This window comes from Mirounga leonina, unplaced genomic scaffold, assembly GCF_011800145.1.
Source record: "Mirounga leonina isolate KUSES-001 unplaced genomic scaffold, KU_Mleo_1.0 Mir_166, whole genome shotgun sequence".
Taxonomy (NCBI): Eukaryota; Metazoa; Chordata; class Mammalia; order Carnivora; family Phocidae; genus Mirounga; species Mirounga leonina.
The window spans coordinates 12,625,119-12,769,297 of NW_023270418.1; the positions used below are offsets into that span (position 1 = coordinate 12,625,119).

General features: G+C 39.8%; 1 protein-coding gene across 3 annotated transcripts; it reads left to right on the forward strand.

Annotated features, from left to right (window-relative positions):
* The first annotated feature begins 6,296 nt into the window (after window positions 1-6,296).
* On the forward strand, window positions 6,297-97,715 carry HIPK3 (homeodomain interacting protein kinase 3). 3 transcript variants are annotated; one of them, XM_035012535.1, is made up of 17 exons: window positions 6,297-6,865; window positions 35,882-36,977; window positions 73,171-73,294; window positions 80,287-80,406; window positions 81,086-81,172; window positions 81,676-81,860; window positions 82,955-83,114; window positions 83,510-83,633; window positions 88,523-88,644; window positions 88,907-89,031; window positions 89,122-89,283; window positions 89,441-89,503; window positions 89,796-90,092; window positions 90,388-90,528; window positions 92,235-92,470; window positions 92,766-92,893; window positions 93,745-97,715. In XM_035012535.1, exons 2-17 carry the CDS (start codon window positions 35,884-35,886, stop codon window positions 94,219-94,221), a joined length of 3,645 nt encoding a protein of 1,214 aa, XP_034868426.1. In that variant the 5' UTR covers window positions 6,297-6,865; window positions 35,882-35,883; the 3' UTR covers window positions 94,222-97,715. The 3 variants fall into 3 exon arrangements, with proteins under 3 accessions (XP_034868426.1, XP_034868429.1, XP_034868427.1); XM_035012536.1 differs by lacking the exon at window positions 6,297-6,865 and adding an exon at window positions 7,232-7,666; XM_035012538.1 differs by lacking the exon at window positions 89,441-89,503 and having other exon boundaries at window positions 6,298-6,865.
* Window positions 97,716-144,179: the final 46,464 nt, after the last annotated feature.

Consider the following 144,179-nt stretch of genomic DNA (forward strand, 5'->3'; position numbering starts at 1 on the left):
GACATATTATTTGTACAAGGTTATATACACAAAACAATGCACACTGTACTTTGTGAGCAATTTGGATAATTTTCAAGGATGAATGTTGCCATATGAGATTTTTGCTTTCTGCTGACTGTAATACTGAACTCAGATTCAGATAAGATTTGTGAACTTCCAGATTAAGATGAAATTATTTTTATCTGTTTGAATTTATTATTTATTTATTTATTTATTTTTAAGACTGTTTTTTTTTTTTTAAGATTTTATTTATTTAAAGACAGTGTGTTTTTAAAGATTTATTTATTTATTTGAGAGAGAGAGAGAGAAAGAGAGTGCGTGAGCAAGAGGAGGGGCGGAGGGAGAGAAAGAGAATCCTCAGACTCCTCGCTGAGCACGCAGCCCACCCCGCTGCTCAATCCCAGGACCGTGAGATCATGACCTGAGCCGAAATCAAGAGTCAGAAGCTTAACTGACTGAGCCACCCAGGTGCCCCTGTTTTTTAATTTTTAAAAAGATTTTATTTATTTATTGGAGAGAGAGAAAGAGAGAGAAAGAGCACGACGGGGGTGGGGGGAGTGGGCGGGCGGGAAGAGGGTGAAAGTACAAGCAGACTCCCGGCTCAGCAGGCAGCCCAACTCAGGACTCTATCCCAGGACTCTGGGATCAGGACCTGAGCAGAAGGCAGACGCTTAACCCACTGAGCCACCTCGATGCCCCTATCTGTTTGAATTTAGTGGGAACAGTTTCTTTCTTTTTTTTTTTTAAGATTATTATTTATTTATTTGACATAGAGAGAGAGCACAAGCAAGGGGAGTGGCAGGCAAGGGAGAGAGAGAAGCAGGCTCCCCACCAAGCAGGGAGCCCGACGCAGGCTCAATCCCAGGACCCCGGGATCATGACCTGAGCAGAAGGCAGATGCCCAACCAACTGAGCCACTGAGGCGCCCCAGTTTCTTTTTTTTCAAGGAAGAGAAACAGATCTTTGGGCTGCAAAGAGTTACTTGAGTGGGCCTCTCAGCTATGCAAATGTAGGTAGGAGACACTCCTGAACCTTTTTTCCTTTCCAGCTGCCCCTCCCTGAGGCCCAGGTATACGGAACTGAACTCTAGCTGGAGGTAAATTATTTGCATAAGGAGGCCAGGACCTTTGGGAGGGACTAAACAGCAGAAGCTCCCTGCTGGACCCCTCCTGCCTCAGACTTGTAGTTAGGGAGCTCTTTTTGGCTGGCTAGGTCCTCCTTACACCCTCCCAAACCCCCAATGGCAGGAAAGGATACCCAGGGTCTGGAGGGAAACAATGATAAACCCCTAACTTGAGGAAGGAGAGTGTGCTTTGATGCCCCAGGCTCTGTGACAAATTCCAAGGTTTTTCTTTGGAGAAGTATCAGCATCATCTGCTAAGACTGTGGAAGGGCCATTTCCCTCTCTTGACACCTAGATGTGGTACAGTGAGGAACAAGGGCAGTGATGAACACAAGGTAAGTGCAGGAGAACTGGCCTCCTTTGGAAGGAGTAATTTTTGGATTTGGGTGTTGGGGAAAGACCTAAGAGAGGTCTTAGATTTCATGTCTGGGGTGATTTCAAGCAATTGTGACTGCAGTATGAGTTTATGGAGAGTTTCATACTGCTCACACAGAAAATTCATTCTTTCATTTTACAAATACAATTTGATTCTTGAACAACATGGGTTTGAACTGCACAGGTCCACTTATATGTGGATTTTTCTCAATAAATACAGTATAGTACTGTTAATGTATTGCTCTTTTTTGTGATTTTCTTTTTTTTTCAAATTAATTATTTTTAAAGTAATAATCTCTACACCCAACGTGGGGCTCAAACTCATGACCCTGAGATCAAGGGTCATATGCTCTACCAACTGAGTCAGGTAGGCGCCCCTGTGATTTTCTTAACAGTTTTTTTTTTCTATCTTTACTTTTTTGGTAAGAATACACTACGTAATATGTGTAACATACAAAATGTGTGTTCTACCGAGTATGTTATCAGTAAGGCTTCTGGTCAACAGTAGGCTATTAGTAGTTAAGTTTTTGGGGAGTTAAAAGTTATATGCAGATTTTTGACTGCAGTGAGTGAGGGGTCCGCACTCCTAACCCTGGAGTTGTTCAAAGTATTTATTGAATTCCTTTGTATGCCAGGCATGATCTACCCTTTGGGGATAGAGCAGCCAACAAAACAGACCAAAAATTCTGCTGCCAGGGAGCTTACCTTTGTGGGGAAGAGGGGACCGAAAAAATCTATACCATAGTAGCTTTGATGGCGGTAAGTCCTAAGGATAAAAATAAAAACAGGGAGTTTGGGGCACCTGGCTGGCTCAGTCAGAAGAGCATGTGACTCTTTTTTTTTTTTTTTTGAGATTTTATTTATTTATTTGACAGAGAGAGACACAGCGAGAGAGGGAACACAAGCAGGGGGAGTGGGAGAGGGAGAAGCAGGCCTCCCGCGGAGCAGGGAGCCCGATGCGGGGCTCGATCCCAGGACCCTGAGATCATGACCTGAGCTGAAGGCAGATGCTCAACGACTGAGCCACCCAGGCACCCCGAGCATGTGACTCTTGATCTCAGGGTCATGAATTTGAGACCCACATTGGATGTAGAGATAATAAATAAATAAGTAAATAAGCAAATAAACTAAAAAAACAAAAACAAAAACCCAGGGCATTTATGTGTATGTATAGGTGGTTATCACTGAGGAGACATTTGGGTAAGGACCTGAGGAGGAAGAGTGACTAAAGTCCTTGAGTATACAGTAAGGACACAAAAAGTAGGAGGCATGTTCCTTGTGGACCAGTTCTATGCAAGATCTTACAGACCATTTTAGGTCCGTTGTCAGGTTTTTAGCTTTTATTCTGAATGAAATTGGAAGTTATTGGAAGGAACACTTAAACAATACAGAAAAGTGCAAAGAAGAAAATAGATAGCTCCCATACCCAAAGCCAGTGGCTTTTTTGATCATGTCGTGTCCCTCCTTATTCAGTAGCTTCCATTGCAGGTAGAATAAGGTCGAAAATCCTAATCTGGCCTTTGCTTCTTCCTCTACCTTCATCTGCTTGGATTTATCCTCTCACTCTAAGAACTTTCACTTTCTCAAAATTTCTACTCTCTATTGCCTTTTTCTACATGGCTTTTGCATATATCTTTTCTTTTGTCTCAAGTGTTCTCTGCTTGGGCTACTTTCCACACACCTTTATCTCAACCTTTTTTTTTTTTTTTTGAGATTTTATTTGACAGAGAGACACAGCGAGAGAGGGAACACAAGCAGGGGGAGTGGGAGAGGGAGAAGCAGGCTTCCCGCGGAGCAGGGAGTCTGATGTGGGGCTCAACCCCAGGACCCTGGGCCTGGGATCATGACCTGAGCCGAAGGCAGACGCTCAACGACTGAGCCACCCAGGTGCCCCTCAGATCTCAACTTTCATTTACTCATTCAGCCTGTGTAGTGTAGTTGCACAAGTCCCATGCTTCAAGGGCCCCCATGATGGGTTCAATCCTCTACTGTTACCATCTTGAAATCCTTCATGATTTTGAACAAGGCACCCCACCTTTTCATTTTTCAGTGGGCCTCGAATGTAGCTGGTCCTGTTGATCAGCTGCTACGTACCGCTGTCTTGGAGCTGGGGATACAATGGTGTCCAAAAAGATGTGCTTTCTACTTTTGCAGAGCTTTCAGATTGGTAGTAGAGGTAGGCATGAATCAAACAACAGAAAACAAACAACTGAGGAAACAGAAACTGAGAAAAATGCTACCCATGAAGGATATATGGGGATGTGGATTAGAGAAGTCAGGAGGTTCTTTCTGAGGAAGTAAGCCCTTCGTTAAGTCCTGGAGAGTGAGAAATGAATGAGGTTTTTTATGGCTTCCCCCCCTTCTCATTTGATTAGGGTCTACCTTCTCATTGCAGGCTGGGCTCTTTTTTTATAATGCTTATTAATATTATAATTAGTTATTTGTATAATAACCAACTTTCTAGAGAGAGTATAAACTCATAGGGTGTCTCCCTTTTCCTTGTATCCTCAGATTATAGTCCAATGTCTGGTACACAGTATTTAAGTAGTAATTCTGAATGAAAAGATTTTTTTCTAAAGATCTTATTTATTGGAGAGAGCGAGAGCACGCACGAGGGGGGATGGGCAGAGGGAGAGTGAGTGGGAGAAGCAGACTCCCCACTGAACAGGGACCCAGAGGCAGGGCTCCATCCCAAAGCCCTGGGATCATGACCTGAGCCGAAGGCAGAAGCTTAACCCACTGAGCCACCCAGGCACCCCCTGAATGAAAAGATTATTGAGTTTTTTGGTTATCATCTTTTTACACACAATTAACTTTTTCATATACAATTTAGTAGTCTGCATTTTTAAAAAGAACACTGAAATTTTTCCATTGTTTTTTCTTACAAACTTCATAAAATGGCTAAGTCAGGGGCTTTGAAAAGCTATCTGGATGTTGGCGTTCCGAATGGATTGGAGAGGTAAGAGATTGCAAGTAAAGAAATTAAGCTAAGAGACAATAGGTATAAAGTGGAGGAGGACTTGAATTTATAGTGTTTATTGACTCATTTAGCAGCATTTACTAAAGACAACTATAAATCAGGCACTGTAAGTGCTGGCAATGCAATTGTTAAAAAAAAAAAAAAGAAGAAGAAGACAGAATCCCCTCCTGGAACTTACAGTACAGTGAAGAGCAATGTCAGGGATAGAAAGGAAAAAAAATCCTCCTCCTTTTCAGCTTTTCCATAAATGTAGTAATGCCACAAAATAGGGAGAATTGAAGCCTCTTACTAAAAGTGATCCAGAGAAATATTTAGCAAAAGTTCTGGAAATTCGAAGTTCTAGTGGAATAGTTCCCTTGTTTCACTAAGATTTTTTTTTTTATTGTAACTTTCTCCTGTGAATAGTGTTTTTATCCTTTTTTGGTTCTTTTAACTATTGCTTTTTTAAAAAATCAAAAGTAACTAAATACTAAGTAAAAAGGAATGGCTAATAGGCTGCTATCTCTCTGAGAGACAGTCATTGTTTTGTTTTTCTATTTTGGAAGCCTTTTCAACTGGTTATCCTCCCTAACTTGAAGAAAACAACTGTCATTCGAAAATACTTCCAACTGCTTCAGGGCGTACTATCCTCTTCTCTTTTTAAAAGGCATTCTCAAAAATACTCCTCTCCATTTGAAAAGCAGCAGGGAATAAATGTGTAGTATTAAATATGCAGCAATTTGCCACTCCCTTTGCCCTCCCCCAGTTACTGCAATAGAAAATGTCTGGGGATAAACACATATGTGGTAGAGTCAAACCTCCTAGTGAAGATGATGAAAGGAACAAAGAAAGGACACTTCCTTAGAGAAAGGTGTTCAGTCCTCCCCTCCCCCCATTAAACATTGATTAAGAACAAAAGGAAATAAGTATTTAAAAAATCAACTCTCAATGATAGGTACTAGAAGGTCAGCGGTTTCTTAGGGAAAAGAAGGGGACAGGGCGTGCAGACCAGGGCTTTGCTGTATAATCTTGGGCAGGTCACATAAGCATCTTTGAAGCCCTGTCCTAGCTTAAGAGTTTGGACCAAGGATCTCTTAAGTTTCTTTCATCTCTAAAATTCTATAGTTCTGTGATTACGTTGAGATGGGCCATTCTGTTGATTTCCTAGTCTCCAGGAGAGAGGTAACTAGTCTCTGGGAGTGGAACTAGATGGAGAGTTATCAATGCAGAGGTGGGTATAATTCACAATTACGGGGTTTGGGACCTTAGAGATGCTCTTGGAAAATGTGCAAGAAGGCCTTTTCCCCGTTCTTTAACCCGATTTTACAATTCTCTTGACTCTTTGGGATGGGGGAGCGGGAAGGACCTATTTTAGACCTGGACTGTTCACTTGACCAAGCATTTCCCCTTTCCTTATTTTTGGACCCTTAAAAAAACAAACAAACAAAAAAACCCCAAGTCGCCAAGAAACAGATCCTAAAGGGGTGGAAGGGGAAATTGTGATTACCGCATCTCGAACGGCCTGTAAAATCCCGCTTCCTCATTTTAATCCTTTCTTTGGGGGGTTAGGATCTTTTTTTAAATGTGTATTTTTGTCGGAGGGGGCCTAGAGTGAGGTTCAGAACAGCAGAGGGGGCGCTAACGGATGCTGCTTCTGCGGGCGGGCGGGCGCTCCGGGTCGGTCCACGCCGGCCGCCAGGCGGGCTCGGAGCTACAAGGGCGCGGCTGCGGGCGGGCCCCGGGGAGGGGCTTCGCGGAGGCGCCGCGGCCCGAGGCGAGCGGGGCCGCCCGGGCTCGGCGCGCAGCGCGGCCCGGCGGGCGGTGGCGCTGCGGAGGCGGCGGCCGAGGCCGGCGGGCGCGGAGGAGGGGCCCGAGACTGGGGCGACCGGCGGCAGCTGCCTCCGTGACGACTGCCGGCAGCGCGGCGGCCTGAGGAGACCGAGCCGCGGGCCCCGGCGTCGCTGCCTCTCCTGGCTGTCTCCTTCTCCTCCTCTCGCGGCAGGGGCGGCAGGAATGGGCCCCAGCCGCCGCGGGCCCCGCACCCTGCGCCGCCCGTAGGCCCCAGCAGTCGAAGGCCGGCCGGCCGGCCTCTCGCCACCCCTCGCCCCAGCCCTGTCGTCCCCACCCCAAATCCCCGGGAAGGAAGATGAGGGAGACGGGCCCGGCGCTCAGCAGCCAGAGAAGCAGCAGCAGCAGCAGCAGCAGCGGTCGGGGGAGGGTGTTTCGCCGTTTCCTCTCAGCCGCCAGGACAAGATGGCAGCGGCCGCGGAGAGGGGCTGAGCCCGGGCTGGGTGGTGCCGCCTGCTGAAGCGCCTGGCTCCCTGTCCCCGGCACGGCCCCGCACCCCACTCCGGACATGCTCAGGGCCGCGGCCGCCCGAAGAGGGGAGAGCTCAGGCCTCTAGGAAGGTAAGGGAGGAGGGCGAGGGGCGAGGGGCGCCCCCAGCCCAGGGTGGGGGGACTAGCTGCGTTCTCGGGGCTTCCGGGCCCCTCAGCCGGACCCCGGCCGGGCCCAACCCCTCCGGAGCGGCCCGCACCCGTCGCGCGTCCTGCATCCCCGGCAGGTCCCCTGCGCTCCGGTGCTCCGCGTTTCCGCCGGGGCTCCCCGCCGGGTGGCGGGTCCGGGGGCCGCTCGGGGCCGGAGGCCGCCGGACGCGGGGGCCGCGCGTGGTTGGTGCGAGCGGTGGCGCAGCCTCCGGGAAGCCGCGCTGGGGCCGGCCTGGGCGGCCCGGCCTTCCCCTGCCAGGGTTGCGCAACGGCTCTTCCCAGCAACCGAAGTTTTGTTTAGTCCCACAGGGGGCCTCTTTCCCCACCGCAACCCTAGGCCGTAACTACGGAGACCTCTTGTCTTTCATTAAGCGGAGCAAACACAAACACGCGCGCACGCACGCAACTTGAGCGCCCCAGCCGATGGCTGCGTCCCTGGCTTTGTGGCCCAGTCACCAGCGTCGCCGAGCGGCCGCTTAGAGGGTGTCAACTCTGGAGACGTGAGTGCGTGTTGATTGTTGGGGAGGAGAAATGTGACCCGCCGCTCCGCGTCCCCTGCCGCGGCGGGAGGAAGGCGTGGCGGCCGCGCGGCGGGGCTGTTGCCGGCTTCTCTCGTTACGGTGGCGGCCGCCCGCTTCCCTTCCCTTCGTGGAGAACTCTCGGAAAGACTTCGGATGGGAATGTCTGTTTTCCTGTCGGGAGGGAGACGGCTGTTTTAAAATGGTATGTGGCTCTCAGCGAAGCCTGTTTCCCAATCTTATCTGGGCTTGAGGAATTGCGCTGAAGGGTGTGTGCTTAAATTACCTTGGACCTGTTACAGAGTAGTCATAACACGTTCAGTCCTTGAACTGTGTTTTCACAACCTCTTGCTGCCCTGTTAGAATTTATTTTTCCACCTGTCAGGTCGCTGCTTCTAATTATAAGGCTCTTCTGTTAGCAACAGTGAAGTTTTTCAGATAATCGTCAGGTTTACAGGGAAAGCTCATGGTTGATTCTGTTGTCAGCTTTGATGTCTCCCTGGTCCTGGGCCGGGAAAGTTAGCTGGTAAACCGGCCTGTGCTTGTGCTTTTGTGTACCTTGTAGTAGTTTGGAGATCGGTTGAATCTCCACCCCCTCCCCCCCCCGCCCTTTTTAGGGATTTGCTTGTTAGCTGTAGCTTCTGGCGTGGAATCACTTATATTCACACCATTTCAATTTATTTCAAAGTTAATTTCTAGGGGCGGCCGGGTGGCTCAGTCGTTAAGCGTCTGCCTTCGGCTCAGGTCATGGTCCCAGGGTCCTGGGATCGAGCCCGGGATCGGGCTCCAGCCCCGCGTCGGGCTCCCTGCTCCGCGGGAAGCCTGCTTCTCCCTCTCCCGCTCCTCCCTGCTTGTGTTCCTGCTCTCGCTCTCTCTCTCTCTGTGTCAAATAAATCAATAAAATCTTAAAAAAAAGAAGTTTTAATTTCTTGGTGCCTTAAAATTTTTAAGAGGTGCCCTTTTTGATCAGATTTTTGTTGAAAACTTTTGGAGCAGGATCGGTGGGCTTTGTTTGTTACCCAGCTAAAACATTTTAATCCTACATTCTCCTTTAATTTTTCAGAAGCTGGGCAAGCCTCACCATATGTTTGATAAGTCTAGATTCTGCTTATGTTTGCAAGTGCAGTGCTAATTTTATACAGTGAGCTATGATAAGGTTTTGATAGGTCATGATTAAACTTAGTATTAAGCTTAGTAAACTTATTCAACAAAATCAAACTGACCTTTTTCAAAAATTATTTTTTATAGTTTTATTGGCTACCTTATGCCTTCATGCCACTTAACAGTAATTGAAATGTAACCAACCCAGATAAAGTACTTTTAAATTAAGGTTTTCTTGGTATATTTATGGGTCCATTCATAAAATGTAGACAACTCTTATTTATAAAATATAATGCTCAACCTGTTTGAGGTTTATTTTTCTTTTACTTTTGAAACTTACTTGATTTTAATTTGTGTTAAGGTAGAAGTGTGTTGAAATATTTGAGATTGTGCACATTTCACTGTGGAGTTTTTTTTGTACTTACCGTAAAATTGAATAACAATTTGTTCCTGAAGTTTTTTCTACTCTAGGGAATATATTTTCTAAAAAAGATTTTTTTTTTTGTAGAGAGCCTTAGATTAAAACTATGTTTTAAAAAGGTAAGATGAGCTTGAAATCTAGAACAGAACCAGTCATTAAATATTTCAAATTTATATTTGGACATTGCTGACTACAGTAGCTAAACACATATTAGGCAAGCAGATCATAACGTGGTGAGCCAGTCTTCGTTTATTGTCATAATACCTTTTCCATTGAACTAGTCATTATCTTGCTTATGAACCAGTCATTGGCTTCTGGGCATGGAGTTTTAGAGTCACATAAAAGTAGATGGTTTTTATGAGATAATTCTTCTTGTAAACATGCTTGGAAAGAAGCTTCAGATCATACTATTTTAATTTTTTGGATGTTCTGTCATGGAGCACATAAAATAAGGTGCAAATTACAGAGGTAGGCTACTGTAGCTAGTATGGCAGAGCACTAAGTATTATTTGTTTATTGTAAGATATTGAAAGCTTTTTTTCCCCTTGCAACTTAAAATAGCAACAGCTGTCAAATGAACTTTCTGATTGAGCTTTTGTTTTAAATATTTGGTACATGAACATCGATGGCATTTATAGGTAGGAAAGAGAAAATGTGGATTTCAGAATGCTGAAATACTGTTTCCTAAACCTGTTTCACATCAGTTAAATGGAATACTTGGTTACATGTTATTTTCCATTGGAGTGTTAGAGTGACTTATTCTGGTGACTTTTGAAGTTTTCTGTGTTCTCTCTGCAGCGGTTCACCAAAGGTGGTGATATGGTAGATTAGAACTGCGTTATTGGTAGTTAATTAAAAGGCATAAGTAATGTAGTTTCCATTGCATTCCATTTATGTTTGAGTTTGGAGATAAAGATGTCATGGCAATATTTAGATTTAAGTGTGTTCTAAGGAACTTTGAAGTTCTCTGTATTGGAAATATCCCTCCAGAGTTACTCTTGCCTCTTAACTATTAGAGGACACAAAATAAGTTGCTATATGATTATATTGTTGCTGCCAAAAGAAATGTTCATGTAAAAATTTCTGGGTTTGCAGCTGTCCTAATTTTCTAATGTCTGAAGTTGAGACTTCCAGTGTGGTATGTTTATCTTAGAGGTTACTTCTGATAAACTACTAGAATTTTGTTAAAATGGAAGACTCTACCAGTCTATTTTATTACTTCTTTAAAGGTGTCCCTACTTGCCCCCCTGCCAACTTGCTGAAAGCTTTGTTATGGTAACCCTTTCTATATGATACAAATGTAAGTCTAAAGGAATTATTTAAAATGTGTTTATTGGTTCTGGATCCAGCTGCTTAAAAAATAACTTGTCTAGTATCTTTGAACACTTAAGTTGAATAGGAGTATATATTTGGAGTCGAAGTTTTTTTGTTTTTGTTTTAGATTTTATTTTATTTATTTATTTGAGAGAGAGAACGAGAACAGGGGCGAGAGGCAGAGGCAGAGGGAGAAGGAGGCTCCCCGCTGAGCAGGGAGCCCGATGCGGGACTCCGTCCCTAGACCGTGGGATCATGACCTGAGCGGAAGGCAGACACTTAACTGAGCCACCCAGGCACCCTAGGAGTCGAAGTTTGGAATCAGTGTAAGTTTTCAGGGTAGCCAATGCACTTACATGGCTGACCTAAGGAAACACAGTCCACTTCTTTTGGTTGGATTAAGAGTGATTTGGGGAAAGAAAAAAAGTGGGGAGAAACAACTTAGTATTAGTGTGTTGCTTCTGTAGTTTTGTCATAGCTGTTCTTTTGGACCTTATCTTAATCACTGTTAGGACCAAGCTAGAATCGATACTTGGAAATGTATGTTACACATTTTACCTAAATGTTTGTCAGATTAGACCTTGACCTATTTGGCAGATCAGGCTGCTCTCCTCAGTTGATACTTGGGCCATATGTCACTACACAAAGGCAACATATTGTCTGGATTCTGAGGCATGTGCTGTTATGCTGGGAACCTAGAGCCTCTGCTGTTAGCACTTGTGTGGAAATTTAACAAAACTGGTTGAGTATTGGAAATACTGTATTTTTAGGGATGGCATTTGTGGCTTGAGGACAATTAAGTCAGTAAACTGATTTATCTTTTGTATTTAGTAGTTATGGCCAAGTCAGTACTTTAGAAAGTTATCTTTTTCCAACAGGAAGTCTTTGAACGGAAACAAACCAAGGACAATATGTTTTACCTTAAATATATTTTGTTCCTTTGACCCAAACAATTTAATTTTCTAAGAGAGTAGAATTTTTCCTTTGGGGGAAGACTTGAGTGGGAGGGAAGCTAGTGGACAGGTAAGGTAGAGGAAGCTGGGCCCTGAGTTGGGGGAATAGGTTGATTTAATTGAATTTGGGAGACTTAGAAATCTGTTTTGACTTAAATGTTCAATTTGCTAGAAACCAGAGTTCACTTAGTTATAAAATCAGTGAAATATGTGGTAGCTTGGGTGAAAGATTAAGAATACACCGTAACACCTGTTAAAAGATGAGAGTTGTGAAGTAATATCTGTGTATCATCCCTGACCAGTTTTTTTATTTTTTAAGATTTTATTTATTTATTCGTAAGAGACAGAGATGGAGAGAGGCAGAGGGAGAAGCAGGCTCCCCGCCGAGCAGGGAGCCCAATGCAGGGCTCGATCCCAGGACCCTGGGATCATGACCTGAGCCGAAGGCAGACGCTTAACCATCTGAGCCACCCAGGTGCCCATCCCTGACCAGTTTTTAAAAACCACTTACCCACCCTTCCTTTTTGTGTCTTTTATTTCTTCAATCAAAACTACTTTTCCTTAATGTAGAATTTACAGAAGATAAACTTCCTGTACAATTACAAAAATCTTATGTTAAATGCCTAATTTGAAATCAGAAGTGTGAAGAGCACAGAACATATTATTGCCATTAAAATGAGCTTGATATATAGGAATAACTTTTTTTTTTTTTAGTTTTTAGAGATGCTTAAAAATAAACTAAGGTGCATAATAAATGAATGTAGGTTTTTCAAACTGAATTAAAACCCAATTTTTCTGTTATCTGTCACTCAGTCCATTTTTACTTTATGATATTAACATCTCTTCTTTTAAAAATTAGATTTCCAAATACGCTTTTCATGTTGCATTTTCTTTGCTGCTTTGCCTTTTTGTTTTTTAAATAAAAAGATTATACCTTTTGAATATAATTTGAATATAATTTGAATATAATTATACTTCTTTTGAAGTGGAGATTTAGAGAAGAATAATAAAGTACGTTGTTCCTTTGAGCTGTACTTTATCCTAGGTAAGGATCCAAATTGCGAAAGACCAATTCTTGGTCTCACTGAAAATAAAGGATTGCCAGAGGTGGTCAGATAAATTGTTTTATTTTGCATATTGTTAATACTGGAGCATCTTTTCTAATTGGAAAAAAAATTATTTAGATTTGATATTGAAATAATTAGATGAACAGAATGAGTCATTCCCTCCCCCCTTTAGAATTTTGTAGCTATTTATTATGAATTACATTTGGTTACATATGGCTTGCAAAGAACATTGCCTTTATAGAATTTGATAGAAACTATAAAACTGGCTGCATTTGACTATCCAGTTAAAGATGATCCCCTATTTACCATGGTTGACTTAGGATTTCTCGACTTTACCATGGTGTGAAAGTCATACACATTCAGTACTTGGAAGTTTGAATTTTGATCTTTTCCCAGGTTAGCAGTGTGGGGTCTGATACTCTTCCTTTTTTTTTTTTTTTTTAGATTTTATTTATTTATTTGATGGAGAGAAATCACCAGTAGGCAGGCAGGCAGAGGGAGAGGGAGAAGCAGGCTCCCTGCTGAGCACAGAGCCCAATGCGGGGCTCGATCCCAGGTTGTTGGGATCATGACCTGAGCCGAAGGCGGACGCTTAACCGACTGAGCCACCTGGGCACCCCCTGTTACTCTTCCTTTGATGCTGGGCAGAGGCAGCGAGCCACAGTTCCCCATCAGCCATGTGATCATGAGGGTCAATAATGATATACTTAAAGCCATTCTGTACCCACACAGCCATTCCTTTTTTTACTTTCAGTACAGTATTGAATACATTACATGAGATATTTCCACCTTATTATAAAAATAGGCTTTGTGTTAGATGACTTTGCCCAACTCTAGGCTAATGTGTTTTGAGCAGGTTTAAGGTGGACAAGGCTAAGCTATGATGTTCGGTAGGTTAGGTGTATTAAATGCATTTTCAGCTATGATGGGTTTATTGGGATGTAACCCCGTTTAAGTTGAGGAAGATCTGTTTTCCATTTTAGAAATTAAAAAGCGGGGCGCCTGGGTGGCTCAGTTGGTTAAGCGACTGCCTTCGGCTCAGGTCATGATCCTGGAGTCCCGGGATCGAGTCCCACATCGGACTCCCTGCTCAGCGGGGGGTCTGCTTCTCCCTCTGGCCCTCTCCCCTCTTGTGCTCTCTCTCTCATTCTCTCTCTCAAATAAATAAATTAAAATCTTTAAAAAAGAAAAAAAATTAAAAAGCATGTGACTTACTAAAAATGTTTGTTAACTTCAAATTCTTCAGCTTCCCCCTACTTTTGTTGCATATTGTTCATAAATTAAACAAAATATCTTAGTTTTTTTAAACAATGAAATAGTAAACTTTGAAACATTTGCAGAAAATAACTTGCTTAGAAAATATTTCATACCCTATAAAGCGGTGATTTAAAGGCCTAAAGATACCATTTGTGTATATTTTGACTGTGCGTTACCTGTTTAATAATACAATGAGAGTCTTGTAGGTTTGGTAAACTATATGAGTTTAGGTATATAATGTACAGTCTTAAATAGTTAATAAGTTAGATAGAGTGACAACATATTGAAAATTGAACCTGACTTCCTAGAGATATTTCTTTTAAAGTAAAATTTAAATTAATACTTCAGAGGGCTTTACATATGTAATTTATGTCAACTTATATTGAGAGTAAGTAGGGTAAAGTGACATAAAATCACAATGAAAATTGCAGGTTATGAGCTACATAGCCTGTAACTATGATGCTATGCTTCACTACATTCTCAAAACATGTTTTGGGCCAACTTGTAATCAGTTTCACTAGAGACAGTACAAGTGTCTGCAGTATATTAATTGTAGTTTTGTGTTTGTTTTTTTTTTTTTTTCTGACAGAGAGAGAGAGACAGTGAGAGGGGGAGTGGGAAAGTGAGAAGCAGGCTCCCCGCGGAGCACAGAGCCGGATGCGGGGCTCGATCCCAGGACCATGGGATCATGACCTGAGCCAAAAGCAGACACTTAACGACTGAGCCACCCAGGCACCCCATAGTTTTGTGTTTTAAGTTAGATAAGAATAGTATTGGCTTCAAAAATATTAGGTTTTTAATCTGATTACTATGCTTTAAATATTTTTTGTAGCTGGATCACAGACTCTCACCACAATTAAGTGAAATTCTATTATGTTGGGTAAAACAGTGATAAAATATGTGTGTGGGAACTATTTTACCTGGTATATATTTGGGTGTCCGCTAAGTGCAAAGTACTCTGCTATGAATGAAGAGAGTAAGACATGGTTCTTGCTTTGAGCAAATAGTAGGTGAAATTGGCCAAGTACTATAAATTTTCTTTTATACTTGCGTATGTGTACGTGAGCTGGAAAACACTGCCTGAGAAGAACAATGATTTATATATAGCATGTTCAAGTTTTTAAAAACTGTTTATAAAATAGCAGGAATGGTTCAGCTTCTGAAAGTTGTGTATTAATACTTGCTACTCCTTGTAATGTTTAAAGCCAAAAAAAGTCATTTAAAAATATGAAAAAAATTGGAGGCACTTGGGTGGCTCAGTTGGTTAAGGGGCCAACTCTTGGTTTCAGCCGAGGTCATGCTCTCAGGGTCCTGGGATCGAGCCCTGCGTTGGGCTTCGCACTCAGTGGGGAGTCTGCTTGAGGATTTCTTTCCTTCTCCCTATCCCTACCCCTGCTTATACTCGTGCTCTCTCTAAAATAAGTAAATAAATCTTTAAAAAATACGAAAACAGTTCTATGAATTTAATTTCTGTTAAAAGCTTTTCCATCAGTCTAACCAGTTTAATAGTCTAATGGTTTTATAGAGAGATGTTGTGTGTTAATTTAAATCAAGCGGAAGTTCATATTTCTTAAGTATGGTTAATCTAGTTCTTATTCTCATGGTTTTTCCTTTTGGACAGGCACAATTCTTGCATTGCTTGAGAAAATTCTAATAGGTTTGCCTTTCCTAACTATATTACCTTCTAAATTTGGAATGCAGAGCTCTCCAAACCTCATTCCTATGCCAACCAGTGGAAAGAGAATAGAAGGTGAAAAGAAGGTATAGATAGAATTCCATTTTAAGCTACTTTTAAGATTGAAATTGCTAGGTATATCTTATTTGAAAGCACTATACAAAAGGGATGTTATTTGTGTACTTAATTTATGTAAATCAGAAGTACGTTTAATTTGGGGTCCTTTAAGCCGAGTCATGCAAAGGGCAAGTATTACATTGCCTCAGTATAATTGCATATGATACATTCTTAATGAAATTTGACAATTTGGTGACATTTTGATATTTATTATACATGTGTATTTAAAATTGAATTTTGTACGGAAATGTACTTAGGATGTTAGGGATTATAATATAGTTGGTTTTGCCAGTACTTTTGAGTAGAAAACAATTGGGATGTTTGTCTTGTGAGTTGCCCTAAATCCTCAGAGTGTGGCATTTCTGAAAATATTTCTAGTGGCTACTCTGTAACTTCTAAAATCTCTCTTAAGTATCTCACATCTGAAGGTATATCTAGCTTGAAATTGTTTCTTGTTAATCTGGAAGAAAATGATCAATTTATAACCTATTAGGAGGTAACCTAATCCATTACATTTTGGGAAATTTTTACATTTCAAAATATAAAATAGTATCTGAACTGTTGAGGTCAGAGACCATGTCTTAAAGGTTTTTATGGATATAAAGCCTCTAGTAGACATTGGGGAATCAAATATATAATTATCATAAAAGTAATCAAATACAGGCATGCTATGCTCTACCTGTATCCTTTAATCAAAGTATAGTGCCTGGGCGCCTGGGTGGCTCAGTTAAGCGTCTGCCTTCGGCTCAGGTCATGGTCCCAGGGTCCTGGGATTGAGCCCCACATTGGGCTCCCTGCTTAGCGGGAGGCCTGCTTTTCCCTCTCCCACTCCCCCAGCTTGTGTTCCCTCTCTCGCTGTGTCTCTCTCTGTCAAATAAATAAATAAAATATTTTTTAAAAAAAAGTATAGTGCCTTTACTAAGCAGCTTTACAGATACCTGCCCAAGCACTTGAGAATGTGTCATATACACACTTTACCTCTCAAAACCCTACTCTACCCCTCACTTTAATTCTAGCAGATGAGTCTGTTTCCTGTGTAGAAGTCAGTAGGTAACGAACTTCCTCAAGATTTCCAACCCTCTGCCTCTGAATGTAACTTCTACCAGTATACACTTTGTGTTTTCACTCTCTCAAGGACTGAAACATCTCCTTCCCTCCAAGATTATTTCCTATTCTCTCCTGTGGATTTCATCCTGAAATGTGTTTTTCAGCATCTTGAGCCTGTCCAATAACTTAAAGGCTCCCCTACCCCACCTTTTTGGGCCCTTTTTCTTCAGCCTTTAAAAATGATCAGATATCTGCGATCTTAATCAGCCATCTTTTAATTGTGCCTCCTCCAATCTATGGACCGGTCTACCTTTTTATTTCTTCCAAACTTCTTAAATGTGTACTCTAGCTTCTATTTGAAACTGTATTCACTTCTTAGCCCTTGGCAGTATAGTTCTGTCCATGCCACTCCAGTGAAATTACTCCCACTAAGCGCTCCAGTAGTTTCTTTTATTCACAATTTATGTATTCCTCCAGATGATTGCATTTATAGTGTACCCTATTCTTAGCTTTCAGCTCATCTTTTGAAGTATTGAGCTCCATATTTTCCCCCCACAGGTAGCTCAGATTGAATTATCTTATTTCCACATTGTTTCTTTTTCTGTATTTCCTTTTTGGTATCTTCACTCATTTCTATTGGAGTTTATGTTTGAAACTTTATTTTATTTATTTTTTTTAAAGATTTTTATTTATTTGTTTAACACAGAGAGAAAGAGCACAAGTAGACAGAGCAGCAGAAAGAGGGAGAGGGAGAAACAGGCTCTCCGCCGAGCAGGGAGCCTGATGCAGGGCTCGATCCCAGGACCCTGGGACCACGACCTGAGCCGAAGGCAGCCGCTTAACGACTGAGCCACCCAGGCGCCCCGAAACTTTATTTTATTTTTAAAGATTTTATTTTTTAAGTAATCTCTACACCCAGTGTTGCGCTTGAACTCACAATCCCGAGATCAAGAGTCACATGCTCTATGACTGAGCCAGCCAGGCGCCCCTATGTTTGAAACTTTAAATCTTAAAATACTTATTTCTGGTCGATGCATTAAAAAAAACCAGCAAAATTTGCACTTTGCAAAGCAAAATTTGGTAGTATTTACCAAGTTTCCTTTTTGGAAATCCATACTAAGAAAATTAATGTGTAAAAGCTATTTATATGAAAATGTTCGTCACAACTTTATATAAATATAGTGAAAAAATTGGAAAAAGCAGTTCAACAAATTATAGTATGCACACATGGTAGAATATTATGCTGCTATTCAAAATATCCTAGATAGAACATATCTAAGTTATCCTAGAGAGAACAAGTTGGCATATCAAGTTATACATGTACTGTGAGTGTTTGCTTCGGCAGCACATATACTAAAATATACATGTCCTTTGATTGTAAACATACAATAAAACATGTCAGAATGACTAGAAGGAAATAGGTTCTTTTTCCTGAATACTTTGTAATTTATAGTAATTGAATAATTTAAAAATTATTTTCATACTGAAATCCCCCCTCTTCCTGGAGTGAACAATGTGTATCTTTTCATGTTTTTATGGCAAAATAGTTAAATTTCACATATTAGTCTAGACTACCCATATTCTAGCAGTCTGATTCCAGGTAATGGTAATGGCTTAGTGATCATTTTTGTCCTTTCAACTTGCAAGGTTACTATGAACAAATAACATCTTAAGTTTTTTTTCAAAGATTTTATTTATTTGAGAGAGCGAAAGAGAAGGAGCAGGGGGAGGGGAAGAAGCAGACTCCCTGCTGAACAGGGAGCCCCACATGGGTCATGACCTGAGCCAAAGGCAGACGCTTGTCCGACTGAGCCACCCAGGTACCCCTTAAGTGTTAACATTGTTATAAAATAACTGTTTTGGCATATTCATCATGTATAATTGATATGTAATCATTACTTTATATCTGAGATTCTATCTAGCTTCTTATGCAAATGGCAGAAAAATGACGTGAAGTTACTTTTGGCCAGCATGAGATTTTTAGTTATTATCTGAGAATAAATTTATCATCAGTAAACTGTTAACTGTTTTGTGGCCATTTTCAGTCAAATGATTTAACATATTTTTCTTTATTTTATCCCATGGGATCAATAGCTGGCTTTCATTTTTGAACTTAAAATGTGTTAGCTATGCATTTTCAAATGGAATTAAACTTTTGTAATCATCTTTTTATCTTTTTAGTATGTTGATGGCATTTTAAAAAATCTCTTCAGCTGATAGATGTGAATATGATTTTCTTATGGTTGTAATTCTAATACATAGAGCTTTATAGTATCATGTATGGCAGTGTGACTTTTTACACTAAGGTGAAAATTTTTTTTTTTCAGTGTTTCTGTGGAGCTGGTAGTAGAAGAAAGAAATGTTTATGTGACCCTTGCTAAGCCCATATAAATCTGCAGTTTTAGTGCACGGCTTATTACAAGCAACCCAACAATGTGTCATTTAATTTTATTAATTTTTAATTTTTATTTTTTTAAATTAATTTTAAAAAACAGTAATCTCTGTGCCCAATGTGGGGCCCAAACTCTCAACCCTGAGATCAAGAGTTGCATGCTCTACCAACTGAGCCAGCCAGGTGCCCCAACAATGTGTGTCATTTAAAAAAGTTAATGATTAGAGGTAGTCAGAGCCAAACATAAGTAGTTCTAATAGATTTTTTTTTTTTTTTTAAAGATTTTTTATTTATTTATCTGAGAGAGAGAATGGGAGACAGAGAGCATGAGAGGGGGAGGATCAGAGGGAGAGGCAGACTCCCCGCTGAGCAGGGAGTCTGATGCGGGACTCGATCCCGGGACTCCAGGATCATGACCTGAGCCGAAGGCAGTTGCTTAACCAACTGAGCCACCCAGGCGCCCCAGTTCTAATAGATTTTTAAGAATTTAGTATCCTTGCTTTGAGAGTACTCTTTTGAGAAGCTGCTTGTTTTCTTTCTTCAGGTGTTTATGAATTTACATTGTTCTTTAGTTTCTCTCTGGCTTTCTTAGGGAGGCTTGTTGTAAAATCTCTGCCTTGTCCCTTCCTCACATTTGTCATGAGAATAAGAAAGAGATCTTTATTTTTCTTAACATATTTTTATTTCTGTTCCTTCTATTGTTTCTGATTAGACACCATAGAGAATTTCCTGAAGCACAGGATTTCCTGAAGCCATTGTGAGACCCCAGTTCACAAGATATATATGACAGTTAAAATTTGAAACTTAAAAAAGTGTTTTTACATTAGAAAGGTTTTTGAAGGTACTTCACTAAATTTCTAAAAAAAGACATTTATATAAAGTAGCATATCTGGCAACTAAAATATGAGTAGGGAGAGAACATAATTGTAGGAAAAACCCAACAACTTTGAATTTAGCAGTGTAGGTCACCTAAGGGCCATGTAGGTTCTTAACAGAATTTGAAAAGAACAAGTGGCTGACTTTTTTGTTGCAGTTTATTTTTTCAAGCCCTAAAATGTTGTTCATAAATATTTTTCAAAACTAAAAGTACTATAGTCAAGCTTATACTGCTGTCAATATTTGTCTTTTCAGCTTTTCCAAATGCAAAACTGTTATCTGTGTGGGTGTGTGGGGTGGGGAGCAGCTACTGTTCTCACATGACTGGTTTTTAGACTTTTAGTTCTTGTGATATACATTACTCTGGAGTGATAGTTTGATAGTTCTCTTTCAGTTATGAATGTAGAATGTTGTACTATTGGAAGTATAAAATGAGAATATTAAAGTTGTTTATTTAGGATAGCCTGTAATTTTGAAAAGTTTTATAGAACAGGACCTTTGATTTTATGAATGTTCATTTAGAACTTTGAATCATTATTTCTTACAAAGACAGCAGAATGTTTTCCTTTATAATGCTTTGTCAGCAGTGGACATTTGATCAAATTATTAATCTAGGATTCAGCTTCCTTTGTTGATTTCAGAGGTAGATTAAGTTAGGAGGTATTCTGGTAAGGACTTTTATTTTTTGTTTTTAATATTTCATACTCATCTTTGCCTAAAAATTACATTTTTTAATATAAAATAAAAATTTTGTGGTGGTTCTTTTGGGACAGATTTTCTATAAAATAGAAAGTAAGGGGCGGCTGGGTGGCTCAGTCGTTGGGCGTCTGCCTTCGGCTCGGGTCATGATCCCGGGGTCGTGGGATCGAGCCCCACATCGGGCTCCCTGCTCGGTGGGAGGCCTGCTTCTCCCTCTTCTGCTCCCCTTGCTTGTGTTCCTTCTCTCACTTTGTCTCTCTCTGTCAAATAAAATCTTTAAGAAAAAATAAAAATAAAAAAATAAAAGAACATTTCTGTATATATTAAAAAAAAAAAAGTAATTCGTTTGGCTTTCTATTAAGGGAGTTGTTCATAACCCAGAGTTATAGAACTGTTTGCATTTTCTAGCAAGCCATCATACTGGTATTGACAGATACTGTAAGACCAGTTTAAAGAAAAGTTTTCTTTGTGCTTAAGTTTTATAAACTAGATTTGCATTGTTAGCCTTAAAGTTTTCTTTAAGGAAGAGAGTGCTTCGGGTAAACTTTTTATCTTTAGTCAAATTTCCTATCAGTGTTTCATTTCTGGGTTTTTATTTTGTTTTTTAAAATTTAATTAATTTTTTTAAAAATAAGCTCTGTGCCCAATGTAGGGCTTGAACTCACGACCCCGAGATCAAGAGTTGCATGCTCCACTGACTAGGCCAGGAGGCACCCCTGGGGTTTTGATTTTAGATAGCTTTAAAAAATCTAGAGAATTATATGCTTTAGTAAGCGTAGTCCTTAAGTACTGTTAACTCTTTTCTAGCCTTTCTAAAGAAAATTGGTATTTCAGGGTGATTTCTAGCAGCTTTGAAATGTCCAACAGGTCATTTTCTGTTCCAAAAGTTGGAATGTTTTGCTAAGTCAGATGAAGCTTGTTATTTAACATGCTGATTTGTGTTATAGTCAACACATTCTCTAGATGCTTTGTTCACAATACTGCTGGAAAATACCCAAGACTTTAGTGTTTTCAAATAAATGTTTTGTAGGCACCTCAGAGAGCAGGTTTATTTTATGAAGCTTTATAATATGTAGCAGTTCATTTATGTGAAAATGTTTCTTATGTGAAATATTTTGGTGTAAGTAATTTCCTGGACAGAATACTGGTAAAATAATCTGTTAATGATACAGGTATTTAAAATACTGATATTTAAACGGCCAGTGAAGAGAGTTAAATTTCTGGGGTACTTATCTTTTGTAAGAAGACATATTGTTTTGTCTTTTATAAATAGGCACTTTAAACAAGGTAATTGAGAAGTGAAACAGTGTGACTAGAAACTACGTTTTGTTGTCTGAATATCGCTAGTTATGTGGTTCTATTTTCTAATTCCTATTGTAGAGCCTTTTATAGACTAGTACTAGGATTCTCTGTCTTTTCAAGAATGAAAAGGCCTTTTTGTCAAATTTATTGGACCACATAGTGAAATTCTACTTTTAGTCTCCATTAAAGAAATTACATAATGACCAAAAGCTCCAAAACTACTATGAATTAAGTAATACTTTTAAATGAAAAGATTTCTTCTCACTGCTTATGAATACTTTTTTATTAATGTTGGCAGATGATCCCAGGGACTCATTGTGTGTCTGACGATTCTAGATTTTAGGTGATCTGGGTCATGCCTAAAATAACTCAACAGTTCATTCCCAAATGAATAACTCTTGAAGAGCTGCCTTATGCAAAAAAAGACCCCAAAAAACCAAACACATTGTTTTGTACCTGTCGTTCATATTCTTTTTCTTCTGTTTGTCAGTTGACAGAAATTCAGACATATGGAAAAGTTACAGTAGTATAAAGAATTCTTATGTGTCTTTCACCTGGATTCTTCAGATGTTAATATTTTATTCCATTTGTGTTTACCTTTTCTCTCTATATTTTTTTCCTGAACTTTTTTTTGAGTTGCTGACATAATGTCCCTTTACCCCTAATATATTTATATTTTTACCCCTAATATTTTTCCTAAAAGCAAAGACTAATCAGTTTTTATGTCTCTTTAGTTACCTGCAATCTGAAAAGTTTCTCAGTCTTTGTGTTGTTTTCTGACATTGACATTTTGAAAAATACCGCCAGTTATTTTGTAGAATGGCCCTCAGTTTGGATTTGTTTTCTTGTACTTAGAAATATCATAGTAAAATGTATTCCTCTTAGTACATTCATATCAGGAGGCATATGATGTTGATATGTCCCATTACTAGTGATTTTAACCTTGATCACTTAAGGTAGCACCTGCTGATTTCTTTCTGTTGTGTCTTATGAGGATGTATTTTGAAACTGTGTAATTGTTTTAATTTAATTTAATTAGAGAGAGAGAGAGAGAATGAGCAGAGGGGAGGGGCCGAGGGGAGAGAGAGAGAGAGAAGCAGACTCCCTACTGAGCAGGAAGCCCGATGCAGGAATTGATCCCAGGACCTGGAGATCATGACCTGAGTGGAAGGCAGACACTTAACTGACTGAGCCACCCAGGCGCCCCGAAACTGTGTAATTGTTGAAAGCTGTGAAGGGTCTTGCAAGCTAACAAATTAGCCATGGGAGCTGGCAGAAGATAGGAGACTGTTAAGTCACACATAAAGGACTTTTTAACTCATAGCAATAGCAGTAGTCATTGTGTTAGTATTTGCTCTGGTTCCCCAACTGAATTCCCCACAGGGGTGATGTGAACAGGGCCAGCCAGGTAACTTCTGCACAAAAGCAGTTGCATTGCTAGAGAGAAACCCTAGGTTTAGGAAACTTGAATCTTTCATAAGGGGCAGGTGGACCTGACATTGGACCAAGAGGGAGTCATTATCTTTATTACACTGGGCATTAAACAGCCTGCCCTTTGCCGTGGAGGAAGACACTGTACTATCTCTACCTTCCAGGGATGTTCAGGGATATACAAATATCCTTTGAAAAGATACTTTGGAACAAAGGCAGTCAGTGCCCTTCCTTGCAAGACAAGGAGAAACATGAGAGACCTATGGTGAATTGTTTCCCAACAATAATACTCTGTTAATTTTAAAGCTTTCTCCCACTAGTTTTTGCATCTTTAGATAATTCTTGTTTGAATCAATGATTATGATTGTTGCCCAGTGTTGAATTTTATGAGTTGCTTTTCCCTCTTTGGTGACTTATTCCCCATGTCCTTCACTCCTGCCCCCTGGGTTGGTAACTTCCCAAGTAAACTACCTGCATACAGGCCTTTCTAAAAGAATCTGTACATAGGGGAACTCGGGCTGTGTACAAGATACCTCAGACTCATCATGTCTAAAATCCAATTTTTCCTCTCAGTTTTCCTGTCTTTTTTTTTTTTTTTTAATGTTTTCTATTAGCATTTGGCTATCAGTTTTTCAAGCCAGAAATGTGCTTGTGTCATTTCCTTTCTTCCCGCCTCGCTGAGCTCTGTGGTTCTTCCTCCCAGCTACCTATTGGTAATCGATACTGTTTCATTCCTTTGGTACTGCCTTTGCTGAGGCTCTGATCAGCTGTTACCTGGACTATTACAGTAGTCTTTCAGCTGTTGTTTCCATTATTGTTTCTGTCCGGTTTATCCTTTAGAACTTTACCTGAGTAATCTTTCTATAATACTATAATTATGTTGATTTTCTGTTTAAAACCCTTCAGAGGCCCCCATCATCCTATAGCTCCTTAGCATGGAAGACAAGGTTCTTCATGATCTGTGCTTTCTTTGTACAGTTGTTTGTCTTCTCAAGGATTATCTTTTTCTCCAGTGGCCCACTCTCCTGGCAAGTTATATTCTAGTGTGGAGGTTAGCAAGCTTTCTTTGAGGGCTAGATGGCAAATAGTTTAGTTTTGCAAGCCACATATGGTCTCTGTTGTATATATATATTTTTTTAAACAACCTTTGAGAAATGTAAAACCCATTTAAACTGAAAGGCATAAAAATACAAACCTCTGTTTAGGCTGACCAGGGTATTTTTTGTGTTGTGAGACATTTATAGGTACAGGGTTTTTTTTTTTCCTTTTAATGTTCTTTGGATGGAAAGGTAGAAATACCTATTAATTGGTGAAGATTTCCTCCCCTTTTATGTTTATCCTCTTGAAGGAAATTCTAGCACTTTAGTTGGAGAATAATTAGAGCATGTGGGTGTGAAACTGTTTAATGAGGGACAAATATAGCACTGTAGACTTCTCATGGTAAGTTCATGGGTGGTCATTATATGATAAAAATTTGGGAAATCGCTAACTAGAGACTTTAACAAAATAAAGCAGTGATGATCTTTCTTTTTAGATGGGGTAGGGTGAAGTGAGTAGCTGTTCTAAAATGAAGCACATGGTTACCTGTTCAGTCCATACAAGATATAAAGGAGTTTGTAAAGTACTTTGTTAACCTTTGTAGTTTGTACGTGTTAAAGAAAAAAAGCAGGAGTGATTAAATTTCAGGTAAATTAACTTGATTATTTAAAAGAAACAGTACCCCAAATTTGAATTTACAAATGAAAATAATTTATGAAGGGGTGCCTGGGTGGTTCAGTCTGTTAATGCCTTTGGCTCAGGTCTTGATCCCAGAGTCCTGGGATTGAGTCCTGCATGGGGCTCCCTGCTCAGCGGGGAGCCTGCTTCTCCCTCTGCCTGCTCTGCTTGCAGCTCTCCCTGCTTGTGCTCTCTCTTTCTCTAACAAATAAATACATAAATTTTTTTTTTTTAAAGATTTTATGTATTTATTTGACAGAGAGAGAGCGAGAGCAGGAACACAAGCAGGGGGAGTGGGAGAGGGAGAAGCAGGCTTCCCGCCGAACAGGGAGCCCGATGTGGGACTCGATCCCAGGACTCTGGGATCATGACCTGAGCCGAAGGCAGATGCTTAATGACTGAGCCACCCAGGCGCCCCATAAAATCTTATTTATTTTTAAAAAAAGGAAATAATTTATAGAAGAGTTTTCCATTGGATTAAATTAGCAGGTTTATCATTTCTTCCACAAAATATGATTCATTTCTTTGATGTTGTCTTGAAAAACACTGATAGGTTCACACTGGTAGGTTTTACTGTCACAAATTAAAGTTTGGGTACTAATGAAGGAAGCTAAATTTTCTTTTGCTTCAAGTGATTGAATCTTTAAACTTCAAACTTATAACTCTGAGAATAGGCCAACTGTCTGTCAGATATAAGTATGGTAAAAGTAGAATTAAAATAATATTAAAACATTTTTTGATAATATTCACAGTGGATATAGCTATAAGACATTTAAAAAGTGAGCTCAAGGGGCACCTGGGTAGCTCAGTTGGTTAATTGTCAGCCTTTGGGGCGCCTGGGTGGCTCAGTTGGTTAAGCGACTGCCTTTGGCTCTCAGGTCATGATCCTGGAGTCCCGGGATCGAGTACCACATCGGGCTCCCTGCTTAGCGGGGGGTCTGCTTCTCCCTCTGACCCTCTTCCCTCTTGTGCTCTCTGTCTCTCATTCTCTCTCTCAAATAAATAAATAAAATCTTTAAAAAAAAAAAAAGTGTCAGCCTTTGGCTCAGGTCATGATCCCAGGGTCCTGGAATCGAGCCCCGCATCAGGCTCCCTGCTCAGCAGAGAGCCTGCTTCTCCCTCTCCCTCTGCTGCTCCCCCTTCTTGTGCTCTCTTCTCTTTGTCAAGTAAATAAATAAAAGCTTAAAAAAAAAAGTTCAGGGGCGCCTGGGTGGCTCAGTCGTTAAGCGTCTGCCTTCGGCTCAGGTCATGATCCCAGGGTCCTGGGATCGAGTCCCACATCGGGCTCCCTGCTCTGCGGGAAGCCTGCTCCTCCCTCTCCCACTCCCCCTGCTTGTGTTCCTGCTCTCGCTGTGTCTCTCTCTGTCAAAAAAATAAATAAAATCTTTAAAAAAAAAAAAAAAAGTTCAATATAATTTTCATAAATTAACTCATTTATCATTTGAAAAATAAGTTGAAAATTAGGTTAATTAGCAGAAATTTAAACTTCAACTCAAATAGTACAGCTTTTGGCTAATGGTTTCCATTTGTGGTATCATAAGTATTTCAGGGGCTGTTACATGATTTTTTTTTGAGTACATACAACAAATTAATATTAATAAAAATATTATGTTTATGACATAGTCCAAAATAAAGTCAAAATACCATTGCTGGAGTGCCTGGGTGGCTCAGTTGTTTGAGCGTCCAACTCGATTTCGGCTCAGGTCATGATCTCGGGGTCCTGGGATTGAGCCCCATGTTGGGCTCCATGCTCAATGGGGAGTCTGCTTGAAGATTCTGTCTCCCTCTGCTCCTCCTGATGCTCGTTCTCTCTTTCTCAAATAAATATATAAATCTTTAAAAAAATACCATTGCAGTAACAAATTGTTCAATTCATGGCTTTAATCAGTCACTGTGTCATTAAAATAGTGTAATATTTGTTTTTAATGTTCTTCTCTGTATTTAATACCTTATCTTTTACTTATAAAGCTCCTGAGAAAAATGTCCCTTTATCCACCCCATGAAATGTTGACAAATTTTCAGTTGAAACACATTTCCAAGGTAAACCTTTTTCCTAGGTATATTCATGAAAGCAACATCTTCATGGATAAACCAAGCTGGAATGATCTATTATTTACATGAAACTAGATTGTAGACAATATTGTTACCTTGAAGACTTCATTCTGTCTCCTTTGAACTCTGTCAGACTTTGTGAAGATAAGACAGACATTTGTACAAAACTTAAGAGTTCTGATAAAACTGATGTTTGCAATATCTTACTAAAAAGATAAACTTGAAGGGCGCCTGGCTGGCTTAGTTGGTGGAGCGTGCGACTCTTGATCTTCGGGTTGTGAGTTCGAGCCCCATGTTGGGTGTAGAGATTACTTAAAAAAAAAAAAAGTCTTGTAAAAAAAGTTTGAAATGATGTGAGGCCGTAGCATAGCTTGAGGCTTTTATTCACTTAGCTCTGTTCCAGACTTTGTGAGGAATGCAAAAGCAGTTTAAGAACAGCGTAATTTCGGGGTGCCTGGGTGACTCCGGTGGTTAAGAGACAGACTCTTCTCTTTGGCTCATGACTGGCTCAGGTCATGATCTTAGGGTCCTGAGATTGAGCCCTGTGTCGGCCTTGCAGTGGGGCTGGAGCCTAAGATTCTCTTTCCCTCTCCCTGCGTCCCTCCCCTGAGGTCATGTGCGTGCACGTGCACTCTCTAAAATAAATAAATAAATGCATAAATAAAATCTAAAAAAGAACGGTGTAATTTTTCTTTGGTCCACTAGCTGGGTGAATTAGGTTGACCCTATTATTTTCAAAAAGGCATTTTGCAATGTTGAAAGTCAGAGTGATGTACAAAGCTCCTTTCTTGAAATGACTAAATTATTGATTTGCCCTCAAAAATGCTTTGGTGAAGACCACCTTCCCTAAAGTGCTTTTACTTTTCTGAAAAAGATTTGCTTTTGAATACTACCTCCCCTATAGTGTTTCACTTCTTAGAAGTTCATCATACCTGAAGTGTGTCAGGAAAAAGATTGAGAGAATTCATATTTAGAATTTTGGATTCGTTTGCCGCTAAGCATCTTTAAAAATACCTTTTGTGTTACATAAGAGAAGTGTTAGTTTTGAGTCTATTGTACTAGAAGGAGAGAAACTAGAATTTAGCAAAGGATATTGGGAATCTGTGTGGTGGGAGATAGATAATCAGAAAGAGATGGTAGATCGTAGGAATAGATGGATAATATTTTGAGGACAGAATGTGAAGTACTGTGTTGACGAGGGCAGGTCAGATCTTGAGGTTTAATTGAGATGAGGGAGAAAAACAAGGCTAGAGAGATGTTTGGATCCAGGTAAAGACAAGAATGATGGGAATTTGGTGTAGTAGGGGACTGCTTGTGTGGGGTAGGTGGGGATATTTTCTTTGTTTTTTAGTATGGTCGTCAATGATTTTTACATAGTGCTTTTAAATCTTTTTGTATCTGGTGCTGATCATAGCATGCTGAAAGGCTATTATAATCTGTAATGTATGTTTAGTAATTTGACTAAAGACACATTCTATTAGTGAACTTAGTACTACACTAACAGGGTAGAACATATCATTATTCTTTTCACATTGGATAATTCTCTAGCTCTGTTAGTTTTGAGGATATCAGGTTAAAGGTACATTGGTACATTGTACCTGATAAAGCAATCTTAACTGTATTTTTCATTTCCTATTCCATCTGTCTCCCTTAACAGAGTTTGGTAATAAGTTCACTTTTGAAAATGAACTGCTCTTGTGTCTACCTTATTTTAATATGTATCCTGGATATATATATTAGTGTTCAGAAGAGAACTCTGAATGCAGGGTTTTCATGTAAACAGAATCAAAGGTTTACTTTCATCTAGTATAGCTGTTTGCTTATTTCCAGTTGAATGAAAATATTCCCTAAGGTAACTTGCATAGAGGTGCCTTTTTTAATTGGTTGTTGTAGTGCTGTTGGGTTTTTTTTTTTTTTGATTGTAGAATATTGGCTACAAATTTAATGCTTTGGTTTCTTAACCCTGTTTATTATGAGAATCTTTTAGTGCCCTGAGCTTCTCTTTATATTAAAAAAAAAAAATTCTTCTTAAAATTCTGTCTTTCATTTTACTTGTTCTTTTCATTTATTCTTGTTGATCTTTAGAAATGCTAATCATTTTCATATTTATGAAAAACTTGATACTTTTAGTAATGTAATAATTTCTGTACTTTCCATTGATAGTCTGAAAAAGCTTGGGATTATTCAGTACTCATTTGGGAATGCCCAGCTAATAATGTGGGTTTCTATAGAATTTAAAGTGTAATGTTTAATATTTGTCAAGAACTCAAATGAAGGGCGCCTGGGTGGCTCAGTTGGTTAAGCGACTGCCTTCAGCTCAGGTCATGATCCTGGAGTCCCGGGATCGAGTCCCGCATCGGGCTCCCTGCTCAGCGGGGAGTCTGCTTCTCCCTCTGACCCTCCTCCCTCTCATGCTCTCTGTCTCTCATTCTCTCTCTCTCAAATAAATAAATAAATAAATAAATATATTAAAAAAAAAAAAGAACTCAAATGAAAAAATAGAAAGCTTACTTGTTATAGCTACTGATGATGTCAAGCTCTGGATGTTAGTACAGCCAGTATTGATGAATTAGATTTAAAAATCACAGTGAGATACCACTTCACACCCATTAGGATGGCTATTATATAAAAGAAGAAAAAAATAACAAGTGCTGGCGAGGATGTATAGAAATTATAACCTTGTGCACTACTGGTTGAAATGTAAAACGATACAGTTGCTATGGAAAAGAGTATAGTGATTCCTCAGATTAAAAATAGAATTTCCATATAATCCAGTAATTCCACTTGTGGGTATATACACAAAAGAATTAAAAGTAGGGTCTTGAAGAGAGATTTGTACATCCGTGTTCATAGCGGTATTATTCACAGTAGTTACAAGGTGAAAGCAACCCAAGTATCTTTTTTTTAAAGACAATTTTATTTATTTATTTTTTGAGAGAGAGCATGCGTATGTGAGTTGGGAGTGGTAGTGGGAGAGGGAGAGAGAGAGAATATTAAGCAGGCTCCACAGTCAGCACAGAACCTGATGTGGGGCTTGATCTCACAACCCTGAGATCATGACTGAGCTGAAATCAAGAGTCGGATGCTTAACCAACTGAGCCACCTGGGCGCCCTTAAAGATTTTAAGTAATGTGTACACCCAATGTGGAGTTCAAACTCACAACCCCAAGATCAAGAGTTGCATGCTCCACTAAGTCAGCCAGGTGCCCCCAAGTATCTTTTGGTGGCTGAGTGAATATACAAAATATGGCATATCTGTACAGTGAAATATTATTTAATCTCAAAAAGGAAGGAAATTCTGGCACATACTGCAACATGGATGAACCTTGAGTACGTTATGCTAAGTGAAGTAAGTCATAAAAGAGCAAATACTGTATAGTTTCATAATATGGGGTACCTAGAAATGCTTAAATTCTTACAGAGCATAGAATGGTGATTGCCAGGGCCTGGGGGTGGGGTCAGTGGACAGTTGTTTAATGGGCAGAGTTTCAGTTTTGGAAGGGGAAAAAAGTTCTGGAGATGGATAGTGGTGATGGTTGCACAACAGTGTGAATGTACTTATGTCACTGAACTGTACGCAAAATGGTAACTTTTTGTGTTATGCATATTTTATAATCATTTTTTAAAAAGAAATTTAAAAATTGAGGTTTGAACAACTAGAAGGAGAAAGGTGAATAAGGAGAATGCAAGGCATCATTGCCTTTACTCATCTGTTTGTGATGTCACAGTACTTTTTTTTTTTTTTAAAGAAGAATCCAGTTACATGTGGGCTTTGTATAAATTTGGCAGAATTCACAATTTTCATATTGGCTAATACATTGTATATGAGATAGTGAAGTATTTCTAGTTTTGCTTCCTCCCTCCTTTTTCAGGAAGCCTGTAAAGGAGAAAAGAAAACTTTATGGCTAGTGGTAGTCAGACCCATGCTTGTGGGTGTCAGTATTGGTTACATTGCTGTTTTGGTAATTGTAAAAGGATGTGAAGAATTTGGATAGAATTCAGATGGGTCTTAAAGTCTTTTAGAGGGTTAGAAAATAAAAAGCCTATTAATCAAAGTTAAAGTACCTGAGATTATTAAGCTTGAGGAATGGAAGCTTAATGGTTGCTCTAATAGGAGTCTTCACAATCCTCTGAGTGATATATTATAGGCAGCCCCAGTTTACAAAGGGGTAGTATTTCAAAACTTCATTTCTTAGTCAGTTGATAAGAACAAATGACAAAGTCATGAATAATATAGCTACAGAGGTATAATATAGTTTGAATTGCAATGAAAAAGAATAAGAAATAATAGTATTGTTCTGAGTCAGTATTTTGGACTCCATGGACTTAAGCAGCTCCTGTACTCTGCTTACTATATGAGATCCATAAACTCCAAGTAGAAGATAACTCTACCAGGTCATGAGTTTATCTGATGGAGGGTTGGTAGAAGGAAAGACTTAATACCTGGATATGGCAGGGAGTCACAGTGGCTAAGTTAATTAGTAATTTAGAGTTCTTTCCTTGTAGTCTTTTATAACCGTTAGCTCCAGCACCTCCCCCATCTCCTTCTTATATACTATGTATGTTATGTGACATTCCTTTCTGTGTTTATTTTCTAAAGTCCCCTTTGAGATTGGCCCCACATAGCACAGTGGTTGGTGAGGGGGTAATTGTCTAAGCTTCCTTTAGGTGACCTTGGCTTAATTGTTTGCCTTCTAGCTTGGCATGTTGGGAAAGAAAAGGTAAGAACAGCAGGATTCAGAAATTATAGTAGATTCTTAAATATCTCTAGCTCGGTTATCTGGATCTCAGCTGTCATCCACGTAACACCTTGATTTAAAATGGCATGGATTGGGACGCCTAGGTGTCTCAGTTGGTTAAGCATCTGCCTTCAGCTCAGGTCATGATCTCAGGGTCCTGGGATTGAGTCCCGCATCGGGCTCCTTGCTCAGCAGGGAGCCTGCTTCTCCCTCTGCCTGCCGCTCTCTCTGTTTGTGCTCTCTCTCTCTGACAAATAAAATCTTTAAAAAAATAATAAAATGGCATGGATTGGCTAAGGAGTGCTTTGTGTTCTGTTCCCTAGGACTTCATCCCGATTTTTTTCAGACTCGAGGGCCCTGAATTGGTAGAACTTGAATTTGCTAGGGTTTTTGTACAGACTAGATCATTTTTTTCCTCAGATGTTAGTACGAATCAAAATGGCCTTGAGAGCTTGTACACATAAAGATGCCTGGATCACACCACAGACTTACTGAATCAGAATCTTTCTGGGTGGAATTTTAAATATATATTTACTTATTTAACTTTTTATTAAGGAAAGATGTAAATAAACATATTCAAAAGTAGAACCCCTTTTTACTGTCAGGGTCCTATAATGAACGATTTATGACTAATCTCATTTTATTCATATCCCCATCCGTTTACTCTTCTTTATTATTTTGAAGCGAATCCCAGGTGTATTGTTTCATTTCTAAATATGAAATTTATATATATATATATTTTAAATATTTTTATTTATTTATTTATTTGACAGAGAGAGACAGCGAGAGAGGGAACACAAGCAGGGGGAGTGGGAGAGGGAGAAGCAGGCTTCCTGCCGAGCAGGGAGCCCGATGCGGGGCTCGATCCCAGGACTCCGGGATCATGACCTGAGCCGAAGGCAGACGCTTAACAGACTGAGCCACCCAGGCGCCCCGAAATTTATATATTTTAATAGGTTTCTCAGATGATTCAAAAATGTATCTTGAACAGTACCTGTACATAGTAAAAATTAAAGTGGTGAAAAGGATATACAGTGAAAAGTAAATCTTTGTCATTGCCCCCAGTATTCTTGTTACTCTCCTCTGAGACAAAGAAACCAACAGTTTCTTTATGTGTGTACAGATATTCAGTGTATGTGCAATTATATACATATGTAATTCTTTTTTATTACACATGGTAATATCTATTGTAAAGTACACATTTTTCTGAATCTTGCTTTTTCACATAATAATATGGGAATCAGTCCATAACAGGGTAGATTGTTTTCATGCTTTTTTTTTTTTTAAGATTTATTTATTTATTTTAGAGAGCGAAAGGTGGGGTGGGGAGAGAGTGCGTTAGTGCCCACAGGCACACAAGTCAGGGGAGGGGCGGTGGGAGGAGAGAATCTCAAGGCAACTCCCCACTGAGCACAGAGCGCCATGCAGGCTTGATCTCATGACCCTGAGATCATGGCCTGAGCCAAAACCAAGAGTGGGTTGCTCAACCTACTGAGCCACCCGGGTGTCACTGTTTTCATTCTTTTTAAAGATTGTAGTTGGTCTGTGTATCAAGGTGTGTTTACCCAGTGCCTTTCGAATGGGTGTTTACGCTATTTCCAGTACTGTGTTTCTTTACACAGTACTGCATAAATATTCTTTTACTATCTGAGTTGCCTGGATTGTATGTCAGTTTTGTTAGACATTGCCAAATTGCTTTTTTACCGTCTGTGTATGGTATGTATGGTTTCCCGGGCTCACTGGTTCCATTTTATTTATTTATTTACTTTTAAAATTTATTTGTTTGTCAGAGAGAGAGGGAGAGAGAGAGAAAGCATAGCAGGGGAAGCAGCAGGCAGAGGGAGAAGCAGTTTCCCTGTTCAGCAAGGAGCCCGATGTGGAACTTGATCCCAGGACCCTGGGATCATGACCTGAGCTGGAGGCAGACGCTTAACCGACTGAGCCACCCAGGCGTCCCTCGCCGGTTCCATTTTATTTTATTTTTTATTTTTTATTTTTATTTTTTAAAGATTTTATTTATTTATTTGACAGAGAGGGACATAGCGAGCGAGGGAACACAAGCACGGGGAGTGGGAGAGGGAGAAGCAGGCTTCCCGCGGAGCAGGGAGCCAGATGCTGGGCTCGATCCCAGGACCCTGGGTTCATGACCTGAGCCGAAGGCAGACACGTAACGACTGAGCCACCCAGGCGCCCCTCACCGGTTCCATTTTAAAAATGCTTTTCATGTCTCTCCTATTTATGTTCAAGCTTTTCTTTAAATCCACAAGTATGTTTATAATCGCAGTTTTCAATATTTTTATCTGTGAGTTTCATCATCTGTCTCTCTCAGTCTATTTCTGTGGGTGTGGGTCGCAGAAGTGGTTTGAAATGAGAATCAGGATAATGCTAAATTATTGAAGATAAGGTTGGGGATCCTCACAAACAGTGTTAAGTGAATTAGCAGATGGGTTCAGTATGGTTAGAAGGAGTTTTCAGTGTGGCTTTGCTTCATTAAAAGGAGATAAGTTGGTGGAGATAAATTGAAACCTCTGCTGATGCTGGTTGAAATGGTTTAGAACTCCAGGATTTTAATTTATGATTTTCTCTTACACATTGAACATCAAATCTTAATTTGTCTAATAAGGTTTTATTGCTCATTTCTTACCAGAGCCAGGTCAGCTTAGGAATGTGGTAGGTGGTTAACAAGAAATGTTTAGGGTGTGCTTGGTTCGTTTAGTTGGTAGAGCTTGTGACTTTTGATCTGGGGGTTATGAGTTCGAGCCCTGTGTTGGGTGTAGAGATTACTTAAAAATAAGAGCTTAAAAAAAAGAAAGAAAGAAAGAAAAATGTTTAGGAAGTTGAAGGAGGCATAAATTTATGCCTTTTATCTGAAGGGCAGTGTATTTTCCTGTTCTTTTACTATACCCCAGCTATGTGACCTTGGCCAGTTACCTAGTTCCTTTGAGTTTTTAGTTTTCTTAACAGCAAATTGGGAAGATATTAATATGACTAAATAAAATAATCCAGGGGTGCCTGGGTGACTTAGTTGGTTAAGCATCTGCCTTCAGCTCAGGTCATGATCTTCAGGTCCTGGGATCAAGCCCCTTGTTGGGCTCCCTGCTCAGTGGGGAGTCTGCTTCTCCCTCTGCCCCTCTTTCTGCTAGTGCTCTCTCTCTCTCTTTCTCTCAAATAAATAAAATCTTAAAAAAAAATATTACAAATTAGGCATTTATTAAAATGCTTTGTGTAGTAAGTCCTTCAGTAGGTGGTGACTCATTGTTTTAAATATTATATATATTACATATTATGATGGCAACCTGTTGTTTTTGAATTGGAGAATTGATGTTTGATTTGTTAAAACAGTAGGAGATTGCCCAGTTAATACAATACAGATTTTTAAATTGCAAAGAATGGAAATCCTTTCAAATCAGTCTGAACTGCTCACATTTCTTGAATACTGACTCTATATCGTGGGAACTTTGTTTTGGATCTAGTGTGGAAGACTGATGGATACACTGACAATTACAGTGTAATGTAATGTCATGTCATGAATGCTAATTAGAAGAACCTAGAAGTTTTTATGAGAGCACTGAACGCCCAACTCTTGCCTAGAGGGTGAGTGGCGAGTGTGTGTCCCAGGAAAATCTTCAGCAAGAAGGTATTCACATGTTGATCTGAATGTAAAGAAGTCTGCTTAAGTGTACAAGGGTGGATGTGGAAAAAGACATTAAGAGCATATCATGCAAAGGGACCTACATCTGGCTTCTATACTTATTTTTATAGTTGATTATTTTTCCTGAGGCTGATCTTGAGCTGTAGATTCAACGAATGTGACTGTAGTTATGTAATGGATATTTTCTTGCATTGTCATTGGTTCATAAATGATAATTTGGTGATGGAATGCTTTACGTTTGCCAAATATGTATAGTTTAGGGATCTGTACTTTTCCTTTTGGGGGAAAAATGGTTGTTACAGTTCCTAGGGCATATCCTGGTGATTGCAGCTGCTTGGTAAATATTTTTTGATTAAATGAATGCACTCAACTCTTTATTCCCAGCCTTTTATGCAATACTCAAAATAGATGAAGCACTAATTAGCTAAAATGGAGATACTGAAATATCTGAATATTTCCCCTTCTTGAAGGGGAAAAAAATCTTAATGGAGTTTAATTATTTTTACAAATTATGGACTTGACCCTTGAAAGTTTTCTTCATGAGATTTAAAATTAAAAACAAATTTTTGTAGTTTAATATGTCCTTTTTCTTTCCTTTTCCCCCCTCAGGTATGGCCTCACAAGTCTTGGTCTACCCACCGTATGTTTATCAAACTCAGTCAAGTGCCTTTTGTAGTGTGAAGAAACTCAAAGTAGAGCCAAGCAGTTGTGTATTCCAGGAAAGAAACTATCCACGGACCTATGTGAATGGTAAAAACGTTGGAAATTCTCATCCTCCCACGAAGGGTAGTGTTTTTCAGACAAAGATACCATTTAACAGACCTCGAGGACACAGCGTTTCGTTGCAGACAAGTGCTGTTGTTTTAAAAAACACTGCGGGTGCTACAAAGGTCATAGCAGCTCACACGCAGCAAGCTCAAGTGGAGGCACCTCCGATTGGGGCGTGGCGACACAGGTTGAATTTCCTAGAAGGCCCCCAGCGATGTGGATTGAAGCGCAAGAGTGAGGAGTTGGATAATCATAGCGCAATGCAGATTGTTGATGAATTGTCCATACTTCCTGCAATGTTGCAAACCAACATGGGAAATCCAGTGACGGTTGTGACAGCTACCACAGGAACAAAACAGAATTGTACCACTGGAGAAGGTGACTATCAGTTAGTACAGCATGAAGTCTTATGTTCCTTGAAAAATACTTACGAAGTCCTTGATTTTCTTGGTCGAGGCACTTTTGGCCAGGTAGTCAAATGCTGGAAAAGAGGGACAAATGAAATTGTAGCAATCAAAATTTTGAAGAATCACCCTTCTTATGCACGTCAAGGTCAAATAGAAGTGAGCATATTAGCAAGGCTCAGTACTGAAAATGCTGATGAATATAACTTTGTACGAGCTTATGAATGCTTTCAGCACCGTAACCATACTTGTTTAGTCTTTGAGATGCTGGAACAAAACTTGTATGACTTTCTGAAACAAAATAAGTTCAGTCCCCTGCCACTAAAAGTAATTCGACCCATTCTTCAACAAGTGGCCACTGCACTGAAAAAATTGAAAAGTCTTGGTTTAATTCATGCTGACCTCAAACCAGAGAATATTATGTTGGTGGATCCTGTTCGGCAGCCATACAGGGTTAAGGTGATAGACTTTGGGTCGGCCAGTCATGTATCAAAGACTGTTTGTTCAACATACCTACAGTCTCGGTACTACAGGTAGGTGACAGCTACTTTTTGGCTATTTAGTAAATGTTGAATTTTGGCTAAATGAAATAATTTTGTGTGTGCGCATGGTGAAAAAGCTTGGATAAATAAAGAAATCAAGATCAGTTTAGGTTTGAGGTGTTAAAAAGATTTTTTAAATTTAGGCATAAAATCTGCCCAAACAGAATAGGAATCTCTTTGCAGTTCCAAGCCAAAGACATTTGACTGGTTATTTTTATTGTTAATAGAAGACCTGAAAGAAAGATTAATGACGATCAAACAGAAGTCTTCAAATGTTGGGAAAGGCTTATAGTAATTTTTGTATATATCTTTGGGCATTTCAGCACTTAAAAAAGAATTAGTTTATTAAGGACAATTAGATGTAACCAAAGAACTAGTTTATTAAGGACAATTAGTTGTAACCGGCTACTTAGAAAAGTTATATATGAGAATTCAAAAAGTTATCCTGATTAGCAATTTTAAGATTCAGAAGATTCAAACACACTTCCTTGGCTGCCATAAATGTTCAGGAGACTTTTCCATAACAAGTTTGAATATTCTTTCCATCTATATGTTATGGGTAGTGCTATTTTGGTGTTGGTGTTACGGGTTTAAAGAAGAAAATAATTTCCATGTAAATATTGATAAAGTGCTGTAGTGTCATGATTACTATAATGCTAGGTAGTCTTAAGGGCTAATGATTACCAAGATTCAAAAATATCTTCTTGAGTAGGTAAAATGGTTTTGGATTCATGTTTTTATCATTTTGAGAAATTGTTTTCATTTCAGCGAGAATGAATTTGTGGTCTTGGTGAACTCTAGAGCCCCAGCACAGTCGGCAAATACAGGAGCTGCCAGTATTGGCCATTAAGAAGTTAGTTAATAGACAGATACATGCAGTTTATTGCTGGGAATTGTTAGAATGTGAGGGTTATAAATTTAGACCCAGCAAGGGATAGTTATTTTCTGTCTCCTCACTCCCCACCCCCCCCGAAGATGTATTTACTTATTTTTAGAGAAGAGAGAGAAAGAGTGCGGGCGTCAGAGCAAGCACTAGTGAGCATGAGCGGGGGCCGGGTCGGAGGGTGGGTAGAGGAGAGAGACAAGCCAATCTGTGCCCAAGCTGGAGTCAGAAGTGGGGTGGGGCTCAATCCCAGGACCCTGAGATTGTAACCTGAGCCAAAATCCAGAGTCAGATGTTCAACTGACTGAGCCACCCAGGCGCCCCTATTTTCTGATTGTATCTACCTTTGTACTAACCTCTCATCCTGATTAGTTTCTTGCAAATACGTGCCTTAGTATCCAGGACAAGATCTAGGAGAAATTAATAAGCCACTACAAAAACCAACTCCAAATATAGGCCTTGCCATCGGTAGGTCGTTAGGAGTCCCATATTTATGTCAGTTAGTGATAATTTATTAAAATATGTATTAGAAATTAGGAACATAGCCTAATTTATTCTTTAGTATATTCCTGATTGTAAGATTTTTAGTACTAGAGTGCTAGATACTGTTCCTTTTAAATGGTTTAAAAGATATTGTAGGGGCACCTGGGTGGCGCAGTTGGTTAAGCGTCTGCCTTCGGCTCAGCTCATGATCTCCCAGGTCCTGGGATTGAGCCCCGCATCGGGCTTCCTGCTCAGCAGGGAGTCTGCTTCTCTCTCTCTCTCTCCCTCTGACCCTTTCCATCACTCATTCTGTCTCAAAAAAAAAAAAAAAAAAGATAATTGTGTTAGAGTAGTAATTCTATTTAATATATCCTATAATTACATTTATTTGATCTGTACTCCTGACAGATTTTTTTTTCATGTAATGAAATACAGAATTAGCTTTTAGTTCATTTTTTTTCCAGAAAAATTATTTAAAAATCTTATTTAACAGCATGAGAAGAATAGTGTTTTTTTCCTTCCCTTTGTGCTCTATGGATTCTGTCTTAAGAGCTTTTAGTTGTCAGCTAGCATATTATATAAACCCCCAGGCTCCAGCTGCTTGGGCTCTATATTTAGTTCACTTGTTAGTAAATGACTTCATTTTATTTGGGTCCTGCATTATACTGTGTATCAGATTTAGCTCCGTGTGATACCTAGACTCCTTTTCTTTATTTGAAATCTTTTGTATGAGCGTAAAAACAAAAACACTTTATTTTTTTATACTTGAGAACATTTATTAAACATTTATTAAATGTTTTAAGAGAGTAAAGGAAATCCTTTAAAAAGCAATCTGAAATGCTAAATATTTTATGATGTTGATTTCTAGTATTAGGCCTTTGCACAAATATTAGCGTCTGTTGGGAATGAAAAAAAATCTATGAATAATTGCTACGTATAATTAGTAAGTTTCTAATTTGTTTTTCTGTATGAATTTCAAGTAGATAATTTATCTGAATCTCACAAGGTATGCAATTGCTAACACAGATTTTGTATTTAGAAGAAAAAAATGAGATTCTTATTTGTAAACAAGGGCTCATGCTAGTAGCATTTTGGTTGATGTTGCTTGGGTAAAAACATTTAAAAAAGGACTTTATGTTAATTAGATTCAAGAGTTAAGAGTAAGTATTAAGGTAGACTGGTGAAAATGTCTTATAGTCCTTAATTATGTAGTTTTAATATCTAGCGTAGTTTTGCATGAAAATAGCAGGTAACCATTAATCTTTTTCAATATTTGTTCACCAATTTTGGCTGAGTTTTTAACTAAGGTTACTTGAAATTTGATTAGACAGTAAGCAAAAGTATCTTACACTTGATTTTTAACTCTTTGTTAAAAATATGTTGTATTTAAAAATTGAAAGCAGGAAGTGGAAGCTTACCAAATTAAATATTTTTGAGCTAATCACAGTATGAACACACATATCCCAAGTTCCAGGGTAAATGATTTGTGTTTAAACACAGGTTTATGTGTTACTCTATTTCTTTGAACCGTGCAACACAGAAATGTAGTAGGGATATCTTAAAATAGACAGGGGACAGTGGCCAGAAATCGTTGACTACTATAGATGGTGAGGCTGTCTAACCTCTTGCAGTGATATAAGCCAGAAGTACATGCTAAGGGCATTGATTTGCTCAAGGTCAGCATGTTCTAAATTCAGCTGCGTGAGGATGGTTTCTGTCAAGAACACGCAGGGCTCTTGAATGCATAAAAGGGTTTAGCTGCAGAAGGTGCTGTGTTTATGAGGTGTGGTGACAACATTCAGTTCATGAATATTTTCCTTTTCTTTTAAATGTAGAATTCTAGCCTGTGGTTTGAGTCATTTCAGTACACAGAGACAGGAAAGTGGGCTGTAAAGTAACCTGAAAAGCAGTTGTATTTATTGCAAGTTTACTGAGTAATTTAGCATTAATTGTTGTTGAGGTAAAAAATGCTTATTTTGCCTGTAATAGTTGACAGAATGGTGTGTAATGATAATTAATTTAGGCTTATCAGTTTTTGTTTAGGGTATTCCCATCCCTTTATGCCGAAGTATCAAAGACAAAGTTCCTAAAATTAAGATACGTAGAATGACCCATACAATGATAAACCAGTACTTTAAATAGGGTACTCTATAATAATAGAAGACTGTGTATGTATACTACGTTTTTTTCCAAGTTCTTTTATGTATGTTTCCTAGTTTGTTTCTCATGTCTCCCCCCGAGTTAGGTAACAACTGGTAGAATTCCTATTGAATAAGTAGAAAACAGGCTTATAAAAGTCAAACAGGTCCAAATTCACACTGCAAATTTAACTCAATTTTTGTTGAGTTCTTTTTGTGTGCTGGCACTGTGCTAGGGATACAGAGAAAACATGATTTCATCATTTAATGGAGGAGAAAAATTGTTTGTCTTAAGAAGTCCTAGGGTACAGGTGTGTACAGGGTGCTATGGGAACACAGAGGAGAGCACTTAGCCTCATTTGAGGGTTCAAAGAAGGCTTCTGGTGAGAAATAACCCTTGAATGAGCCTTGAGAGTAGAGAAGGAGTTAGGATTGACTAGTATTAAAGTTCTCTCTCTAAATCACCCTTACCCAAAAAAATTCAGTATTGGCTGAAATTGCTGACAATTTCTTCTCTGTATTACGGAATAGTTATTTTTTGGGGGAATCCTTATTAGGCAAAAGAGTGTCAGCTGGGTTTTGTTTTAACAGAATTTTTTTTTGTTTTTAAAGATTTTATTTATTTATTTTAGAGAGAGTGTGTGCAAATGTGGGGAGGGACAGAGGGAGAGAATCTTAAGCAGACCCCCTGCTGAGTACAGAGCCTGCCATGGGGCTCAATCCCACCCCACCACTCCCGAGATCATGATCTGAGCTGAAATCAAGAGTCGGATGCTTAACTGACTGAACCACTTAGGTGCCCCTCGTTCTAACAGAAATTTTCATAGAAGGGATGCCTGGGTGGCTCAGTGTTTTAAGTGTCTGCCCTTGACTCAGGTCATGATCTCAGGGTCCTGGGATCGAGTCCCACATCGGACTTCTTGCTCCGTGGAGCCTCCTTCTCCCTCTGCCTGCTGCTCCCCTTGCTTGTGCTCTCTCCCCACCCCCCCCACCCCCAGACAAATAAGGAAATAAAATCTTAAAAAAAAAAAAAGAAAAGAGAAGTTTTAATAGAAGCTTCCAGAGTCTGCAATGAAGTGATTTTCAGTGCCATACATTGTGGCCACAGATACAGATTATTTTACAATTCAGTGGTTTTTAGTATATTCACAGTTGTGCATCATCATCACAATTTTAGAATATTTTCCTGACCCCCAGCAGAAACCCCTTTACTGTATCCTCTAGCCATCTTTCCCCACTCTCCCATTCTCCAAGCCTTAGGCAAACAAAAATCTACTTTGTATCTCTATAGATTTGTACATTCTGAGCATTTCATATAAATGTGTTCATACAATGTGTGGTCCTTTTTGACTTTTTCTTTCATGTACCATAATGTTTTCAAGGTTCATGCTGTAGCATGTTATTAGTAATTCATTTCTTTCTGTTGCTACCTAGTATTCCATTGTATAGCTACATCACATTTTGTGTATCCATTCATCATTTAATGGAGATCTTTTAAAATTTTATCAATGGAAAGATACATGAATAGAAAGCTATAAAATAATCCACAATTAAGTCTTTCATTCAGGATATTTAGTGCATATAAAGTGTAAAGTATTTTGCTGAGTGCTGGTTTATTCATTGAGGAGCAGAAATGCAGACCTTACCATTATGGTGTTTTCAATCTAATGGGTAGATAACCAAAAAGGTAAAGTAGTACTCTGATGAAAATGAACAGGGAGAGAGAACAACGGTATACCTACTTTTTTTGTTTCTGTTTTTTAACTTTTTGCTTTGAAATAATTTTAGACATACAGAAAATTTGCAAGGATACTACAGAGAATTCCTGTATGCCTTTCACCAGGATTCTCCAAATGTTTCAAATTTAAACATTTTACCACCGTAGTTTTATCACTCATTCTTTCTCTGTGTACACACAGACACACACGATATTTTTTCTTGCAGTGTTTGACAGTAAGTTTCAGACTTGAGGCCCCCTTACCTCTAAATACTTCTGTGTATATTTCCTAAACATAAGGACATTCTCTTGCATAACCCCAGTACAATGATTAAAATCATCAGTTAACATTAATTCAATATTATTCATTTGATGAACTGTTTGAACTACTCAAAATACTATTTGATTTGAGGAAATTAAAATCAATTCAGTACCAGTGCTTATTTATAGACTTTATTCAGATTTTACCAATTTCCTCACTGATGACCTTTTTCCTCCCCAGAATTCAATTGAATATCACACATTGTATCATTTACCATGTATGTCCCTTTAGTGTCCTCTTATCTGGAGTAGTTCCTTGGTTCTTTCTTTGCCTTTCATAACCTGACATTTTTTTAAGTAGGCTCCACACCCAGCTGTGGAACCCAATGTGGGGCCCTGAGATCAAGACCTGAGATGAGATCAAGAGTCGGATACTTAAACCGACTGAGCCACCCAGGTGCCCCAACCCTGACACTTTTTTTAAATTTTATTTAATTGACAGAGAGAGAGACAGCGTTAGAGGGAACACAAGCAGGGGGAGTGGGAGAGGGAGAAGCAGGCTTCCCGCGGAGCAGGGAGCCCAATGCGGGGCTCGATCCCAGGACCCTGGGATCATGACCTGAGCTGAAGGCAGTTGCTTAACCAACTGAGCCACCCAGGCGCCCCCCAACCCTGACACTTGTAAAGAGTACTGAATAGTTATTTTGTAGAATGCTCCTCAATTTTAGTTTGCCTGATGTTTTCAGGTTATGCATTTTTAGAATAACTGCACAGAAGTGATGTTGTGTTCTCACATATTGGGAGGAACATGATGTCATTTTTTCCCATTACTGGTTAACTTTGATCACTTTGTTGAGGTGGTGACTGCCAGATTTTTCCACTGTAAGGTTTTTTTTCTTTGTAATTAATAAGTATCTTGTGAAAAGGAACTTTGAGAGTATACTGCTTTCTCATCTTATTTTCACAAACCAGTTTTAGCCTCTCTTGGTGAATATGGCCTTAAACAATTACAACTATGGGGTTGTGAAATGATGATTTTCTAATTCTATCATTCCTGTATAAGGAATTCTTTCATAAGGAAGAATTTTCCTTTACTTAGTCTTTTGTTTCTGTATGGACTCATGGATTCATATTCATTTGGTTATAATGTTACTCATTATTATTTGTTTTATTGAATAATTGTCCTAAACTGTCCAGCGGGAGCCACTTTAAGCTTGTTTCTGTCCCTTTGCCATGGCCCCATCCTCCCTTGAGTGCTTACTTTCTGGTACCACAAGATGTTCCAGACTGACTTTGTACCTTCCTTCCCCATCTCTGATACTGGCTATTTCTCTAAGGAGCTCTGGTTCCTTTTATTGGAGAATGGTGTTTAGAGAACAAGCTGGATGCTAGTGGCAGATGTGCTCATTGGTACTAAGGTGTTACTGCTTTTAGACCCTTTGAGTGGCAAAGCTAGAAAATGCATGTGTGTGTGTGTGTTTATGTAATTCTGTATCTATCTGTTTATATATTAAAACCATGAATTCATACTCCTCTGTCCAATTCTGACACCTCAGAGTTCATTCTGTCCTTCCTTTATTTATAATCCCTTTTATGATACCAGGAAACTTGGCTCTCTTTATCCACCATATGTTACTTATTAGCTCAATTCTAGAATACATTTAATGTAGTTTTGAAATTGCTACCCATATCATTGCTAATTTACTAACTAGAGTACAACATTTATTTACAGTTCTTTTAACAGTTCTTTTATTCTTTAGCCATAGACTTGGAGCATGTAGTCAAAACACTGTGTTTTAAGTTACTTAGGTTCTTCTCCAAACCTCCACCTTCAAGTGTGATTATGTTATTTATTTGAAATATATTTAAGTTCATTTCTTCGTGTTTCATTTTGGGCCCATCCGTGTCTTTGTTTGTTTGATTATGTGAAACATTAATGTGGGTCTATAAATTAGAAGCATGCTAAAACCATCAGAAATGTCACACTCTCTCCTCCTCACCATCCTTCCTACCTCATTCCTCCCTAACCCCTTTTAGTAACCATTATCATTAGTTTTTCTTTTATTCTTCGTGGTGTGTGTGTGTGTGTGTGTGTGTGTATCTGTGTGTTTGGTGAGGGGTATATAAACAGATAAATGTTTATTTTCTCAGTTTCCCTTCTTACAGGAAAGGTAACATACTGTAGATATCTGTTTGCACTTGGCTGTTGTCCCTTAACAGTGTTTCCTGGAAATCACTTCACGTCAGTTCATAGAGATCTTTTTCATTCTGTTTTATTGCTGAATAGTACTTCATTATGTGGATTACTGTAGTTTATTCAGCCACTTTACTAATTATTGACATAGTGTTTCCCAATTACAGTTACGAAGAATAGTTTTTGTGCATATCTATTTTTGTATTCAAGTTGTATCTTCAAGGTAAATTTTCAGAAGTGGGATTATTTAGTCAAAAGGTAAATGCATATATAGTTTTGTTAAATATTGCCAAATTTCTCTGTCAGAACTGTATCAGTTTGCATTCCCACCAGCAAAATACGATAGTGCCTATTTCTCTAGAGCCTTGCCAGCAGAATATGTTATTCTTTAACAGTTTGCCAATCAAAATTGATTGGCAAAATTGTTTATATAGTTTTATTTTACATGTCTCATTATGAGTGAACTTAAACATCTCATATTTAAGGGTCATTTTAAAATTGTTTGTATGAGTGGTGCCTGGGTGGCTCAGTCAGTTAAGCATCTGACTTTTTTTTTTTTTTTTAAGATTTTATTTATTTATTGGACAGAGAGAGACACAGCGAGAGAGGGAACACAAGCAGGGGGAGTGGGAGAGGGAGAAGCAGGCTTCCTGCCGAGCAGGGAGCCTGATGCGGGGCTCGATCCCAGGACCCTGTGATCATGACTTGAGCCGAAGGCAGACGCTTAACGACTGAGCCACCCAGGCGCCCCAGCATCTGACTCTTGTTTTCAGCTCAGGTCATGATCTCAGGGTCACGAGATTGAGCCCTGTGTTGGACTCCCTGCTCGGTGGGGAGTCTGCTTCTCTCCTTCTTTCTCTCCCTCTGCCCCTGCCCCTGCTTGAGTGTATGCTCTCTAAAATAAATAAATAAACGAATCTTTAAAAAAAAAATAAAATTGTGTGTATAAATGTGAATTGCCTGTTCATGTCTTTTGCCCATTTTTCTATTAAGAGTTTGGTCTTTTGTCCATCAGTTTTAGAGATCTCATATATATATGGGTGTTAGCCCTTCATTTGTCATATATGTTGAATTTTTTTTTTTCATTTTGACTTTTTGTGGTTTATTTGCCTTGTAAAAAGTTTTTTGTGTGTGGTCTTTTTTTTTTTTTTTTGAGAGTGTGAGTTTGTGGCGGTGGGTGAAGGGGCAGAAGGAGAGGGAGAGAGAAAGAATCTTAAGCAGGCTCCACGCTCAGCATAGAGCCATGCTGGGTTCGATCTCATGACCTTGAGATCGTGATCTGAGTCGAAATTGGATGCTTAGCTGAGTGAACCACCCAGGCACTCCCTGAGTGTGGTCAGTTTTATCAGTCTTCTCTTTCATTGCCTCTGGATTTTAAATCATACTTAGAAAGCCTTTCCCTTGCTGAGTTCAAAGAGGCATTCACCCTGTTTCCTTCTAGTACTTACTGAATTACATTTTAAATATTTAGATCTCTATTTTAAGTTTATTATAATTTGTGTGAGGTGTGGATCTAATTTTTTTTTCTTTTTTTCAAGTAGCTAATCAATTGTAGGGACTTTAGATTGGGTGGATAGGGAAAAATCTTTAAGGACACGATAAATTAAACTGGGGCCTGAAGGAAGACCACCAACCAGAATGGATGGAATGAGAACTGTGGGCAAAGAAAGAGCCTGTGTGGAGGTTCTGAGGTTGGAAAGAGTTTGATAAAGAATCTGAAAGCCTGCCAGTGAGACTTAGGCATAGTGGAATGGATAATGTAGGGTTGTGATTTGAGGTTGGAGGGTAGCTGCTATGGTTTATGTTTTAGTCATTCTGGCTGCTATTTGGAGAGGGAAGAGGACCAGAATGAGAGTAGGAGTAGGAAAACCATTAGGAAAGAGGCATTAAGGTAATCCACAGAGAGGACATGGTGGCCGTGGAAAGAAATGGATTGATTGGTATTAGTGTGGCAGTGGATTGTGCTTTTTCTACTAGGATACTCCCCCTCCTAGGGGAAGATGCTTTGTTATGGTTGATATTTGTTGACTTAAATTGTATATGAATTTAGACATGCACCTGACTTCTATGGATATCTATATCTAAATATATATTTAACACCATGTGTTAAAACTCCATATTAAGACCAAACAAAAACAAACAAGAAAAACAAAGGAACCTGGAAAACTCTCCATTACTGGTATTTTAGACATGACTGACTACCTGAATCAGAGGAAGTGAAATGTAGCCTTTGACATTTCTTTAAGCTAAATCACATTTTGTTTTTACAGTTGAAGTATTTCAGGCTGATTTGTTTTATAATTCCCCCAAATCATGGTTAGCATTTATCTTCTAAAAATGACTACTTTATGTTATCATTTATTAAGATAAACATTTAAGGTGCCTGGGTGGCTCAGTCGGTTAAGCATCTGCCTTCAGCTCAGGTCATGATCCATGGATCATGCATTGGGCTCCTTGCTCAGCGGGGAGCCTGCTGCTCTCTTTGCCTTGTGCTCTCCTACCCCCCCAACAAATGAATAAATAAAATCTTTTAAAAAATTTAAATAAAAATAGGCTCACAGATTATATTGTTTTGCAGTTTGCTTTTGTTTAATTCTATACCTGTGGCCTTTTCTTTTTCCCAATGTAAGTTTCTGTAGATTATTCTGTGGAACTGTTAAATAGAATCTTCATGTGTGAACTCATTTAGATGCTAATTGAACAGATTAACTGTAAAGAGACAGTTAAAAGGCAATAGAGAAAATTTGAATGTTAGATGGTATTAGGGAATTACTGATTTTTTTTATGTGATAAGAGCACTGTGGGTTTTTTTTTTTTTTGAGGGGGAGGGTGGAGCATTGTGTGGGGGTTTTTTTTTTTGAGAGTGTGGGGAAGGGGTAGAGGGGGAGAGAGAATCTTAAGCAAGCTCCACGCTCAGTGCAGAGCCCAACGTGGGGCTTGATCCCAGGACCCTGAGATCATGACCTGAGCCGAAATCAAAAGTTGGATGCTCAGGGGCGCCTGGGTGGCTCAGTCGTTAAGCGTCTGCCTTCGGCTCAGGTCATGATCCCAGGGTCCTGGGATCGAGTCCCACATCGGGCTCCCTGCTCGGCAGGAAGCCTGTTTCTCGCTCTCCCACTCCCCCTGCTTGTGTTCCTGCTCTCGCTCTCTCTCTCTCTGTCAAATAAATAAATAAAATCTTAAAAAAAAAAAAAAAGTTGGATGCTCAACCAACTGAGCCACCCGGGTGCCCTGTTTTTGACTCAGTTTTAGGCAATCTGTTATTTCTAATAGGTGAAAAATGGAAATCTTGATTATTAATGGGAATCAAGAAAAACATCCTTTTACACTTTGTTTTGAAATTATTTCATCAAATTACAATTTTAGATATATTAATGTTTGTTAATATTTAGAAAGGAATCTTAAGTATCTTTCTAAAAATTGCTATATAGGGGCGCCTGGGTGGCTCAGTCATTAAGCGTCTGCCTTTGGCTCAGGTCATGATCCCAGAGTCCTGGGATCAAGCCCCGCGTCAAGCTCTCTGCTCAGCGGGAAGCCTGCTTCTCCCTCTCCCACTCCCCCTGCTTGGGTTCCTTCTCTCGCTGTGTCTCTCTCTGTCAAATAAATAAAATCTTAAAAAAATAAAAAAATAAAAAAAATTGCTATATAATATTAGAGCATTTTTATACTTATAACCCCTTTCTTTACATATTTCTTCTGAAAACTTTTGTCCGTTCTGCTCCCTGTATTAGAAAAACAAATTGGAATAATTTGTAAACTGTACTGTCATCTTGAGCTATCAATTTGCTGGCCAAAATTACTTTTAATACAGAATTTTTTTTCCATTTTTTTATTGTGAAAAAGCATAACGTAGTATCTATCATCTTAAACATTTTTAAGGATGCAGTTCATTAGTATTAAGGATGTACACATTGTTGTAAAACAAATCTCTAGAAGTTTTACATCTTGTACATTTGAAAATCTGTACCCATTAAACAGCTCCCTTTTTTCCCCTTTCCCCATCCCCCAGTCACCACCATTCTGCTTTTTGTTTCTATAAATTTGACTGCTTTAAATATCTCATAGAAGGAGACTCATATAGTACTTCGCTTTTGGTGACTAGTGTGTTTCACTTAGTATAATGTCCTCAAGGTTCATCCATGTTGTAGCATGTGTCAGGATTTCCTTCCTTTCTAAGGCTGAAAAATTCCATTGTATATTCCATATTTTATCCATTCTTTTTTTTTTTTTTTTAATTTTATTTATTTGACACAGAGAGACAGCGAGAGCAGGAACACAGCAGGGGGAGTGGGAGAGGGAGAAGCAGGCTTCCCGCTGAGCAGGGAGCTCAACGCGGGGCTTGATCCCAGGACCCTGGGATCATGACCTGAGCCGAAGGCAGACGCTTAACGACTGAGCCACCCAGGCGCCCTGTTTATCCATTCTTTAGCACTGGACATTTGGGTTGCTTCTACCTCTTGGTTGTTGTGAATAGGACTGCTACCAGCATGATTGTACAAATACCTCTTCAAGACCTGTTTTCAATTCTTTTAGCTGTGTACCCAAAAGTGGGATGCCTTGATCATGTGGTAGTTCTGTTTTTGTGATTTTTTTAAAAATTATGTTGAATAAAAGCCTTTAATGTCTTGGTAAAAAAAAAAAAACAAAAAAAACCTTTAATGTCAAAGGTTATCAATTTTTTTCCCTTGTGCTGTAGGGCTTTGTTTTAAAGGTGTGTATTGTCTCGTGAATGTACTGTAGTAGGATGTCATGATAACAGCCTTGACATCACACACCTCAGAATGTATGTGCCTGTTCGTTTCTGAGTCTTCAGCATTTTCCTATGAATGGAATTCATTGCCGTGGATGTTATTAACAGAGTGCCTGCTGCTGCAGAAGAGTGCCAGTTTGGTGGCCAGTGAATAATTTAGGCATCAGCGGGTGTGGTAAGATTGTATTACTTAGGAGAAAGATCTAGTATGTGTTAGACTTTGACATTAAAAAGAACAAATGTTTCTTTTGTGAGGAAAACGCTCAATTACAAAAAATGTTGAATATATTTATCTAAAAACCAGTATACTAAATAAAAAATTATTCAATTAATGTTTTTTTAATTATAAAAGTAATGGATGCTCACTGTCAGAAACAATTCAGTAATCAAGAAGTCTCTGAAGCAAAGCAGGAGCAATTTCCCCACTTAATGTTGAGGTTTTATACTATAATTTTTTATATTTTATACTTTAAGCAGTCCTCTTTTTGTTTGTTTTTGGATAATGCCACAGGAAACCTTCTTGTATGTCCTTGGACACTTGTTTGGTACATTTCCATGACATTTCTAGGAGATTTGTTGGGCCAAAAGGTATGTTCATTTTGCTGATGGGTGCTGCCGAATTTCCTTCCATAAAACATATTACTTTAGTTTATAATCTCACCAATAGTGTTTGAAAATGCTCTTTCCTTCACATTTTTGTCATCACAAGGATATTTCTGGTTTTTCAAATTGTTGGCTTTAAATAGGCAAAAACTAAAATCAAGTTTTAAATTTTTTTAATCACCTGCAGTACATGAAAAAAAGCCTTCTGTCATAATGTCGTACTGGTAGATGTTCTTTTTTATGTGGGGAGTGAAAATAAACAGGGTTCATATAATAATAACAACATTTATTGACTGCATGGTACCAGCCACTGTGCTAGAAACTTTTCATAATTACCCCATACCCTTATAACAACCTTGACTAGTGGTAATACTACATTTTACAAAGAGGGAATTTGATATTCAGTATGTTAAGCAACCTACCTAGGGTGGTACATAGCTTTATAAATTGCAGAGCTGTGATTTGAACTCAGTTCTGCCTCTCCACTTGACCATGCTCTTTCTCCAGGGATTTTTCCTCATCTTCCTGAAATCCCTCTCCTGAAGGACATTGTTGACTTGTTCGTTAATCACCAAATATGATGGATTTTTTTTTTTTTTTTAAGTCCACATCTGGCTGGACTTCTGTCATTCAGCACTGTTAGTGTTTTATTTTACTGAAACTTTCTTTTTTTTAAAGATTTTATTTATTTATTTGAGAGAGAGAGAGAATGAGAGGGAGGAGGGTCAGAGGGAGAAGCAGACTCCCTGCCGAGCAGGGAGCCCGATGCGGGACTCGATCCCGGGACTCCAGGATCATGACCTGAGCCGAAGGCAGTCGCTTAACCAACTGAGCCACCCAGGCGCCCTTTACTGAAACTTTCTTAGTTGGTTCCTGAACACTGTACTCTCAGTTTTTTCTTTCACTTCTCTGACAAATTTTCTTGTTCTTTTTCTCACTTCTTAAATGAATACATTTTCCCGAGTTCAGTCCTGCGCCCTTTTCTCATTCAGTATTATTTCCCTCTTGGAGATTTCACTCTATCCCTTGACTTCAGTTTGTTTAATATGGTAAGCTTTCAGATACCTTCCTATAGCCCTGACCTCCTGTTGAATACCTAATTTCTGTTTTTAGTTCTTTCCTTAGTCTCTGGATGTTACTAACTCACATTCATGATTCATCTTTCTCCCAAAGACCTACATCTTCTCATCATCTCGTATTACCGTATCAAGATTGTTAAGGGGTGCCTGGGTGGCTCAGTTGGTTAAGCATCCCAACTCTTGGTTTTGGCTCAGGGTTGTGAGATCGAGGCCCATGTCAGGCTCCATGCTGGGGGTAGAATCTGCTTAGGATTCTCTCTCTCCCTCTATCCCTTCCCAACACACTCTCTCTCTTAAAAAAAAAAAAAAAAAAAAAAGATTATTGAAAAACCATTTTCCCTGTTACTCAGTGTGGGAAACTGAGTTTTTGGCTTTTGTTTCCCTGTTATATATCTAATCATAGTGTGACCAAATCCTAGTATTTTTTTCTCTGAAATAGCCTCACATGTACTTTTTTTTTTTTTTTTAAGATTTTATTTATTTATTTGACAGAGAGAGACACAGCAAGAGAGGGAACACAAGCAGGGGGAGTGGGAGAGGGAGAAGCAGGCTTCCCGCCGAGCAGGGAGCCCGATGCAGGGCTTGATCCCAGGACCCTGAGATCATGACCTGAGCCGAAGGCAGATGCTTAACAACTGAGCCACCCAGGCGCCCCTAGCCTCACATGTAAATTTGCCACACTTCACCCTGCCTTGTTCTGGTCTAGACTTCTGTGCTAGATTAGAAATTCATTTTTTAACCTATAGTCTCTGCCTCCTATAGTTTATCCTGCATTGTTATACATGTGTTATGGATTGATTTAAGAAATCACAGACCTATACACAGACATAACTACCTGAAAATTTATTTTTACTACTTTATGCTTTCTTACCCCCTAGTTCCTGATATAGAGTGTACTTACCAGCAAATGTCACAAACTAACGACCTCTTGGAAACCTAATTGCGGTGGTATCAAGATTATGGCATGACTTTGGCCTTGAAATAGTCCTGTACAATTGGAAAAAGCTGACAAAGTAATCAAAAAAGTGATTCAAATACTTTAAAAATGTGTGAGTAGAATGTTATGCTTAGGAAGCTTTTGGTAACTTTTCAGTAGATTTTCTAGTACATGCCTTGATAACACGAGCCCTATATCTCTTTTCCTGTATCACAAGTCTTTGACTGTCCACTCTCTTCTGTGGTATGGAGCTGTTTCATATTGTAGCAGAATGTTCCCTGGCATTGTAAATGTGGGTTGTTTGTTTTTTTCTCTTTCCTTCGTCAAGGCTAAATTAATCATCAACAGTTCCTAAAGATAAAATATTTGTATTAAAGACGTTATGTAGAAGCAAATAATTTTAGAGTGGGAAACATTTACATAGACATTCAGTCTAACTTATATTATAGAAGAGGCAACTGAAATCCAGTATACCTAAATGAGAATTGGTATATCAGCATTTATAAATAACTCTTTTAATTTTTACATCTATTAATATGGGTATCTTTGATTTTTAGTAATAGCAAAGTAATAATAAACGTATCCTTTGAATCTAAGGATATAGCTTCTTTATAAATGGTAAAACATAATTGTGGCATTTGGCAGTCAGTCAGTCAGTTGGTGAAAGTCACCTGAAAACAGGATGTCATTTTCTTTCTTTCTTTTTTTTTTTTTAAGATTTTATTTATTTATTTGACACAGAGAGACACAGCGCGAGAGGGAACACAAGCAGGGGGAGAGGGAGAGGGAGAAGCAGGCCCCCCGCTGAGCAGGGAGCCCGATGCGGGGCTCAATCCCAGGACCCTGGGACCATGACCTGAGCCAAAGGCAGGCGCTTAACGACTGAGCCACCCAGGCACCCCTCATTTTCTTTTTTTTTACGATTTTATTTATTTATTTATTTATTAGAGAGAGAGAGAGAGAGCGCGTGCGCATATGAGTGGTGGGGGAGAGGGAGAGGCAGAGGGAGAAGCAGACTCCCCGCTGATCAGGGAGCCCAATGTGGGGCTCCATCCCAGGACCAAGATCATGGCCTGAGCTGAAAGCAGATGCTTAACCAACTGAGCCACCCAGGCACCCCCAGGATGCCATTTTCAAACTAAATACTTCCAGAAGCGTTTAGAAAGAGTAAACTCATTGAGAGAATTTATATTTGAGTAATATGGTGGTGAAACCATGTAACATGAAAGAAGTATGTGTGTGAATCTTTTAAAGCTTTATTTTGTTTGCTCTAAATTGCTTCTCATTAACATATAACTACTCCTCCAGAGAGAATGTCACTGAATTAGTAACAAGCTTCTAAACACTATAGTATTCAAAATATATGATATGGGGTGTCTGGGTGGCTCAGATGGTTAAGCGTCTGCCTTCGGCTCAGGTCATGATTCTAGGGTCCTGGGATCGAGTCCCACATCGGGCTCCCTGCTCAACAGGGAGCCTGCTTCTCCCTCTGCCTCTCTCTCTGTCTCTTATGAATAAATAAATAAAATCTTAAAAACAAAAACAAAATATATGATACGATAGTGTTCCTTTTTTAGGGCTTACAAGAAGACCTTAGACTTTTCACTGGTTCATATGAGGCATTAAATACAAAGTATTTTCGAAGAAGGATAGAATTTTAAAAAAAACAAACAGTATACTTTTGTTTGTTGGTGCTAAATAATGTCAGGTAACAAATTATGCTACTGTATTTATTCACAGGCTCATAATTCCAGTTCTGCCACTTCATATGTCAACTAGAGCAAATTGTTTAACTTTTCTGAGCCTAGTTTACTCATCTGTAAAATAATGATGCTAATAGCTACCTTAAAGGTTCTTACATAATGCATGTAATGCATGTAAAGCACTTAGTACAGTCTTGGGACATTGTATTTACTTTATAAATAGAAGCTATTAGAAAAAAAAGAGTGTATGGTGTAAAGGAAAATGATGCAGTGGTAGCAAGATGATAAGGAGTCTCCCAGTTGTTCCCTGGTGGCCTGCATGGTGTATAATGCGCCGCTGTTCCTCTTCAGAGCAGAACCTTTGAAAGCTTTCATGAAGTAACTGCATTTGTGTTAATAATGGCTAATGCAGCCATTTTTTGTAAACTATTTTATTAAAGTATAAGATAGTATAAAGTCACAAATTTTAGGTTTACAACTTCATTATTGCAATGTGAATCGACTATTTGGATGTTCTATTTTGTGAGTTTCTTTTGCCTCATTTTCTATTTGCTTGACAGTCTTGCTCATTTGTGGTTTTTAAAGTGTTCTCAATATGAAACCTTTTGGAGAAACGTCTTCATTCTGTGGCTTTCTTTTTGACCTCCTTAGAGCTGACTTAGGTGAATACATGGACTAATTTAATACATGGTCTCATTTTTTTAATATATAGTTGACCCTTGAACAACATGGGTTTGAACTGCATGGGTCCACTTATATGTGGATTTTTTTTTTACGAACACGGTACAGTACTGTAAATATATTTTCTCTTCCTTATGATTTTTAAAAAAAAAGATTTTAAGTAACCTCTACACCCAGTGTGGGGCTTGAACTTGCAACCCCTAGATCAAGAGTTGCATGCTCTACCGACTGAGCCAGCCAGGCACCCCATCTTCCTTATTATTTTCTTAATAACATTTTCTTTTCTCTAGCTTACTTTATTGTGAGAATATAGTACATATATATATTATTTGTATATATAAAACACAAAATATATATTTATTAACTCTCTATGTTATCATGAAGGCTTCAGGTCAGCAGTAGACTATTAGTTGTTGTTGAGTTTTTGGGGAGTCAAGAAGTTATACATGAAGTTTTGATTGTATGGGAGTTGGTGCCCCTAACTCCTCCGCATTGTTCAAGGGTCAACTGTAGTTTCATTTTTCAAAATCCTTTAGATTAACACCATTTGTGTCCTATTTAACGAATCTTCATCTGCTCTAAGGTCACTAAGATGTTTGTTTTCCTGTGTTTTGTTTTAAAAGCTTTATTGTTTTACCTTTCACATTTAGTTAGAGATGCCATCTCTCTGGAGTTGATTTTGCATATAGTATGAGGTAGGGATTAAGGTACATTTCCCCCCATGTGGATATCCCTTAACTGAACACCATTTATTATCCCACTGCACAGCAGTAACCACTTTGTCGTAAACCAGGTGTACGTTTGTATGTGTGGGTCTGTTTTTGGACTGTCTTGTTGTGTCCTTTCATTATTTTGTCTGTTGCACCAGTACCACCGTGTCATTACCATAACTAATAGTGTAAGTCCTCCTGCTTGTTCTTCAGAGCATTGTTTCTGGTTCTTTGCATTTCTAGATGAATTTCAGAATGTCTCAGTTTTGCAAAAAATATTTTAATTTCTGAAATATATTTTCTCCAGGTATACTTCGGGAATTATTTTCTTTCAGTACTTTGAAGATGTTATTCTGTTATATTTTGGCTTCCATTATTTCCATAGAAAATTGGCTCTTTTGATGATGGTGATGTGTCCTTTTTCCCCTCTGTGGCTGCATTTACGTTTTTCTCTTTGGTGTAAGCAGTTGACTCTGAGGTCTTGGGGGGTGTGTGTGTGTGTGTGTGTGTGTGTGGTGTTATGTGTTAAAATCAGGAATTTGTTAATTTAAAAGTAAATTTCAGTTTTCTGGTGACATTTTCTTGAACATTTTTATTGTTATTTTAAAGTCCCTGTTACAATTTCACTGGCTAGATAACTCTGAGGCTCTTTCTATTGACTTTTTTCGTCTTTTCTTTCTTTACATTTGATTGTATTTCCTGTTAGGCTGGTAACTTTTTTTGTTCGCTTGCTTGTTTCTTTAGTATTCAATCTTAGGTATGAAAAATTCTTGAGCTCTGCTGTTCAATATGGTAGTCTTAATCACTCATGGCTATTTAGGTTTAAATTTAAATTAATTAAAATTAAATAAATTTTAAAATTCATTTCCTCAGTCGCATTAGCCACATCTCAAGTGCTCAGTAGCTGCATGTGACCAGTCCTGTCATTGCCAAAAGCTCTGTTGGACAGTGCTGTGTTAGTGACTCTGGATGGTAAAATCTTCCTCCAGAGATCGTTCTCTTTTATTCTGGAAGCCAGGTAGAGTAGGTAGCTCATGTTATTCCAAGTGAGGCTTGTCTATTTCAGTTTGCCCTTGTTCCTAGGATGTAGCCCTTTGTGGTTTCATTTGAAAAGCTTGGAGTATTCACAAGGCCCATCTTTCTTGGCAGGTTCTGAATTCCAGTTTTTGTTTTCCCAGCCCATTGGAATAGTTGTAGGCTAAATTTAGGCCACTATTTTCTGTCTCCCCACCCCCCCACCATGTCTCACTGTCATTTGGTGACTATCTCAAGGAAATGTAAGGTCAACATTTTTTTTTTTTAATTTTTCTAATAGATTTTATTTATTTATTTGAAAGAGAGAATGAGATAGAGAGCGAGCATGAGAAGGGGGAGGGTCAGAAGGAGAAGCAGACTCCCTGCTGAGCAGGGAGCCCGATGTGGGACTCGATCCCGGGACTCCAGGATCATGACCTGAGCCGAAGGCAGTCGCTTAACCAACTGAGCCACCCAGGCGCCCGGAAATGTAAGGTCAACTTTAATAAGTTTTCTCTTTGGTCTGGGATTTTGTTCCCTCTAGTCCTAGCTGTCTTGTCTGCTTTCTGATGACTTCACACAATTTTTTTTTTTTTTAATAATAGACTTTATTTCTTAGAGTCATTTTAGGTTCACAGCAAAATTGAGCAGAATATACAGAGTTCCCATATCCCTCCTTCCACATACATACAACCTCTCCCATTATGACACCCCCACCCGCTCAGCCACATCAGTAAATTTGTTAAAATTGGTGAACCTACACAGACACATAACTATCACCCAAAAGCCACTATACACAGCTGTGTGTGTGTGTGTGTGTTCAGCCAGTTTTTGTAGTTGTTCTCCCTGGGGATATTAATCTGATAGCAGCTAAGTGGTACCCTTCCATTTTCTTTTATTAGGTAGAATATAACTCAGTATATTTGAAAATTTCTTAATGATTTCTAACAATTCTTTGGAATTTTTATTTGTTGGGATTAATGGTTCTGGTAGGAAAGTATGCAGGGTTAGGTATGTAGGGAAAAATATATATGTGTGAGTGTTTAATATTTTCATATTCCCTTAATTCTATTATTCCAGGTACAGACATTGCTTAATGTAGTTGGCCATTTTGTAGGTTATCAAATATCTGAGAATTTAAAATGGAATATATTTGGGGAAGCATTGTGTCTAATTGAATATTTTGTGTTCATTGTACTTCTTTAAGGAGTGATTTCTGTTTATAAAATACTCTGTCAGCGGCTGTATGAAGTATAAAACCAAGCGAGAGGCAGCTCCTGATATTAAAGACCTTATGTTCTCCTTCATAGAGAAGATAAGACACATATTAACAGGACTGCTTGTAGAAGGCACATTTTATATCTCACAAGATTTAAAGGTTAAACCCAAGTTTCTGTTTTGGCACTGCCGTTTATTGACCCTGTGACCTTGGGGAAATCACTTAGTCAACTTCAGATGCTTTTGTTGGAGGGAAGGGATATTAATTATGTGCCAAGTACTTGGTTTTATTGTCACAATAATCTGGAAAGGCAAGTATATCCCTTATTTGCAAATGAATGAGTTGAGGTGGCAGTAACATTTGTAACTTGCCTAAGGCCTAGAGTTTTGTGAGTAGCTACCAGAGCTGGGATTTGGATTTGAATTCTCTGTTACTCCAAAGTCTGTAGTTACTTGATTATACTAGCACATAACAATCTATTCTGAGAAGTATTGATAAGTATTCCTTGAAAAAACTGATGATAGTATAATATACACTTCTAAAAATAAAGTGTAAGATAGCATCACTCCTGTGGTATTCCTGCTGAAAACAGCATAAACCTCATGAGGAAACATTAAATAAACACAAACTGAGGGACATTCTAGAAAATAACTGGCCTGTATTGAAAAATGACAGTATCATGAAAACCACAAAAATGCTGAGGAACTATTTTAGATAAATGAAACTAAAGAGACATGCATGGTTCTGGGATTTATTTATTTTTAAAAAATTTTGTTTGGTATAAAGGAAGGCATTATTGGGATAGTTGGCAAAATCTGAATAATAGTATTGTATCAGCATTAATTTCCTGATTTTTACAAATACATTGTAGCTATGTAAGAGACTGTCATTTTTTTTAGGAAGTACACAATGAAGTATTTAAGGGGTAAAGGGTTACCGTGTCTGCATCTTAACTCTTGGATGATTCAGAAGAATTGTATTTGTGTGTGTGTATAAGAGAGGATAATACAGATGTGGCAAAATGTTAACATTTGGAGAATCTGGTTGAAGAATTCTTTGCATTATTTTGCAACTTTTCTGTGAGTCTAGAGGTATGTCAACTTACAAGGGAAAAAAGCATGAAAAACTAATAATATTCAGTAGTTCACCCCTTATCCACGGTTTTGCTTTTTGCGGTTTCTGCGGTCCCGCCCGCAGGAAATGATCCTCCTCCTGACTTGCTGTCAGAGGCTCAAAACATTACAATGCCTGCATCATTCACCTCACTTCATCTCATCACATAGGCATTTTATCATCTCACATCATCACAAGAAGAAGGGTGAGTATGGTACAGTAAGATATTTAGAGAGAGAAAGAGACTACATTGACTTAACCTTTATTACAGTATATTGTTATAATTATTCTATTTTATTGTTAGTTATTGTTGTTAATCTCTTACTGTGTCTAATTTATAAATTAAGCTTTATCATAGGTATGTATGTATAGGAAAAAACAGGTATATAGTGTGTGTGTGTATGTGTGTGTGTGTGTGTGTGTGTGTGTAGGGTTTGGTACTATCCATGGTTTCAGGCATCCACTGAGGGTCTTAGAATATAACCCTTATGGGTAAGGGAGGAGTACTTTATTTGCCTGTTAGAAGATTATTGGCCTTTAAGAGATGGTATGCTCCAGGGGCACCTGGGTGGCTCAGTCGGTCAGATGTCTGACTATTGATTTTGGCTCAGGTCATAATATCAGGATTGGGAGATAGTCCCGAGTGGGGAGTTTGCTTGAGATTCTCTCCCTCTCCTTCTGCCCCACCCCTTGTTCATACACCTACCCCCTGCTCATACACACCCCCCTCATGCATGCACTCTCTTTCAAAAATAAATAAGTCTTTAAAAAAAAAGAAAGAAATGGTATGTTCCAGAGTGCCACCAGATTGTGTAAGATCATCTGATGAATCAATGCCTAACCTTTTACTTGCTTATTAATGCATAGGTATATGGTCCTATAATTAAATAATGCATTTGTAATAGTTCATAAAATAAAGATGATTTATCTGTGTGGTGTTCAGGAGCTTGGACTCTCACTCAGACTGCGTAGGTTTATTTACAAGCTCTGCCTTGAAAAGTTGCTTCTGTACTTTGGTTTCCTCATCTCTAAAATGGGATAATACAGTACCTACCTCAGGGGGTTTTGTTAGGATTTAATGAGATAATGAGTGTAAAACATTTAGCATAGAATCTGACTCCTATTAAGAGTTCAATAAACAGGGGCACCTGGGTGGCTCAGTCGTTAAGCATCTGCCTTTGGCTCAGGTCAGGATCCCAGAGTCCTGGGATCGAGCCCCGCATCGGGCTCCCTGCTCAGCGGGAAGCCTGCTTCTCCCTCTCCCACTCCCCCTGCTTGTGTTCCCTCTCTCGCTGTGTCTCTCTCTGTCAAATAAATAAATAAATAAATCTTTAAAAAAGTTCAATAAACATTTTTTGTCATTTTCAGTAATTATTATGAAGTTATAAAATTGAATCATTTGGGGCCCCTGGGTGCCTCAGTCAGTTAAGCGTCTGCCTTCAGCTCAGGTCATGACCCCAGGATCCTGGGATTGAGCCCTGAGTCAGGCTCCCTGCTCAGCCGGGAGCCTGCTTCTCCCTCTCCCTCTATTGCTCCCCCTACTTGTACTCACATGCTCGCTTGCTCTCTTTCTGTCAAATAAATAAAGTCTTAAAAAAATTGCATCATTTATTGCAATTAAATATTTTTTGTTGTCTGATTTATTTTATTTTTTTTAAAGATTTTATTTATTTATTTGACAGAGAGAGACATAGCGAGAGAGGAAACATAAGCAGGGGGAGTGGGAGAGGGAGAAGCAGGCTTCCCACAGAGCAGGGAGCCCGATGTGGTGCTTGATCCCAGAATTCTGGGATCATGACCTGAGCCGAAGGCAGACGCTTTAACAACTGAGCCACCCAGGCGCCCCTGATTTAGTTTAAATATATCTTATAGATTATGAGCTTCTATTGGCACCTACTGATGATACGTTATAACTTTAAAGATATCTCATAGTTAAATTTAGGAAATCTTGGATTGTTTCGTACTTCCCTCCTAATCACCTATAGAATAGGGATAACGACATTTATCTTGTTACCTCATAGAATAAAATATTTGAACAGGTTGTAAAATACAAATGCAATACAAATGTAAGTTACATATTGATTTTTTCATCCAATAGCATGTAACCAAACATAAAGAACGGACACATTCAAACTCAGTTGTTAATGTTTTTCCTTTATTTTTTACAGATACTTTTTTTTCTTTTTAAAGATTTTATTTATTTATTTGACAGAGAGAGACACAGCGAGAGAGGGAACACAAGCAGGGGGAGTGGGAGAGGGAGAAGCAGGCCTCCCGCAGAGCAGGGAGCCTGATGCGGGGCTCAATCCCAGGACCCTGAGATCATGACCTGAGCCGAAGGCAGACGCTTAACCGACTGAGCCACCGAGGTGCCCCTACAGATATTTTTCATATTCCCCTCCAAACTCAGCTCCTTTGCTTCTCTTTCGATATATGTTAATAATAATTTTCTCTGTTTTCTCTTCCATATCATGAGAATTTTCGGTCATCTTGCCACTGTTCTTGATAGATAAAACATGGAAGATGTAGTGCTGTTTATAAATGGAATATGTTTCTGAGCCCTACCTATCTTTACAAAATATTAGCTGTTGTTCAGTCTTAGATACGCAAATTATTGTTGTATCCATCTTTTTGGACATTGGGCTCTAAATCCCATTTGGCATATTTGGTGATGAATATTAAATCTTTGCTGTCTCCTATCTTCTACCTCTCAGGTTTAACATTTACTAGGTTTTGAAATTACTTATTATTATTGCTGTTCTTTGTACTTGGTGCTTTGATCTGGATCATTGTCCTGCATACTTAAAGGATTAAGTGGCCTTGCAATAAGGATATTTTTAATTGTGATATTTTTAGCCCATGACTTAAGCTACATTTGAATGAGTGTCTATTCTAAGAGTGTGTACTTTGATCACACATGTTATTGAATAGTTTGCTTTTCCAGTCATAAAAACAGTTGTTGTGATTATCTAGTATTCTGTAGTGATATTATTGCCTATAGCGACAAATTTTTTTTTATCATGTTAAAAACATTCATAACTTAAAAAAGAAAAATATTTCTAAAAGTGGTTGATTGTCTCTGTGGAAATTTATTTGCCTTTCTCAGAGCATTGAGGTTTTTTTGTTGGTTGTTTTAAAAAAAGCACCATACTGCAGGGTTTTGAAAAGAGTGCTGATCAAGCTGGAAATTAACTCACTAATATATTTTAACAGTCATCCTTCTGTTAAAGTTCCAATTGTAGAAATGTTCTTTGATATTTTCATAAATTTTAGTAGCATTATGATTCGGAAGGATCGTTAGAGGTCCCTCCAGTGTAAGTTCCCCTGTTGTGTTTACAAGAATCTCTTTCACAGCCTTCCCTACAGACAGAGAGGCTCTAAGATGTAGCTCCAGTGCTCTTTCTTTCCAGAGGCAGTGTATTCCTACCTCAGAAACTCTCAACAGAAGATTGTTCCTTATAATAAAAGGAAACAAGGTTCACTTAACACCGGTTATGTGGTCTAATTTGATGGTAATATTAGAAACGTGAAATTCCTATAAAGTCCAGGTGACTGACAATTTTTTTTAACATTAGTTTTTTATTGTATATTATGAGGTGCTTCTTTTAGAAACAAACATTGTGAGGGGCGCCTGGTTGGCTCAGTCGGTTGAGCCTCCAACATTTGATTTCAGTTCAGGTCATGATCTCAGGGTGGTGAGATTGGGCCCCACCTCGGGCTCCCGCGCTCAGAGCAGGGTTTGCTGGAGATTCTCTCCCTCTCCCTCTGCTCCTTCCCTTGCACATGAACTCTTTCCCTCTCTTAAATAAATAAATAAATAAATAAATAAATAAAAATCTTAAAACAAAATATCGTGGAGATGTATACTTTTCCCTCCCCCCTTGCCAGGTTGATTACTCAGAGTTAATTGCCGGTAAAACTTGAGTGTGTATCCTTTCCTAGATTGATTGTACTTGTACGAACGCACATTTACTAATGCTTGCATTTTATAACCACTTTAGGTCTTTGCTGTCTTTTGCTAGGTACAGGGCTTTGACATGTAAGAATTTATTGAGTGCGTGATGTTGAATTGGTACTTAGGAGTAGCTGGTCATATCTACTGTTGAGCTCATTTCCTAATTGTTTCTGTAAAAGGATATTACAGTCATCTTTGGGAACACAGTATCTGCCAAAATAAGAGCTTTATTTTAACTAAGATGTATCTAGCAGATGACTGTGTATTTAATGTGAAAGATTATTTATGGTTAAGATGAGTAAATGCTTAAAGATCAGGAAAAGGAGTAAAATGTCAACTAAGTTCTTTTACATAAGTGTATTTATATTTCACATTTCCTGGTTAGTCTTAAAATCAAAGGTGATATGTTTAAAGAGAAAAGAAGAACGCTTTTAATGATAAATATAGCATCTGAGTGGGAGAACTTCCAGTAAGACAAAAGTGTGATTGTTTCAGTAATCCTAGGAATTATTTATGTTAAAGTATAGTAGTTAAAAGTTACAAGTGTGGACTCTGAAGTCATTAAACCTGGCTTTGAATTCCAGCTGTACCTTGACATAAACTGTGTGGCCCTTAGGCAAATTATTTATTCTAGTGTCCATTTCTTTATCTTTTAAAAGGATTAGCAGGGCTATCAAATGGTTAATACTTCTAAAGCACTTAGAGCATTGCCTGGTTCATAGTGTTATGTAACTGTTTGATGTTATTGCTGTTACTATATATTTCCTAAAGGATTTATATAGAATGAAAAATTGGTTTAAAAAATGGCAGCAAGATTTTTTTTTTTAAGATTTTATTTTTTATTTGACAGAGAGAGACACAGCGAGAGAGGGAACACAAGCAGCGGGAGTGGGAGAGGGAGAAGCAGGCTTCCCACTGAGCAGGGAGCCCGATGTAGGGCTCGATCCCAGGACCCTGGGAACATGACCTGAGCTGAAGGCAGACATTAACAACTGAGCCACCCAAGCGCCCCAAGATCTTTTTTTTTTTTTAATTGTCCTGGAAAGCTAAAGACCAGTTAATCAAAAAAAAAGCACATAACAGACGTTTTCTCATGTTATGTAACTATTAGAAAACATAGATCAGTTAGTATTTTCCTGTTCTGTGGGAAATAAAACTAGAGCATAACTTTAATTGAATTGCTAAAATGACTTTGGTGTTAATTTCCAGGTTTTCTATTTGACTTTTTGTGTTTCAGTCAAAAGATTTTATAATTTGGGGTGCCTGGGTGGCTCAGTCGTTGGGCGTCTGCCTTTGGCTCGGGTCATGGTCCTGGGGTCCTGGGATCGAGCCCCGCATCGGGCTCCCTGCTCGGCGGGGGGCCTGCTTCTCCCTCTCCCACTCTCCCTGCTTGTGTCCCTCTCTCGCTGTCTCTCTCTCTGTCAGATAAATAAATAAATAAAATCTTTAAAAAAAAAAGATTTTATAATTTAAGGGTATATGGTATAGAGAAAGGCTTTTGGAATCAGGCATTTGAAATCTTTAGTTCCATCACTTTCTGGGTAACTTGGGGCAGTGTATCACTTATCTGTTGCTGTGTGGCAACTCCAGACTTAGTTGCTTCAAAAACAATGATTTATTATTTCTCATGATTCTGTGGGCTGGCTGTACTCAACTGAGGGCTTCTTCTGTTTTACGTGGAACATTTTGTTTACCAGCACTTTATATCTTGGAGCAGAAGAAGAATGCAGAAATCTGTTTTTCAGAACACTTCTTTAAATGAGATAATGCATTAAAAGTTATTTCCATGATGCCTGGCCCATTGTTAGAGCTCAGTAAATGGTGGTGGTTTTTTTTTTTTTCCTAGAGTCAAAACATATCAGCTGTCCCTAATGCAAAGTGGCTGGCATGTAAAAGTCTCTCAGTTGATACCTGTGTGGCTCATGTATTTGATGTAACAAAAATATTCTTAGCATTTTCAAATTAATGTATGCTAATAGCTCCCTTTAGTTGATTAGTTCATTGAACAAATAATGATTGAGTGCCTACCATGTGCCAGGCAGTTTTCTCCGTGCTGGGAATATAGCATTGAGAGAATTAAAATTCTTATCCTTGGGGCAGTTGGCTGGCTAAATCAGTAGGGCATGCAACTCTTGATCTCAGGGTCATGAGTTTGAACCCCACATTGGGTATAGAGATTAATTAAAAAAAAAAAAAGTTGCTGCCCTCATGGAATTTATATTCTAGTGGGGAAGGGAAAATAGATAATAAGCAAATATATATGTTAGTTGTGGCAAGTGCTATCGAGAACTATAAAGCAGGGTAAAGGAGGAGAGGTAAGTTTATGTGTTGGCAGGGGCTTACTTTTTCTATTTAATGTGGTCAGGGAAGGCCTTTCTAATAAGATGGTCCTTGAGCAGAAACACAAAGTAATAGTACAGAGGTTAAGTCCTGCTATTCCATCTGCCCAGAATCTTCTCCTAGATAAGCGCAAAGGTTTTGAGACAGGAACTGTGGTTAGAAACAGTAAGGAGGCTAGTGTGGGTGGATCAGAGCAAGCAGGTAGGATAGTGATAAGAAATATTAGATGTAGGTAAGGGCTGAATCATGTATGACCTTGTAGGCCATTGTAAGGAATTGACTTTACTCTGAGATGGGAAGCTGTTGGGGGATTTTGAAGAGAAGAGTGATGTGTCCAACTTGTGTTTTAAATGGACCACTCTGGCTGCAAAGTTGAGAATAGATGGGAGAGGACAGGGGCAGAAGCAAGAAGAACAGTTAGGAAGCTTTTGCAGTTATCCAAATGAGAGGTGATGGTGGCTTGGATTGGGGTGGCAGCAGTAAAGGTGGAGCAAAATGGTCAGATTCTGGATCTGTTTTGAAGATGGAGTCAGTGGGATCTGATGATAGATGTGGGAAGTGAGAGAAAAAGAAGAGTCAAGTTTGATTTGCCCATGTTATGAGCCTGAGAAACTAAGGATAGAGTTGTCATTTCCTGAGATGGAGAAGGAGTGGATTGGGGGGAATTAGGAATTCTTTTTGAATGTGTTTAGTTTGCGATATCTAATAGGCACTCAAGAAAGGGATGTTGAGTAGACAGTTGAACACCTAAGTCTGGAGGTAAGGAGAGAGGTTGGGTTGGAGATACACACTGGGTTGGAGATACACATTTTAGAGTGTTAAGTATAGAGATGCTATTTAAAACTCTGTGATTGGATGAGATCACCTAAGGGAAGTGAATGTAGATAGAGAAGATGGATATCCAAAGCCTGAGCCTCCAGAATTTAAAGGTTGTGGAAATGAGATGGAACTAGAAAGGAATCTGAGAAGGGAGTCTAGTGAGGTGTAAAGGGCAGAGCAGAGTGGTGTCATGGAAGACAAATGCAGACTGTTTAAAGCAGGAGAGCATAATCAGCTGTGTCAGACGCTGCAAGTCCAGTAAATCCGAGTTTGTGGCAATGCAGTGGCTGATGGTGACCTTGGCAAGAGCTATTTTGGTAGAATGATGGGGTAATGAAGGCCTGATTAGAGTAAATTCAATACAGGGGCAGAATTGGAGGCAGCTTTTCTAAACAGTGCTTTCGAGGACTGGCATAAGGGGGAGAAAAGAAAGGGGTGATGGCTAATGGACAGTGTAAAAACAAGATGGTTCTGGAGAGAGAGAAAGAGTTGAAGAGAGGGCTGGGTGGAGAGAGAGCGTGGGAAATTGGTGGAGTGATATACTTCAGTAAGTGAGCCTCGATGCCTTAGATAGAAGCACTGACAGATGCAAGTGGGCTAGTAGATGTGGTGATGAGAAGGTGGAAGTTTCTTTCAAATTCTATTTTTTTTTTTCCAGTAAAGTAGGATGCAAGGACAACAGTCCGGAATGAGGATAGGGAGGAGGTGGTGGCTTGAGAAGAGAGGAGGTGTGAATTCGGACAGTGGGAGGATGAATAAATTAGAGGAATGTATATACCGTTTTACATTTTACACACATTCTTTTATAGGTAAAAGTATAAGATTAGTCCTTTAGGTAATCTTTGGAGAATATAGGGGTGGTAGAACCCCATCTTTTAAAAAATGAAAATGTGAAGGCTCAGGTAAATTACTTGCTGTTTGAGGGAGAGCTAAGTGCCTACTCTTGAGTGTTAAAAATATAGCTCTCTTTAGATGATTTTCATTGTTTGAAATCAGTGCCTCCTTACCAGACTCCAAAATTTGTCTTGCCCGAGCTTCTGTGCATAGATTCGCAGTTTTTTAGTACCAGCATAGCATGATGTTCTCATGAACCTCACCTGAAGGGAATTGCACCTCTGATCCACGCTCTTGTATAGTGGATCTCCAGGATATGGGCAGAAGGTTCCTTTTAGTGCCCCTAGGGGTCTGAAAAGGGGTAGCACAAGATTAACTCAGTTATTAAGACAGCAGCGTTGAACAAAGTGGAAAAATCAGTAGTTCTTTTAACACTGGTACTCTCCTTTCCCTTTTGGATTTCTGTCCCATCAAAGGCATTTTCTTCCTGTACCGGCCAGTTCTGTCTGAGGCGGTACTTGTCTTTGGTGTGCAGCCTCTCTGCTCTGACCTCCTTCAGCACTGGAGTATATTCTTGCTCCGCAGTGTGGTGAGCTGATATATGGCCTCTCTTGGTTAACTTCATATTTTTCATAATAGCCAAAATAAGTGGAAGAAATTCAGATGTCTATCCCTTGATGAGTGGCTAAGTAAATACGGATATCCAGGCAATGGAATACTGTTCAGCAGTAAAAGTGAGTGAGGTACTGGCACACACTGCGGTCTTGAAAACATGCAAGTGAAAGAAACCAGTCACAAAACATTACTTTCTATGATTCCATTTGTATGAAACGTCCAGAAGAGGCAGATCTAACGAGACCAAAAGTAGATTTGTGGTGGCCTGAGATGGAGGAGTTTGGGAGGAATAGAGAGTAAATGCTAATGGATATAGGGTTTTCTTTTTGGGATGATGAAAACGTTCTGAAATTGATTGTGGGGATGGTTGCGCTATTCTGTGAATATACTAAAAACCACTGAATCATACCATAGCTTAGTAATACTGTTATTTAAAAAAAATGCCTTCTTCATATTCTACCTTAGAAAAGACTATTGTCATTTTAGTATTTTTATCTTCATTGAATTTACCATTTATTTACCTTTTCCAAGATTGTGTGCATTTCTCTAGTATTTTTTTAATGTCAAAAGCAGAGAGAAGTGTGTAGATAAATACTTGGTATAGAAGTTTCATCAAGAGAAGCCTGGATGACTGTACCTCTCAGTCTTAGTGAGTGATGTTACCTACCTTCTGGCCTTTAGCTTGGCATTTCAGAAATTATTTGATTAGTGTTCTAGACTTGACCAGACCTGGGTGGTTCTGCCACTAGACTCACCAGAAGCTGAAGTGTATCAGCATTATGCTAATTAAGTTTAATGAGAAGTGAAGCTGTTAGGCAGACTAGATATTCACGCTGGCCTAACCATTATATTCTCTTTATGTCAAAAAGAAAACTCACTCTCTATAAGTTTAAGAGTATGATCAACATTTTCTTGATGGCCATGAAATCATCATATGACTTCATAGTTTAATGACATTTGGAGTGATGACCCAAGGCATCTCTGTTATAAGAATGTAATTGTGGGCGCCTGGGTGGCTCAGTCGTTAGGCGTCTGCCTTCGGCTCGGGTCATGATCCCGGGGTCCTGGAATCGAGTCCCACATTGGGCTCCCTGCTCCACAGGAAGCCTGCTTCTCCCTCTCCCGCTCCCCCTGCTTGTGTTCCTGCTCTCACTATGTCTCTCTCTGTCAAATAAATAAATAAAATCTTAAAAAATCTTAAAAATCTTAAAAAATCTTAAAAAAAAAAAGAATGTAATTGTTAGGGTGCATGCGTGGCTCATTTGGTTGAGTGTCTGACTCTTGATTTTGGCTCAGGTCTTGATCTCAAGGTTGTAAGACTGAACCCCACTTCTGGCTCCCAGCTCAGCAGGGAGTCTGCTTGAGATTCTCTGTCTCTCCCTCTCCCTCTGCCCCCCTCTTTAAAAAAATGTAATTGTTCCTAGAGCTAGACATACTGAATTCCTGAACTGAGATACCCTTTTTCCTAACAGGGCTGGGTTTCTTCTGCCAGTAATTGAATTTTCAACTTACAAAAGTAAATAAAGATGAGGTAAAGCAAATAAAATGTTCCATTAATAGTTGTCTTCTTTTCTGAATGACAGTATTTCACTATGTTCATATTTGAAGCATCGACTGCCAACAGTCTCTTCTACTCTGGCAAAAGTCCCCAGAGTTCAGTTTATGTAGTTAAAAAATTTGTTTTCATCTTACCCACTTTACTATATTTTATATCAGTGTTTCAGGATTTTAGAAGAGTAGAAAGGATTTATTCTTAATGAATATTGATACATTTGATTAAAAGCACGTGACAAAAAATAATAAAAAAGGAAACTAGCATTTTAGCTATAGATTGCCTTTGTTACCATATGACCTAATTTTTTTAGTTTGTGGGTTTGACACTTCTAATTGTGAGTTTTTATTTATAGAGTGGTAAACAAGAGGTTTTGTTATACTTTCCATTCAGTAGACATGTTTAATGGTGCCTGGTCTCCAAAGTACAAATTTTATCTATTCCCTGTTACAGCCTTAGCACTGCCACATTACAGGTGCTCAGAAGGGAGTTCGGATAGATGAAAAAAGAAGTGGAACAATTTCCTTTAGGAGTAGGACAGAAGTTTGTTTTGTTTTGTTTTGTTTTTAAGAATGGTCCACAGATTAGAATCCCTGTTTTGATAATTTTTATCCAAAAATATAGTTAGCCTAGGGGAAGAATTTGAGAGCCAATTAAGATAAAAACAGAAAACTAAGCTTTCTTCATTACTGACAGATGGATATATTGTTCTTTCATGCATAATTTAATTTTTAAAGTTTATTGTGAGACTGGCTGGTAGAGTTGGACATCTCTGGCAGCTTCATCTAGATTGTGGATGCTTTATGGTATTGTTTCCCAACCTTTTACACTGATCCGCATAGAAAATGGTAGTATCTATGGCATGCTAGGGTAGACTGGAGTTTGGGCACATTTAAATGGGACGTGGTGAGGAAATTTGTTGCATTTTCTTTATGACATACATGTATTTGAAAATAAAATATGAAAGTTTTGGGGAGGATGGTTGTGGCAGGCATGGAATTGTGTCACTCAGATTCCCCTTCAGGAGAACCTCCAGTGGGGAGCGCAGTTGACAGAGAGTCTGCAGCTGTTGCACCTTCAGATATGCGTCCTGGCTGTTCTAGCCAGTGACCAAACACAATAGGGGTACTAGAACTATTCTTGCTTGATGGGGAGCTCCTCCAGCAGGTAATCTTTTGCTTAGGGACTCTGCATTAGCCCAGCCAAGACTTTATCCTGACAGCGCTGTAGTGGGAGGTTCTCTCTATCCGCCTCTCCCTTTGCCCCTCTTCTTGCTCATGTCACAAGTGCTCGGGGTCTGAGGGCTGTCTTCACCTGCTCCTGCTTCCTCTCCCTGCCTTCCTCCAAGACATTTCTTGCACATCTAATCTGCTTTTTTGAAGACCCTAGCTGATGCAGTAATACACAATGAGTTTGTGTAAAACTTGGAGTTAAAATACTTTTATATTTTAAAATGAGAAATTTGAGTTTGCTTCTTTGAGTACAACTTTTGTATCTCAAGGGTTTTTTTTTTTTTTTTTTAAGATTTTATTTATTTATTTGACAGAGAGAGACACAGTGAGAGAGGGAACACAAGTAGGGGGAGTAGTGGGAGAGGGAGAAGCAGGCTTCCTGCTGAACAGGGAGCTCGATGCGGGGCTTGATCCCAGGATCCTGGGATCATGACCTGAACCGAAGGCAGATGCTTAACGACTGAGCCACCCAGGCGCCCCTATATCTCAAGTTTTATGCTTGAAGTGGCTTTATGCAGTCCTGGTCAGGATTTTAAAAAGATGTCTCCACATTCTTGTCACCATCAATTAGAAATTTGGCTCATTCATTCAGTGGTAACAAATGACAGAAGGAATTCATTGCTCTTTGTCTAGTTGACAGAAACTCCTTTCTTATTGTTAATCAGGTATCAAATAATTTCAGTCTCTTTAAGTTGTATATCCTAGGCACTATCATTCTGTTACTTTTCTTTCATTGCCAGATATGACATTGAATTTTCCAATAGCCAATTTCAAACCCCATTACTTTTTCATAGTGAATATTGCAAAATAATCATAAAACTCTTACATGGCTATAGATCTGTTGGTCTTAATAATTCTTCAGAATTCAAATTAGTATGATTAAACATCACTAGTGAATCCCTTTTTATTCCATACCTTTGAAACTGTCTTTTTGCTTTGAATCTTTTTTAGTATGGGCTAATACATACTCTTTATTAACTCTTGTGGCCATTTCTCTTTCTTTCTGCCTAGACTTCTATTCCTCAAGGCTTAGTTCAAACCCGTATTTCGAAAACTCTGATGCTTTGCTTTGTGTGACCCAACCTGTGTAGGAATGATTTATTTGAGAAATGTTTACTGAGTGCATATTCTCTGCTAGGTTCTGTGTATACCATAGTGAACAAAAAAGGGTAAGATCTTCTCTGTCTTCTTTTGTACGATATTGTGAATATGTAAGGATGATAATATGTAAGGATGTGTAACTTGTTTTTTTCCCCTCTTTCTACCCAGTGTAGCATTTGGTTATGTCAATATAATTCACATTTATACATCTATACTAAGTATTTTGTCAAAAGAATGAAAGCCTTTTGTAACTATGTTCTAAAGATCTTTTATGCCTCATAGCACGTACTTGCTTTTAACAAATGCTTGTGAATTAATACCTTAAGTATGAATTATGGCAGAGATGTCCAGGAGAGGACTCACTGGACAGATCCTACATCAGTGGTACAAAACAGATTATTTCTTATCCCTTGAACTTATTCTGATCAGAAGAGCTATAGGGAGAAGATGGAGCAATCTTCCCATTGGTCTAACTACTTGAGCCTAGAGCTTTGGTTCTCAACTTTGGCCATGTATTGGAATCACCCTAGGAGCTTTACAAAAATACTGATTCCCAAGTCCCTCCCCCAGAGTTTCTAATTTAATTGGTATGGAGTGTGGCCAGGACCAAGTGATTGTAATGTGCAGTCAAGATTGAGAACCGCTGCTTTAGGAGATAATGACAATTAGCAGTCTCAGTTAAAGAAATTAGCAGAAGCCTTATTTTGTCTAACTGTATATAATATGTGTACTGAGAGAGCCTGGGAACAGTGCCAACCCAGTAGTAATGAGAACGCATAGCTCGTTGAGGGAATTGTGACTGGTCAAGTCTGGGAAAATTAGAGTATCAAAATAGATAATTACTGTAATGGATTATAACTCATTGAATAAAATAGGATTCTATTAATTTATACTCACATAGGCAAATAAATGAAGAAATGGAAAATTTGATAGTAATGGCTTACCCATATAGTCTCAAATTTAAGTCCTGCAAAATATTTAATTAGAGAGAGAAAAGAAGGAACTCAATAGTGGAAATATCTAGCAGATACCATGTTAAATAATCAAAGTGAACATATCACTACTGGAACAAATCAAAATTGTATGCCACCCGACAGCACATCATGAGGAAAAGCATCACTTCTGTCATACTCCTCCCAAAGATTTATAACCCGGATCTAATTATGAGGAAACATCAGGGAAACCCACACTGAGACATTCTACAAAGAACTGGCCTGTAATAGCTTGTGCCAAGGTCATAGAAATCAAGGAAAGACTTGAGGAACTATTCTAAAAGATATGACAACTAAATGCGATGCATGGTTCTGAATTGGATCCTTTTGCCATAAAGGACATTCATTATTAGTATAATTGGCCAGACTTGGAGTCTGAGGCTTAGATGGTAGAGATGTATCAGTGTTCCTCTCCTGATTTTGATGATTGTATTATGGTTATGTGGGGCAATATCCTTGTTTGTAGGAAATACAAAGTTACTTGGCAAATTACTCTTAAGTGGTTCATGAAAAAACCCATTCATTGTATTGACCTTCAACTTCTCTTAAATTTGAGACTGTTTAGGGTAACTATGATTGTATGACTCACTTTGGAATTACATAGCTGTATGTGAAGCCTCTCAGAATCTTACTTTTTCTCATGTAAAGTCATGTGAAGTAGCACATAATTTATCTGGGCATGATATTTTTCATGGGATACATTTTCCAAGTAATTGAAGCTCTTCAAGTGCTAAAATGCTTTCTAGCTGTTTAGATACCTTGTATTTTTCTGCCTTTTAAAGCAGAATACATTGCACTTGGTCTTGTCTCTTCTGATGACTAACAGTCCTGATTTTGTGAATATTTATTATTGTTTTCTGAAGTAATATCTAGGCCTAGATCCACTTTTAGTCTTTGGGCTTGTTTTGCTCTTACCTCTCAATGTCTGGTTTTCAGTTCTGTTGATGTCAGCAGTGCGTGTATTTCATAGTTTGCCAGTTCTCTTTCTAGTGTATTATTTCTAATCTATTATAGTCTCAAATACAAGATCTGTGCTTTTTCTAAAATTCTCTGTAATGTTAAATAGAGATTTTATCCTAGCAATGGTTGTACTCATTGTACCCTTGTAAGCTTAATTCAAGATTATGTCTAGGCTTCAAAGAATTCTGAAAAGTGAAGAGTTATAAATAGAAGGTGACTACTCTCATTTTACTAACTTTTTGTCAGATGAAATAAGATAATTTTAAAGGAAAATCATTGTGATTTTTTTTTTTTTTCAGAGCTCCAGAGATTATATTGGGGTTGCCATTTTGTGAAGCCATAGACATGTGGTCATTGGGATGCGTGATTGCAGAATTATTCCTTGGATGGCCGCTCTACCCAGGAGCCTTGGAGTATGACCAGGTAACAAAACTGTCATGATAGATCTAGATAGAATGTAAAGAAAAATAATAGACTAATAGGAATGCATTTCCCCAGGTATATAATACCCATGAAAATCTTTTTAAAATAAAACGACAAGGGGTGCCTGGGTGGCTCAATTGTTAAGCATCTGCCTTGGGCTCAGGTTGTGATCCCAGGGTCTTGGGATCGAGCCCTACATTGGGCTCCCTACTCAACGGGGAGCCTGCTTCTCCCTCTGCCTGCAGCTTCCCCTACTTGTGCTCTCTCGCTCTCTCTGCCCCCCCCCAAAAAAATCTTTAAAATAAAATGACAAAATCTGAGATCTTAGGGAATTTAAATTCAAGATCTCAAAACTGTATTTGGTTTTTAAAAACTTTAACAGCTGAAGTAAGGTTTCATAAAGGTACAGTCCACAGGCCCCCAAACCAGTTTTGCAAAAACACTTTTTTGTATTATTTTTATTCTTTAGACATTTTTAAAGGGCTGGACTATGTCCATTTAAATAATAAAGCTACCCTTGGGTGACAGACTTTGATGATGGATGAAATGTCAGCCACTTTCAAGGAATAAAAGCATCATAACTATTGATCTTAAATCAGCAACCATTATTGGGCTTAAATACTTCAGTCACCTGAACCCTCTTTAGTATTTTAAGCTGTTTTTGAGTGACATTGGAAATCTAGTTTAACATTATTTAAATGATTCTCTGTAGAATCCAGCAAATTACTTCATTAAACACTTTTTTTAAAGATTTTATTTATTTATTTGAGAGACTGAGAGGGCATGAGCAGGGGGAGGGGCAGAGGGACAAGCTGACTCCCTGCTGAGCAGGGAGCTAGACACAGGGTTCCATCCAGGTCCCCAAGATCATGACCTGAGCTGAAGTCAGACACTTAACTGACTGAGCCACCCAGGCGCCCCCATTAAACACTTCCCATGATAGTTTTCAGTTACGTTCATTAGCCTCTCTAAGCTATTAGACAGTGAATATTGTTTGCTATTTTCTTGTGTTTTTGTTTTGTTTAGTTTTAATACCAAGGTTCTTTTTTGGAGTAGTTATAAATTTAATCTGTATTTGAAAAAGTTTCATAGCATCTTCCTTATTAGAGAGATATATACTCATATTTTAGTGGAAAACTTTAGTCAAAATGAACAAAATGCTTACAGCAGTTTTGTTTCTAGTAGATAAATATTTTTATTAAATGATATACTATTTAACTTTTAGTGAAAAAATAGAAAATAGAACATTTTGGGGTGCCTGGGTGGCTCAGTTGGTTGAGTGTCTGCCTTCGGCTCGGGTCATGATCATGGAGTCCTGGGATCGAGTCCCACATTGGGCTCCCTGCTCAATGGGGAGTCTGCTTCTCCCTGTGTCCCTCACCCCACTCTCGTGCTCGCTCTCTCTTTCTCAGTCTCTCTCTCAAATAAAATCTTAAAAAAAAAAAAAAAATAGAACATTTTAATGCAACCATGACATAATTGTAGCAATAAAATGTGCCTTATTTCTGATTTTCAGGGCTTAACTCTGTATCAAAAAGGGTATGAGGGGGCACCTGGGTGGCTCAGTTGGTTAAGCAGCCAACTCTTAGTTTCAGCTCAGGTCATGGGATCGAGCCCCGTGTTGGGTGGGCTCTGCACTCAGTGCGGAGTCTGCTTCAGGATTCTCTCTCTCCCTCTGCCCCCCACCCCGTGCCTCTCTCAGATAAATTAAAAAAAAAAAAAAGGTATGCGAGGTTATGAATTTGGTGATTTACGTGTTGCTGAGATGAGCCTAAAAGTCATTTAATATTAATTATTAGATTAGATGTTATCATTAACTTTAATCTCTTATCTTCTTACAAAGACTTTCTACCCATAAACCACCTCTTTTATGCTAGGCTTCCTGTAGTCTGTCTCTGCCTTTCATCCTCCATGTTCAGCATGTCTCTAGAAGGTAGTTTCTGTAACATTTTCCATACATCCTGGTTTCCTTCGGCTTTTTACCAACCTAACTTTGATGTGGATGCTAGACTGGTGCTAGTTTTGAAAGAGTTGGTGATCTAGTTGGGAGAGTCCCATAGTCTCTTAGCTGCTGAAGGCTGAAGTTCCAGTCAAATGCTAGAAGTATACCTCTGGTTTTGTGGACTACCAAGTTATGACATGTATGGTATTCTGGAGCAGGACACCATCTAGTGGCAACTTCAGATTGATTTGCTGCTGTACTTTGGATTGGGACGTCTACAGTTCTAGTCTTGGACACCTGACATTAGTACTGAAAAGGACCTGCAGATTATCTATTTACTATTCCTTCCTATTTTATAAAAGGGATAACTGAGGCCCAGAAAACTGAAATGACTTGTCGAAAGTCACAGTGGTCATTTGAGACAAAGCCCTGATCAAAGCTTTTTCTAAGTTCCATGATGGATTTTTTGTTTTGTAAACTGGGAACAGGTGTTAATCTGATCCATATTAACAGTATTTTCAGAATGTATAGTACTTTAATTCCAAGAGAATATAATGATTAAAAAATATATTAGCATATAACATCAATAGTTACATCATAATTATTAGTTTGGTATTTTAAAAGTTATTTTCCAAAATATCTGAGTGGAAGTGAATAAGAGTGATGATGTAAGCATTCTTGTTTTGGTTTCAATCTTAGACTTTATATACTCATTTCCAAATGTGATGTGTCCTATATAGGTTTTGATAAATGTCTATTTTCAAGATAAGGGAACTCCCTCTATTCCTAATTTTCTAATTATTTTTTTTATCCTAAATTGGTTTTGGACTTTCAAATGCTTTTATACATCTATTAAAATGTTCATGTAAGTGTTTTTTTGGTTGTTTTTTACTTTAGTCTGTTTATTAATGTGGTTGGATTTCATAGATTTTCACCAGCTTCCTGGATTATGATTGTCTAATTAGGATGTGAAGAGGCCATCAATAGGGTATGCCTTTATCTGTTTTCTGTTCCCTGTTCCAGTCATCAGCTGCCCTGATATTCTTGGACACCTAATTGGGGTGCTGTTGCTATTTTGTTTTTAAACTTTTTTTTTTCTTACAGTGGCAGTACAGTGGGTAATGGTAATATTATTATTACTTACTGAGCTCTTTTATGTGTCAGAAACTGTTCCTACACTTTCATTAATTCATTTAATGCTCACAGCAACCCTATACTGCTAGAGGTGCATACTACTATTGCCTCTGTTTTACAGATGAGGAAGCCAAGGTGTGGGGAAGTTAAGTAACTTGCCCCAAGAATCTAACCCGGGCAGTTTGAATCCAGAATGTATGCTGTTAGCAGTGGACCACCTCTACACTACCTTATGGATAATGATACTTTCAAGAAAGGGCCCAACTAAACCCTGCTCCAGTCTGTGCTCCAGCCCTCTTCCAGACTTCACTTTCACCCTACCACTGCCTCTCTGCTATCCCTGGAGGAGGGTTTTATGGTCTTTATGTTAGTTTCTCAAATCCATCCACCTCCACCGGTGTTCTCTCTCTCCAGACTGAGTTCTAGGGATGGATCCAGGAACTTAGTTGATCAGTTTGTCCTGTGATAACATTTTTTTTTTAAAGATTTTATTTATTCATTTGAGAGAGAGAATGAGATAGAGAGCATGAGAGGGAGGAGGGTCAGAGGGAGAAGCAGACTCCCTGCGGAGCAGGGAGCCCGATGCGGGACTCGATCCTGGGACTCCAGGATCATGACCTGAGCCGAAGGCAGTCGCTTAACCAACTGAGCCCCCCAGGCGCCCCCTGTGATAACATTTTGTACAGATGTTTCTCAGAATGTATGTTGTATAAGATATTCTTTTTTTTTTTCCTGTTTTGCTTTTATTAATAACATTGCTTTTAACAATAGAAGTATTCTTACATTACAGATTCATCAGCATTATTTATAAAGAGGGGAAGCTTAGCCAATTAATTTGGGGAGTTCAGTTCAACACGAACATATGACAATTCTATATTTTATACATGTAGTAATAACTTTAAAGTAATATAAATCTAGAATTGACAGAACCAGAAGAGAAATAGATAAACCCACAATCATAATTAGAAATTTTAGCACGTTTCTTTCAATAATTGATGGAGCAAAAATAGAAACATGATCAGTTTGTAGAGGATTTGAGCCCGTGATTAACTAAGTTGATTTAGTGTCACAGGCATAGAGTACTCCATCCAATACTACGTGCAGAACTGCAGAATGCACGCTTTGGGTGCACATGGAACATTTACAAAAATAAAGACTTTGTATGAAATCTATTGTAATTTACCTCTTTCTTTACTCTTATTGGTATGTCTTATATCTAACCTTTATTTAACCTTCTAATGCAATAACAGGTTTCTTTTTCCCAAAGGAGGTGAAAAAGAATTAGCGGTAGACTTATAATTATTATATACTTAAAAGCCACATTTGAGTCACCAGGAAAAAAAATAATGCAGATTATGTTAATTCTTCATTATGGGGTTTGTGTTCTAGCTTTTTAATCATCTTTATCATCTATTTCTTAAAGCTTTTCCAAGGCAATTTCCTCTTTGAATTTTGGATTCTACAGCTAGGCCCTGACCTTGTTGAGAATTTCTTACATGTCATATTTTCTCATATGTGCATTTCCTTTCCATTCGTACACAAACAAATGGTATGCGTGTTTAGAGAAGGCTGCCCTGTGCTTGAATCAACCCTTCCTGTCTTAATTGTAGGTATACTGTCTTATTAATGTGTTCTGTGTATTGGATTGAACTTCTGTTTATCAGGGAACTATCCAAAACATTCTAGGGAATTAAATAATATTTTTATGGGTAGATGGACAATATTAACTTGGTAATGTTGATTGTTCTTGCAAAATGTTTGTTGGAGTTTAGAATCTCATCAAGAACAGCTAAAAGTCTGAATTTATATTCAAATTATTTTACTTGGTAATTTCAAGTCATATCCTATGTAAGAAAAATAAAATTGACTATTTCAGCTCCTGAGTGTTATGAGGGAGTGGGAATCTTTAAAGTTCTTTTTGTCAGGCTATTTGGGTTATATAGAGACCTTCTCAAGCTGGCTCAAGTAAGAGTTCCTGTACGTATATGTAGACTGTCACCAAAACCCAAGTATGGAGCTGTAATATGACTGGATTTTGTGAAGTGTGGAGTTGGAAGTGCTTTTGGATTCAAAGCAGCACTTAATGGAATTATTAGACATGATAGAACTTCACTTTGGATGAAGCTGGGTCATAAGTTGACTGCTCTTCGAGTGCTTTTATCTGTTCTAGTTCTAACTTGCTACTCAGAGTTTCTGCTCACTGTGAACTTTGGTTAGATTAGCGTGGCCACCAAACTCCAGTTCCATTTTGTAACCCTGTAGTTCCTCCCTCAACAGTGGTTGATACTTGTTAATTCACATTCCTGACATTGTAAATCTCATTTGCTTATTAGCTTATTTCTAGTTGAGTTCACAACTTGAATTTATGAATTAATTGGTTCTGAGTCAGGTTTTCACCCTTAATTCACTGGGGACGGAGGAGACAAAGGGTGAGTTCTTCATGTATTAGGGGGTATAGATGGAACAGTTTTTCTTTAGAAGACAGGACAGGCATTATGACCAAAAATAAACTCACAAGATCACTTGCCATTTTTTTGTTTTGTTTTCAGTGCCCTCTCAAATTCATAGGTACGTTAATTACCCTATTCTCTGTGTTCTTTTAGCACTTTGTTTTCTTCTTCATAATGGCACTTCCTAGCTTAATTGCATATTATGTGCTTAAATATTTATTCTGAATTAATATGCTTTTGCAGATTGTCACCGTGTTTTATTCATTTGCATATCTTTAGCATCTGACATATAATAAATGCTCTGTGTATGTTTGTTGAATTGTTGAAGACCTTTCCTACCATCTGAGAACTCTGATGTAGCATCTAGCAAAAGTACCTTGGGGTACTTTTCACTTTCTGTTTCTGTAAAACAGGGAACTCAAACTCAGCCACTTATGGGATGTGGAATGAGGGGAAGTGATTTTATACAGGGGAGTAACAGATTTGTGTTTTGCCAGAATGGCTGTTAGTATGAGTAATGAATTGGGGGTGAGTGGATGGCATCATTAGGGAGGCAGATAAACTACGTAAGGGGGCTTGTGAAATTGTATAACTCAAAATTGAAGAAGACCTAAAAGAGGGATGGAGAGAAGGGACAGTTAGGAAAAATACTAATGAGGTAAAATTGTTAGGGTTTTGGATGTTGTGGGGAGAGAGATGAGGGAGAGGGTATGTGTCTGGTGTAAGTTTCAGGTTTCTGGTTTGGGTGGTTAGTGTTGGTGTTTGTTGCTGGGAAATACATGAGGATTAGCAGATTTAAGGGAAAATTGAGTTTAGGATATGTTCTCTTTGAGGGACCTCAGGTCCAGCCAGGTAGAGAGTTTCAGTAAGCAGTTGGATCTACAGCTCCAGGGCTAGAGATAAATATTTATATACAGATTTAGAGATAAAACAATGGGCACTTGGGGCTTATAGAGGGAAAGAGGACAGATAAAACTTCTTACCTTACTGATGAAGCCCTCTGCCTGCTAGTTCAGTTTTACCTCTTGTCATTTTTCACTGAGTGAACCTCTGCGCTTCCAGGATCTGAATGTGTGGGTGTTTTCTCCTGATTTTGCATATTTACTCATATTACAACCTTAGCATATATCATAGTCAGGTTTTCCCCACTCTTCAGGGCTAAAGAACTCTTAACTTGTCCTTGTAGACTCAAGTTGAGCATCACCTCTTCTGGAACTTTATGTGACTACAATTATTTTACATGTCCCTTCTCTGTCTTCCCATAAGCTTGTATTTATTATGGTACTTACAACCCTGTAATATAATTGTTTACTTGTATGCTCCCCACTAGAATTTCTTGAGGGCATAGACTACGTCATTTAATTCTTGACCTAACATCGAGCTTAGTGTCTGATAGAGAATAGGTGTTCAGTTAATATCTATTACATGAAAGAATAAACTCTTCTGTTTTATAAATTATTTTTCAGATTCGATATATTTCTCAGACTCAAGGTTTACCAGGAGAACAGTTGTTAAATGTGGGCACGAAATCCACAAGATTTTTTTGCAGAGAAACAGATATTTCTCATTCTGGTTGGAGATTAAAGGTAATTCATTAAAAAAAAATATTCAGGAAAACATTTTTTCTAAGATGCATCATGTGGATAATATCCCCCATGCCTATTTTTATTTTACTGTATTTCTTCTTCTGAATTTTCATTTTTGACCCTTCCCCCTTTTTAATGGGGGAAAAAAAAGCCTTCCCCGAATAACTTAGCTCATTCTCTAACCTGGCAACATAATTAACTCATCTTAAATGGTTTTTTAGATTTTATGTATGTAATTACTTCTGTGTTGTATGTTTCATCTTCTCTACCCAGTTTCCCATTATTAAGCTTTATAGGACAGGGACTAAATTTCACCATTTTACTCCATAACCCAAGTACCTAATTTATTCCTAGGCTCTTTGTGGGATTAGTAAATCCTCAATGATTAACTTTATAACCAGTTACTTATAAAGGATATAATAGGATTATATATATATATATATATATATATATATATATATATATATATATGATAGGATATATATTTTTTACCTGAACCAAGTCTTCTTAATTTTTTTTTTTGTACTTTTAAAAAGTACATTTTTGATAGTTAATCTTTTGGAATTCCTTGCCTTAGAATATTCAATGTATTACACTAGATGTGCCAGAACTAAAGAAATAAAGAATTTCCAAATGGTGGGTAATAATATATTATTTTCCCTCTTTGATATCCAATAAGACACTAGAAGAGCATGAGGCAGAGACAGGAATGAAGTCTAAAGAAGCCAGAAAGTACATATTCAACAGTCTGGATGATATAGTGCATGTGAGTACCACAGTCATGTTTGTTAGTTTTCCCTGCTTACGATGCTGCACTTGAATGCCAAGGATGCCACCACATATTAATCGTCTTCTAAAGAACTATAGAGTGCTTGCTGGATTTAAGCTTTTCAAACAAAATTGTTCCTCTCAGGAACTAAATTGCATTTGTCTTTATCAAATATTAAATTTATACCATCCTGTGCTTTAGTAAAAAGTATTTTCTTTAAGAGGGAAAATCCTAGCTGTACCAATTTATTTTCCTTATATTTTGTTAGAAGTGGATATTTGTTTAAAACAATTTTTTCCCTTGTTTTAAATACTATTTGGTACCTTGAAACATTTTGTAAATTTGTTAAAACTCAATACTCATTCTTGTTTCAAAATAATTGTAGTCCTCTGTTCTTTTCTGTGTTGTGGTATTTTTTTTTAAACTGAATCTTTAACATATACTAACTTCTGTGGCTTTTTTTTTTTTTTTTTTGATAACTTGAAATTTTGATCTTATAGGTGAACACAGTGATGGATTTGGAAGGAAGTGATCTTTTGGCTGAGAAAGCTGATAGAAGAGAATTTGTTAGTCTGTTGAAGAAAATGTTGCTGATTGATGCAGATTTAAGAATTACTCCAGCTGAGACTTTGAACCATCCTTTTGTTAATATGAAACATCTTCTAGATTTCCCTCATAGCAACCAGTATGTTACTTGAAAATCTTTTTAAATGATCTGGAAAAATAATACTAAGTCTGTAGAAAATTAGTGTGTTAGAGAGATGATTCAGTATATTTATTAAATGTAAGTAAATGGAGTCGAAAGAGGTTAAGCTAACTTGGCCAAATTCACATGGACTAGTAAGTGGCAGCTAGTATCAGAATATAAATCTGAGTTGCATTCCAATGTTCTTTTTCCAAAAATACCGTACTGAAATCACTTTGCTTTATATTTTTGTATATTATGTTATATATTTTATATATTTATGTTTTATATTAATCACTTAATAACCAGGCATATATATAATAAAAGGAAGTGTTAACAGTTTTCCATCCTCTTTTGAGTCCTGCAAACTCCGTCTTTAATTTCCCTTCACACCATTTGCTTTCCCTGCCCACACCTTCTCCTCTGTGTTGTGGAAGGAAAGGAGGGTTTTTATGGGTTAGTGGAGAAGAATATATTCTCAAACTGAGAAGGTCTTATCAGATTTACCTTAGACAAATCTTATGAATTCTTTAAAGCCCACACCTTTTCTTTTAATATTTTATAAAATATTTTAATATTTTTATATATTAGTATAATTTAATATTATTTAATGACTGATATTAATATTTTTAGATGACTGAAGGAAGAAGGTATAGGGACAAACCAGTATTAATTATTATGGATTACCCTCAAAATTGGTATTTTTATAAAGCCCAACTACTCTCCCCATCCCTATCCCCAACAGTTAAAAATATCTAATGATTTCCATATATAAGCACTTTGAAAATAACATGATAACCATATACTTTGTACCAGTAGTTTAGGAATGTAGAGATCTAGAAATTTAGGAAAAATTATTTCAGGCAGCGGTCATAAAATTAAATTGTGCTAGTCAAAAAATGCTCACTATTGCTTTGATGTCTTAGAAAATATTGCAGATATAAGATATACTTTCACTTGCTTTAAAATTCAGTCTTTTGTAGGTTTTCTGGTAGAAATTTTTTTCTTTTGGAAACTTTAAATTTTAAACTACTTTAAACATTTAAAATAATATTACAATCACCTTTCCTTTCCTTTTTTTTTTTTTTTTGCAGTGTAAAGTCCTGTTTTCATATTATGGATATTTGTAAGTCCCACCCAAACTCATGTGACACAAATAATCACAATAAAACTTCCCTTTTAAGACCAGTTGCTTCAGGCAGTACTGCTAATCTGACAGCAAGTTTTACTAAAATTGGCACATTAAGAAATCAGGTAAGAACTTAGAGTATTTAATAATTTATACTCCTTTTCTTATGATTGCTCATTTTGCTTTTGAGGTATATAGAAGTCTTATGTCAGCAGTTAGAAGTCACGTGCTGGTGAGGGTCTCACTGGTTATTTTGTGAAATCTTGAATATTTCAGGGTAACAATCAGAGCATGTCTGCTGAAGCTCATTTATTTTATCACCTTTCACTGTCAGTATCCCCTATCTGCCTTTCTGTACAGCAACTCTATGAAAAGTAAAGTTGAGTAAAATCAGTTTCTGGGTCCATTTTTATCAATAGAAGTATGATTTTAAGAAGTGTATTCGAATTGCATTTGTAAAGCATGCGCGTGGCAGTTAGAAGACTGTTCAGGATAATGCCACCTGTGCTGATCCTTTCAGGCATTAACCACGTCCGCTCATTCAGTGGCGCACCATGGAATTCCTCTACAGGCCGGAACTGCTCATTTTGGTTGTGGTGATGCTTTTCAGCAGACCCTGATTATCTGTCCCCCAGCTATTCAAGGTACTCCCTGATTTAAATTACACTTTGAACTTAGGCATATATTATTTTTAAACAAATTTAGGCATCTAGTAATTAAATATGTTGCATAGTTTTTGATATATTTAGTGCCACATTTGAATTAAATTTAAGCTGGTTGGTAGCCTTTAGACCAGTGACATTCCTCTCTTGACTGGAGCTCCACTGTAATCATCACTAACAAAATGGGTCATTATGATAATGAGATTTCCTGTAGAGTCTAGCACAATGAACTACCTTAGTAGAAATTAACGAGCTTGGAAAACTGTGGGGTTGTCCATTAGTGGTTATCACAGCTCCAGATGTTTAGGTAAGTACCTTTTATCTGTCTGTTCTTACCAGACATTAAAGTGACTGAGAACTCAGTTCTTTAAATTTTGGTCGAGGGAATTCTTTTTTTTTTTTTTTTTTTTAATTTTTTAAAATTTAAGTTCAATTAATTAACATATAATGTATTATTTGTTTCAGGGGTACAGGTCTGTGATTCATCAGTTTTATACCCAGTGCTCTTACAACACATACCCTCCCCAGTGTCCATCACCCAGTTATTCCATCCCTCCTCCCCCACCCCTCCAGCAACCCTCAGTTTGTTTTCTGAGATTAAGAGTCTCTTATGGTTTGTCTCCCTCTCTGGTTTCATCATGTTTCATTTTTTCCTCTCTTCCCCTATGATCCTCTGCCTTGTTTCTTAAATCCCACGTATCAGTGAGATCATATGATAATTGTCGTTTTCTGATTGACTTACTTCACTTAGCACAATACCCTCTAGTTCCATCCATGTTGTTGCAAATGGCATGATTTCATTTTTTTTTGATGGCTGGTCAAAGGAATTTTATCCCCAAATTTTAGAGTCTTGTTCTTTGCCCATACCTTAGGATTAAAAAAGGAGAGATTGATTTTGACTCGATTAGATTATGTCCCTTACTTAGATAAAAAGCAAATTAAAACCTCAAGTGAGATGAGTGGCAGAATACCTTTGAAGAGGCCATAAACTCTCAAACCGGGCACTTGTTAGTGGTTCTTAAAGGACAGTAGCAGGCAATATTATGGCTGGAATAACCAGAATAAAACGTGACTTTCTAGGTCCTTTCCTAGCATTTTGTCTTTGCTAGGCTTTAACATCTAATTCTGTCTTAAAGCAAGAGGTTAACTACAAATGAGGCCCTAAATGACTCTTGGAAGTGTGGTGGTAGTACTGCGTAGTAGTGTTGGTGAAAGCAGTCGGTGCTCAGTCAGGACGCCTGGGATACCGTCCTGTTCTCTGCTGTTTGCAGTGTCATTCTAGATGAGTCTGGTAACCTGTTTTCAGCCTTAGTCAAAGGAAATGGGCTGAATAGATAATAGCTTTGTGAGTTCTAGCTCTAGTATTTCTGTATTCTGCGGGTTATTTGAAATTTTTGTTTGATTTAAGGATTTGAGCAACGTTTCTAAAGTTCTAATATCTCCTACAGTGCCTAATAAAGCACTGAGGTATGTTTGTTGACTTGATCGGCTGGTAATAAGAGATGTGAAAACATGTTCACTCTGCAGCCATTTTTGTTCTGCCAGGGTAGCTTTATTTTCATCTTTTATATATATTGGGTTTTCATATAAGGTTTCATCGAGAGAAAGATTTGTAGCACTGAAGATAAAAAACAAGAGCTTAGATGGTTGATTTTTAAGATGAAATTGTGTGCCAAGGTGGTCTGTAAGTATCTGTGACAGTAACCCATGGCTAGGGGTAATAAAAAAACCCACATCATCATGATGTCAGTGCTTTTAGAGATGCTGTTGTGTTTATTTCTTTGTTTTTCCTCAATTGTTATTATAAAAATTTCAAACCTGTAGAAAAGTTCAAAGAATAACATAATGCCTTCTACCCTAGATTCAACAAGTGTTAACATTTTGCCCTATTTGCTCTATCTAGACATACTTACACTGTTTGATAGTAAGTGGTAGACATTTTACTTCTAAATACTTGAGCATGCAAGACTGATGCTTCTTTGTTTTTTAATCAGTTATCATGTAAATGGGTTTTTGACAGATGCATTTTCACTTAGATGAGTTTTTACTGTGTACTAACAAATAGATTCTTAAGTTCTTTTTTGTTTAAGTAGGCTCCACGCTCAGTGTGGAGCCCAGTGTGGGGCTTGAACTTACGGCCTTAAGCTCCAGACTTGAGCTGAGACCAAGAGTCGGATACTTAACCAGCTGAGCCACCCAGGCGCTCCAGATTCTTTTCTAATAATTTTCCCCTGTGTGCCAAAGTCAGCTTGAGTACTGTGGGGTACAGTGTGGGGTATCTCATCAAGATTGAGAATAGCAGCTCTTTTTTTCAGAGCCTACCTTCTGTTTGTAGCAAAAATTTAAGAGGCTTGTGAGACACATTTCTGAACACAGTCAAGCATCATTCTTTAAACATCCAATGAGGCATCAGAGAAATCTTTTCTCTTTGAATGTGCCTTATAACTGATAAAAGATTAGCAACCTTTCTGTACATATGCCAACAGCTATATGAGTGGCTCAGGATAGGGGTAACAAAGAAAAGGAGATACCGTCAGACTCATCAACCTTTTAAATGTCAGGAACAGTATTTTGGAATTAGAATTAACAGTAAGACAAAGCAGAATACTTGTTAGCTTATGTAACAGGTACATTGTAGCAGGACATGTAGGCTCTATAAATATGTTGGTTCTTTGTTTCTTGTCTTAGTATAGTGATGCTTAGAAATGAAAGCTTTCCCTCTAATCTGCTTTAGTATCTCTGTAGAAAATCCCAATATTGGTCTTCTTACTGCTTTCCCTCATAATGTGCTGCCAGTCCGTTTTGAAGAAACATTTTAAATGGTTATTGGGCAGCTGTTGGTTAGCAGTTATGGCACCATTATAGTTTGTATTTTTAAGTCAATTTTATGTCTGTTCCATTTGACATTTTTTACTTTGGGGCTACAGTGTCTATAGGTTCATCATGCCTTTCATATATTCTCCATGGGAATAGACACTATACGTACTGTAGCCATAACATTGTTATATTATACATTATAACACGTAGATATGGATATATAGGTACGACAGCCATGACAGTGTACCTTTTTTAGGTTAAGAAACACTTAGCCAAGCTTTTATTTAACAAATTTGAGTATATATTAAACAAGCATTTAACTTTATTTGGCAACCTGAAGGGCTAGTTATTCGTCCCCTTTGGTTGAAAACTGCTATTTTAGAATCAAACACATTTCAACAAAATTCTCCTGTTGTCCTAGAACAATCTTTAAGCTTTTGTGCCCCGCTGTGCAGGTATTAAAGCAAATCTAATCAAACAAAGATGAAGTTTTAGCTAATCTAATAACTATATAGAAAATTGGGATCTTAACCATGTTGAATTTGATAAAAATAAATTAGACCTCATGAGGAGAGAAGATAATAGGAGAATTCTTCTCATTGTAAGGCATCAGTTATGAGGAGAATTTAAGGGCAAGTTGATTTTTGTTGGAATTTGAGAGTTCGCTCTGTCCTTTCATCCTTGTCAAAGTGAATACTTTTCTCTCTGATGAGATTGTCTATTGCTGCCATATATCTACACTGCCTGGGTGTGCTTATATTCCATTTCTTGGAGAACTGGCTGATCAAGACATGCTTTTTGGAAGGGTAAGAAGATCAGTTTTAAAAAAAATAATCCATAGATCTTTGTTAAACTTAATCCTAGCTTTTTAGGTGGAGCTCGGGGGTAGAACACCCTGGTAGTGGGAGAAGAGCCTCTATGAAGATAAATAAACACAACCAAATTCACATTCTCTTTAGGATTAACGCTTATAATATATTTGTGCAATAAAATTATAAGGTTATTTTTCAGTAGTAAAATAAAACAATTGTAATATTTTTCTCTTATGGCTGATCAGAAACACCTAAGATCACTTTGATGCAAAAACCGATGATACTTAAATAATCTGCCAGCCTATATTAAAAGTCACTGCTACAAGAGACTGGAACTGTGAAGTAGTGAATTTATTCTCATAACTGAGCTTTCTGAGTTTGGGGGACGCCCCTAAAATCTTGTTGAGTCAAAGTTCTCATTTGGGGTGATACTATTTCACTGTCTCAAAGTTTAATATAAGACAGTATTTGCAGGGTACTTTTGCAGTATATGACACAGAGGTATTAACAGGATTAACATGACTGGCAGTTCTGCTTTCTAATTTTCCTCGTGGGCGAGCAAAGTGGAACATGTTTGTCTTGGAGTTGCAGTAGCTTTCTACTAGGAATACTAGTAGAGTAAGCCACATTGGTCAAAGCTCAGCTGTATCATCATGAAAGATTATTTTTGCTTTTCCTTTCGAGGTTGGAATGAGTGTGTCATCCCTGAATTTTCTTGAATCATGTTAAGCCATCATGGCCATTGAAGTGTGAAGTTACGATACATTCCCCGCTTTGGTGCCAAAAGTGTAAGATCCTGTTAGAGTTTTTAAAGAAGTTTGTATGAGAAGATATACATTACCTGCTAGAAGATCAGGATGTTGGGCTAGATTCACCTTTCCATGTCCTTTATCGTAGTGGCAAAACTATTTGAAAAGGAAATAAAGCTAGAATAGCAAACTTTAAAAGGAATGGGAGGTTTCAAGAAAAATAAATGATTCAACTTGGTGGTATGCATTTTAAAGCTGTAGAATGAATAGCTTTATATCAATTTTTGGAATGATGTACCACAAGGTAGATAGAAAGAACCTCACTTTCCTAACAGATTGCTTTGTTAATGTTATGAACATTTTATGTAGGAGATGGTTTTAAAGTCCTAATGAGAATTTTAGCAGTTCTTTGAATTTAAAAGAGTTTTGTAAGTTAACTCAGAGAAACAGTTTTTAAGAACTTTTTGTTTTCTTTGATTTTTCTTTTTCATAGGTATTCCTGCAACACATGGTAAACCTACTAGTTATTCAATAAGAGTAGATAATACAGTTCCACTTGTAACTCAGGCCCCAGCTGTACAGCCACTACAGATCCGACCAGGAGTTCTCTCTCAGGTTGGTAATAATTTATTATTTTTGCCTATATGCTGTCTTCCTTATACTCAAGTAAGGGCACTGGTCCACTTGTAATTTATCAGCCTGTGCTGCTGAGAAATAGTAAAAACGATCTGGACAGGAATTCGATCTTTTGTAGTCTTTGGCTCTAACTTTTACATAATTATTAATGATTGTTACTGTAATGTATTTTTGATTTTAAGCTGTAGTGATGATGAATTACTTGTAACTTACTAGCTTTTCTTTTGCATCTGGTGCACAGACGTGGTCTGGCAGAACACAGCAGATGCTCGTACCTGCCTGGCAGCAGGTCACACCCATGGCTCCCGCTACTACCGCATTAACTTCTGATGGGGTGGCTGGTTCCCAAAGGCTTGGAGACTGGGGGTAAGTTAAAAACAAAAATACTTGCTCGTGAAGTTTGCAGAACAGATCTTGGTATAGAAGGGATTCAATTTTTCTGAACTTTCTCCCTAGGAAAATGATTTCACACAGTAATCATTATAGCTCAGTGATGCCACAACCTCTTCTAACCAATCAGATAACTTTATCGGCCCCGCAGCCAATTAGCGTGGGCATCGCGCATGTTGTCTGGCCCCAGCCTGCCACCACAAAGAAAAATAAACTGTGCCAGAACAGGTTGGTATCAGTATTTTAACTTTCCTCTGCATTTTGAAAATTAGTCCTTAAAGTAAATTTTGCATGTACACTAAAGGGTCACTCTGTTTTATTCAAAATGACCTCTTTGATAGCTGTGTTGCAAACACTAAGCCAGCTCCCCTTCTCAATTTCTCAGAGGTATTTTGGTAAAACTAATGGAATGGGAGCCAGGAAGAGAGGAAATAAATGCTTTCAGTTGGTAAGATTGTCTTTATTGCCCTTTTGATTTATTATCTACATATAATCTTAGACAATTTTAGACACTCAGATGCCCCATTTACCAAGAAATGACCATTTTAATGTATATAACTGCAATCTACACTGATATTTCCAGAGATAATATATTTATAAAACGATCTATATGTTAGTATGTTATATACATGATCTTGAACAAGTGAAGCTTCACATTGTTCATTTGAACAAGACGTCTTAGAAAAATGTCATGTACATATTTTGATTATAGAAATGACACGTTATTCCTTTGGTTGCAGGAGTAATTCATTGCAGAATACGAATGTCCCACATTCAACATTTATTTCTCCAAAGTTAGTAAATGGGAAAGATGTCGAGGAAGTACGTTGTATAGAAACACGGGACAATCATAACTCAGAAGGAGAGGCGAGAGACTGTTGTGAAACATCTGTACGGCAGGAGTCTGACTCATCAGTTTCCGACAAACAGCGGCAAACCATCATCATTGCTGACTCCCCAAGCCCTGCAGTGAGTGTGATCACTATTAGCAGTGACACTGATGAGGAGGAGACAGCGCAGAGACACTCACTGAGAGAGTAAGTGCCAAAAGCAGTTCCTTGTGTTCATGCCACAGCCTTAAATAGTGATGGCGCCCTCTGGTGTGGTGAAAAACACCTTTCTGGGACTTATCCCTGGTCTGTCAGTGTCCTTTGGAGTAAACATCCTGAATAGTAATTAACATGATTATCACAGCATTTCTCCTGTATTAGTAAGCTTTAGGCTTTTGTTGATGTAGGGCACTCTGAACTGCTTCATATCCTTAATTAAATAATGTAAATTTTGGCTGCTTCTCATTTTTGACCCATGGTTTTCTCATCCCTCTTTCACTAGATGTAAGGATAGTCTGGATTGTGAAGCTTGCCAGAGCACTTTGAATATCGATCGGATGTGTTCATTAAGTAGTCCTGACAGTACCCTGAGCACCAGCTCCTCAGGGCAGTCCAGCCCATCCCCTTGCAAGAGACCGAACAGGTAAGGGAATTTCAGTGGTGGCATACCATAAATACTATGTCTGCTAAAAAGCCTGTAATTTCTTTTGTTGTTTATGTTAATAAGTGCCTGTCCATTTACCACAGTGGCTTCTCTCTTGAACATAATTTTAACCAGATCACTTTTTTAGAAACTTGGGTTTTAAGTAATACTTTTCTTTTACTTTTTTCTACTGTTGTAGAACACATCTAAATGAAAAATTCAGCTTTTAATAAATGATTTTTAAAGAATCATTTGTTTTTGAAAGGGTAGAAAAAGCCATGTCCTCAAGTTCTCCATAGACTACAATTATTACTTAAATTTGGAATAGGAACATAGAGAAAAATAAACATTTTGGCAAAATAAAAGGAATTTTTGCATAATAAAGTCATAACCCACTGTCAATAAAGTATCCAATATGGCTTTTTTCTCTCATTGGTGATTGATTTGCATGGTTTTATCCATATTTCCTTTCCTACTCTTTTTTTTGGCCAGGGAAATGCATTGCCACTAAACTAGCGAGCTTCTCCTCATCAGCATGATACACCAACACGTAAAGAGATAAGCCATAAAGATCTCAGTGAAATACATTTGATTTCAACTTTTAGAAAAAATTTTTTTTTTTAGTGGAAACAAAATTTGAAAAAATCCTTAAGAAGTCTTAATTTTAGGGGTGCCTGGGTGGCTCAGTTGTTAAGCGTCTGCCTTTGGCTCAGGTCATGATCCCACGGTCCTGGGATCGAGCCCCACATCGGGCTCCCTGCTCAGCGGGAAGCCTGCTTCTTCCTCTCCCACTCCCGCTGTTTGTGTTCCCTCTCTCGCTGTGTCTCTCTGTCAAATAAATAAATAAAATCTTTAAAAAAAAAAAAAAGTCAATTTTATACATTTGTTTTCTGTTTTTTCCTTAGTCAGGAAATAATGGTATTGAATACTTTGGAGGATGTAAAGAAGTTTTAACACATCTTTTTGTGAATTGCTTATAATATGGTTTGGCAGTTGGCATATATATTCATCTCTGTAAATATATATGTCTATATAAAAATATTACATATATGTACAAATAAATATAACTAAAAGTATATATATACATAAAGATGCTTCAAATTGTTAAGTATGAAATGAATGATTAAAATAGACCATCACTGCTCTCTCCAAGAGGGGAGAGATTGTCATGGCCTCGGGGGGCCAGGAAGAGAAGGGAAACATGGGACTTTGAGTAGGGCTTTGAAGAGCTGGGGAAGACCTTTCAGATAACTGTTTAGTTAAAAGGACCCCAATTACCACTAAAGATATGAATCCTAACATTAGAATTTAATTTGAAATCAGGTCACATGACTATATGTTTTTACATTTCATTTAAATTATCCAGAATAGTGCATCTTTTATAGTGTCTTGATGAGATTTTCTGGAGTTTATAAAGTGGAATTTTATGAACCACTACTAAGAATCAATTGGGAAGGGAAAGGAGAGAAAATAAAGTGCCAAAATGATGTAACTAAACAGGATAGAAACAGAAGGTTAACAGTCTGAATAGAGAATTAATGTGAGAGTCTAGAATGTTTATGAAAAAAATATTACTGGACAAGGAAGAAGTTGTAATTAAATATGAAATAACTGAGTAAGATTCTCATTAATTTACTGGAGCCTGGATAGTACTTAACTTTAGATGTAATGTTGAAAAACATATTCATAAAAATGCTTTCTTATAGTATGTCAGATGAAGAACAGGAAAGTGGTTGTGATACTGTGGATGGCTCTCCAACGTCAGACTCTTCGGGACACGACAGTCCCTTTGCAGAGAGCAGCTTTGTGGAGGCCGCTCATCAAAACACAGAACTGGTGAGCTCGGCCAACACGGAAACCAAACCAGCTGTTTGTACTGTTGTGGTGCCACCAATGGGACTAGAGAATGGATTAAATGCCGACGAGCATATGGCAAACACAGGTAAACTGAGTCTGCCCTATTTCCCTGACTAGCCCTTCAAAAAGTCTTAATTTGGGAACCTTAGAGAACAACATTGCCAGAAGTCATCTCTGAATTTCCAACTTGATCCTGCCTAATCTGTCATAGAAAGGAAATCTTTCCTGATACCATTTGGTGCTGGAAACCATGAGATGTCTTTTCTCTTTATTTAATTTTAAGGTTGTCAAATCAGTACTGTGTAAAATATCTGAAGACCTTTCTAATTTTTATATGAGAAGGAAAAGCATCAGCTGTCTTCTGTTTTGTTCGTTGCCAGATTCTATATGCCAGCCATTAATAAAAGGCCGGTCCGCTCCTGGGAGATTAAACCAGCCTTCCACGGTGGGTAATCGTCAGCAGAAACTGACATCAGCATTCCAGCAGCAGCATTTGAATTTCAGTCAGGTATGCTTGTGAAGTTCTAAGAGTCTTTGGGATTCAAAATCAGCAGTGTTTCATTTGGAGGAAAAAAGATTCTGACCCTGTATACAGTCTTGAAAAATGTATCCCTTTTCATCGTGACTAAGGAGAAATCGGCCTCATAATAGGATAATGAAGCAGATTATCCTAGAACCTGAGTTCTTCAGAAACATTAGGCTTTTAGATTCTCTTACATGACTGTCGAGTGTGTCTGCTGTCTTAGACCCGTCCGCTCAGATTGCGCACTAATGGATTGGTGGCTGCCTTTGTTGTGTCAGTTGTGGTAATAGTCGTACCTCGCCAAGTACTTGCCCTCTGGTCAGTGCTGTGCTCAGCAGTTGTGTTTCACTCTGGGAAAGAAAAGGTAACAGGTACTGGCGTCAGACCTGTGTTCAAATCCTGGCTTTGCTGAGTACTATGTATGTTACCTTGGCCGGGTCTCTTCAACAAATCTGGACCACAGTTAAAGGGAATAATAGCTATGTTGTAGGGTTGTTTTGGAATTAAATAATGTCACGTATGTACAGTGTTAGCTTTCCATAAAGTAAGTGCTCCCCAAATGGTTGTGATTAGTAGTGACGGGGGGATGGTGATCCTGGCAGCGGTGGTAGTGGCAGTGTTAATATTATCATACTACATGGTAATAAATGTTAACAGGTTTAATATTAATATGTATAAAACTGATATTTCACTCTTCTCTGTGCTGAGTAGAAGTGGAGATCTGAGAGATCCTCTGTGGATGATCAGTCACGGAGTGTACTGTAATTTCCCTTTCTTCCTTTCTTTTTAACTTATAAAATATGTATTCAGTCTTTTTCGTCTGTGTTTTTGGATAGGTTCAACACTTTGGATCTGGGCATCAAGAGTGGAATGGAAACTTCGGACATCGAAGACAGCAAGCTTACATCCCTACTAGTGTTACCAGTAATCCATTCACTCTTTCTCATGGAAGTCCCAGTCACACGGCCATGCATGCCCACCTGGCTGGAAATGCGCATCTTGGAGGACAGCCTACTCTACTCCCATACCCATCATCAGCTCCCCTCAGTAGTGCTGCACCAGTGGCCCACCTCTTAGCCTCTCCATGTACCTCAAGACCTATGTTACAGCATCCAACTTACAATATCTCTCACCCCAGTGGCATAGTTCACCAAGTCCCAGTGGGCATAAATCCCCGCCTGTTACCATCCCCAACCATTCATCAGACTCCGTACAAACCAATCTTCCCACCACATTCTTACATTGCAGCATCACCTGCATATACTGGATTTCCATTGAGTCCAACAAAACTCAGCCAGTATCCATATATGTGAACACTCAAAAAGAGTATATTGAGGAAGCTCAATGATATAAACATTTGATTAAAAATAAAAACATGGTATTTAATAAATATTAGCCATGGCACAAGAAAATTATTTTTGAATCATGTAGACTTGGGTGCAATTTAAACAACTTTGAGCTTTAAAAAAAAAAACAAACTCACTTTTAATGTGTTTTGCACATTTGGTATAACTTGTCTTTGGTCATGTTATCTTCTTATGTAGTAACTCTAGACAGGTGACTTATGGGAGCGGAAGTCCAATTTTGCTCCTGCTATTTTTTATAAAATTGCCTTCTAACTAGTGCAAGACACATCCACATTTGGGAAGCCATTCTGTGTACAGACTTAGAGCAACAGATGCACATATGTCAGAATTACAGCTTACAAGTGAATTGTATTATCTGTGTCTTAGTGTATAAATGTTGGGTCACTTACCTAAGAAATTGAGCTATTGTTCTTTACATTTGCATGTGTCTTTGCATGGGCAAAATGTTGCCTAGACTTTGCTCTTAAATGTTGTTCTAATAATCTCAGCTGCATTGTAAACCGTTCCCACACATAGTGCCTTAAATATTTGAGGTTGTTAATGTTATTACCTATATATAAATGTTGAGGACTGCAGCACTTAAAATTCAGATCTACTCTTTAGTTTTCTTTTGATAGAGTAATGTTCATTTTTGGTTTTGTGTGGTATGATTTCAGGTTGTAGCTGTTTTTTCCTTACTAAGAGGGCAGCATGTTTGCTATAGCTGAATTCTGCTGTCTGATTTTTCAGAATGATCTAGCTTCAAGAAAAGCAAGCAGTTAGTAGTGCTTAAGAAAAATTGATTGAGTATCTAATGGATAGTTGATATCTGTCACAACACAGCATTTTATATACTGTTAAGTGAAACTGCAATACAATCTAAGTTTATTTTGGGAGTGTTTGCTGTATAATTGGATTTAATAAAATGTTTAGAGGTGCAGTAGGCATGACTTTGAGTAGGTAATGAAAGAAAACGCAAAATGCTCATTGATTCATGATGTGGTTTCATCTTAGCTTGGGCAAACCATGCAGTATTTAATAAATAGTAGCAGAATATTTACTATTGAAGCTTGAAAAGATGTGAGTTCTTTGTGTGCAATTGTTCATTTATGCATGTGAGAGGGTTTTTTTTGTTTTGTTTTGTTTTTAAGTATTTTTACATTGTAGTACTTGTTTTGCTTGTTGGTGGTGTTTGCTTATTTAATACATTCCGTCAGGGACAGAAATTACATGCTTTTTCTTTCCTAGGAAGTGTGTCTTGGGTTTTTCCCTTCTTCTTTTCTTTTCTTTCTTTCTTTTTTCTTTTTTGGTGGTTGGTGGTTATGTTTAAATGAAGTTGCTTTTACAGCACCAAAGACTTAATCATCCATTTCCTATATAAAAGGTAGCTACTTTTTTGCATAGACCTCAAGTATATTGTAGTGTAGAGGTGGAATTTAAGGAAAGGTATTAAACAGGCTGTGTTTTAGCTTATGGGCAAGTAATAAATTGTATCATTTATCTTGAATGTATCATAGATAAGCTGCTATATAACGATTGCCACTTCAGATAGCTGTGAAATTAGGTGATTAACTAGTTGTTATTTAGCCTTCTAATTTCTGTATAAGTCTAATTACATGAAATAGAAGTTGGGGTTTTGATTTTTTACTTTGCTTTTCTGTTTGGAGTGTCATTGTAACTACTGTATTGTAAATGATGGAAAATAATTGCATATGTTATTTTGGGGTGTGTTATTTGCATCAGTATTTTATCTCTATTAATGTTTGTGCTCATCACTGCATATAAAAAACTTGGATGTATCAATGTAACTTAATTTTTTATTTTCATACTGGCATTGTAGACACTTGAGAAAGCTGTATCTTGCAGGCTTGACTTAACTTTTTTTCCTTAAAAATCTGGAATATAATCTTACAGCATTTACTGGAATAAACAGTACAAAGCATTTGAGTGTAAAACTCTCCAAATGTTTTGGATTTACAGCATTTCTTTGATAAATGAATTGCATACCACTAGCACAGCTCTAATACAGCGTTGACAATAATAAGCTAATAATGGATAAACTTTTCTTTACTCCATTAACACAAGCAGTGTTTTATTTAATAATCATCAATGAAGTAAATGTGCCTGAAATTGATTTTAAAAAATTACAGTATTAGATCATAAAATAAAAAACCAGCAGTACATTTTTAGTCACACTGAAAATGAAGGACTTAATTTTCCCCACAAGTTTCAGTGTTTTTAGTAATCAATTCTATGCATTTTATATAAATAGAAATATATATATACATATATATATTACACAGAAAAAAGGAGTAGCCTAAGATTAATTTAAAAGATTATTTACAGATGGCAAATTTATGGAGTCACTATTTAAGTAAACTTGCTGCCCTCCACAGCTTATTAATTTTTATTTATATGGTCCGGCAGATCACTGGTATCTGCTCACTTCTTGGAAAAGAATCAATGCTGGCAGCGAATGTTTCAGAAACACCAAGTGCAAAGGATCGATTTCTGTTTGTACAACAGGTACAAAACTGGCGCAGTTTTATATTCGTTCGGGGCCATATTTACTACCCTGAAATGGCGTATTTTCTGTATTTCAGTTCCAAGACTCAGATGGTCTTGTTAAAAGGACAGTAAATGTTTTCGTAATAGTCAAGTTTGATAAAGGCGTACCCTAGTTGAGTACACTGCTCTTAACCGATTCTGATCATGGGCTTTTTAATGTGTTTAAAAATTAAAAATGTCAAAATCCTGCTAACTTTTAAATTCAACATATCGACAAAAGAATTTGGATTTATACCTTCTTTAAAACCATTTTACCAGTTTTCTTTGGTTTTACTGCTTTCTTAAATAAAACACTGCATGACTTCCAAGTTGCATATTTGCATACTTTTTTGATTTGCAAATTACTATTATTTTTTTTTTTACCAAATACCCTGATACTTACTTTTCTTTTCCTTCAGGGTGTTTAAATATGTTACTGTAGTAGCAAAGCCTTTTCACTTTTTCAGATCTCTACTAATTTTAATCTTGGTTTGTGTTAAGTAAAAGTTAAATCATACACTGCAAGGTGTAGGAAGATTTGTTTTAATGAACCCAATGATAATAGATTTGATTACTAAGTTTGAACTGTTAACTGTTTAACAATTTTAGACTTGTGGCTTTCTTTCTTTGGTTTGTTTTTGCTTTTACTTCTATGCTACACTAGTTTGCCATGTAGCAATTGCACTGTGCAATATTACAATAAGGACTGGGAAAATTTTTATGGATGTAATGTCTATTACGGTTTGCGCTAGTATTTCTCTCTAGTTCTCAGTGATTTAAATGTGACCAAGCCTTCTGTACTTTGTCACAAAAAGCGGGTTTTCCAGGTGACTATTTTGGTGAGTGTCAAAATAAGAATTTATGGTGTATTACTGTCGATTCACTTTGAATTAAAATATATATATTGCAGCAAACAGCTTGTTGCCTTTTTTTCCACCCCAGGACAGCTTACAGGGGAGGGAAGGAAAAGGGTAGTAACACTTAGTACCTAACTTACATCAGTCATCTCATTTAATTCTCAAAACCACCTGTGAGATAGGTATTACTATCTTCACCATTATGTAAATGAAGAAATAGGTTCAAAGTATTTAGGTAAGTTGTCCAGAGTCCCACTTCTGAGTGGTGAATCTCATCTATGAATGAGGCTGTCTAATCATAACTAATCTACTTTCCACCAGTTCTTTTTGTTTTTGTTTTGTTTTGTTGTTTTTTTAAAGATTATTTGAGGGAGGGTGTGTGCAGGAGCAGGGGGAGGGGCAGAGGGAGAGATAGAATGTCCAGAGGACTCCCTGCTGAGCGTGGAGCCCGATGTGGAGCTTGATCTCATGACCAGGAGATCATGACCTGAACCAAAATCAAGAGTCAGACGCTTAACTGACTGAGCCACCCAGGCGCCCCTGCACCAGTTCTTTTTAAACTGAGGCCTGGGGCAGTGTGCCAGAAGTCCTGCACCCACAAGATACCCACGGCCTGTTTCCCCTGAATATTGTTTCCTTGAATATTTTTTGAGGTAAATATTTCTGCTTAATATGCTTGAATGAAGAGTAGGGAATTCACACGTTTTTAAGATGTAAAACATGAGACTTAAAGGGGACGCCTGGGTGGTGCAGTCAGTTAAGCGTCCGACTCTTGATTTCGGCTCAGGTCATAATCTCATCAGGGTCGTGAGATCGAGCCCTGTGTTGGGTTCTGTGCTGGGCATGGAACCTGCTTAAGATTCTCTCTCTCTCTCCCTCTGCCCCTCCCCACCCCCATGCTCACTCACGCTCCATCTCTCTCTCTCTCTCTCAGGAAAACAAACATGAGAGTTCAAAAGAATATAGTTGTAGTAGGCCAATTTAAGCTAGGTCCTCAAATACTATCTCATACTTCAAGCATTGAACTTTAGGAGAGTTTTTTGGGGGAGCATTCTACCAGAACAGTGAGAATACATAATCTCTCGGCAAACTTTTAATTGAAGTATGACATACGCACTTTTGTGTCTGGCTTCTCTTGTTCGACATTTTTTCTGTAAGATACGTCCATATTGTGTTTAGCAGTGGCTCATTTATTCCTATTGCTGTATAGTGTTCTTTTGATTGTTCTTTTCTTGTGTGCTTACATAATTTGTTTGATGGTGTTTTTGTCCATATCTTTTGGAGAACACATGTATGCATTTCCTTCGGGCACATATGCAGCTATGGAGCTGGGTCATAGGGTGTATCCACATTATTAGATAACTAAAACAATATTCCAAAGTGTTAAATTCAATTTACCCTCAATAGCAGTAATATGAGAGTTCCAGTTACTTCATGTCCTCACACATTATATTTTTTTCTTTCATTTTAGTCATTCTTGTGGGTGTGAGTTATTCAAAGTAATGTGAAGATTTCCATTTAGCCCAAAGCACTGATCCTACATACAGATGAGATCCAGATTTTGTAATTTACTTGAAAATAGAGTAAATTGGCTTCTTGAGAAGACAAGTTTCTCCACTGTGGAAAGTAGGGCATGCCTTTGAAACCTTTCGTAAGCCAAAATGGTGTAAAGAAGCAATTACCATTAATTTTAATGGAAAAGCTTTTGAGCTTTCCCAGACCCAAAAAATAAGCTCGCTCAGCTTTTTCTGATCCCTCAGGACACAGCCCTACCAAATAAATGGAGATAAAGTGCAGATGTTTACAAACACAGGTCAAAGCTATGACTGCTTGGTGCTGGGATGCCGAGTGTGGCTCCCCAGGAGGGGGCTTGGGGGTGCCGCGCTTTCTGCCCTGGAGCGCTGCTGCTCTCGTGGCTTTCTGCGAACAAACTGCCGAAGGCTCTTTTCTTCCCTTTTTGCCTCTTCATAAAAACCGAAATCCTCTTTTGGTTAGCAAAAATAGGTACTGATAGTCTTTCTTAAAAGTGAAGAAGGGCCATAACCCAAATTTTTGAAAAGTGGGGGATACCTGTACCAAGAAGTACTTAGCCATTTTAAATGGATCAAGGGAGGTAAAAAAATATATATATATATTTTTAAAGAGATGAAAAAAAAGTCTTTGAGCAACATGTATAAACCGTTCAGTCAGCACTTAGCACGGTGCCGGGCACACGGTAGGTGTCATGAGTCATTCAGTAACACTCATGAAGCAGCTACCATGTTTCAAGCACTATATACTAGGCATGTATCGGGACAAAACAAGTTTCTCTTGATCTTAACTATCTTTCCTGTTAGTGGGAGGGAAAGATTGAAAGCAAATAAGCCCGCTTAGGGTAAGTGGGATAAATACAGTATACTGATTCAGTGACTTTAATATGGGCAAGCCAGAAAAGTGGCCTGTGAGGTTGAAGAAAAAGTCTTGCGATTGGGAGCAAAAGCTAGAAGATAGAACTAGAGGGGTGATCATGCAGGCCTTTGCCAAAGAAAGGCATCTAGATTTAATGTCAGATGTTACGGGACGCCTTGGGAGGACTTTAAGCAGGCAGACAGGCAGGGCCAGAGGGGAAGCTGGAAGACCAGATAGGAGGAGGTTGTTGAAGTAGTTCAGATGAGAGATGATAGCTACCAGTCCTATGTCAAGATGTTTGTATTATGAATATTTTCTCCCAGGTTGTGACTTGTCCTTTCCTTTTCTTTACAGGGTATTGGGAAGAGCAAAGGCTTTGAATTTTGATAGAGTCCAGTTTCTCAGTATATTCTCTTACGGTTTGTGCTTTTGTGTCCTAAGAAACTGTTGCCTATCTCACAGCTGCAAAGACTTTTCTTCTTTGTTCTCTGCCAGACGTTTTACGGTTTTAAGTTTTATTAGGTCTGTGATTCATTTCATGTTAATTTTTGTGTCAATTTTTTATTTTATGGCATTATTTTATCTTACGAGAACCCATGTAGTTCCCTAATTAGAAGTATGGTCATTTGAAATAGAAAAAATAAAATGTTAACATTTCATATTTTTCCATCATAAGAATAATACATTATTACAATATACTTGGGAAATGCAGAAAAACAGATTTTGAAAACTCATTGAAATGTAAGTGTTCAGATAGTTAAAATAATGTAAGCAATTTTAGATCCTGATACTTCCAACTTGTAACACGAGCATTGAGACGATAAGAATGACATTCTCAATGACATTCTTCAACTAACCACAAAACTTCATAACACCCAGCCACGTTAATGATTTTATAGCGTCCGTTCCATAATCAAATTTTCCCAGGTGTTTTAGTATCTTTTATAACTCTTCCCTTCTCCCCTCAACTCCAGGAACCCATCAAGATTCACCCATTACATTTGGTTATGACATGTATCTTTGACTACTCTTAAATCAGAGCAGTCCTCTATTTTTATGACATTTTTGAAGAATTTAGGCTAGAATGTCCTACATTCTGAATTTGTCTGTTTCTTCACCCTAACTGGTTCCTTTCTATCTTTTCCGTAAAGTACAAGTTGGGTCTAGTGGCTTGATTAGTTTCAATGTTTGTTCATTGAATTATTTGTTCATTGTAAGAATTGTAGGAGATGTGTCCTTATTGCATCACATCAAGAAGCACATAATTTCAGGTTGTCCGTTATCAGTCATGACACTGGGATAAGAGGTTGGTAGCAGATCTCTCCATTGTCATCTGTGGGGTGGCACTGTGGGAATATCAGTAACATCTTATTCAGTGGCTTTAGCATCCCTTGATGTCTGTTGTCTGAATCAGTTATTACACTGGGGGTTGCAAATGCTGATTTTCAATTCTGTCATTCCTTGTACATTCATTACCCAGCATCATTCATCATCGTTCTGTGAAGAAAGACTTTCTGGCTTTCTCCCTGAGCTTGCTTCCCTTCCCTCCCCCCTGCCCCATCATTATGGATTCATGGATTTTGCTTTATTCAGTAAGTTAATTTTATTTTTATTTTTTTTAAGATTTTATTTATTTATTTGACAGAGAGAGACACAGAGAGAAAGGGAACACAAGCAGGGTGAGTGGGAGAGGGGGAAGTGGCTTCCCGCCGAGCAGGGAGCCCGATGTGGGGCTCGATCCCAGGACCCTGGGATCATGACCTGAGCCGAAGGCAGAGGCTTACTGACTGAGCCACCCAGGCGCCCCAGTAAGTTAATTTTAATTTACTGAATCCTTTTGACATCACTGCATTAGTCTCAATGTTTCCTTGTTCTCTGGCCCAATAAGGTGTCTTAGGCTCACTTTGTATTTTTCTGGCCTTGGATCTGGAATTGGTCATTTCTCCAAAGAGCCCAGGTTTCAAAGGACGTAGTTTGAATAATGTCTATGTCCTACACATCGGTAATTCCTTTGTCTTTTGGAGTGTTGCTGACCAAGAGTAGTTCCTACTCCTAGTTTAGCTTTCATCCTGTCTCCCCATCACTCAAGCTCAAATCTGACTACTCTTTCTGCAGACAGATGTCGCTTGCCAAGCAACTGCTGCCCACCTCCGTTAACTCACTTGTGACTATAGCTGATCTTGACTTCCTCTTGGCCTTGTGCATTGATTGCAGATGGTAATTCAAAGCCAGAATGAATGAGAAGAATGATTGATAATTTAGAGGGCATGCATGTAAGTAGGATTCATCTAATAAATGATGTGTTTATAGCTGTTTCCCCAGTGGTTAGCTGCTTGTGCCAGTGAATGTGCAGTAAATGTGGACCCTAGGGTTGGAGGGCATTATTCAATAAGTCTTAGTAATATTGGCATTGTGTTCACCGTGCTGATTGACTTGAACCAGGTGATGAGGTGATGAGAGCAGGGATTGTGCTGCCCCAACACCATAGTCCCCATCCTTGCCTTTGTCACTTTCATCATATTTCTTGTAATTCCCTGTCTGTCTGCTTTTCCCACCAACTAAACTGAATGCAAAGGCCGTTTTTATCTTGTATACTCAGTGTCTTTGGCACTTACTATGTGCCTGGCCATAGTAAGCACTAAACATTTGCAAAATGAATGAATGAAATCAACAAATACTTGTTGAATAGAATTTAGGAGGTTCAAATTTTATCACCTGTCTTGGTACTAATTAGGTGGTATGGTTTTGAACAAGTTTGGGCTTCAGTTTATTCACTGGTAAATTGAGAGAGTTTGGGGGTGCAAACTCAAGCAGCAAGGGCTGGGCAGACAACCTAAGTATGTGAATTAGAGTGGGGTCTGTGGCGCAGTGGAGAGAGTCAAGCCCTGTCCAAAGGGAGCGGGAGTGCATGCAGGATGGTTGACCCAATGTGTATCAACTTCTAGTTTTTTGAGAAAATGGATGTCGGTGAAATACTGGCAACTAATTAAAGCTTAAAAGTTTTTTTCATTTTAAGTACAAATTATCTGCAGGCCAGGTTAGTTTGTGGGTAACCAGTCTGCTGGAATATTCTTTGAGTTTCCTTTCTGTTTTGACAGTTAATAATTTCTCTTGTTACCATGTTGCTTCATTGTGGTATGGCCAGCAGGGGGAGAAAGTGTTCTCTAATTTTTCTCTCAAGTTTGGTCCCTTAACTTTAAAGAAAGTAACAAAACAGAAATAGGGGCAGGGTAGGCTATGTCCCATGAACACTGATAATATAATGTGAGACATTTCTAACTTTGGTAGATAGATTTTGAAAAAATGGGAGAGGATTCCAAGCCTCAGCAAATCCTTAGACTACTTAAACTGGTTGGTTTATCATGGAATCAGAGGAAGACATCCTTTCATCCATCCATTCCTCAGCTGCCATATAGACTTGCTCTGTAGTCCAACAATGTATGGATCATTTCATCTCCAGCAAAGGAAATCAGATTTAAGAGGATTTGGCAGCCGGAAGGGGAGGGACATGGAGGCCTCCTCACAACAACCCCTTCCCGTGCCAAGATTTTTATTTTTATTTTTTATTTTGCAGAAGAAAGAAAGGGCTTAGAGAGGCTCCATAATTTACTTCAGATAACACAGAAAGAAGCAGTGCTGAAATGCAAGACCCCACTTGACTCCAAAGATTGTGGAAATTCCCCTCACCACCTTCTCTAAACCCAGTGCTGGTAAATGTTTGACAACTGCCTGAGGAAGGAGACAGCAGTTGAGGGCTGCATGTATATGTACCTACATAAGTTTGTTACAAATTTAATTAATAGAGTGTAGCACACAGCGGCGCCTGGGTGGCTCAGTCGGTTAAGTGTCCAACTCTTGATTTTGGCTCAGGTTGTGATCTCAGGGTCAGGAGATGGAGCAACGTGTCGAGCACTATGTGGGCTCCATGTTCAGCAGGGAGTCAGCTTCTCTCCCTTTCCCTCTGCCCCTCCCCCGCTTTCTCTCTAAAATAAATAAATCTTTTTAAAAAAGAATGTGGCACACAAATGATAGTAAAATATATAATACTTTTAGGATTATTTCCATATATCCAATTAATTCTCACAGGATGTGTTTATCGAGTTTTGTCAGACTCTTGTATCCATAGCCAACCTATGGTTCTAGCTAAATCACAATTTGACAAAGTCAGGCTATGAATTAATACTTGATTACTATCTCACTTAGCAAAGAAGTTGCTTATGTTATTGATGAACAAGGGCAGTTCTGACCTGAATGTTCATTGTCCTTTTCTTTTACATTTAAGACTGAAGTGAAACAGCAAAGACAGATCTTGGAACTTCACTTGTTGCCAATGACATGAGTGAATTCTTTGTTCAGTTTGATAATAATTTTCAAACATTGGAAAACATGCCTTCTCTCATTTCTTTTGTGCTACTTAAAATGGACAGCTGCAGACATGATACACTTCTAATTTGCATTAACATTTTCTCCATCACCTAAGTCTAGAAAATCAACAAAGCAATAAACCAAACTCTGATTTGTAGTGTTTCAACTCCCACCACAGACAATTTCAAGCTACTTACATGGTATCACTGAATATAAAGTTGGGAAGAGATGGGTACCATTATGCAGTATTTCCACTATATCGATACAATAGAAATAACTGCAAGAGCACAGGTAATAATAAAATGTAGTAAAGTAGGGGCGCCTGGGTGGCTCAGTCGTTAAGCATCTGCCTTCGGCTCAGGTCATGATCCCGGGGTCCTGGGATCGAGCCCCGCATCGGGCTCCCTGCTCAGCGGGAAGTCTGCATCTCCCTCTCCCACTCCCCCTGCTTGTGTTCCCTCTCTCGCTGTGTCTCTCTCTGTCAAATAAATAAATAAAAATCTTAAAAAAAAAAAATGTAGTAAAGTAATTAGGGAGTGGTGAGCTTTGCAAACAAGCAGGCCTCATTTGGATAGTCCTGGGGGACCACAAAAATGACCGTGCAAGCTAAAACCATGCTAAGTGATCTTCATAATCACTGGGAAAAATTATAATTGTTCCACGACCTTCAATATTTTTTTGTTAAAGCATTACAAACTTTCGTACTATTGGTTATAAATGTATATAGGGAAATGAAAAAATAGTCTAATATTTATATAGTGTACTAATTTAAGACATCAGAAACATTGAGAATGAAGGTTTAGTGGTGCTTGTTATCTTATAACGTGCAATGCATCTTTTCTACACTGTGGTGAATTGTCACGCTCCTTTCTCGCTTTGGATCAGCTTCTGACATTTTATCCCTTATGCTTCAAATGTCATGAAATATCTCTGAGAATCCTTCTAATGTGAATTTTTTTTCTTTCTGCTGGTATCACTTCTCTGGAGCTCTTCATCCTCTCTATCACGAACACTCGGCTCATTCATGTCGATGAATTCGCCTTTACTACGTTCCTCTGGCTTTATCTGTACTACCTCCAAACAGCAACCTGTCAGTATCCGCACAACCAGCTATTTCTCTGATGAGTGCATTCACCTTTGATTCAGATTTGACCTCCAGCATTATCAATTTTCATTTCTTTGCTGCACTTACATCTCTGTTGGACAGTTCCCTTTCTTCATTATCCATGTTTGTAAAATGCCACATGGGTTTGTCACTAGAAGACAAGTAGTTAACACAACTCCATGCTTTGTTGTCTGCATAAACTGATTCACAGATGAGCGGTGATCAATCACCAACAGTCTTTGAAAGACGTGCTGTGACCGGCCACTGATTATGGAGCGCATCTATTATTTATATGGTGATTTATGGACTGGAGAGCCGACAGCAAAGTACAAACCTCATGCTATCGTTCATAGCAAATATACTGTGGTAACTAAAATCTGAACCATGTTGGTGGCGGACTGTGTTATTTAACTAAACTGTGGTGACTGAAATTCGTGCATATTGGAACCATGTAAAGTGAGGGTTGTTTGTACTGATTACCTTTGTTGTTTTTTTTTTTTTTAAGATTTTATTTATTTGGGAGAGAGAGAGGGAGAGAGAGCACAAGCAGGGGGGAGCGGCAGGCAGAGGGAGCAGGCTCCACGCTGAGCAGGGAGTCCGATGCGGGACTTGATCCCTGGACCCTGGGATCATGACCTGAGCCGAAGGCAGATCTTAACCGGCTTAACCGGCTGAGCCAGCCAGGCATCCCAAATAGAAGGGGTTTTGTTTTTATTTTGTTTTTGTTGTTGTTTTTAAAGTAGGCTCCACACCCAGTGTGGGGCTTGAACTCACAGCCCTGAGATCAAGGGCCGCACACCCTACGGACTGAGCCAGTCAGGCGCCCCTAATTGTAACTTTATGTAATTCAATTTTTAATAATGAGTGTGTTTAAACAACTGGTTCACAAAATTCCTGCAAGTTTAACAACGGACTCTAATAAGCTGGTACAGCCAGATCCAGCACATCCATAAAGCATTTAGTACTTTCACTTCCCTCATTTATGTGAACAGCAGAGGGCCGTTACTCGCTCAAGCTCACAGGAAGAATGGCATAGTCAGAGCGATCCTTCCAAGGCTGATAGTCTTTCAACTTCTCTGATAACTTTCATTCAAATCATCTCGAGGGTTACCGTAAGCCCACAACCTCATTCTATATCTTCTTAATATCCAGAAAGAGGATGTATTAGAACATTTAATAATTTCAAAAGAATGCAATATGTATTTTAGCTCCTTTAATTCCTTCCTAGCCTTATTTCTTTCATTAATAACTGCAATGATCTATTGGTCAACTTTTGCTAGGTTATACTGCAATCACAGATGACCCCCAAATCTCAGTAGCTGAAAACAACGCAGCCTTATCTCCTGCTCTTGTAATATACTGGTCCCAGGTTGGTGGCAGCCCTGCCCCTGGGTACAGGCCATGTATCGTCCATGGGCTTCCTTCATTTTTGTATCTGGACTGAAGGAGTAATAACTATTGGACGTGCTGTCCTAATGGAGGAGGGAAAAGACACAGAGTTAGACCCTGCCATGATTCTTGCAGCCTATGAGTGGAACTGGCCCACTGTCTCTACTGTCACGTTCTTTAGCCCAAGAGGTCACATGGCCCTGCCAAATATCAATGGGGAGGGGAAAAAGAACCAGCACAGAAAGCTACTGCAAATCACACAGCAGTGGGTGGGGAAGTATAATCTGACAGGGGAGTGAAGAATGGAAAGAAGGCTGGTTTTTGTTTCTCCTTGTGAGGAGACAGAGCTAGCTTCTCAAAAACTATTGGGGACTTGATTTTTTAAAAAAATTCAGTTATTGAGATAAGAAGAAAGCCCTATAGTCGACGGCCTAATGTCTTGTCACTCCAAGTGTGGCCTATCAATCAGGATCAGCATCACTTAGGAATTTTTTTAGAAAAGCAGACTCGGGGAGCGCCTGGGTGGCTCAGTGGGTTGAGCACCCAATTCTTGATTTCGGCTCAGGTCATGATCTCAGGGTGGTGGGATCAAGCCCCACGTCAGGCTCCCCGCTCCATGGGGGGGCCTGCTTCTCTCCTTCTCCCCCCGCCCCTCTCCCCCTCCCACTCCTCTCCTCCCTCTACCCTGCCCCCACACATGCATGCTCTTTCTCTCTCTAAAATAAATCTGAAAAAGAAAAGCAGACTCAGATGACCACAAACTTAACCAGAATCTTCATTTTAGCGAGGACTACAAATTCACGTACACATTAAAATTGGTGAAGCTTGGGCCTAATAGACATCTCCACCCACATGCCCTTTCTAGCTTGTGTTTTCCTTATCCCCCAAACTCCGTTTTCTTTATTCCCAGATCTTGGGAAACGGCATCCTCATTCACCCCAACCCCAAAACTGAATGTCGTCCTCAATTCCTCCCCTTCCTATCGCGTCAGCCCTGTCAGACCCACTTCAACATCATTCCTGTGTCCTCCTCACCATCCCCACTGTGCTGTCTTGGTTCAGCTTAGGAACTCACATCAACTAATGCTCCGGTCTGACTGCCTTGCCTCCTGTCCACCCCTACTCCCAGCTCCAACCAACCTTCTTCCTACTTGCCCTACGGTCTTACCAGAATTCAATTCCAATTAAGATAGTCACGGTGGAGGTGACGAGGAGACGCTGGGGGCAGGGAAGGGAGTGCAAGTAACCCACAGTCCAAGTGAAAGCAGAGCTCTGTCTAGCCAATTCAGTTTCAAGGCAAGTCTTGGATCAGTTTCCCCAAAGCTCCTCATGTGGAAATCCTGGAGTTTCCAGGAGCCAATGGATGCTTGCTTGCTTGCTTTAAGATCTTGACTATCACTTTCAAGAAAATGTCCAAATCTCCTGGGAGGATGTTAAACTCTCTATGATATGTCCATTGTCTGACTCACCAACAGAATCTCTCATTGCTTTTCTCCTCATACTAAGCAGCCGTATCAGCTACTTGGTCTTTGCTGAAGGCACCTGTTGACTTGTAACTCCACATTTTTGCATGGCTCAAATGCCCTCTCTCTTGCCCCCATCTTATCTGCCTGTTCTGTCCCAGCTCAAGTGTCAGGGACCTCCTCTGTCAGCTTCCCCTGACTCAGGAAGAGATTTAATCTCTCCTTCCTTATGTCATTTTCATCTCTGACAGAAGTAATTGTTTTATCATTTTATTTCTCCATTGCTATATCCTGAGACCCTCGAGGACATGGACATGGATTTTGTCTTACTCATCTTCATAGCCCCAGTGAGCACAGGGTTAGGCATATAGTAGGTGCTCAACAAAGGTTTATCGATGAATGAAATAGGAAAGATTAAAATGGCTTAAACCTGACACTGTGAAGAAATGATAGATAGGATTGTATTAATATACAAAAAAAGTCTACTGTCAGGCACCTAACAGGTACTTAAGAATGGAAGATGCTTTTATTATTGTGCATGTTGCCTCTAAAGGGGTGACAGTTTCATCTGGTCTGAAGATGCATTTGATTGGATTTCCTAATAGAATAAAGCTGTTTTTGTCAAACAAAAAAGGGGCATTGATTGGGAGGGTTGGCGTTTCTTGCTGGTGGGCTAAATCCTTGATAGAATGTTGTTTATATTACATGTCTTACAGACTTTCAAAAATGATAGACCTTTATTTGTTTATTTTTTGAGGAGAGCTTTTCTACTTTATTACAAAAAGAAGCTTTTATGTGTCAGAAAATACAGGATTGATCTTTTTTTCTCTTCCTATGAAATGCTTCTGTTCCAACAGCCAGAGGGTATTGTCTCAGCTCACTTCTTTCAGTCCCATCACATTTACTTGCATATGAATGTCCTTGGCTCCTGAAAATCTGGCCCTTGAGTGCACAGGGTGATAAAGCCCCATGATCAGCAGTTCCAAAATGTCCCATTTTCATATATCGCGCCCATGCACACCTCCTAAAAATGAGGTACGGCAGGACAAACATTTTCCAAAATAGATGTCATATATATAATATATACACTTTCATACATACATACCTTTATTCCTGTAATGTCCAAAAATTTAAAAAAATGTACACATTTATTACAGAATCATAACAAAGACTGGACAGTGTTTTGCCCACTGGAAAGATGAAGCTCAGTAAAAACACAACCCTGGAAACTGTCCAGAGACTGTGGCAATATCTCTCTTCTAAACAGTCAGATATTCTTGCATTAAATTTGGGAAAACTGCTTTTCAAAAGCAGAAGGGGAAGTAAAATGAAGGAAGCAGACCTTGCTCCTCTTTCCAAATGAAATATAAGAAGGATTTTCAAATAAAAACGAAGAAACATTTGTCCTTTTATTACCAGTAGTGCTACAATGAACAACACTTTTTTTAGTGTTCAATGATTTATTAGTTGCATATAACACCCAATGCTCATCACATCATGTGCCCACCTTACTGCCCATCACCCAGTTACCCTATCCCCCCCAACCTCCCTTTCCAATGCAAATTTTGTTGAGTCTTTTGTGGGTTTTCTTTTTTACAAAAAGTGATAGACCTTTAAAATGAAATTTTAAATACAAATGTAGTCATCCAAAGGGGTACATGCACCCCAATGTTTATAGCAGCCATGTCCACAATAGCCAAACTATGGAAAGAGCCAAGATGTCCATCGACAGATGAATGGACAAAGAAGATGTGGTATATATATACAATGGAATATTATGCAGCCATCAAAAAATGAAATCTTGCCATTTGCAACAACATGGATGGAACTAGAAGTTATTATGCTAAGTGAAATAAGTCAGTCAGAGAAAGGAAAGTATCATATGATCTCACTGATATGAGGAATCTGAGAAACAAGGCAGGGGATCATAGGGGAAGGGAGGTAAAAATGAAACAAGACAAAACCAGAGAGGGAGACAAACCATAAGAGACTCTTAATCTCAGGAAACAAACTGAGGGTTGCTGGAGTGGTGGGGGGTGGGAGGGATGGGGTGGCTGGGTGATGGACATTGGGGAGGGTATGTGCTATGGTGAGGGCTGTGAATTGTGTAAATGGAATAGATTCCTTAATTTCTCTTTCTCTGTCTCATTGTTAGCCTATAGAAATGCAACTGATTTCTGTGCATTGATTTTATATCCTGCCACTTTACTGAATTCCTGTATGAGTTTTAGCAGTTTTGGGGTGGAGTCTTTTGGGTTTTCCACATAAAGTATCATATATCTTCAAAGAGTGAGAGTTTCACTTCTTTTTTGCCGACTCGGATGCTTTTTCTTTCTTTTTGTTGTCTGATTGCTGTGGCTAGGACTTCTAGTACTATGTTGAATAGCAGTGGTGATAGTGGACATCTCTGCCGTGTTCCTGACCTTAGGGGGAAAGCTCTCAGTTTTTCCCCATTAAGAATGGTATTCGCTGTGGGTTTTTCATAGATGACTTTTATCCCTATATTCTGAAGAGTTTTGATCAAGTACTTTGTCAAATGCATCTATTGAGAGTATCATATGGTTCTTGTTGTTTCTTTTATTAATGTATTGTATCACATTGATTGATTTGCGGATGTTGAACCAAACTTGCAGCCCAGGGATAAATCCCACTTGGTCATGGTGAATAATCCTTTTAATGTACTCTTGGATCCTATTGGCTAGTATTTTGGTGAGAATGTTTGCATCCATGTTCATCAGGGATATTGGTGTGTAGTTCTCCTTTTTGATTGGGTCTTTGTCTGGTTTGGGGATCAAGGTAATGCTGGCCTCATAAAATGAGTTTGGAAGTTTTCCTTCCATTTCTATTTTTTGGACAGTTTCAGAAGAATAGGTATTAATTCTTTAAAAGTTTGGTAGAATTCCCCTGGGAAGCCATCTGGCCCTGGGCTCTTGTTTGTTGGGAGATTTTTGATGACTGCTTCAATTTCCTTAGTGGTTATAGGTCTGTTCAGGTTTTCTATTTCTTCCTGGTTCAGTTTTGGTAGCTTATACGTCTCTAGGAATGCATCCATTTTTTCCAGATTGTCTAATTTGCTGGCATGTAGTTGCTCATAAAATGTTCTTATAATTGTTTGTATTTCTTTGGTTTTGGTTGTGATCTCTCCTCTTTCAATCATGATGTTATTTATTTGGGAACTTTCTCTTTTCTTTTTGATAAGTTTGGCCAAGGGTTTATCAATCTTATTAATTCTTTCAAAGAACAAGCTCCTAGTTTTGTTGATCTGTTCTACTGTTCCTTTGGTTCTTATTTCATTGATTTCTGCTCTGATCTTTATTATTTCTCTTCTCCTGCTGGATTTAGGCTTTATTTGCTGTTCTTTCTCCAGCTCCTTTAGGTGTAGGGTTAGGTTGTGTATTTGAAACCTTTCTTGTTTCTTGAGAAAGGCTTGTATTGCTATATACTTTCCTCTTAGGTCTGCCTTTGCTGCATCCCAAAGATTTTGAACAATTGTGATTTCATTTTCATTTGTTTCCATGAATTTTTAAATTCATCTTTAATTTCCTGGTTGACCCATTCATTCTTTAGTAGGATGCTCTTTAGCCTCCATGTATTTGCGTTGTTTCCAACTTTCCTCTTGTGACTGAGTTCTAGTTGTTTCAAAGCACTGTGATCTGAAAATATGCAAGGAATGATCCCAGTCTTTTGGTACTGGTTGAGACCTGATTTGTGACCCAGGATGTGATCTATTCTGGAGAATGTTCCATGGGCACTAGAGAAGAATGTGTATTCTGTTGCTTTGGGATAGAATGTTCTGAATATATCTGTAAAGTCCATCTGGTCCATTGTGTCATTTAAAGCCTTTATTTCCTTGTTGATCTTTTGCTTAGATGATCTGTCCATTTCAGTGAGGGGGGTGTTAAAGTCCCCTACTATTATTGTGTTATTGTCGATGTGTTTCTTTGATTTTGTTATTAATTGGCTTACATAATTGGCTGCTCCCATGTTAGGGGCAGAGATATTTAAAACTGTTAGATCTTCTTGTTGGATAGACCCTTTAAGTATGATGTAGTATCCTTCCTCATCTTTTATTATAGTCTTTGGTTTAAAATCTAGTATGTCTGATGTAAGGATTGCCACCCCAGCTTTCTTTTGATGTCCATTAACGCGGTAAATGGTTTTCCACCCCCTCACTTTAAATCTGGAGGTGTCTTTGGGTCTAAAATGAGTCTCTTGCAGACAGCATATCAATGGGTCTTGCTTTTTTATCCAATCTGATAACCTGTGTCTTTTGATTGGGGCATTTCGCCCATTTACATTCAGGGTAACTATTGAAAGATATGAATTTAGTGCCATTGTATTGCCTGTACGGTGACTGTTACTGTATATTGTCTGTGTTCCTTTCTGGCCTATGTTACTTTTAGGCTCTTTCTTTGCTTAGAGTACCCCTGTCAATATTTCTTGTAGGGCTGGTTTGGTGTTGGCAAATTCTTTTAGCTTTTGTTTGTCCTGGAAGCTTTTTATCTCTCCTTCTATTTTCAATGACAGTCTAGCTGGATAGGCTGGACAGTATTCTTGGCTGCATATTTTTCTCATTTAGTGCTCTGAATATATCATGCCAGGCCTTTCTGGCCTGCCAGGTCTCTGTGGATAGGTCTGCTGCCAATCTAATGTTTCTGCCATTGTAGGTTACAGACCTCTTGTCCCAAGTTGCTTTCAGGATTTTCTCTTTGTCTCTGAGACTTGTGAGTTTTACTATTAGATGTAGGAGTGTTGACCTATTTTTATTGATTTTGAGAGGGGTTTTCTGTGCCTCCTGGATTTTGATGCCTGTTTCCTTCCCCAAATCAGGGAAGTTCTCTGCTATAATTTACTCCAATATACTCCAGAAAAATATACACTAACAAATCAGAAGAGACCCGAAACTGGGGGGAAAAGAAAGGGCTAAAAAAAAAAAAGAGGGCACCTGGGTGGCTCAGTTGGTTAAGTGACTGCCTTCAGCTCAGGTCATGATCCCAGGGTCCTGGGATCGAGTCCTGTATTGGGCTCCCTGCTCTGCGGGAGGCCTGCTTCTCCCTCTCCCACTCCCCCTGCTTGTGTTCCCTCTCTCGCTGTGTCTCTCTCTGTCAAATAAATAAATAAAATCTTTAAAAAAAAATTAAAAAAAATTAAAAAAAGAATATGATCAGGCTGGTGAATAGAACAGAGCCACACACTAGATTTTGGGTGTATTTTGGTCTGTTAGAAAAAACTGCCTCCCAAAATTTTAAAGAAAGAAAAACTTTATATATATATATAGGTAAATACGAAGAAGGGATTGAATATGACTGTAAAGATGAAAATGAAGAAAGATTTTAAAAAGGGAATTGGTAAGAAGTTAAAAAATTAAAAAAAAAAGAGAGAATGTGATCAGGCAGGAGACTAGGACAAAGTCATACACTAGATTTAGGATATATTTTGGTCTGTTAGAAGAAACTGTATCCTAAATTCTTTTTTTTAAGATTTTATTTATTTATTTGACAGAGAGAGACACAGCAAGAGAGAGAACACAAGCAGGGGGAGTGGGAGAGGGAGAAGCAGGCTTCCCGCCAAGCAGGGAGCCCGATGCAGGGCTTGATCCCAGGACCCTGGGATCATGACCAGAGCCGAAGGCAGACGCTTAACGACTGAGCCACCCAGGCGCCCCTGTATCCTAAAATTTTAAAGAAAGAAAAACATATATATATATACACAAAATATGAGGTTAAATACAATGAAGGGATAGAATATGACTATAAAAATAAAGTTTTTAAAAAAGATTTTAAAAAGGGAATTGATAAGATGTTGGTTGAAAAAGGAAAGAAGAAAAATTCAACTAAAAAAATAGAAAAAAAAATAAAGAAAATTTTAAAAATTAACTTTGAAAGACTAAAGCATCATGGGGAAAAAAGCCATGGATTCTATGTGCAGTATTCCCCTAGCGCTGGAGTTCTGCCGTTCTCATTGATCGGTAAACTTGGTCTTGGCTGGCTGTTCTCGCTGATCTTCTGGGGAGGGGCCTGTTGCCGTGGTTTCCAAGTGTCTCTGCGGGAGGCGGAATTGCCCCGCCCTTGCCCCCTCCCGGCTAAGTCATCTGCTCGGGTTTGCTCTCCGGGGCTTTTGTTCCCTGCGAGCTTTCCGTGCAGCTTTGGAGGCGGGGAGTGAAAATGGCGGCCTCCCAATCTCCGCCCCGGAGGAGCCGAGAATTCGGGGCCCGCTCCTCAGTGAGCCCCCAGAGAAAAGCCGTCAGTCACTCCCGTCTCCCCGGCCGCACTCCGTGCTCACCCGGCCTGTGACCGGGCGTTTCTATCTCTGGCCCCCGACCCCTGGTGGAGTCTCCAAACCCAGCAGATCCCTGCGGTGCACTCCTGCGCGGCTCCTCCCAGGGGAGGAAGGTGAGTCTCCCCGATCTGCCGCTTGTTGGGTCCCTGCTGGAGGAGCAGGGGCCCGACTGCGCCGCGGATCACGGTTTATGGCGACCCCGAGCTGAGAGCCCGCGCCTGGGCTCCGCCTCTGCAGCCGGCTTCCCTGCTCCGTTACCTGGGAGCTCTGCCACACTCAGGCACCCCCGGTCTTTCTGTGACTCCGAGGGTCCTGAGACCACACTGTCCCGGAGGGTTCCACCCCCCGCTTAGCCACCAGAGTGATGTCCCTCGGCGGAGCCGACTTTTAAAAGTTCCGATTTTGTGCTCCGCGGCTCTATCACTTGCCAGAAGCGGCCGACAGAGGCCCCCTCCCCCGCCATCTATCCTCCCGATCGCCTCGGATTCACTTCTCTGCACGTCCTACCTTCCAGAAAGTGGTCACTTTTCTGTTCAGGGAGTTGCTGCTATTCTTTTCTTCCATCTCCCGTTGAGTTCGTAGGTGTTCAGAATGGTTTGATCCCCATCCAGCTGAGTTCCTGAGACCAGACGAAATCCAGGTCTCCTACTCCTCCGCCATCTTGCTCCTCCAAAACTCACTAGTTTTAAGTATTCACTTAAATGAAGCTTAGTATATGGGGTGCCTGGGTGGCTCAGTCAGTTAAACGTCTGACTCTTGGTTTCCACTCAGGTTATGATCTCTGAGTCGAGAGCTGGAACCCCGCGTTGGGCTCTCTGCTTAATGGGGAGTCTACTTGAGATTCTCTCTCCCTCTCCCTCTGCCCTCCCACTTGTGCTCTCTCTCTCTAAAATAAATAAATCTTAAGAAAAAAATGACATTTGGGGGCACTTGGTTGGCTCAGTCGTTAAGCGGCTGCCTTCAGTTCGGGTCATGATCCCAGGGTCCTGGGATCGAGCCCGCGTCTCCCTCTGCCACTCCCCCTGCTTGTGTTCCCTCTCTCACCGTCTCTCTGTCAAATAAATAAATAAAATCTTTAAAAAGAAATTGACTTAATTTATTTACAGAGTTATATATCTGGAACCATGATCTAATTTAGAACATTTTTATCACCATAAAAAGAAACCTTGTGCCCATTTACGGTTGGCCAGTCTCCATTTTTACTCCCTAGCCTTGGGCAACCACTATTCCACTTTTTGTCTCTTTGAGTTTGCCTTTCCTGGACATTTCATATAAATGGAGTCATATGATATTTGGCCTTTTGTGGCTGGCTTCTTTCACTCAGCATTTCACTCTGTTCCTTTTTATTGATGAATAATATGCTGTTGCAGCACATTTTATTTATCCACCCACCAGTTGGTGGAAATTTGGGTTTTATAATTTTTGGCTATTGTGAATAATTCTGCTTCAAATATTTATATTCAAGTATTTGTGTGGACATAGGTTTTTATTTATCTTGGGTAGATAACGTTGGCATTTTGGGTAGACATCTCCGGTTTTCTGAAAGTGAGATACTGAGTTTTACTTTTTTCCTAAGGTCACCTTATTAGGTGATAGATTAGGACTGGAACCCAGGTTGTAAATCACTGAGATTTTCAATGATTTCAATCCTACTTCCCACCCTACAGAGGGCCTGAGTAAAAGGGCTTAAGACAGCTAAATGGAACTAGAAGGCAAAGAGATGCAGTAAAAATGAACTAGTCCGCGTGCCAAAGCCTGGACCATATCCCCCGCTCTGCAGTTAGATGAGCCCCAGGAGCCCCAGAAATATTAACAAGACAAATTAGCCCTTCATGGTTAAAAAAAATGCATTCTCCCACTGGAGGGTTTGGAGAATAATTAGCCAGAACCTGGGAAGTTGAAATGTTGTCAACAGGACACCAGTGCAAATCAACAAGCCCTGAACTGCGAGGCTGCTGTAGGGCCAAGGTGAGGTCTGAGATCAGCCTCGCCCAGCTGGGCACTCGGAGCTGGCCTTAGTGGACTCTGGTACCATACTGCTGGGCCTGTTGTGCTGGGTCCTGGAGCAGGATCTGGAAGCTTCTTTCAGAAAAGTAGGTTGAGAGATGAGGGAAAGGGAAACAAGATGACCTACAATTCTGCAACAGCTTTTTAGTTAGGCTCCTCAACCCCCTGTCATCCCTCTTCTAATCCATTCTGTAAGGTAGAGAGTGATGTTCCTGAAACACACAGTTGATCACTCAATCTGCTTTAAAACTCTCCCATAGGGGGCGCCTGGGTGGCTCAGTCGGTTGAGCGTCTCCCCTTGGCTTAAGTCATGGTCCCAGGGTCCTGGGATGAGCCCTGCGTGGGGCTCTCTGCTCAGCAGGGAGCCTGCTTCTCCCTCTACCTGCTGCTCCCCCTGCTTGCGCTCTCTCTGTCAAATAAATAAATAAAATCTTAAAAGAAAAATAAGTAAAACTCTCCCATAAATCCCGACTGCCCTTGGGCATAGTTAATTCAACCACATCTTCCTGTCCTTCAGGGCAGTTCCTGTCTGCCAGGACCCACATAGTGAGTCAAGCACTTTTCTCAGGGTGCGGACACTGAGATGCAGGAGGGGGCCAGTCAATGTTCCATTTCATATAACCCTATTATACGGTCGTGGCGTAATTGTGTGTCTCCCTCACTCGACTCTAAGTACAGGGACAGTTGAGGCGAGGGCTCTGCGCACGGTAGGAACCACAGGACCTAGCACCGTCCAGGGCACACAAAAGAAGGACTTCAAAAAAAAAGAAGGACTTCAGTGTAGACTTGGGCTTTGTACAAGCAAGGAGTGTTCAGTAATAGAGATTAGGGCTAGAGCAGGGACATCTGCTTAGTGCAAAAAGAATGAAATAGAAGCCCAGGTATCTCCCCTCTAAGGCAATTTTGGAAATTTCAGTTGAGGGCCAGAAACCACCATCTGGAGACTGATCTTTACCCCAGGCCTAACAAAATGCTTTGCATAGAGACACAGACTTCAAAAGCTATGTAGCAATAATCACACATAGGGAAAGTCCCAGAGCCTTAGTTTCAATAGAGTAAATTTAACTAAAGGGTTTATGGGTTAGGAGGGATGTAACTGTTATATAATATATAAAATTGACTGAGCGCTTACTGTGTGTCAAGTATATTTCTAAATGCTTGACATGTATCAACTCAATCCTTAAAACAACCCGATGAGGTTGGTAGTCTTATCATTTCCAGGGTTATAGGCGAGTTATATAAAGAATAAGTGATTTTGCCCTAAGTTATACAGCTAGTAAATGCAGAGCCTGAATTTAAATATCTAAGTAGTCAAGTTTCCGAGTCTGTGCACTGACTCATCATCAATCAAGGACTGGGATCTCAAGCTTCCTGCTCCAGCAGAAAAGTTTCCCGCAGTTGTTCCTACTGGATGAGAATAAGGTACAAACTCAGCCTCTCCACATCTGCGCCAATGTGGATCTCCTGCCTGAAAGTGGGGTCTCCCCAAGTGCCCTCTGTGCAGCCCTCACCGGATACTTCACTCTTCCTCTGAAAACGCTGCAGACTTGTGCCTGTCTTTCCACCTTGTCATCTGCTGGGCCTGCAAACTCCGACTATAAATGGCCTTCTTTCGCCTTTCCTCCTCCTCCAGGCATGAATAGCCACCCTTTCCCCACAATGCCACAACAATGGGCATGCTGTGCATGCCTCCACCGAATACTCTTCACGTCTCTGGAAAGTTAAGGCATCCGTCTGCCCCTCTCACTGCGGGCTTCCTAAGGACAACAATCGTGTCTGCTCTGGACGCCAGCCTCATCTGGCAGAGAAATTCAACGAAACACGTCTAACAACCAATATTACTGAAAAGAAATTTATCTTGTCTAAGTCTGGCAAATAACGTTGAAGGGAAAATCCCAATTAACACATAGACGACATGCTTTTGAGATACACATTTGCTATCTCTCAACCCCATGGAATTTACCCCCAAGTCTCTCTTTTCTCTCTCTCTTTTTAAAGATTTTATTTATTCATTTGACAGAGAGAGCGAGAGTACAAGCAGGGGGAGTGGCAGGCCGAGGGAGAGGGAGGCAGAGGAAGGGGGCGGGTAGGGAGTAGCAGACTCCCCGCTGAGCAGGGAACCCAAAGCAGGGCTCCATCCCAGGACCCTGGGATCATGACCTGAGCCAAAGGCAGACGCTTAACCAACTGAGCCACCCAGGCGTCCCTCTCTTTTCTTTCTCTGAATGCTCATGGAGAACCCAGCTGTGTCTGATCTTTTCTGTTGCCCACAGTCTCTCCCCTTCTAGATCTTTTCTATCTCAGGACAGCAACGCTCCCCCCCCCACCCCACCCCAGGATCACCAGGGACCCTTCCTCCTATCTTGTGATGTTGCCTGAGTCATGGCCATGGACTGGCTTCCTCATCAGTGGCTCAGACTGGTTCTTTGAGTTGTTTTCTTGCCTCAACTAGACTGTAAGTTTCTTAAAAACAGCAGAACTAATTTAATTGAACAGCCAACTTCAATAATAATGACCCTAAGAAGGCATTCTGTATTTCAACAACTCTTAGATGCATTATAAAATACATCTGACGTCTGAGAAGTTCATATGTGAAAAAAACAAGTGTCTTAGATGAAATATGGTGTTATTTCTATCCTGCTGATGCACAATGAGTGAGATATAACACTTTTCCACACCCACTAGCTGGCTTGCAGTGCCTTGGGCGCACCAGGCACACTCTGCTTCTCTGTTTTTGCTCTTGCTGTCCCTTTACCTGGAATGCTCTCCCCATGAGCCTTATTCCCTCACTTCCTTCAGCTCTTCGCTGAAATGTCACCTTCTTGGTGAGGCTTTCCTTCACCCCATCTAACATTTGCAACACTCCCTCCCTGCTTTTCATTTTTTTATACTGATTTTTCTCCATAGCATTTATCATGTGCTGACAGATTATCTATCACTTATTTGTTTATTGCCAGTGTATTTCCACTAGAATGTCAGCTGGAGAGGGCAGGGCTTTTGTTTGTGGCTGTTGTCCTCAGTGTCTAGAACAGTGCCTGACACATAATAGGCAATCAGTAAGTATTGTTGAATGAATAGAGTTAGAGCTTCCTGAGGCCAGGGACGTGTGTTTCTGCTCACCATTTATATCCCCAGTGCCTAACACAGTAGCTAGCAGGCAGTGGGCTCTCGATAAATATTTATGGACTGAGGGAAGCACGAAGCTCTCTGATGAACGAGGTAACTTGCTTAAGGTCATCTAGCTTGGCAAGGGGAAGAGCAAGCAGGCCAATTCGGCTGACTCGGAGGCCTTGTGTTCTACCGGATAGTGACTGCCTAATTCTACTTGCGGGAAGGGACTTTTATGAAAAGATTTTCCTCCGGTCTTCCCAATGTGCAGTGCACTGCTTTGCACATAGCATGGCTGCAGTAAATATTTATAATGTGTTTTAGTCCAGTGTGTTATTGCAACTAGGCCATAGTCGCTTTAGTTCCTCAGGGGTGGTAAACCGGGGATGCAGGTGTCCGCCGGCCCCTCAGAGAAGTGGTGAACAAACAGTACAAAGCGCGCCCGCCTATCTGCCATGGGCTTTCCAAAATCCAGGCTGAGGAGCGTACTAGCCTCTTCAGTACGTTGACCATGACCATTTAACACCCCCCCCCCCCGCTCCCTTTTTGGGTTCGGAGGACCTCTCCTGGCGATCTCTCCTCCTTTAGATGCGAGACGGGCGGGGAAATGACGGGGAGGAGGAGGAAGTCCCCTCACGCCTCCCCCGCCGCCTCCGCACCCCGGTCCGGACCTCCGCGCGCGGGAAGGGCCGCGAGGGGTCCCCCTCCGGGCCCGGGCCGGCGGGGCGCGCGGGAGCGGGGGGCGCGCGGTGGCTCCGCGCGGGGATGCGCGCGCGCGCGCCTGCCTCGCCTCCCTCGCCCGCTCCGGTAGCTACGTGCTTTCTTTGTCAATGAGGCGCCGCTCTGAGCTGCAGTAACACTCTCGGCCCGGGAGCCGGAGCCGGAGCCGGAACCCGCGCCCGAGCGAGCGAGCAGAGCCGGGCGGAGAGGCAGCAGCCGGCGGCGGGAGGGAGGGTCCCGAGCGCGTCCCGCGGCCGCCAGCGCCCGCTTCTCGCCGCCTCGCCCCCTCAGTCGCGGGAGCCGGCCCCGGGGTGGGGGCCCCGGGCGGCGCCCGTCCCACCCTCGCAGCCCCGGCGCGCCGGCGCGGGGCGACAAGCGCCGTGGGAACCCCGGCCGGCTCCCGCCGCGGCTCCATGCGGCCCCGGGCCCTGCGCGGGTGAAGCCGCGGCGCCGCGGAGCCCGTCCCGGGCGCGGCAGGACGAGCGAGCAAGTCGCGCCGCCCGGCGCCCCCGCCCTCCGGCGCCCGGGCCATGGCCGGAGATGCCCGGTGAGGACCGGGGCGCCGAAGGCTGGGCTCCCCGGCGCCGTGCGGTGCGAGGCAGCGGCCTGGATGTGTGAAGCGTCCCCATGGCTCGGCAGGAGGCGAAGCCCCAGGCCCCGAGGGAAGCTGGGCCGACGGCACGGGGGCGCAGGGGCCGGGCCGGCGGGGGAGCAGCCCGCGGCCCGGGCGTGAGGGGCTCGGGCCCGGCGCCGGGTCCCCGGGCCGCCGCGTCCCAGGATGCGCCGCCGCCGCCGCCGCCGCCGCTGCTGCTGCTGGGACTCCTGGTGCTGGCCGCCCTCTCCGAGCACTGCCTGGCCGACACCGGTAAGCACTTGGCGGCTGCTTTGCACCCATGGAGGTTTCTGGAGCAGCGGGGCCGCCCGTCGGGGCCGGCACCTGGCGGGGTGGCGGTGGATGGAGAGGTCTTTGCAGCACTGGCGCTGGGATTTTCTCCGCCCTTTGCTGCTGCCACAGCAGAACTGTGAGAATCTGTCTCCCGGGAAGGCACCGTTGGGCGGGGAAGTAAAAAGAGGTGCATTCGCATCTTCTTTCTGGACAAGTTGCAGATCCTTCCCAGTGGTCCCGGCAGGCACGCTTCATTTAGATAAAGACATGGTGTGGTAAAGACACCTTAAAAGGCATGTGTTTTAATAGGACACATTTCAGGGTGGGGACGTCCACTGTATTTTGGGCTCCCTGTTGGGTGACCACTTTGTTTTAGCTGCATGAAATGGCCAGAGAGTTTTAGGCAATTCCCGGGTCGGCTTCCCAAATAGCGTTTTTCCCTACATGTTGACAGAAGACCCGTTTTCTTTTGGGATAGAGGTACCTAAAATAATTGCTTGCATCTTGCAAAGGGATCCAGGCACTGATCAAGTATATAACCAACTGTTTGCAGGACGATAGTTAAAAATAATTACGCTTGTCTTTTAGACTCCCAAGAACCCCAGGAAATAGATTTCTGTAATTCCTCGGACGATTTTGAGAAATCTCTTGTAACTATTTCTTTTTTGGGGGGGGGGAGGTTATTCTGCTAATGTGCTTTAAAACTTACTGTGCAGTCAGGAATTGTCTTTGAAATAAGAATGATTACTATGGCACTTGTAAAGGTCAGGCTTTTGTTTGTGATGAAATTCTGGGCTCTTGGTACATTTCATTGATCAAGGAATATAGCTCTCACTTCAGCAAATGGGATCCTGTAGTTATGTGATTTCTAGCAAGGACTAGTGAAGACTGCTTTTTTTCCCAGCGTACTCCTTCCCCCAATTAGATTAAATTTCCTAATTATGAAGGATATAGGTAAGAGGGTTTCAGGTTAAAATTATTGCCTGTCTGCAACACCTTAATTCAAAGCCCCCCACCCCTTTTTTTTGATTCATTTAAAGGGTCCCTGACATGAGGAGTCTATGTGTACAAGTTACTGTCTGGAAATTTTCTGTTACGATTATAGTGGTGACAAAGTTTGGTAATCTTTGGGTGGGTGCCTGAGACCCAAGAAAAACCTTTGAAAAATTTTAGCCCCCAGTTTTTATGCCTCTAGCAGTTTTTGGTGATGTGTATTTGGCATAATGGTTAAAAGGTAAGTCCAGAGTCAGACACATGTAAACACGTTAGTATTCCTTGGACCAGAAACACACTTTGAGTTTTTATTTAAAATAAATCAGATCTCTGGGAGTTTTGTAAACTGTTTATGAGATGTTAATTTTTGGATGCTGTTCATTTGTGTGCATATACCAAAAACTGTTCAGCCATCTGGAATATATGCAGTTTGGAGCTTATGTATTGTTCCTGTTCAGCCTGATGTCCCATGATTCTCTCTGATCAGCTTTTAATTTCTGTTCTTCCTTTGGACCACTGAGCCTTCTGAGCCTGTGACTTGACTTGGCTCTTCCGTCAGACTGCCAGAGTCTGACTTAGGGGACTGTTGATCTGTATCTTTTAGTTTTAGCCCTGATGTCATTTTTCTTTTTCCTCTTAGTGTGATCATGGTGACAATTAAGAAAGGTGCTCTGATTAAAATGATGGTAAAAATCATTGAAATTGACACTGTTCCCCAAAGTCTCCTGTCTTCCCCTCTCATTGGAGTGACTTGTTGCTTCCTCCGTGCTTTTTGGGGGTGCCCCCTCTGCTGTCACCCTTGATGACCAATTTCCTGTGGTCTAGCTCACCTGTGGATCCAGAGTGTACCACTGGGCTCCACGGTCTCCTGTGAGTTGGCTGCTGATTCAGTGGCATGACTTAAACCCTGCGCTCCCTGTTCTGCCTCCTACCTGCTTTCATTTGTTCTCTGACTTCCAGTTGAGGCACTGTTGCTGCAGGGTGGTGAGTCCTGGGACTCATGCAAGGCATCCTAAGGGATTTGTGTAAAGAAGCAGTGTCTGGAGGGAGGCGGGAGAATGGATGACACTTTTCAGGGAACTTGAACTTCCGACAACTTGGTTTTGGACTTTTGGGAGGGGTAGCTGCAGCTTGGTGCTGCTCCTCGCTGTTGAACGTGGCTGATGCCGAGCTGCACGACAAGCCAGACCTAGGATATTAAGATCCTACTAAGAGTGCTAGTTCGCTACTGTCGTGCCCTTGCTGTGCCTTGTTTTCTAAGCAAGATTGGGGTAAACACTTACCTGGGTTGAAAAATGGGTAAAAATGGTTTGTTTCAGGAAAATCTGTAGCAGTTGTTGAGAACCTTTGTGTTCCGGAGCCCCTACAGTGTCTTCCAGCCTACCTCCACCCATTCCACCCAATGCTTTTGCTTTAACATTCCTGGGGGAATTGGCACTCCTTCTCTTTGTCCTCTAAAGGAAAGGCCTTCAGTGTCCTCCCTCAGACCTCCCCTCCCAGCCTCCATCTCCGCGGAGCTCTTGCTCCCAGGCAGTAACTTCTGTTTTGGATATGGGAGACTGGTGTGGGAGAGGAGTTTCTTTAGAGCAGTGAGCTCTGACATCCTCAGCCTCTTCTGCCCTCAGGGGCTCCAGGCAGGATGGTAAAGTTCGAGTTTGACTTCCCAGATTTCTTAACTACTGATCATCCATGCAGTTCATGTCAGTAAACGAGAACCGTGTGCCGGTTGGGTGAAGGTACAGCGCTCATTCCTTTCTGTGACCTTGCCTCTCTGATCTGTAAAATGGGGATAATAGCTCTAATCTCATTGGGTTGTCATGAGGATCGAATAAGTTAATACATCTGAAGTGTTTCAAACGATGCTTGCTATACATAGTAAATGCTCCGAGAATGCTAGCTGTTCTTATAAAATGGCAGAAATGGACTGAACATTACTGTGTCCAGGTGCTATGAAGGGGACGGGGCTGCAGAGGTGACTAAGGAGAAGGCAGTAGGTAGAAACCCCTCATGAAAAGAGTGATATGCACCCTTGAATTCTGATACCATGTGATCAGAGCTCACAAAATGAAGGAACAGTTAATTCCAGAGGAGTGGTGGCCCCTTAAAGGATGAGTAGGTGTTGGCAGGATTGATGGTGGCATTTCAGGCTGGGGGAAAATAAAGGGTTCTTTGTGGCCAGAGCACAGGATGCCCATAGTGAGGAATACTCCAGATTTTCTCCATGCCCTGGGGCTTTCCCAGGCCCTCCTCACAGGCACCACACCCTCTTTGCCCTTCCCTTTGCCCTTCCATTCCCTTTGCCACCCCTCTTTGCTGCTTCCCCACCTACTTGTAAGTTCCCTGATTTAGCTGTGTTTCCCTCTTGTCTGTTATGATGCCCAACACAGTGTAGGCACTTATTACATTTTCAGCCTTCTTACACTCCTGTTCCCTCAGTTTGGCTGATTCTGTTTTTGTTAGAATAATTATCTCATTTAAATAATCCACAGTAAGTTGTGAATGGCTGCTTTAGTCGGGAAATGTATTTTGCATTTTGGAAGAAGGGTTTGCTGTTCCTGGGGAACCTCTAATTTAGCACAAAATATAGGGGAGTTAATTTTGAACTAGGATGTCTTTCTTGCGCCTCTCCAACCTCGTACCACATCATCAACTTGGGAGTTCCATTTGGAACAGGTGCAATAGTTCACTGGTTCATTCCTTCATTCAGTGTGTCTTGAGTGCCTCAGCTTTCTGAGGTCACCAAAATGAATGAAAAGAAACTCTCAGTCTCATGGCACTAGCCCAGTGTTTTCCAAACTTTACTGCGCATGTGCATTACTTGACGATCCTGTTAGCATGCAGGTTCTGATTCAGCCAAGTCTGGGATAAGGCCTGATGCTCTGTATTTCTAGCAAGCACCAGGGGTTCATTGACCCCCACTTTAAGTAGCAAGTGGCAATAAACAAATGACTGTAGGTCGGATGGTGGTAAGACAAATAAATCAGGGTAAGAGGATATGTGTGCGCCCTCACGCATGTGCTTATTGATAGAATGGGGAGGGAAGACATCCATGATCAGATGACATTTGAGTAGCTACCTAAAAGTGGAGGAAGATATTCCAGGTAGAGGGGAAAGCAAGTGCAAAAGCCTCGAGAAGAGATTGTGTTTGGGACGGTTGAGGACCAGCATGGAGGCCATGTGGAATTGAGTGAACAAGGGGACAATGGTAAGATATGACGTTGAAGAGCAGGTTGAGGCCAGATTGTGTAGGACATTTTGGCATGGTGAGAACTTGGCATTTTATTTTGAATGAGAGTAAGTAAGAGGTGACATGCTCTGACTTCAGTTTTAAAAGAATCTCGCTATTGTGGGGAGAAAAGACTCTAAGGTCAGGGATAGAAACAGGTAGTATGGCATGGTGAGGAGTGGTGAAATTTTGGACATCTTTTGAGGATAGAGCTAATACAATTTTCTAATAAACTAGAGGAGGGGTGGGAGAAAAAGAGAGGAACCAATATGGCCAGTTGAACATAGTAGTCTAGAATTCCAGGCAGCTATTGGGTCCAGAGGTATAAATGTGGAAGCTATCAGCATGGGATTGGATGAGAAACCTAGAGAGTAAGTATAGAGAAGAGGGGTGATCTGAGCAATGAGCCCTGGGATACTGCAGCATTTAGGGGTTCAGGGGGAAGAGGGGCCAGCAAAAGAGACTGAGAAAGTCTAGATGGGGACTAGCAGTGGATGTTGGGTTTGGAGATGTGGACGTGTTTGATGTCCTGGGAGTAGAGGGGATGGAAGTCTTACGGCAGTGGGTTCAAGAGAGAAAGGAAGAAGAAAAATCAGAGATAGTAAAAAAAGACAACGCTTTTAAAGTCTTTTCTGTCAAAGAAAGCAGAGTGAGAGGGGAGGTGGGTCGGGAGAATTAAGATGGGATATAATTGCATCATGTTTGTACTTTCTCATTTTTTAACAATAAAGATGTACAGCAGGAGTGTTTGATTTTTTTTTTTTAAAGATTTTTATTTATTTTGACAGAGAGAGACAGTGAGAGAGGGAACACAAGCAGGGGGAGTGGGAGAGGGAGAAGCAGGCTTGCTGCTGAGCAGGGAGCCCGATGTGGGGCTCGATCCCAGGACCTTGGGATCATGATCTGAGCCGAAGGCAGACGCTTAACGGCTGAGCCACCTAGGTGCCCCAAGAGTGTTTGATTTGGTGTCCCCCCCCCAGATATAGACAATCCAGTAAAATGTATTTGGGCTTTTTTACTGTCAATATTAATTATCAGTGCTTCAGATATATTTGCAAGATGTCCTAAACCTTGCCTCTGCTTCTTTCTCCATCCCACACACAAGTAAAGAAGATTTTGGGAATAGTGACACTCTACTTTTAATATTGACATCAAACAGAAGTCAGAAACCCTCTCCCTGCCCCCCCCCCCAAAACTGAACATCACTGTGAAAACTTTGAGATACTGCATTCTGATGACAACTGGAGAATCTCTCCGAAGCCTGCTTATCTTAAGTCTTAAATTACTAGAATATGATCTGAGAATATTCAAGATGTGCACACTTCCTTTTTCATTTTCATTACCCTTCAAGCCTGTATTGTGGTTTCCTTTCTTTCTTTCTTTCTTTTTTTTTTAAACAAACAACAACTCTACTCTTCTCCAGACAAAAATGAATAGTTGGAATGATTCTAAAACATTTTCGTTGCTTGACAACATATTACCGGGGATTTCTAAACACACAGAGGGACACATTATTCTAGGTCACTAGATGGCTGCCTTGGATGGTGACTCTCTTTGGGGACTTCAGGTCGAAAGGAGCACTTGGCAATCTGGGTATAGTGAATATCAGTTATTGTAGCTGGTGGGAAGGCGGCAAGTGAGTCACATTGATTTGATAATGTTTATCAACCACCTGGCGTATGCGAGGCCCAGCTCTTCACCAGATACTGGGAGTATAGTGCCGAGCTAGCTAGGCCTGGCCCTGGCCTCGAACGGTCTATGGCCAAGGATAAGCAGCCCTTCCTCAGTGCGTGGAGTGGCAGGTCAATAAAATACTTCTGTGAGTTGGTTCAGGTTGGGGGAGGTGGCAAGACATAAAGTATCTGCTTTGTGCAAAGAGGCAGTTCCTGCTCAGCGGCATCCTGGGAGGGAATGGCACCCAGGGTGCCAAAGTTCTGACTTCTCAAGAAAAGCTGGATCTTTATTTAAAATCTTGTTTTCAAATGTCACCAACTAATTCAGATTTTTGAAATGTCATGCCGTACAAAGAAAATACACCCATGAGCCACCACTTTTTTTTTTCCTTTTTTTAAGTCAAGTTTATTAAGGTATAATTTACATACAGTAAAATTCACCCTTTTTAGGTGTACTGCATGATTAGGTTTGACAGAAGTATATAATCATGGATCCACAACCACAATTCAGATAGAGAACATTTCTGTCCCACCTCCAAAAATTCTCTCCTGCTCCTTTGTAGTCAGTCTTCTCCCCCCTACACATCCAGTCCCTGACAAGCACTAATCTATTCTCTGTCCCTATAATTTTGCCTTTAACTGAGGCTCATAGAAATGGAATCGTACAGTATGTAACATATTTATGTCTGGCTTCTTTGATTTAACGTAATGCTCTTGAAAATCATATATATTATTGCGTATATGTATCTCTATTTCTGTACTGTTTTTATTGGGATTTACCCCAGTTTGATGATCCATTCACCAGTTGATAGACATTTGGGTTGCTTCCAGTTTTTAGCATAAAAGTTTTTGTGTGGGCAGCTTTCATCTTTTGGGTAAATACCTAGGAGTAGAATTTCTGGATCTTACGTTAGATATGTGTTTAATCTTATAAGAAACTGCCAAATTCTTGGGGCTCCAGCCCAGTTGGTTAAGCGTCTAACTCTTTATTTTTTATTTTTTTTATTTTTTAATTTTTTTTTTAAAGATTTTATTTATTTATTTGACAGAGAAAGATACAGCGAGAGAGGGAACACAAATGGGGAGTGGGAGAGGGAGAAGCAGACTCCCTGTCAAGCAGGGAGCCCGATGCGGGACTCGATCCCGGGACTCCAGGATCATGACCTGAGCCGAAGGCAGTCGCTTAACCAACTGAGCCACCCAGGCACCCCAAGTGTCTAACTCTTGATATTGGCTCAGGTCATGATCTCAGGGTTGTGAGATCAAGCCCCGCGTTGGGCTCTGCGCTGAGCATGGAGCCTGCTTGATATTCTCTCCCTTTCCCTCCCCGACCCTCTAAAAATAAAAAAAGAAAAAGAAACTGCCAAATTATTTGCTAAAGTGGCTGTACAATTTTGTATTCCCATAAGCAATGTATGAGTGTTCTGGTTGCTTCTCTGTATTCTCACTGGCACTTGGTTTTGTCAACTTTCTTTTTAAATTTAAATTCCAGCGATTCCAGTAGTTTTTAGTGGTATCTCATGGTAGTGTGACTTTGCATTTCTCCAGTTACTAACGCTGTTATTGCTGCTTATCTGTTCGTTTTCTTACTTGCCATCTGTATCCGTTTTGAAGTGTCTGTTAAATCTTTTGCCCGTTTAAAAAAATTAGATTATTTGTTTTATTATTATTGAGTTTTGAGCTTTCTTTTTGTATTCTGGGTGCAAATTGTTTATCATATACACTCTTTGCAAATATTTTCTCCCAGCCTGTGGCCTGTCTTTTTGTTTCATTAACAATATTTTCTAAAGAACATAAGTTTTAGATTTTGATGGACTCTAGTTTATCAGCATTTAAATTTAACGTTTGTGGTTTTGGGGTGAAATAGGTGAAAGGGATGAAGAGTACACTTACCTTGACAAACACTGAGTAATATATGGAATTCTCGCATTGCTGTATTGTACACCTGAAACAAACACAACATTGTATATTAACTACACTGAAATTAAAATAAAATAAATTAAAATTAAAGAGGCCTCATTCCATGTTAAAAAAAAAAAGATTTGCAGGTTTTTATATCTAAGGATAGAAATACTTGCCTAACTCAAGGTCACAAATAGCTATGATTTCTTCTGTAAATTTTATAGTCTTATTTTTACCTTTAGATCTGTGGTCCATTTCATGTTAATTTTTGTATATGATGCAGAGAGTCGAGGTTAACGTCTTTTGCATATGGGCACTTAGTTGCTCCAGCACCATTTATTAAAGAGATTATATTTGTCTGTTGATTTGCCTGGGTACTTTATATGGGTGGGTTTAGTTCTGGAGTCTAGTTTGTTCTATTAATGTATACCTCTTTCCTTATGTCAATTAAACACTGTCTTGATTTTTCTAGCTCAGGGTTTCTTAATCGCAGCACTACTGATATTTTGAGCTGGATAATTCTTTGTTGTGAGAGACTGTCCTGTGCCTTTTTTTTTTTAATTTGAAAGCTTTTATTTTATTTATTTATTTATTTATTTATTTATTTATTTATTTATTTTAAAGATTTTATTTATTTATTTGACAGAGAGAGACACAGCAAGAGAGGGAACACAAGCAGGGGGAGTGGGAGAGAGAGAAGCAGGCTTCCCGTGGAGCAGGGAGCCTGATGTGGGGCTCAATCCCAGGACACTGGGATCATGACCTGAGCCGAAGGCAGATGCTTAACGACTGAGCCACCCAGGTGCCCTCTATAGTAAGTCTTGAAATCAGATAATGTGAATCCTCTAAATATTTTCTTGTTTTTCAAAATCTTTTTGGATATTCTAGGTCTTGTGTTTTTCCATAGAGATCTTAATATCTTTTTGTCAATCTGTATAAAAAAGACTTGCTGGAATTTCTACTGGGATTTCACTGGAGAAGACTGATATCTTAACATTATTGAAATTTTTTATCCATGAACATGTTTCTCTCCATTTATTTAGGTAGTCTTCCTTTTCTCTCATCAAAGTTTTATAGTTTTCAGCATACACATTTTGTACATATGTATTTCATGTTTTACAATGCTTTGGCAAGCAGTACTTTAAAAATTCTTTGTCAATATATAGATATATGATTTTAAAAAGATTAACCTTGTATCATGTGACCCTTCCAAACCCACATTACTTCTAGTAGCTTTCTGTAGAATCTTTGGGATTTTTCTTTATTTCAGATCTTCATGTGTTTTATTTCTTTTTCTTGCCTCATTGCAGTGGTTACAACTTCAAGTACATTGCTGAGTAGGAATAGGGAGAGTGGGCATCCTTAACTTGATCTCAGTCAGTCTTTCACTATTACGTGTGATGTTGGTTGTAGTTTTGTTTTGCTTCGTTTTGTAGAGGCCTTTTATCAGGTTTAGGAAGTTCCCTTCTATATCCAGTTTGCTGTGAAATTTTTATCATAAATGGGTAGTGAATTTTATCAAATGTTTTCTCTTTATCTGTTGAAATCACCACAAGGTTTTTCTTTTTCAGTCTGTAAAAAGGCATTGGTTGATTTTAGAATGTTGGACCAACCTTGTATTTCCAGGATAAACTCCAACTTAGTCAAGATGTATGTTCCAGCTGGGCCTGATTTTCTGATCTTTTTATTGGAAATTTATAAAGTCTTATGTTCATGAAGGATATTGATTGGTGTGTAGCTTTGTTTTCCTGGTATTTTTTGTTTGTTTGTTTGTTTGTTTGTTTTAAACAACTGATAATCAATTTATTTTCCTGGCTATGTTTTGTCTGGTTTTGGAATAAGGGTAATGCTGATCTCTAAAATGGCTGAAAAGCATTCTCTCTTCTGTTTAATGGAAGTGTTTGGATAGTGTTTGGATAGAATTGGTATTATTTCTCCCCTAAAGCCTATGGCTTTATAGATGAGATTGAAGATTGCTTAAGGGTTTCTTTAGTAAATTAAAAAGTAACAGATACCTCTAGTACATTTCCTCATTCTTGGGGCTAACAGTGGACACTTCCTAGACATTAAGACATTCGTTTGGTTTAAGGTCTAGGGCAAATGGCCTGGGTGAGGGGAAATTGCGTTCGATGTACTCAGGAGACAGGTCACCCCCTAGCTGGCTTTTGGCTATTTATCAAGTCACTTCACTTTTCAGGGCTTTAGTTTTCTCATCAGTAAGTAAGAGTCTCAGGATCCTCCTTTCTTCCGCCATTCCCCTGCGTGTGTGTTTATGAGCCCTAGGCAAATGTTTTGGTGGGTTAGACCATTTGCATTTCTTATCTCTTCCTACATTGGTGGCAAGGCCAGTCAAGGACTCTCATTCTCAAAGGAAGAGTTTTCCCATATTTTGCTCTCATGGTTCCAACTTGAAGCCCAAATAAATATTGGCTTATCTTTAATCTTCATTGGCTTTTAAAAATTGTTAAAGTCATATATACTTTATTAAATTCAAACAGTGCACAAGTGTATGCAGTAAAATGCAAAAGGCCTGGTTGGCCCTGTTGCTGTTTCCTAGAGTTGTGCTGTCAAGCAAATACGAGTCTTTACAGAATTTTTTGTACAAACGTTTATATCCATATACATATCCTCATTTAATTTTTTAAAGAGATTAAGGGTGGGGGCGTCTGGGTGGCTCAGTTGTTTATAAGTGTTTGCCTTTGGCTCAGCTCATGATCTCAGGGACCTGGGATTAAGCCCTGCGTTGGGTTCCCTGCTCAGCGGGGAGTGTGCTTCTCCCTCTCCCTCTGCCCCTCCCTCCACTGATGCTCTTTCTCTCTCAAATAAATACATAAATACAATCTTAAAAAAAGTAAAGAGATTAAGGGTGTGATATTCAGAATATTTGTCACTTGACACTATCTCATGACCCTTTTTCCATGTTAAGTAAATTTTGTCACAAGAGAATTTGAACTTCTCCCTGAAACATAGAAAAGCCTTTACAATAAAAGAAAACTGTTTTAAAACCACAGACTGGATTCAAACCTATAGAGTTAAAACCTCTCCTTAGACCATTTTTCCTATTTTCTGTACTCCTTGGCTTCCTTCCTTGGAATAAACTTCCACAGATGCTAAGGAAAAATCACAAACCCTCTTAAACACCAAATAGAATAGGGATAAACACTGTGTTTAAACCAACTAACGTAGATGTAAGTAAGGCCAAGTAGCTGCCCCACGTATTTAGCCCAAGGACATTGCTGCACCTGCCATCTGTCCACTCAGGCGAGTCTTTGCCTAATGCATCCTAACCACGAGTGGGGAATTTGATTTTGATTTATATATGTTAAATCTATTCTTAGCCTGAAATAAAATTTCCTGACGTCAGAAACACAAAATGGCTTTGTTATTTATGCAGTACCTGTAAATAGGAAGGTCTAGAATATTTCTAACTTTACTCTTGTGGTGTGAAATATGGCATTAAGTGCCACAATGAAACCAGGGCTTCCAGACTTACCCCTCCACCTCCACCATGAATGCCGCTCCTCTGTCCTTGTCTTTTTATTTACCAAATGTCAACAGCAAACCAAGGAGGGCTGGAGAAAAATGTGAAGTCTAAGAAGAAAATATGTTGAAATTAATGGTGCCGCTTTAGAAGTCCTGTCTAAAAGAGCTGATCAAAAATATCTCTAAACCTACATACTTCATTATCAAATAATGAGTCTTTGTTTTGAAAAGAATAGGAGGATCTGGATTACGAGCATTATTTTGAATATAATTAAACCAGATGGAAGTGGGGCGCCTGGGTGGCTCAGATGGTTAAGCGTCTGCCTTAGGCTCAGGTCATGATCTCAGGGTCCTGGGATCGAGTCCCACATCGGGTTCCCTGCTCAGTGCAGAGCCTGCTTCTCTTTCTCCCTCTGCCACTCCCTCTGCTTGTGCTCTTCTATCTCTCTGTCAAATAAATAAATAAAATCTTAAAAAAAAAAAAACCCAGATGGAAGTGTATTAAAAAATTGGTGCCATAGAGCCGTCTCTCGCAGTTTCCTGTTATTATGTTACTTAATACTGGAGGTGAATGCACGCATCAACCTGGTGAGTTCTACAGAAACAAAACCTTCCTTGCGGTGGGATGGGGAATAATTTCTTGTCTCTAGTCCAACAAGAAAAATAGCATTTTAAACAAGTGTTTTCCCATCCTATGACTAATGTGATATATTTACTTTTCCCTACAAGGATAAGAGTCTCCAGAGTTTGGTGTCGCACCTCATACTTGTTGAAGTTCTCACTCTTTTACTTGAATCTCATATCACTCTTGAGAGGGTTAAGGAGGTGATTTGCTAAAGGTCACACAGTGGTCCAGGGATTTTTACATTGTTCTGTGATTCAGGAGTTCTGTGTTATTCTCTGATTGTACGTTTACACTACTCTATGATTACCTAGCGACTTAACTAAAACTAGCTCAAGTATGGGGCCTTTGGCCACAGGGGAATCTCATGTGACATATTCAGAATAGGAATAAAATATAACTGGGCTGTGTTGACGATATAATTAATTGATAGAAATAATAGCTAACATTTTGGAGCATTTACTATTTGTATCAGCCCGTTTGATTTTTCCTAACAATCCTATGAAGTGGGTTCTGTTATGATCTCCATGTTTCAGATGAGGAAACTGAGGCACAGAGTAACTTTATAGTTATTCATCCAGTATCACAGGGGTAAGTGTCAGAGGCGGGATTTGAACCCAACCAGTTTATTCCATAGGCCTCTCTCTGCTTCATGATATTGCCTTCCTCGACAGTGAGAGGCTGAGGTTTACTGGCCTTTGTCTCAGGGACCCTCTCTTTCCCCGCAGGCTGGGTCTGTCCTTCTGCCTCTTCCTGCAGACTGGCTTTCTCTGCTTATCCACAGCCACTCGATCCCCCTGTAACTAAACCTTCAGCGCGCTTTTGCTTGCTGTGGTGCTCACTGCAGCTGGAATTGGCAAGTTTTCAGTTTCAGGGCCCACTGTCCAGTCTCTGTCCCGTTTCCATATTTCCCAGAAGGGAAAATCAGGCTGCTGTCATCTGGCCAATGGAGTAAGGAATGTACCCCTCGTCTAATCGCAGAGGCCAGGGGAGAAGGGGCAAGTGGTACAAAAATGACTTCCTAGGCTGACCCCTCCTTCAGCCATGGCCTATGGTAGAGGGCAGTCTTAAATAAGCTGGTGTGGATAGGGCAGGTTTCCCCAAACCTTCCGTGGCAGTGAAAAACAAGTTTGTGTGCTGGTAAGCTGGCTCTACGAAAAATATCGAGGATAAGTGGCCTGATTTATAGTGTTGGCCGATTTCCATGGTATAAATCCTCCCACCATGGCTGATTTCAAACTACCAGTGTGAGGTAGAGCTGGGGAGAGATGAACACCGTTGGCTCAGCACCGACGTGATCCTATCCATCTGTGGGCTCCATGCACGACACACGCAGTGTACATAGGGAATGCAGGATGTCTCCAAGAAGTTTCAAGTCTAGGCTTAATAAGCTAACTAACTAGGTGGGTTTCGAGTTATGTAAAAGGAAATACTATTTCAAGGAAGAGCGGGTGGAAGTTAGATTGGGCAGGAACAGCCTAAAATAAGCTTGAATTATATAGTCCTAAATGTGCCATCTAGTAGGCACACAGAGACGCTTTCTAAAAAATTACAATTTCCTCTGCCTGTAATGTCTTACTTGTGACATAGAACTAACCCTTTCACTGATTTTACGATGGCAGGCCTCATTTTCTTGGAGGTGCATTGGTTTTTTTGTTTTCCTTGCTTCTCGAGGTCAGCAGTTCCTTCTCATTTGGGGTCGTCATCAATGGATTCCTTTCTCCCACCTTATGAACCTAGAGAGGTGAAGGCCATGTGGTGGCCTATTACATGTCTTCCAGTTGAATCAACACTATTATTCTTGATTGGAGGCTTTTATATATGGTCATAAGCCCATCTCTCTGTGCTTGTAATTATGCTAAAAGCCAGGACAGTCTTGGACTGTCAGACCACCCCTGACACGTCAGATGCTTTCAGAGATCTTAAGGCTCGTCTGGTTGGCTCTTCTCCCTTGCACATCTGGGAGGTGACTGGGAGTCTTGGCTTCTATATGCTACTTACAGTTCAGCCGACGTTCCCCGTCTTTCTGACTGATGTGACTATGTCACTAACTCTAGCCAGCTCTAACCATGGGTGGTGTTGGCCACTGGGAGATGGAATGAGGAAGTGTTGACAGCGTAGATCTCCTTTAGACATGGAGTTCCAAGTGTCCTACGGATGGAAGGTCAGTGTCTTTACCTGTAAAAATAGCACAGTTAATTTATTCTTTTAATTTCCCAGGGGCTGTGTGAGAGAAAAATTTGACAAGATTCTTCTTTTATGTTTCACTGGAGATTTGTCCTAGTTTGTGGAAATGTTGACTTCTGAGTAGGAGGAATAACATTGATGAGATAGTTACTATCGTGGCAGTCACTGGATCAGGAGTTCCATCTTATTCCGCCCCCCATGATGACACTGCGAGGGAATTCTTGCCCATTTTTCTTGGAGGAAGCTAAGATTGAGAGGACATTTAAGAAACGGATTTGCCTAAGGGCACATTGCTTGTAAGTGGTGAAGATGGGATGTGAAACCAAATCTGACTACAATGTAAATACATCTTCAGCTATACTCTGCAGGCTTTCCCCCCCTCATCTTATTAAATTTTCAAGCATACAGAAGTGTTGAAAGTACTGTACAGTGAACAGCCATTACCTACCACCTGGATGATATGGTTAACATTTTGCTATATGTGTTTTATCATATATCTGTACTTCTATCCATCCATGAATTCCTCTTATTTTTTTTGGATATATTTCAAAGTAAGTTGCAGACATCAGTACATGTCACCCCTAAACACGTCAGCATGCATGCCACTAATTAAACTTCAATATCTATTTTTAATTTTTTAGGTGATTTTTATGTACAGAATAATATAGAAATCCTAAGTGTATATTCCTGTGTTTTGACAAATGCATGCACCTGTGTAACCCAAATTCTTGTTAGGATTTCGAACATGACCATCACCCTAGGAAATAAGTTCCCTCTTGCTCTTCTGTAGACATTACCCTCCTTCCCCATCTCTACTCACCCTCTCCCCAGGCATCATGGTTTGATTTTTTTCACCATGGTTTAATTTTAATACCAGGCAGTCTTAAATAATGATGCCTGTTGTTTCTAAATGGACTCTTTCTTATGTGTATTAATTCAGACAGTATTTATGTGGCAGGCACTGTGCTGGGTGTAAGGGATCTAGTGGGGAGGAAGCAGACATTGGCTCACTGGGGAGAGAGAGACATCAGTCAGTTCCTCACAGGAATAAGTATACAATGACCAATGGAGGTGAGTGTTGTGAAGGGGAAGCTCCAGGTGCTGGGTGAGTAAGGAGGAGGATGGTCAGGGAAGGCTTTCCTCAAGTGAGACTTGAGCCAACATCTGAAGAATGAGTAGGAAATAACCAGGCGGAGATTTAGAGCAAAGGGAAATGTGGGTACTGTCCTCTGTGGTGGGAAGAAGTGTGGTTTATTTCGGAACCAGAGAGAAGGCAGGAATCAAGAGGATAGTGAGTGTTGGACTAGGCAGGAGAGGTGGCAGGGGCCACATCACACAGGAGACATGCCATAAACTTGAGCTTTTAAATTAGGAGGGATGGGAAGCCACTGCGTGACCTTGACATTCAATTACCCAATCACTTGAGTTGGATGAAGAGAAGACATAGACTATACACTCTGGAATCCTAACTAAAATTAAACAGTGTTAGCATGAAGCTTCCAAGTTTTTTTCAGACCTTCCCTCTCTCTGGTCGGTGTTCTTGTCAAAGCCATGCCTGCTAACTGACCACCTTGCTTCTAGTCTTGGCCCCTGCTAACCAATCTCATCCTTCAGCGAGAGGTTTTTAATAAAACATAAATCTACCCCATGGTGCCCCGTAACTCAGTTCAGCTCCATTGCTTAGCAGTCTGGGTACTTTATGAAAGAACTACTTCCAACTCCTACCTGCCACCATAGCCAGACTTGCAGTTCCCCCAAAGCCCATTTCTTCCCCTTGCCTTTTAGTCTTTCTGCCTGGGAAGCACTTCTCAGCCCTGTCTGGTTAGCAGCCGTACTTTCTTCGAGACCCAGTCCAAGTCCTGCCTCCTTTAAGTAGCCTTTCCTGGCACACAGTCTGCGCAGCTCCACAGGAATTAGAGGCCATCCTCCCCACTCCCAACCCCTGTCCCAGTTGATATGGCCTACTGGTCTGGCTCCTTCATCGGACTGAGCCCCTTAGAGCAATTTTGTAAAGGGAGTCCCAGGTTCGCTGAGGTCCTGGAAACCCTTTCAACAACTATGATCCATGTGCAAAATCTGTTTTCATTATAACTGAGGACATACACTGTTACAGCCTATGTCCATTTAGAGAAACAGTTGCCTCAATGGCTGGTAAGACAGCTTGTTCAGACCAAGAGGGAAGAATATACTACAAAGTCAAGCCCATTCTAAGGGACAACCGAGATACGGGCTCCTGAGAACAGGAGACAGTAGACAGAGCTGTCAGGGCAGGGAAGCAATGCCACTTAACTGCTAAAAGGTGGGGTAACTGTGGAGTCAGTTTCAGCCCTACGGATGAAAGTGTGCAGACAACACCTGACATTTCAAAGGCTGGGATCATGTCTTATCCCATAATAGATATGGGATATCTGGTATGTATAAAGGAAGGAAGTGGTGTGTATAAAGGAAGGAAGAGAATCTCCTAGTACATTCTCACCATACTTATAAAATCCTGTTCAATTATTCTGTTCTTAAAACCTTTCTTGACTGTTCTGCCAAAAAATACTTATGGATAGCGTGGTACTGGTGGTGGAATGGAGTGCAGGGATCATAGCCCGGAGGACTCACTTCTCTCTACAGATGTGTTTTCACAAATCAAGCACTTGTCAAACAAAAATAAAAATCATTTAAAAATCAGGAGCTTTTCCACGAAAATCAGGATTTCTAGGTTCTCTTGAAACGATCAGAAGGTTGACCACACTGGTGAAATAAATTACATTCTTGCGTGGCAACAATTGGCTAAAGTCGAATAGTGGTAACTCCTTTAGATGGGACATCCGTCACAGCCCCTGCCTGTCCCACCTCAATCACATATTGGCTGAGACGGGTTAGCTGTGGTAACAATCCAATACTCAAATCTGTAATGGCTCAAAGCCATAGTGTTTTATTACTCACGCACATAAAGACCAAGTAAGTGTACCTGATTGGCGGGGAGCTCTCTACCAAGCAGTGATTCAGGAACCCAGGAACCTTCCTTTGTGATTTTGCCATCTTCAGTCTGTGGCTTCCAAGGCTACTGTGCTTGTCTGTATCCAGCAGATGGAAGGGGGAAGAAAGAGGGGAACAGGACCCAAAGGGCTGTGCATCATTCTGCTCACATTCCATGGATTAGGGCTCCGTCACTTGGCCACACCTACCTGCAGAAAGAGGCTGGAAAATGTAATCTAAGAGTGAGCCCAGAAGGAAGAGAAAACCGGTTTGGTGAACAGCCAGATAGTGTCTGATCCAACTCATTTATTTTACCTTCTTAGCCCCTTTAGGTATTAGAGTTTGCAATCCCTGGGGATAAAGAAACTTGGGGTCAAGTCACTACAATGTCAGCTCCAGCAGGACAGGGACTTACTCTGTTTTGGTCACTGCTGTATACTTATTGCCTGGCACACAGTAGGTGTTCAACAGGTCTTTGTTGATTATATGAATGAGTCCCTTTTCTGCCCCGAGCAATGATAATAGCTACCATTTACTTAGTGCTTGTTATATACTTAATTCTCTTGGTAGGCTGAGTGCTGTCTCAGGAAAAGAGTCCTAAGATTTGGACAGTAGTGATGGCCACAGGATTAGAAAGAACGGTGAACATGAGAATTCTTCTGTCCCACTTGCAGTGTTTTTTCTGGGGCTCCTTCTATCTATATGTGGCTGAGAAAGTTTAATACCTTTTCTTACTGACTGATTGCTAGGGTAAAAGATTAGTTGTTTTCAACCTCTGTAGTTTTGATAGACAGAGGGGTTGCTACTTCAAGTAAGATTTCCCTTTCTGTATGTAACAAATTCCAGTTGTAATACACTCCATCGTACCTCAACAGATCGCGATCTGCTACCTTCTGTTTGTCAAAAAAGTTAGTGTCACTTTTTAGAGTCTCCTGGATATGTTTTGGCAGTACCCAGCATGGAGGGCAGGAGGCCTGATAGTTTTCCTGTGGTTTGAGTTTTGGATTGTGGTACATCTGAAGCAAGTTTTTGCTGTTATTGTTGTACCTCTCTGATTCACGTGGGAGTAGGTCTGAGGCTAACTAGAAAGAATTGATTTTATTTTTTTCTTTCCTGCAGGAATACAGGTAAAATCCTCCACACCTTGTTATCCCTGGCACTGCACCTTTGTTAGTTATTATGGGACCATACGGCCTAAAGCCCTCAGCTAGAGCAATTTAAGGTGATGGCATAGCGTCCGGGGCAGCAGGAAGTATAATTACCTTTGTTTGAAGTATACCCTGTTACGTGGCCATCAGGCTATTGGAACTCTACCTTTCCATTTATTGAGGGGCTGCTGATGGTGCAGCAGCTTAGCTGCAAGTATCGGTGTCTCCTAGACTCTGCTGGAGTCCCTTTTCCTAGAAAACTGCCCATAAGAAGATGGAAGAATGTCCTGAAAATAGAAATGCATAAACACAGACCTCCTAGAAGTGGACAGTTCAGATATTTACAGAAGTATTTTGAGAGGAGGAAGACGAAGGGGGTGGTGCTGGGAGGATGTCTGAGAAGTTGGCTTAATCTGAGGGAGGACCCTGACCCAGTCTTAATGGGAGGAGTTTGACTTGAGTGATTTCCAGCCACAGTGGGAAACTCAGGAAAACCCAACTAGACCAGTTTGGGTGGGATTGAACCCACGTGGTGAGTTGCAGACACACTGAGCGGCAGGTGATGGACTAGAAAGTGAAAACCAACCAACCAACCAACCAGCCAGCCAACCAACTAACCAGCCAACCAACCAACACAAAGCACTCGTCCTTTGCCATGGATAGTGTTCTACACTGCTTGCTATTAATTTATCACTTACTCTTCTGTTCATAGCCAAGTTAGAAGAAGAAAAATCACCCCTAATCCCAGCAGTCGAACACAACCATCCTTAGGATTGCTGTCTTTCCTTTCATCCTTTCGCTTCGAACACCTTTCACAAATATAATTGTAACCATAATCCATCATGGTTTCTGAATCTTTAGATGCAGACTAGTTGACATTATCGGCAATTTTTGTGATTCATCTATAGTCTGAGTTAACGATTTAGTAATCAGTTAAATCTCCTAATTGTCTCCTTTTAAAGGAATTTTCAGCTCCTTCAGCTCCAGTTAATGTTTATAACATCCTGAGATTTTTGTGAGGGTGAGGGGAAGAAGATATTTTTCTTCTCTGTTCTAAATGTTTTTGGTTTATTGTCATGCAGACAAGAATGGGTAGAAAATAATTCAGGCATCTTTACCTTTGCAATATTCTATTCTCATTACTCCCAAGGGTGACAGAAGATGCAATTTCTGTCCTCTGTTCGTTTTCTCTGTTCAGGTGAGGTTAAATTCTCGCAAGTCACCAAGCTTACCTGGTGGTTGAGACTCCAGGTGGTGAGCTGGCCATCTGGTGAAAATGGACATCACCTCCTACAAATAGGCATCTCCCATGGTGGAATGCCGTCCAGACGGCCATGGTTCTGAATCCCCCTGGCTCCGTCCATTCCCACAGGCCATCTGTTCTCCCCCACCCCAGGGTTTATTTTGGCTTCGTGTGCTAATGGATGCGATCTCTTCTGAGTCACCTGTGCCCACCTTGGTCTTATTTATTTATTTTTTTAAAAAATCTCTTCCTAAGCCTCAGAAGTTGTTCCAAATTGTATTCACTCAGTTTTATGAATTCAGAGTGACAAAGATGAAGAAGGAAGGAGGATGTGGCCAGGTTTTGTCATAGGTTGTGGCATTCCGGCTCCTCTTCATTGTGGGTCGTCTGCCTGTGGGCTCAGCTTTTTGGCTTACAGCATCATAAAGCCGGCCCTTGCTGGAAAGAGCTAACCCCACTCATGGTGATAGGAAGCTGATTTTTGATTCCTCACTACTTAGTTGCTTATCTCAAGCCATCTTTAAGAAGGATGTTTAATAATCTGTTCTGAATTTAGTATTAATTAGTAGAAAAATAATTTCTATTATTTTGACATAACATCATATATTTTGACAATGATTTTGGCAGTCTTGTTGGTTTCCGGCCTTTTAGGTATAGTACATCTTTACGAGTTAATGATATTTGTAAATGTGTAGAGATCAACCAATCAGATGTTTACAGAACATGCATGATGTGCTAGGGAAGGTCTCCAAAGTGGTACCAATAGTGCTTTTAAGAAATATACAAGGACATACATGGTTGCAAGAAAATAGTTCATTAAATATGGAAGGTAAAGCACCCAGGTGCAAAGTGAGTGATACAGAGAATGAACGTTTTAAAGTATTTATCTCTTTTATTCCTCATGGAGTGGGCTGTCGAGTTTCACATCTACCTTGCTTTGGGTTCCAACAGGAATGGACTGATGGGCCCCTAATGCAGAGAAGCTGTGTGAAAGAGCAAGGATTGCTGAGTGTCTGGTGGTCTGGGATCCCACAGTCCGGGATGGTGCTAGAGGTCCTCCGGGAACCTCCAAATTGTTGATTTTTACCAGAGCATGTCTTAGAGAATCAGGCACCAGCAACAGAATCTTTAAAAGAGAAGTTGGCATTTTACTCCTGAAATGTATTCTTACCACAAGACACAGTGGACATTGTGGAATAAAGTTACCTTTAAACTGTTCTTCCTTGAATTACCTGAAACCGTAGGATATCTTTACTACACCAGTCTGCGATGTGTACTTTCCAATGATGATAATCATTTCCACTTATTCTGGGAACGCCAACTGTGTTTCTGCCTCTGTGCTGAGGGCCTGACGAGCGTATTACGGCATCTTACCTTCACAGCTGTTTCATGGGACGTGGCTATAATGATTCTTGTTTTACAAATGGGGATGCTGAGGCTTTAGAGGGACGATGTGACTTCTGCTAGGACCACAGAGCATAACGATGTTGGACCTGTGCTCTGTCCACTGCTCTGCTGAGTGCTCCCCGTGATTGTATAAATAAAATACAAATAAAATAAAAATCAAGCAGTTTTACCTGATAGGCACATATTGTATGCTTGACAGAGAGCTTTTACATCCGCCGTCTCTGTAGTACCATCTGGCCACAAAGCGGGTAGGAGCGTGGCTCTGGCCACGAAGATATCCACGTTTGTGTCTCCGCATTTCAGATTTCAGATGCATACTATATGGCATTGATTTCCAAGCTCTTATTATTGGGGATAATGAGAACTGACTATACTGGGTTTTGACCCCACTAGCGCTTGAAATTCAAGTATACTGGCAAGAATTCTAAAAGAATTTTTATAGAAATTTCCACAGCTCACACGTACAGATTGAATCATTTGTGTCTTTGGTCTCGTTTCCGCCCTTAAAAAACGCACAGGCCTGAGTCACACTCTGGCCACATCTAAATAAAATTCAGATGCCGTGGGATACAATTCTGAATTTGCCCTCTGAGCTTGCTGAATTATGATTTTGTCTGGGGACTCGTCATTTTCCCTGCCCTCAGTGACCACTGCATTGCTCATGCCGGCAATATTGAAAGTAATGTTTTGGTTTCCAGCTAGCTTTTATGGAATTCACATAAATTTATACTGGAGAACTGGATCTGAGATGGGTATTGAGAATTTCTTGCATCTATCTGTGCAGTTAAAAAATTTCCAATAGATTCCGTAGATGACTAATCTATTCACCGGTGAGTACTGAGTACCTCCTGTGTCCCAGGGGCTGTGTTCTCCTGAACGCTCATGATTACTCTTGTCCAGCCCGTTCCTCAGCGAAGCCGCCAACCACCTCTGAGTGACCATCAGCGCTCACCTGTCCCCCAGACATTTGCTGGAAGCCAACTGTCTGGAGGGGTTGTCAGGTGTTAGGGCAGAGTCATAAATACCTATAATATGTTAGGCTCAGGCTGGGAGAACCTTGGTCAGAGAAACACTCCCAGGCATCGGGGCACAGGGAGAATCCCCCAGAAGCAAACAAAATAAATCCTGGGTAGACAGGACCATCATTTAACCCATCTCCCTCAATTTAGAGATATTGAGGCTCCAAGAAGAATCATTGGGTCAAATTAAGTAACCATCCGTATGGAATGTTCATCTTAGGATTTGGCCACCTCTTTAGCTTTAAGCTCCACCAGTTGGATTAAGGAATAAAATTGCCCTTTAAAACATTTTCCTGCTTTGCCTTTTATATTTTTCGAAATAGCCAGCCACTGGTGAGGAGAATGAATATCATCAGCCCCAGTTTCTAGATTATTAACTTCAGGCGCACAGAGATGACATGACTCACTCGCTCATGCTCACTCTGCTGGTTAATGACAGAATCAGACCTGGAGCCCAACTGTCCTGTCTCTTTGTCCACCGCGGCCTGCCTGGAGCAGTGCCCTTATGCATCATTGGGAAGGAAAAAGGGGAGAATAGGTTATAAGTGGAAGGCAAGGAATCTGTCGGGCATTTGGGGGCCGGATGTGTGGTATTTTGGGTTCTGCAATGAGGTTGCTGGTTCTCTGGCATTACGTGCACCGTGTGAGTGGGAAGCTGATTTGAATTTTTCTGCTTCTCCCTGCTACTTTTATTCTTTCACCTTCATACAAAGCGTCCTTTTCCGTTGAGATTCCTGCCTTCCCCCTTCTTGTTGCTGTCACCTTCTGACTTGACAGCGACGTGGCTTCGTTTATTGAGGATTTGACATGCTCCAAGTCTCTCTCTCCTCGCCAGGTCCTGGCGTCAGTGCAAGCCGCATCAGGATCCATGTGGAGACTCTCCCTTCCCCCCCCTCCTCCCCCCACCCCCAGCTTCGGAGTCTCTTGACTTTTTAATTGGAA

Excerpts from the sequence above, each read along its gene's own strand:
- HIPK3 (XM_035012535.1), top strand. The coding sequence starts at position 35,884 with ATGGCCTCACAAGTCTTGGTCTACCCACCGTATGTTTATCAAACTCAG. Across the intron at positions 36,978-73,170 it reads CTACAGTCTCGGTACTACAG|AGCTCCAGAGATTATATTGG; the intron begins GTAGGTGACAGC and ends TTTTTTTTTCAG. Across the intron at positions 83,634-88,522 it reads CTGTCCCCCAGCTATTCAAG|GTATTCCTGCAACACATGGT; the intron begins GTACTCCCTGAT and ends TCTTTTTCATAG.